General features: G+C 39.3%; 1 pseudogene; it reads left to right on the top strand.

Annotated features, from left to right (window-relative positions):
- LOC102173298 lies at positions 36687–106294 on the top strand (annotated as a pseudogene).

Below are 125071 nucleotides of genomic sequence, written 5' to 3'. Positions count from 1 at the left end.
TGCTAAAGCTGAAGCTCCAATACTTTGGCCACCTCATGCGAAGAGTTGACTTATTGGAAAAGACTGTGATGCTGGGAGGGATTAGGGGCAGGAGGAGAAGGGGACGACAGAGGATGAGATGGCTGGATGGCATCACGGACTCAACGGATATGAGTCTGAGTGAACTCCGGGAGATGGTGATGGACAGGGAGGCCTGGCGTGCTGCGATTCATGGGGTTGCAAAGAGTCGGACATGACTGATCGACTGAACTGAACTGAACCTATATATTTATGTCGGCACAGCCCTGCATATATACATGCATTTGTGTGTATGCATGTATATATCGATACACTACTTTGCGTTACTTTGAATACCCCCAGTGTAGTAAGATAAGCAGTGTAGTATCTTTCTCTCTCTCCCTTCCTCACTTCGCCTTTCTTCTGTTTTTCATCTATTACATTCTTTTATTAGATGAAGACTTGGAACCAAGTAATCATATCAGTCCTCTCTATTAGACAGTCAAGGATCCTTAGGCTGTGAATCCAGCTTGGGTTCCATGTGTGATGTGTTCATGGAATAAAAAAAGATTTAAGTTTGATTCTTTGGGAGGGCTGCAGGCACATGTCTGAGAACTGGAATGGGGACAGGAAGTGACAGTACACAGAATAGGGGAATGACTGTAGTCCAAGCCCAGTTGAATGAATCTGGTCTCCTGTCTTAGCTTTCACGCTCTCAGCACATTAAAACAAATTCCTCTGCTTTCTTAGTTTTCTTATCTGTACCATGGGAATAGTAATTTCCTCTTAGATTGTCACAAAGATAAGATGGTTTCATAAATATGAAGCATCTAGCATAGTAATAGACAGTAATAACTGACATTTGCTAACATCATTGGGGAAGTTCCAGTTTCAGTGGGGACAGAAGGAACCCTTTACCAGGAAGTTGAAGTCTATATTCAGAGCCAATTTAGAGAGCGACCAGTTGACTTGCCAGGATTCCCAGCTGAGATGGACCAAACACATATACCTATAGCATCATCTGGGTCATCTAGGGTGAAAAAAGCATTCATATGTACCCTGAACAAAAATATAATCAGGGCATAAGGCAAACAGACTCTCCAAGCCATGCTTATGATTTCACCTCCTTTCTTCCTCCCACGTCAACCACCAAAGTTAAAGGAAAGAGTCAGAGAATTGATGCAATTCATCTTGGCACAGTGAACAAGGGTGACCTATTGGTGACTGACCTCCCTTCTGTTCAGTTCAGTTCAGTCACTCAGTTGTGTCCTACTCTGCAACTCCATGGACTGCAGCACACCAGGCTTCCCTGTCCATCACCAGCTCCTGGAGCTTGCTCAAACTCATGTCCATCAAAGTCAGTGATGCCCTCCAACCATCTCATCCTCTGTCATCCCCTTCTCCTCCTGCCTTCAATCTTTCCCAGCATAGGGTCTTTTCCAGTGAGTCAGTTCTTTGCATCAGGTGGCCAAAGTATTGGAGTTTCAGCTTCAGCATCAGTCCTTCCAATGAATACTCAGGACTGATTTCCTTTAGGATGAACTGGTTGGATCTCCTTGCAGTCCAAGGGACTCTCAAGAGTCTTCTCCAACCCCATTTCCAACAACACTTCCTTCTGTACTTGCCACTTATTCACTTGATGTCCTCAGGTGAGTCATTCTGCCTTTCCTGACCTCAGTTTCCTGATATGTATGCAAAAGGGTTTGACAAGGTGCTTACTATGATTGCTGGGGTCAATGGAAATAATGAATAAACAAATTAATGATAAGAATAGAAGAGAGTTTTGTTAACTCAAACTGGGGACAATAGCTCAGAAGACATCTTCTCAAATTGCTCTGAGCAAATCATCCAGGGAAACGTAGTTTTCAGGACAGTCATATTTTGTCAGAACAAAATATCAGGCATGATGGGGGTATATTTCTTCAAGGTTTCAAAAAAGGCTGGCACATACATAGTGAGTCAGTATGACCTCAGAATCTGGGAAGGGAGAGCCCATCATGAGCTGCCATTGGTCCACGTGCTAGGGACTCAGAGAGGAGCTCACAAAAGAGGTGGTAAAATCAGGGCAGTGCCAAGCGGAGGCCGGGGCGGGGGGGGAGCTAAACTCCTTAGAGTCCCTATTCTCCTCACTTCTCTTCATTACTTGATTTGAAAGTCAGCTTGTTCTCCACCTTGTACAAAGTGCCCTCCAAATGTACGGTCCAGAACCTCCTAGGTGGAACCACGAACCCTTCCTTCACCCAAATTCTGGACCAAGTCAGATTTAGTTAGATTTTTAAGATGAAATCCTATTGTGCTTTTTGTCTGCAACTTCAAGCTCTCAAACTGAGTTTGTTTGTTTTTTAATTTCACAGACTGGAGACCATTAATAACCACTCTTTCTTTATTTTAAACATATAAGAGTTTAGGTATGTGGTAATGCTAATCCTGAGCCCAGAGTGCATCTTGTTTTGGTGGAAAATGGTGACAGAGCCAAGGAAAGTAGGCATGTTCTGTGTCTTCTTGAAAATCTTGATTAAAATTAAGTCCCAGGTTTCTGGAGTCAAGCATTCAGGATCCACAAGAAGTAGGACAAGTTTGACAACATGTTGATCTCCTTTGCTGGATTTCTCTTAGCTGGATTTCTCAATGATAGGTTTGCACAATAGCATATCAGAGGTATACCAGGCTACCCACTTTAATGCTGTGTTCCTTTTTATTTCTGTGATTAAATGTGGATTTAAGTTCTAAGACTGTATTTTGATGAAGAGAAAGTAGGTTTCCCAGTGAGTTATAAAATCCCAAGGGAATGAGCAGGTTGTTAGAAATTTATTAATATATCTAAAACATGTCTTCATTCTCTATAAGGAAAATCAGCAATGTAATCACCATACAGATAACAGCAGAACACTGTTGTTCATGTCTTTGCTACTTGTGTGGTTGTTTTTGTTTGTTTTTTCAAGGAATACACTGTTTTTTAGAGTAGTTTTAGGTTCACAGCAAAACTGAGCAGAAAGTACAGAAATTTCACATTTACTGTCTGTCCATACAAGGCACAGTCTACTCCACTGTAAAAATCGACTATTAACACCACCAGATAGGTATGTTTGTTGCAATTAATGAACCTACATGGATACATCTTTATCACACAAAGCCAACAGGCTATATTAGGGTTCATTTTTGATGTTGTAGATTCTATGGGTTTTGACAAATTTATAGTGACATGTATACAGCATTATAGTATCATATAGAATAGCTTTACTGCTCTAAAAGTCTCTTGTGCTCGAAACTGTTCATCCCTTTCTCTCTTCTGTCCTTGGGCAGTTCCAGTTCAGTCACTCAGTTGTGTCTGACTCTTTGCAACCCCATGAACTGCAGCATGCCAGGCCTTCCTGTCCATCACCAACTCCAAGAGTTCACCCAAACCCATGTCCATTGAGTTGGTGATGCCATACAACTACCTCATCCTCTGTCATCCCGTTCTCCTCCTGCCCTCAATCTTTCCCAGCATCAGGGTCTTTTCAAATGAGTCAGCTCTTTGCATCAGGTGGCCAAAGTACTGGAGTTTCAGCTCCATAGTTTTACATTTCCAGAATGTCATAAAGTTGGAATCGTAGGGTTTGTAGCCTTTTCAGATTGCCTCCTTGCATTCAGTGATACGCATTTAGGGTTCCTCCACATCTTTTCATAGCTTCATACTTCATTTGTCTTTAGTGATGAATAATATTCCATTATCTGGATGTATCACAGTTTATTTATCTGATTTTGAAGCTGAAACTCCAATATTTTGGCCACTTGATGTGAAGAAGTGACTCATTGGAAAAGACCCTGATGCTGGGAAAGATTGAAGGTGCAAGGAGAAGTGGATGATAGAGGATGAGATGGTTGGATGGCATCACTGATTCAATGGACATGAGTTTGAGTAAACTCTGGGAGTTGGTGATAGACAGGGACACCTGGTATGCTGCAGTCCATTGGGTTGCAAAGAGTTGGACACAACTGAGCAGCTGAACTGAACTCAGATGATATGTGGTAGGAAAAAGCTAAGGTCTGTCTAAAGGGCAATGATTGTGAATGATGCTGTAGCAGAGGCTGTTTGTACCTCCTCCCCACTCCACAACACCCCTGCACTTACCATTTCTCTACCAGCACCTGTGGGACTTCATCTGGTCTGCTTTGCCTGCGTTCAGGTCAGGCCAGAAGTGCCACAGAAGGAACTGATTTGGCAACATGCCCTTCACCAACTTCTTTCTCTCCCTTGCCCACTTCCCCACTGCAATCAGGGGTTTATAGGGGTCATCTCCTAAATGAATTACTTGAACCCTCATTCTGAGATGCACTCACATCTCACTCACATCTCAGGGTCTCCCTTGCAGGGATCCTCAAAAAGACAGATGCATACTAGAATCCCACTTGTGAGAAGGTAACAGGCAGGAAGACCAGGGGTCTCCAAACGGAGGAAATAGCCTGCAAGTGTCAGACATTTTTATCTCTCTTAAGTGGCAGGAGGAAACAAACTATCGATATTTTTTCCTTATCTATACAAATTTAAAAGGAAGTTTCTCTTAAAATTCTGTGTTGCCATAGTGACAGCTGGTTTCACCTGAAGTTAACCAATGCCTTTTTCTTATGGAAATGTTTATCTTAAGCTATGCTAATGTACTATGCATTTACCCCAAACTCTTGAAGTCGGTTCCACCTTTTGGCTCAGAACCTACTTGATAACCCAGTATGTTATACTCAGAGATTGTTCCTCTAATCCATGTAAATGAAACTATTTGTGATCTGCCCTTCTTCAAGATTCAAGTTAATCATTTTATGGCCCAAGATAAATCATTTGGTGCCAAGATTATCCCAAAATGCATCTTATGAGTGAGAGGCCTGGTGCCATTCTGAGTTTTAAGACATTCCTTTCTTTCATTAACAGACTGCTGGTGACTATATAACATCTAGCTGAAGACTAGCAGGGGGGTACTCTTTCTGCCCCTTTCTGCTGCCTATGTCAGAAGCTTTCTCTATCTCCTTTATATTGTATTATACAAAAGCTCTGAGCAATCAAGCCTCGTCTCTGGCCCCGGATTGAATTCTGCTCCTGGGGCCAAGAATCCCGGCGTCTTGATTCAACAACAACCTTTCACTTGGTTGCTAAAATATCCCCCCTCCACACACACTTAACATGGATATAACTTTAAAACTAAGTACTAGATGATAAAAGTAGGACATGAAACAAACTTTAAAAGCACATGCCACTTGTATTAAAAAAACAAATCTTACAGGTAAAACTAAAAAACAAGATATACTTTTTGAGACTACATATATAACTAACTGCGAAGAGTCGGACACAACTGAGCGACTTCACTTTCACTTTTCACTTTCATGCATTGGAGAAGGAAATGGCAAGCCACGCCAGTGTTCTTGCCTGGAGAATCACCGGGATGGGGGAGCCTGGTGAGCTGCCGTCTATGGGGTTGCACAGAGTTGGACACAACTGAAGCGACTTAGCAGCAGCAGTAGCAGCATATAACCAAAGACTTATACTAAACACATTATAGAAAGAAACAGGAGTAAGCTATCAGGAATGAAATGTAAACACCATGCTGTGAACTGAAATTTACACATATATATATATTTATTTCTATAAATATGTTTCATATAGGGCTTCCTGGTGGTACAGTGGTAAAGAATCCACCTGCCCATGAGGAGACATAAGAGACACAGGTTCGATCCCTGGGTCGGGAAGATCTCCTGGAGAAGAAAATGGCAATCCACTCCAATATTCTTGCCTGGAAAATTCCAGGGACAGAGGAGCCTAGCGGGCTACAAGTCCATGGGATCACAAAGAGTTGGACACAACTGAGCTACATACACACACGTTTTATATAATACATATGTTTATATTTTATATTAATATACATTTTATACCATATTATATTTATATAATACAAACTGTTGTTCATTTATATATAATATAAATGTATTTGTGACTTCGTTGATAGCTCAGTTGGTAAAGAATCCGCCTGCAATGCAGGAGACCCTGGTTCAATGGGTCGGGAAGATCTGCTGGAGAAGGGATAGGCTATCCACTCCAGTATTCTTGGATTTCCCTTGTTGGCTCAGCTGGTAAAGAATCTGCCTGCAATGGAGGAGACCCTGGTTCAATTCCTGGGTTGGGAAGATCCCCTGGAGAAGGGAAAGGCTACCCACTCCAGTATCCTGGCCTGGGTCACAGAGTCAGACATGACTGAGCAACTTTCATTTTCATAAATTTATTCATATAAAACATTTTATGTTATGGATTTATATATTATATACATTTGCATTTATGTATATTATGTATTTCCACATAAATAAACTTTAAATTTTTCAAGGGCTAAAGAAAAGATAAAAGGAAAAACATATATCCTTTCTCTTATTTCATGGTCTTTTTGGTGATCAGCCTACTATGCTGCTCTGACCCTTAATGCCCGTATCTCAGACACATATTCCAAACATGCAGCTTGGCACACAGCATAATTGCTTTAGTTCTGACTTAGGAGCCTGAGGGCTTCCCTGGTGGCTTGGATGGTAAAGAATCTGCCTGCAGTGCAGGAGACCCGGGTTCAGTCCCTGGGTCAGGAAGATCCCCTGGAGAAGGGAATGGCTACCCACTCCAGTATTCTTGCCTGGAGAATTCCATGGACAAAAGAGCCTCGCAGGCTACAATTCATGGGGTTGCAAAAGAGTTGGACACGACTGAGCGACTTGCACTTTCACTTTGGGAGCCTGTGGGCTGTGTTGTTTCACCATCCCTCCTCCTTGGCTCCTTGGATCTGCTTTACGTGGCAGGTCACACTAACATTTTAGGGCTCCAGTGATCTGGTCCTCCAGCTCATCCTGCCATGTTATGCATGACAAAATCGGGGTTCTGGTGTCCCCATGTTGCCAACTCTGGGCAAACGCAGGGTTGGGGGAGACTTTGGATGCAGTTTCCCAAGTGGCCTGTGTAAGTTCAAGTCCTGATTCCACCTCTTTCTAGTTGAACAGACGTGGTTAGCTAATTAACCCTGTGTCCCTTAGAAGAACTGGGGAGTCTGTATGTTCTACTACCCAGGGTAGCTGTGGGGATAGAACAAAACTAGCCTTGTAAAGGGTTTCCTGGTGCATGACACATGCTCAATAATACTCACCTCTTAGCCCAGGGCTTCTGAGATGTTCACACTGTTCTAGCCAATGCTTGGCCTGGGCCCTGATCTGTTCTTGTCCTAACAAAGGTTTGCCTCAGTTTCTGTTACATGCACTCTGTAAGGAAAAGCTGAAAATGCTAACGGTGCCATAAACCAGTTAGGTCAGTGGGTACAGAACATTCTTTCGTCCATTTTGGCTTCAGTTTGAAAAATCACAGTGGAAGTCCTAGGTTTTCTTTCTTTTTATTTTTTTTCAGGTTCCTAATGTTTAAAATCGGGAATTAAGGATCTACCTTCTTCACAGAGTGATGGTGAGGTCCAAGCAAAATCATCCAAATGAAAGCACACAGACTACACTCCAGAGTGCATACTTCTGAGCTCTGAAGGCTTGTGCAGTCCCATCACCCACACACCTATTTTCAGGAACTCAGCTACTCCCCTGCCCCTTTTTCATTATGGTAAAATGCACATTATATAATTTTTGCCAGCTTAGCCATTTTTGAAGTGTACTGCAGTCCAAAACTCTTTTCATCTTGCAAAATCAAAACTCTGTACCTACTAAACTATAACTCCTCATTCTTCCTTTCTATCAGGCCCCCAGGAACCCCATTCTACTTTCTGTTTTAATGAATTTGACTGCTCTAGATACTTCATATGAGTGGAATCACACAGAATTTGTATTTTTGTGGCTGGCTTATTTCACTCAGAATAATGTCCTCCAGGTTCATCTATGTTGGAGCCTGTGTCAATTAATAGCAAATGAAGCAACTGACAAACAACTAATCTCAAAATATACAAACAACTTCTGCAGCTCAATTCCAGAAAAATAAACGACCAATCAAAAAATGGGCCAAAGAACTAAATAACATTTCTCAAAGAAGACATACGGATGGCTAACAAACACATGAAAAGATGCTCAACATCACTCATTATTAGAGAAATGCAAATCAAAACCACAATGAGGTACCACTTCACACCAGTCAGAATGGCTGCGATCCAAAAATCTGCAAGCAATAAATGCTGGAGAGGGTGTGGAGAAAAGGGAACCCTCCTACACTGTTGGTGGAATGCAAACTAGTACAGCCACTATGGAGAACAGTGTGGAGATTCCTTAAAAAATTGCAAATAGAACTACCTTATGACCCAGCAATCCCACTTCTGGCATACACACTGAGGAAACCAGAATTGAAAGAGACACATGTACCCAATGTTCATCGCAGCACTGTTTATAATAGCTAGGACATGACAACCTAGATGTCCATCAGCAGATGATGGATAAGAAGCTGTGTACATATACACAATGGAGTATTACTCAGCCGTAAAAAAGAATTCATTTGAATCAGTTCTGATAGATGATGAAACTGAGCGATTATACAGAGTGAAGTAACAGAAAGAAAAACACAATACAGTATACTAACACATATATATGGAATTTAGAAATGCAATGACGATGTATGCAAGAAAAAGAGACACAGATGTATAATGATTTGACTCAGAAAGATGGATGATTGAGAATGACATTCTAACATGATAATCATGTAAGAATTGAATCGCAGTCTATGTCTGATGCAGATACAGCATGCTGAGCTGTGCATGGGATGACCAGAGAGATGTTATGGAAATTCATGTTAATGCATGTAAGAATTAAAGATTTTAAAATTAAAAAAAAAAAAAGGCTGAAGAATTCCATTGTATGCAAACACTGCGTTTTGCTTGTCCATTCATCTTTCAGTGATCACAGTTGTGTTTCTTTCATGTTCTGTTTTCTTTGTGATTACCATGGTGATTACATTTAAAACCCTCACATTAAATCACTCTAATTTGAATTTGTATGTGTGCCTGCCAAGTCACTTCAGTTGTGTCCAACTCTTTGTGACCCTGTAGACCTTAGCCCACCAGACTCCTCTGTTTATAGTATTCTCCAAGAAGACTGGAGTTGGTTGCCATGCCCTCCTCCAGGGGATCTTCTCCACTCAGGGATCAAATGGTTCTTTACCATTAGCACCACCTGGGAAGGCTAAATTTGAATTTATCAGCTTTAATTCAATAGCATAAAATAAGTCTGCTCCTTTACAGCTCTGTCCCCACTATTTTCAGTTACTGATGTGAAAAAAATGTGTTAAAATACTTGCGATGTAAAATTTACCGTCTTGACTACTTTTAAGTGTACAGTGACGTGGTATTATTAAATCATATTCACACTGATGTGTAACCATCACATTATCCGTTCCCACAAATCTTACAAATCTGAAACTCTGTGCCTATTAAATAATAGCTCCCTCTTTTCCCTTCCCTCTAGCCCCTGCCAACCACTATTCTACTTTCTCTATGATTTTGACGGCTTTTGAGTACTTCATATGGGCTTCCCTGGTAGCTCAGCAGTAAAGAATCCACCTGCCAATGCAGGAGACCCAGACTGGGATTTTCATAAATCCCAGTCGTCTGCTATTACTTTTGTTGCCTATGCCTTTGGATCCCTAGGTCAGGAAGATCCCCTGGAGAAGGCAGTGGCAACCCACTCTGGTATTCTTCCATGGGAAATCCCACTGGACAGAGGAGCCTGGTGGGCTACAGTCCATGGGGTTGCATAAGAGTTGGACATGACTTTAGTGACTAAATAGCAACAACAAGTACCTTATATAGGTGGAATCCTATGTTAATTTTTTTGTGACTGGCTTATTGCACTTAGCATAATATCCTTAATGCTCATCCATGTTGTAGCATATTGCAGAAGTCTCTTCCCTTTTAAGGCTGAAAAATATTTCACTGCATGTATATATCACATTTTGCTTATCTATTCATTGGTAATGGACATTTGAATTTCTTCCATATTTTAGCTATTGTGAATGGTGCTGCTGTGTACATGGATGTAAAAATATTCCTTTGAGAATCTGCTTTCATTTCTTTTGGGTATATACCCAAATGTGGTATTATCAGATCATATGCTAATTCTATTTTTAATTTTTTGAAGTACCCCCATAGTGTTTTCCACAGTAACTTTACGATTCTGCCCTCCCAGCAACACTGCATACGGCTATAATTTTTCTACTTCACCACCAAAGCGTTGTCGTTGTTGTTTTAGATTGTAGCCATCTTAATGAGTGTGGGGTGGCATCTCGTTGCAGTTTTTATTTGTGTTTCCTGAATGATTAGTGACGTTGATCATGTTTTCAGATGCTTATTGACCTTTTGTATAGCTTCTTCAGAGAAATATCTGTTAAAGTCCTTTGCCCATTTTTAAATCACGTTTGTTTTTAGTTGTTGAGTTTTAAGAGTTATACATGTATTCTGGATAATTATCCCTTATCAGATATTTAATTTGCAAATATTTTCTCTGAATCTGTAGGCTGCCTTTTTACTCTGTAAACAGTGTCTCTTGATATACAAATAAAAATAATTAAACATTTTCATAAATCCCAGTTGTCTGCTATTACTTTTGTTGCCTGTGCCTTTGGTGTCATATCCAAGAAATCATTGACAAATCTAATGTTGTGAAGCTTTTATTCTTTATATTTTTTCAGAGTTTCATTGTTTGGGGTCTTATATTAAATGTTTGATCCATTTGGAACTAATTTTTATATATGGTGTTGAGTAAGGATCCAACTTTCCAACTTTATTCTTCTGCACATGGATATCCAGTTTTCCCAGGACTTCTAGTTGAAAAGACTTTCCTTTATTGAATGATGGGCACCATGGTCAAAAATCATTTGGCCAAATATACAAGAGCTTATTTCTGGGTCGTTATTCTATTACATTGACCTGTATGTCTGTGTTTATGCCAGTGTCACACTGTTTGATTACCACAGCTTTGTCATAAGTATTGAAATTAGGACGTGTGAGTTCTCTAGTTTTGTTGTTTATTTCAGTATTGTTTTTTGGTTATTTGGGCTCCGTTGAAATTCGTTACGAATTTTAGGGTGAGTTTATCTAATCCCACAAACAATATCTTTGGGATTTAAATAGGGATTGCATTGAATTTGGGGAATATTGACATTTTAAAAATATTAAGTCTTCTAATCCATGAAAATGGAATGTGTTTCCATTTATTTTATCATCTTCATTTCTATTAGCAATATTTTGCAGTTTTTCTTATACAAGTTTTTCATGGTGAAGATAGTTCCTAAGTATTTAATTCTTTTTGATGTTAGTATAAATTTGCCTTTGTAATTTCCTTTTCATATTATTCCTTATTTGTATGTAGAGATGCAGTTAATTTTGTGTGTTGACTTTGTATCACTTTATTGAATTCATTTATTCTAACAGCTTTTTGGGAGAATCTTTAGGATTTTCTACGTAAGATCATATCATCTGCAAACAGAGATAATTTTAATTTTCCCATTCCGATTTAGATGTCTTTTCTTTTTCTTGCCTATCTGCTCTAGCTAGAACTTCTAGTACTCTGTTGAATAGAAGTCGTGAAAGGGGGTGTCTTTGTCTTGTTTCTGATCTTGGAGAGAAAGCTTTCAGTCTTTAACCACATGTTTGCTGTGAGTTTTTCATATGTGGCTTTTATCATGTGGAGGTAGTTTCCTTATTTTGTTGAGGGTTTTTTTTATCACGAAAGAATGTTCAATTATTTCCAAATAAATTTTCTGCATCAAATTAAATGATCATGTTTTTTCCTTCATTTTGTAATGTGGCATATTACATTGATTGCTTTTCACATTTTGAGCCATCCTTTTATTCCAGGGACAAATTTTGCCTGGTTAAGGTGTATAATCCACTTAGCGTGCTGCTGAGTTGTGTTTGGTAGTATTTTGTTGACGATTTTGCATCAAGTTTCATAAGGGATATTGGTCTATATTTTTCTCTTCTTGTAGTATGTTTGTCTTGCTTTTGTGTCAAAGTTATGTTGTCCTCATAGAATGAGTTAGGAATTGTTCCTCCTCTTTAATATTCTGATAAATTTGAGAAGGATTTGTATTAGTGCTGTCTTAAATGTTTGGCAGAATTCACAGTGGAGCCATAAGATCCAGGGCTTTTATTTATTGGGAGATTTTTGATGCAGTCTCCTTACTAGTTACAGGTCTAATCTATTTCTATTACTTTGTAATTCAGTCTTGGTAGATTTTGTGTTTCTAGGAATTTTTATTTTAGGTTATTCAGTATTTTGGGGTATAATCATTCACAATACAATCTTTTTTATTTCTATAGAATTGGTAGTGATGTCTATATTTTCACTTCTGATTTTAGTAATTTGAGTTTTTTCTCTTTTTTAGTGGCCCATCTAGTTAGATCTTGCAAATTTTGTTGCTCTTGTCAAAGAATCAACTTTTCATTTTATTAATTTTCTTCATTGTTTATATGTACTATATTTCATTTATCTCACCTAATCTTTATTATTTTCTTCCTTCTGTTAGCTTTAATTTTAGCTTGTTCTGTTAATCTTAGATCTTTCTTGTTTTTTAATGTAAGAACTTATAGCTATACATTTCCCCCTTAATACCACTTTTGTTGGGAACTATAAGTTTAAGTATGTAATGTTTCTGTTTTCATCTACCTCTAATTATTTTTGAATATCCCTTGTGATTTCTTATTTTATCCATTGGTTGTTTAAAAGCTTGTTGTTTAATTTCCACAGGTTTGTGAATTTTCCAACTTTGTTATTGATTTCTAACTTCATCCTTTTGCATTAGTCTCTAAATGTATAGAAAACAAAAAGTAAAGTTACAAACCAGTGTTACAATAATACTAGCTTTTATATTTGTCCTTGTATTTTATGTTTATTCATACAGCTTTGTGTTATGGTCTTTGTCCTTTCATTTTGCCTCACAGGACACCCTTGACCATTTCTTGCAGGGCAGGTCCTGTGTTCACAAACTTGCTAAGCTTTACTTTCTCTGGGAAGGTCTTGATTGTCCCCTCATTTATGAAGAACACTGTGCTTGAGAGATTTTTTTTTCCCCCCTTTTAACCCACTTTCTTCTGGCCTCCAGAGTTTCTGATGGGAAATCTGCTTATAAACTTAGTGAGGATCTCTTGGAACTGATGCTTCCTTTCTCTCTTGCTGCTTTCAAGATTTGCTTTTTATTTTTAGCTCTTGAAAATTTGGTTGTAATATATCTTGATGCAGGTCTCTTTGTGTTCATATTAGTTGTAGTTTAGCATATTCTTGCCTTTCCTCAAATTTGAGATCTCAGGCATTATTTTTTCAAGAATTCTCTGTTCATTTCTCTCTATTCTACTTCTTCCTCTAAGACTTCCCTGATATTAATGTTTGTTATTTTGATGATGTTCCTATTTCTCCTAGGCTCTGTTTAATCTTTTTTTCTTTTTCTCCTCAGTCTTGATAATTTCCATTGTCCTGTTTTTAAGTTTACTGATTCTTTTTTCTGCCTGCTCAAAACTGTCTTTGAATCCTTCTAGTAAATTTTTAAATTTTAGTTTTTGTACTGTTCATTTCCAGAATTTCTTTTTTGTTTCTTTTAGGTTTTCTCTTTATTAACATTTTTATTTTGTTGATACTTTGTTTTCTTAACTTTCTCTACATTTTCCTTTAGTTTTTTAAGCATCTTTAAAACTATTATTCTGAGGTCTTTGTCTAGTGTATCTTCTCTTTTTCGGGACAAATTTTCTTGAACTTTTTTTGTTCCTTTGAAGGGGCCATACTTTCTCTTTTCTTTGTATGCTTTGTGGTTTTTTGTCAACACTGGACATTTGAATTTGCTCTGGAAATCATGGTTTCTACATTTCCCTAGAGTTAACTATTTTTGTCATTGTTTTCATCTATTGGTTTTGTTTTCATTGACTATTGTAGCCTCTCTGCTGAGCATCAGCCTATGGTGTAAACAATGCATTCTGTCTTTTCTATATTTGGGCATCCACAGCTGCTTTCTAATTTTTTCCTGTATGTACACTTGTTTTCGAATGTTCTAGTCTTTAATGTCTGACTTCTGAGTGAGGCAAAGCAAAATATGTAGGGGTAGTAAAATGGCACCTGCCTTTGAAATCTCCTGGAAATCACATTAGTCAAAGGAGGGTTTTGCAACAATGGGAAGAGGTACAACAATGATGACTTGTGCCTATTCATCTGTGCCTATGTGATCAGAAGCAGCAATCAATAATCAGAGCAAAAATTACCCTATATTTGGAGAATATAAACTTTTTTGCACATCCCATATCCCACAAGCTATGTTCAGGTTGCTCAAAGAATACCTGCACAGCTGCCTGCCACATGGCTGGAGTTCGGGGGATGGGTAACTGCTACTGTGTTAAAAGCTGAAATTGGCCCAAATTGACTGCAATTTACTGTCCAAGACTTTCCATGGAAGTTGCAAGCCTTCAATAGGCTCCAGATTTCCAAAATAGTTACATCAGACAGATTCTGTCAGTGCAGTTTTTGTCTAGATAGAGAGACAGATTCCTGGCACATCCTAATTCTCTGTGTTCCCTGAAATCCCTCCTGCCAGAATTTTTTCTCCAACTGCACCGTTGCATATTCCCACCAGCAATGTATGAAGGTTCCAGTTTCTTCACATCCTTGCCAACACTTGTTATTATCTCTCTCAACAAATGTCTTTTGATAAATGACCAAGTGATGGGGGTGGGGGGAACTAGAGAAACAGAAAAGAACTGCTGAGAAGAAAAAGGGTTGAGTGAAAATTCTGAAAAAATTGAGCAGGGGAAATAGGGAGAAGTGCTAGAGACTGAGTAGGAAAAAGGTTGGAGGAAACCTAGTATGAATAGTGGGTTCAAACCTAGTATGAACCCACTCCCACAAATATGAAGTAAGGAGAAAGACAAAAGCAAATATGTGGGCTGGGAAAGGCCACAAAAGTGGGAATCACTGGGCAGATGTGAGTGTATGGGGTGCCAGCTGGGGGTCTATGAGGACAGAGGCCAAGGCTGTAGCTGAATTTGGCTGTAGCTACACTGGCAATGGTTTGGAACTTTATTAAGGAAACTCAAACCTGCTCTGTGTTCAGTTCCTTGGAAAATACCTCTTTACAGGACAAGATTTTTGGCCACTTGTGATGTAACAATTCTTTTATTACTGAAAAGATAGCTCTGCTTAGCTGTCACTTGAGAATTCCATGAGGCTGGACCATTGTTTTTCCCAAAGGCAATTTACATAAGTTGCAAGAGGGAATAAAACCATAAGAGGCCTGATGAAGTCTATGTATCTGTTCTATGCTCTGTAAACTTTTATATGCTTCATTCAGTTCAGTTCAGTTCACTCGCTCAGTCATATCCAACTCTTTGTGACCCAATGGACTGCAGCACGCCAGGCTTCCCTATTAATCACCAACTCCCAGAGCCAACTCAAATTCATATCCGTAGCATCGGTGATGCCATTCAACCATCTCATCCTCTGCCATCTGCTTCTCCTCCAGCACTGTGCTCTTTTTTACATGAAATGTGCTCTTGGTATCTCCAACTTTCTTGAAGAAATCTCCAGTCTTTCCCATTCTATTGTTTTCCTCTATTTCTTTGCATTGATCACTGAGGAAGGCTTTCTTATCTCTCCTTTCTATTCTTTGGAACTCTGCATTCAAATGGGTTTCTTTCCTTTTCTCCTTTGCCTTTCAGTTCTCTTCTTTTCTCAGCTATTTGTAAGGCCTCCTCAGACAACCATTTTGCCTTTTTGCATTTCTTTTTCTTGGGGATGGTCTCGATCTCTGCCTCCTGTGCAATGTCACGAACCTCCATCCATAGTTCTTCAGGCACTCTGTCTATCAGATCTAATCTCTTGAGTCTATTTGTCACTTCTACTGTATAATCATAAGGGATTTGATTTAGGTCATACCTGAATGGTCTAGTGGTTTTCCCTACTTTCTTCCATTTCAGTCTGAATTTGGTAATAAGGAATTCATGATCTGAGCCCCAGTAAGCTCCCAGTCTTGTTTTTGCTGTCTGTGTAGAGCTTCTCCATCTTTGGCTGGAAAGAATATAATCAATCTGATTTTGGTATTGACCATCTGGTGATGCTTCCTACTTGGTGATATTTCTTTTAGATGGCCCACTTCCCTGAGTGCAAGAGAAAGGAGTTAGAATCAGATGTCATTACTGTTTGTCATCTCAGACACGAATGAGTGAGGCAGGGGCCTAGTCTCCTCATCATGCTTACAGAGTTGTGTCAACACAGTCTGCCTCTTTGCCTGTCTCAGGATAGGTGAGTGGTGGCTTTTACCATAAACCATTCAAGGGAGGAAATATCACCAATAGACTATCTGATGATTACTAATGTTGAGTTGAAAACTAAAGAAAGTTTACTGAAAAATTCTTTGACACTGCCTGTCCTTTAATGTACTTCATCTTTCACTCCTTACCTTACCAGGAGAAATGAAACTCTCTTACATATAGTCAGTTGATCTCAAACCTTCTGGTACAGTTGGGCTGCAGCAAAAGGCTCTGAGAGACCTTAGCACCTTAGCTGTGGGACTGGCCCTTCTATAAGTTGATGTTAGTGTATAAAATATGGCAAGTGCACAGGTTAGTATGTTTCTCTTTTCTCCTTTCTTGCATTTAGTTTTCTTTTAGCATAGTAAAAATGTAAGACATTGGACAAGGTGAAAAGGAAAGTCCAATGAGAATTTCCATTTTCTAGTGGTCATTATGAGATTGGTTCACTGAAACAGAAATGAGCCAAAGGAGAATGATTCCTAGTTTACTCACAAGTGTAGGGAATTTTTTTTAAGAATTCAGAGAAGGACCAGGACAAAACATATCCAATCAATTGAAAAGTCTTCAGAGAAACCTTGTACTTCTTGGCTACAACTGCATTTGCATTATTTATTTTAATTGATGCTATTTTAAAATTTTACATATAGTAAGTTAACTTTCTTTTGTGTACAGTTGTATGAGTTTGAATACTTGTAGAGTACTGTAAAAATGGAATCATATAGTATGTGATTTTTTGAGGTTGGATTTTTGCACTCAGTGTAATGTCCTTAAGCTTTATCAAAGTTCTTTTCTTAATATAAATATATTTATTTTAATTGGAGGCTAATTACTTTACAATATTGTATTGGTTTTGCCATACATCAACATGAATCCGCCATGGGTGTACACGTGTTCCCCATCCTGAACCCGCCTCCCACCTTCCTCCTCCTACCATCCCTCTGGGTCATCCCAGTGCACCAGCCCCAAACATCCTGTATCATGCATCGAACCTGGACTGGCGATTCGTTTCACATATGATAATATACACATTTCAATGCGATTCTCCCAAATTATCCCACCCTCGCCCTCTCCCACAGAGTCCAAAAGACTGTTCTATACATCTATGTCTCTTTTGCTGTCTTGCATACAGGGTTATCGTAACCATCTTTCTAAATTTCATATATATGTGTTAGTGTACTGTATTGTTATTTTTCTTTCTGGCTTACTTCACTCTGTATAATAGGCTCCAGTTTCATCCACCTCATTAGAACTAATTCAAATGCATTCTTTCTAGTGGCTGAGTAATACTTCATTGTGCATATGTACCACGGCTTTCTTATCCATTCGTCTGCTGATGGACATCTAGGTTGTTTCCATGTCCTGGCTATTATAAACAGTTCTGCGATGAACATTGGGGTACATGTGTCTCTTTCAATTCTGGTTTCCTCAGTGTGTATGCCCAGAAGTGGGATTGCTGGGTCATAAGGCAGTTCTATTTCCAGTTTTTTAAGGAATCTCCACACTGTTATCCATAGTGGCTATACTAGTTTTCATTCCCACCAATAGTGTAAGAGGGTTCCCTTTTCTCCACACCCTCTCCAGCATTTATTGCTTGTAGACTTTTGGATCGCAGCCATTCTGACTGGCGTGAAATGGTACCTTAATGTGGTTTTGATTTTTATTTCTCTGATAATGAGTGATGTTGAGCATCTTTTCATGTGTTTGTTAGCCATCCATATATCTTCTTTGGAGAAATGTCTGTTTAGTTCTTTGGCCCATTTTTTGATTGGGTCGTTTATTTTTCTGGAATTGAGCTGCAGGAGTTGCTTGTGTATTTTTGAGATTAATTCTTTGTCAGTTGCTTCATTTGCTATTATTTTCTCCCATTCTGATGGCTGTCTTTTCACCCTGCTTATAGTTTCCCTTGTTGTACAGAAGCTTTTAATTTTACTTAGATCCCATTTGTTTATTTTTGCTTTTATTTCCAGAATTCTGAGAGGTGGGTCATAGAGGATTCTGCTGTGATTTTTGTCAGAGAGTGTTTTGCCTAGGTTCTCCTCTAGGAGTTTTATAGTTTCTGGCCTTACGTTTAGATCTTTGATCTATTTTGAGTTTATTTTCATGTATGGTGTTAGAAAGTGTTCTAGTTTCATTCTTTTACAAGTGGTTGACCAGTTTTCCCAGGTTAAAGAGATTGCCTTTTCTCCATTGTATATTCTTGCCTCCTTTGTCAAAGATAAGGTGTTCATAGGTGCGTGGGTTTATCTCTGGGCTTTCTATTTTGTTCCATTGATCTATATTTCTGTCTTTGTGCCAGTACCATACTGTCTTGATGACTGTGGCTTTGTAGTAGAGCCTGAAGTCAGGCAGGTTGATTCCTCCAGTTCCATTCTTCTTTCTCAAGATTGCTTTGGCTATTCGAGGTTTTTTGCATTTCCATACAAATCTTGAAATTATTTGTTCTAGCTCTGTGAAAAATAGCTTGATAGGGATTGCATTGAATCTATAGATTGCTTGGGTAGTATACTCATTTTCACTGTATTGATTCTTCCAATCCATGAACACCGGTATATATTTTTCCATCTATTAGTGTCCTATTTGATTTCTTTCACCAGTGTTTTATAGTTTCCTATATATAGGTCTTTTGTTTCTTTAGGTAGATATATTCCCAAGTGTTTTATTCTTTTTGTTGCAATGGTGAATGGAATTGTTTCCTTGATTTTTCTATTTTCTCATTATTAGTGTATAGGAACGCAAGGGATTTCTGTGTGTTGACTTTATATCCTGCAAGCTTACTATGTTCATTGATTAGCTCTAGTAATTTTCTGGTGGAGTCTTTAGGGTTTTCTATAGACAGCACCCCACTAGGCTCCTTTGTCCATGGGATTCTCCAGGCAAGAGTACTGGAGTGGGTTGCCATTGCCTTCTCCAATGCATGAAAGTGAAAAATGAAAGTGAAGTCGCTCAGTTGTGCCCAACACTTAGAAACCCCATGGACTGCAGCCTACCAGGCTCCTCCATCCATGGGATTTTCCAGGCAAGAGTACTGGAGTGTGTTGCCATTGACTTAGCAGCAGCAGCAGAGGATCATGTCATCTACAAACAGTGAGAGTTTTACTTCTTCTTTTCCAATTTGGATTCCTTTTATTTCTTTTTCTGCTCTGATAGCTGTGGCCAAAACTTCCAAAACTATGTCCACTACTATAGTGGTGAAAGTGGGCACCCTTGTCTTGTTCCTGACTTTAGGGGAAATGCTTTCAATTTTTCACCATTGAGGATAATGTTTGCTGTGGGTTTGTCATATATAGCTTTTATTATGTTGAGGTATGTTCCTTCTATTCCTGCTTTCTGGAGAGTTTTTATCATAAATGGATGCTGAATTTTGTCAAAGGCTTTCTCTGCATCTATTGAGATAATCATAAGGCTTTTATTTTTCAATTTGTTAATGTGGTGAATTACATTGATTGACTTGCGGATATTGAAGAATCCTTGCATCCCTGGGATAAAGCCCACTTGGTGATGATGTATGATCTTTTTAATGTGTTGTTGGATTCTGATTGCTATAATTTTGTTATGGATTTTTGCATTTATGTTCATCAGTGATATTGGCCTGTAGTTTTCTTTCTGTGTGACATCTTTGTCAGGTTTTGGTATTAGGGTGATGGTGGCCTCATAGAATGAGTTTGGAAGTTTACCTTCCTTTGCAATTTTCTGGAAGAGTTTGAGTAGGATAGGTGTTAGCTCTTCTCTAAATTTTTGGTAGAATTCAGCTGTGAAGCCGTCTGGACCTGGGCTTTTGTTTGCTGGAAGATTTCTGATTACAGTTTCAATTTCCATGCTTGTGATGAGTCTGTTAAGATTTTCTGTTTCTTCCTGGTTCAATTTTGGAAAGTTGTACTTTTCTAAGAATTTTTCCATTTCTTCCAAGTTGTCCATTTTATTGGCATAAAATTGCTGATCATAGTCTCTTATGATCCTTTGTATTCCTGTCTTGTCTGTTGTGATCTCTCCATTTTCATTTCTAATTTTATTGATTTGATTTTTCTCCCTTTGTTTCTTGATGAGTCTGGCTAATAGTTTGTCAATTTTATTTATCCTTTCAAGGAACCAGCTTTTGGCTTTGTTGATTTTTGCTATGGTCTCTTTTGCATTTATTTCTTCCCTAATTTTTAAGATTTCTTTCCTTCTACTAACTCTGGGGTTCTTCATTTCTTCCTTTTCTAGTTGCTTTAGGTGTAGAGTTAGGTTATTCATCTGACTTTTTCTTGTTTCTTGAGGTATGGCTGTATTGCTATGAACCTTCCCCTTAGCACTGTCCCACAGGTTTGGGGTTGTTGTGTCTTCATTTTCATTCATTTCTATGCATATTTTGATTTCTTTTTTGATTTCTTCTGTGATTTGTTGGTTATTCAGCAGCGTGTTGTTCAGCCTCCCTATGTTGGAATTTTTAATAGTTTTTATCCTGTTCAGTTCAGTTGCTCAGTCATGTCCGACCCTTTGTGACCCCATGAATCGCAGCACACCAGGCCTCCCTGTCCATCACCAACTCCCGGAGTTCACTCAAACTCACGTCCATCGAGTTGGTGATGCCATCCAGCCATCTCATCCTCTGTCGTCCCCTTTTCCTCCTGCCCCCAATCCCTCCTGGCATCAAAGTCCTTTCCAATGAGTCAACTCTTCACATGAGGTGGCCAAAGTACTGGAGTTTCAGCTTTAGCATCATTCCTTCCAAAGAACACCCAGGGCTGATCTCCTTTAGAATGGACTGGCTGGATCTCCTTGCAGTCCAAGGGACTCTCAAGAGTCTTCTCCAACACAACAGTTCAAAAGCATCAATTCTTCAGTGCTCAGCTTTCTTCACAGTCGAACTCTCACATCCATACATGACTACTGGGAAAACCATAGCCTTGACTAGACGGACCTTTGTTGGCAAAGTAATGTCTCTGCGTTATGGTCAGAAAAGATGCTGGGAATGATTTCAATTTTTTTGAATTTACCAAGGCTAGATTTATGGTCCAGGATGTGATCTATCCTTGAGAAAGTTCTGTGTGCACTTGAGAAAAAGGTGAAATTCATTGTTTTGGGGTGAAATGTACTATAGATATCAATTAGGTCTAACTTGTCTATTGTATCATTTAAAGTTTGTGTTTCCTTGTTAATTTTCTGTTTAGTTGATCTATCCATAGGTGTGAGTGGGGTATTAAAGTCTCCCACTATTATTGTGTTATTGTTAATTTCCCCTTTCATACTTGTTAGCATTTGTCTTACATAATGCAGTGCTCCTATTTTGGGTGCATATACATTTATAATTTTTATATCTTCTTCTTGGATTGATCCTTTGATCATTATGTAGTGTCCTTCTTTGTCTCTTTTCCCAGCCTTTGTTTTAAAGTCTATTTTATCTGATATGAGTATAGCTACTCCTGCTTTCTTTTGGTCTCTGTTTGCATGGATATTTTTCCAGCTCTTCACTTTCAGTCTGTATGTGTCCCTTGTTTTGAGGTGGGTCTGTTGTAGACAACATGTTATAGGGGTCTTGTTTTTGTATCTATTCAGCCAGTCTTTGTCTTTTGGTTGGGGCATTCAACCCATTTACGTTTAAGGTAATTATTGATAAGTACGATCCCATTGCTATTTATTTTATTGTTTTGGGTTTGAGTTTATACTTCCTTTTTGTGTTTCCTCTTTAGAGAAGATCCTTTAGCATTTGTTGGAGAGCTGGTTTGGTGGTACTGAATTCTCTCAGCTTTTGCTTGTCTGTAAACCTTTTGATTTCTCCTTCATATTTGAATGAGATCCTTGCTGGGTACAGTAATCTGGGCTGTAGGTTATTTTCTTTCATCACTTTAAATATGTCCTGCCATTCCCTCCTGGCCTGAAGAGTTTCTATTGAAAGATCAGCTGTTATCCTTATGGGAATCCCCTTGTGTCTTATTTGTTGTTTTTCCCTTGCTGCTTTTAATATTTGTTCTTTGTGTTTGATCTTTGTTAATTTGATTAATATGTGTCTTGGTGTGTTTCACCTTGGGTTTATCCTGTTTGGGACTCTCTGTGTTTCTCGGACTTGGGTGATTATTTCCTTCCCCATTTTAGGGAAGTTTTCAGTCATTATCTCCTTAAGTCTTTTCTCATGGTCTTTCTTTTTGTCTTCATCTGGGACTACTGTGATTCAAATGTTGGGGCATTTAACATTGTCCCAGAGGTCTCTGAGATTGTCCTCATTTCTTTTAATTCGTTTTTCTTTTTTCCTCTCTGATTCATTTATTTCTACCATTCTATCTTCTACCTCACTAATCTTATCTTCTGACTCCGTTATTCTACTATTTGTTCCCTCTAGAGTGTTTTTGATCTCATTTATTGCATTATTCATTATATATTGACTCTTTTTTATTTCTTCAAGGTCTTTGTTAAACCTTTCTTGCATCTTCTCAGTCCTTGTCTCCAGGCTGTTTATCTGTGATTCCATTTTGTTTTCAAGATTTTGGATCATTTTCACTATCATTATTTGGAATTCTTTATCAGGTAGATTCCCTATCTCTTCCTTTTTTGTTTGGTTTGGTGGGCATTTATCCTGTTCCTTTACCTGCTTGGTATTCCTCTGTCTCTTCATCCTGTTTATATTGCTGTATTTGGGGTGGCCTTTCTGCATTCTGGCAGTTTGTGGAGTTCTCTTTATTATGGAGTTTCCTCACTGTGGGTGGGGTTGTGTGGGTGGCTTGTCAAGGTTTCCTGGTTAGGGAAGCTTGTGTCAGTGTTCTGGTGGGTGGAGCTGGATTTCTTCTCTCTGGAATGCAATGAAGTGTCCAGAAATGTCAGTGGGTTTGGAGTGACTTTGGGCAGCCTGTATATTGAAGCTCAGGGCTATGTTCCTGTGCTGCTGGAGAATTTGCATGGTATGTCTTGCTCTGAACTTGTTGGACCTTGGGTGGTGCTTGGTTTCAGTGTAGGTAAGAAGGCTTTTGATGAGCTCCTGTCAATTAATGTTCCCTGGAGTCAGAAGTTCTCTGGTGTTCTCAGGATTTGGACTTAAGCCTCCTGCTTCTGGTTTTCAGTCTTATTTTTACAGTAGTCTCAAGACTTCTCCATCTATGCAGCACCATTGATAAAACATCTAGGTTAAAGATGAAAAGTTTCTCCACAGTGAAGGACACCCAGAGAGGTTCACAGAGTTACATGGAGAAGAGAAGAGGGAGGTGGGAGTTAGAGGTGACTGGAATGAGATGAGGTGGAATCAAAAGAGGAGAGAGCAAGCTAGCCAATAATCATTTCCTTATGTGTGGGCATGTAATCTGTGGGTTTTAATTATTTATTTACTTTTCCTCCCAGCAGTGAGAGTGTTTCCCGGTGTTTGAAAACTTCTCTGTTTTGTAAGACTTCCTTCCCGGGAGCTCCATCCCCCTCTCTTTTGTCTCCCTTTTTATCTTTTATATTTTTTCCTACCTCCTTTCGAAGACAATGGCCTGCTTTTCTGGGTGCCTGATGTCCTCTGCCGGCATTCAGAAGTTGTTTTGTGGAATTTACTCAGCGTTCAAATGTTCTTTTGATGAATTTGTGGGGGAGAAAGTGGTGTCCCTGTCCTATTCCTCCACCATCTTAGGACCGCCTCTATCAAAGTTCTATATTTTATAGCTTGTTTTCTTATCGCTATGCAATATTATATTATATGAATGTACCAGAATTTACTGAATAACCCATTAAAGGATATTTGACTAGTTGACAGCTTTTGATGATTTATAAAGAGTCCTGTTATAGACAACTGCATGCAGATTTTCTGTCAACATGACTATTTATCAAGAGTGAATACATAGGAGTAGGATTATCAGGTCATGGTGTATGTATATTTAATTTCTTGAACTTGCTCAGCGATTTTCCACTGTGGTTGCACTATTTTTCATTCTTACTAGCAATGTATGAGAGTTCCAGTTACTCAGTGTTCTTGCCAGACACGGTATTGACTATTAAAAATATTTCAGCTATTATAATGTGTGAAATTGTATCTCATTATGATTTTAATTTGCATTTCCCAAACAGCTAATGGCTAATGCATTGAGCATCTTTTCGTGAGCTTATTTGACAACAATACATCTTCTTTGGTGAAATGTCTGTTCAAATGTTTTCCCACTTTAAAAAGTTCCTTTGTTTTCTTACTGTTGAGATTTGGAAATTCTGGATACAAGTTCATTGTCAGATAAGTGTTTTGCAAATGTTTATCCCAGCCTGTACCTTGTTTCTTCATTCTCTTAATAATGTTTTTAACAGGTTTTAATTTTGATGAAGTCCAGCTTATTTTTTTTTCTTTTGAAACATGCCAGGTATACTTTGATCAACCAAGGTAATTAAAATTTCTCCTGTTTTCTTCTGTAAGTTTTATAGTTTTATACCTTACAGTTAAATCTGTGATGCACTTTTGAGTTAATTTTGTATAAGGTGTGAAGTTTAGTTTGAGTCTTTTTTCTTTTGCATACAGATAAGGAATTGCTCTGGAACCATTTATTTATAAAGATTAACGATTTGATAGAATTTTCCAGTGAAATTATTGGGACCTGCAGTTTTCTTTGGGGATATTTTTAAAGTATACTTTTAACTCCCTTGCTAGATATAGTACTCTTTGACTTGTTTATTTTTTCTTGGGTAATCTTTGGTATAGTTTATGGCTTTCAGGGAATTGGTCCATTTTATCCAAGTCTAATTTATGTGTCTAGAATTGTTATAGTTCTCTCTTATTATCCTTTTAATGTCTGTGAGGTCTGAGGTGATATCTTTTTTTTTTTTTTTTTCCATTTCTGATATTGGCAATTTATGCCTTTGTTTTTCTGGCTAGAGGTTTTATGAAGTTATTAATTTGAGATTTTACTTCTTTTCTTATATAAGCTGTTAAATCTATAAATTTCTCTCTACTGCTTTAGATCACAAATATTGATGAGCTATATTTTCATCTTCATTCAGTTCAAAATATTTTCTAATTTCCCTGGAGACTTCCTTTTTGGCACATATCTATTTGAAAGTATGGCTTTTGTTTCTAAGTATTTAGGAATTTTTAATTTATCTTTTTTGTAATTGATTTCTAGTTTAGTTTCACTATGGTCAGAGAACACATTCTGTTTGAATTTATTCTTTTTAAATTTGTCAAGGCTTGTTTTATAACCTAGGATATGATCTCTCTTGACAAATTATTCCATGTGTATTTGAAAACAATATGAATTCTGCTTCTCTTGAATGAAGTGTTCTATAAATACTAGATGAAGTTGGTAGATGATGTTGTTCAGTTCTTTTGTATTCATACTGATTTTCTACCTGCCCATTGTATGGAGTATTGAGAACAGAATACTGAGGTTTTCAACCATAACTGTTGCTGCAGATCTGCCCATTCTCTCAGTTTCACTTCATGTAGTTTGAATCTCTGTTGTTTGGTGCATATACATTTAGCACTGCTATGTATCCTTGTTATTTGACACTTTCATCATTGTGTAATGTTCTTCTCTATCCACACTATTTTATATTGCTCAGGGAGCTAATTTGTCTGATGTCAGTGTAATGACTTCTGCTTTCACCAGTGTTGGCAAGGCTTATATTTTTCCATCCTTTTCCATTTAACCTGTGTGTATCATTCATTTAAAGTGCCCTTCTTGCTAGCAGCATGAAGTCATTAGAAAATCCATTCTGACAATCTGTCTTTTAATATGTGTGTTTATACTATTAACATTTAACATAATATTGATAAGTGTGTATTTAGGCCTACAATCCTATTACTTGTTTTCTGTTTTTTCACTCTGTTTTCTGTTCCTGTTTACTCTTTTTGACTTCTTTTGGAGTATTTGAATTGTTTTTAGGTTTCCATTTTAAATTATTTATTGATTTAAAAATAATACTTCTGTAGTTTTTAAATTGGTTTCTCTAGATATCATGATGGGCTTCCCTAGTGGCCCAGATGGTAAAGAATCTGCCTGCAATACAGGAGACCTGGGTTTGATCCCTGGGTTGGGAAGATCTCCTGGAAAAGGGAATGGCTACTCACTCCAGGATTATAATATATATATTTACCTTTTCATATTATGCTAAAACTTTAATATTTCAACACTTCAAATTAAATATAGAAACTCTTTACCACCATATAAGCCCATTAACTCTCCCTATTTATATTATTGACATCATCAATAATATAAATTGTGATATGAATTGTCACACATATTTAAAAGAACTTGAGAAAAAATTTTAAAATATTTAAATAGATACTATTTCTTTTTCTCTTTTTTGTATTCCTGAAATTCTACCCTTTTTTTTTTGGTTATTATTTCATAAAAATTCCTTTTAGCATTTATTTTAGAGCAACTTGCTAGAATGTATTCTCTTAGTTTTCCTTCATCTTAGAATATGTCTATGTTGCCTTTATTCCAGAATAACATTTTAAATGCACATAGATTTTTTTTTCTCCCAGTATAACATATGTTCTAGTTTCTTATCTCCATGGTTTTTGATGAAAATCATCTCCTGATCCTGATTCAAATCACTATTCCTCTCCATGTAATGCCTGCTTTTTTTTTTTTTTTTTTTTTTTAGCATTTTGCTTATGATGTATTTGGGCATGGATTTATTTGGATTCACTGAGATTCTTGAATGTGGAAGTTTATGTTTTTGCCAATGTTGGGAAGGTTTTAGTATTAAAAATGTTTTTCCTCACACAGTCTCTTCTGTGAATAAAGTGACACAAACATTTAACATTAAAGGTTTTGATGTATCCAATAAGTCTGAAGCTCTGTTCCTTTTTTGTTTTCCAATCTATTTTTTCTCTGTTGTTCAGGGCACTTTATTCCACTATGTTCAGTTTTCTATTTCTGCATAACCAATGGCCTTAAGTTTAGGGGCTAAAACACCACATACATTTATTATCTCAGAGGTCATGTGAGTCAGAGGAATCTGGACACAATTTAGATGGGTCTTTGGCTTAGTGTCTTGCACATTTAATTTGTCTTGGCTTCTATTTTTTTGGTAGGCCACAGTAACACTAAATCTTTTTAAAATCCCAGTTTACTTTTATCTACCTGTCATATTTTATGTATCTTCTTGAGCCTGTGATGTGTACCCAGATTCCCTGTTCACCGAAACATTTTTTGGCTCCACTGCTGGGAATTCTGCCAGCAGACAACATTCAGCTCTCAGCAACTCCAGGGATTACCTTAGCTCCAGAAAGTCACTTTGTCAAGGTCTTGACCCTTTTGACTGATGAAGAGCATAAAAGCCTACTCTTCTTTGCCCAAGGTGACATACATTGGAAAGCTCATTCTTGCTCTGGAGTTCTTCATGTTGTCAGTTTAGACTATCATCAGGGCTTCTTGCTGACTCAACCTCTCTCTCTTCCCAGTCCTGCCACTGTACCCTTCCTTCCGTAAGTATTGCTCACAAGTGCATCTGAGTAAACTCTGACTCATAGTTGGCTTCTGGGAGATCCAGGGCATGACAGGTATGGATTACCTGTGGGTTTTTGCTCTTGTCTGTTTTCACTTTTGTATTTTTGATTACCTGATCATGTTTCCTGAATTTTTAGTGTACTAAATTTTCATTAAATGGCAGAAATTTTGATAAGCAATTATATAGGCTCAAGATGAAGTTGGTTTTCTTTAGATAGGTTTCTCTACTGGTAGGCAAATTAAAAGTGAGTAGTTCCTCTGAATCTTATTCAGATAGTATTTCCAACATTGCTAAAACTGGTCTTTCTGGTTTGTTCTGATTTCCATGGTGAAGACTTTCTGAAGTCTCAAATGAAAGCTTAGAATGTTAACCAAGATTTCTGCTCTTTGATAGGCTCTGAATTCCAGCTTCTATTACTCCAGCAAAATTAGATAGCTGAAACTCTGCTTTTGTTTTATTAATTTCTTAAAACTGCTTTTCTGCTTGTCTTATGCGAGACAGAAAAAGAGACACAGATGTATAGAACAGTCTTTTGGACTCTGGGAGAGGGCGAGGGTGGGATGATTTGGGAGAATGGCATTGAAACATGTATATTATCATGTGAAATGAATCGCCAGTCCAGGTTCGATGCATGATACAGGATGCTCAGGGCTGGTATACTGGGATGACCCAGAGGGATGGTATGGGGAGGGAGGTGGGAGGGGGTTTCAAGATGGGGAACACATGTACACCCGTGGTGGATTCATGTCAGTGTATGGCAAAACCAATACAATATTGTAAAGTAATTAGCCTCCAATTAAAATAAATAAATTTATACTAAAAAAAAAAGAAAGGGGAAAAAACTCTGCTTTTCTGCTTGTCTTTTCATATGTGTGCATCCAGTCTGTTTTTGTTCAGTTGCCAACTCTTAGTGACCCCATGGACTGCAGCACGTCGGGCTTCCCTATCCCTCACCATCTACCGGAGTTTGCCCAAGTTCATGTTCATTGAATCGGTGATGCCATCCAATCATCTCATACTCTGTTGCCCTATTCTCCTTCTGCCTTCAGTCTTTCACAGTGTCAGGGTCTTTTCCAATGAGTTGACTTTTCACGTCAGGTGGATAAAGTATTGGAGCTTCAGCATCAGACTTTCCAAAGAGTATTCAGAGTTGATTTCTTTAAGATTGACTGGTTTGATCTTCTTGCTTTCCAAGGGACTCTCAAGAATCTTTTCCAGCACCACAGTCCAAAAGCATTAATTATTCAGCTTCTGCTTTCTTTATTGTCCAGTTTTCACATCATACATGACTGCTGGAGAGACAGTAGCCTTGGCTATATGGACCTTTGTTGGCAAAGTGATATCTTTGCTTTTTAATACACTATTGTTGCTCAGATGGTAAAGAGTATGCCTGCAATGCTGGAGACCTGGGTTCAATCCCTGGGTCGGAAAGATCTCCTGGAGAAGATTCGGTAACCTACTCCAGCATTCTTGCCTAGAGAATTCCGTGGATAGAGGAGTTTGGAGGGCTACAGTCCATGGGGTCACAAAGAGTCGAACATGACTCAGTGCCTTTCACTTTCATGTTTGTCATAGCTTTCCTGCCGAGAGCAGTCATCTTCTAAGTTCATGTCTAATTTCACCATCTAATTTCACCATCTGCAGTGATTTTAGAGTCCAAGAAGAGGAAATGGGTCACTGGTTCTATCTTTTCCCCTTCTATTTGCCATGAAGTGATGTGACCAGATGCCATGATCTTAGAATTTTTAATATTTAGTTTTAAACTAGCTTTTTCACTCTCCTCTTTCACCCTCATCAGGAGGCTCTTTACTTCCTCTTCACTTTCTCCCATTAGGGTGGTATCATTCACATATCTGAAGTTGTTGATAGTTCTCCTGGCAATCTTGATTCTAGTTTGTAACTCATCCAGCCTGGAATTTCACATGATGTGCTCTGCGTATAAGTTAAATAAATACATTGACAGTAACCAGCCTTGTCATACTCTTTTCTCAATTCTGAACCAGTCAGCTGTTCCATACAGGATCCTAACTCTTGCTTCTTGACCCCCATATAGGTTTCTCTGGAGACAGATAAGATGGTCTGGTGTTCCCATCTCTTTAAGAGTTTTCCACAGTTTGTTATGATCCACACAGTCAAAGGCTTTAGCATAGTCAGTGAAACAGAGGTAGATGTTATTCTGGAATTCCCTTGCTTTCTCTATGATCCAGCAAATGTTGGCAATTTGATCTCTGGTTCCTCTGAGTTTTCCTAATTCCTAAGAAGGGCAATACTAAAGAATGTTCAAACTACTGGACAATTGCACTCATCTCCCATGTCAGTAAGGTTATGCTCAAAATCCTCCAACCTAGGCTTCAACATTATGTGAACCAAGAACTTCCAGATACTCAACCTGGGTTTAGAAAAGGCATCCAGCTTAGGAATTAATAAGTGCCTTCGTACCTCAGTTGGTAAAGAATCCACCTGCAATTCAGGAGACCTGGGTTCAATTCCTGGGTTGGGAAGATCTCCTGGAGAAGGAAATGGCAACCCACTCCAGTATTCTAGCCTGGGAAATCCCATGGACAGAGGAGCCTGGCAGGCTACAGTCCATGGGGTCTCAAGAGTTGAACACAACTTAGCTACTAAACTAACTAGCTAACTAACTATGAAGAAGGAAGTTGCAATGCAGAATGTCAGGTCCTTTTTGGCTCCGTTTCTTCTCAAATTTTGGCCGTCATCTCCTTCAGTCCAGTGAGATTGCTATAAGCTCTGGGCTGCTAACTTTTTGCTCTGTGTGTGTCCAGCGTGGCAAACTAACAAATTCTCTGAAGGGAAATGTTGTGGTGAACATAAGCCCCACTCTATGTATTTCCCTTTACTCTGGCATCTTGGTGGCCTTGGTTGAACTTCAAAGACCTAGGTTTTTGTTTTAGGTTATTTTAGTCTTATTTTATAGTCATTCTGGGTAAACTTAGCTGAGAACTGAAGTCTTATCATTTTTCTTTTTGGTTTAAGAAGGGAAGAAGCTTGAGTTTGTTGGAAGAGTTTAAAGGAATTTGTATAGGATTTCTATACAGGTCCTCTTATCTAGATGTGTTAGTGAAGACAGGATTCTGAAAAGAAGGATTTTTAAATTTTTTTCAATAGTATTATGTATGTGTGGGTGGTCCTTTGCTAATAACAAAAGTTCACATGGAGATACACAATCAGTTATCTTCCTTGAATTAAATTAAACTTTTCTAAAACAGTTTGGTGTGTATAGAATATTTTCCAATTACACTTTCAAACTAGCTGATCCTTATTTACCCTTGTCTTGGAAAACATCATCTGAATGTCCCTGATCATCCAATGCCCACACTGGATGATCCCATTGATGACATCCATCATTCAGCAAGCCTTGATACAGTATTCTGCCAAACTGCCTTCTAGTCTTCTCTTGGCATATTTCAGGAAATCCAATAAAACTTTATGAGTGTATCTATCCTGCTCTCAAAGGTTACATTAAGAGTTATAATATAGAACACTTCCTATTAATTTAATATAGCTAGGAGAATTGAATGAACTGATATAATTTTCATATAGCTGAGAATTTCTACACGGTCCAGAGTTGAGATTAAGAGATTTGTTTGTGCCTTGTGGAGCCTTGCCTTCCCTTTGCCCCCTGCTTGCTTTTTTCTGTATGTTGTTGTTTAGCCGCTGTAGTGTCTGACCATTTGCCACCCCATGGACTGCAGCATGCCAGGCTTCCCTGTTCTTCTCTGTCTCCTAGAGTTTGCTCAAACTCATGTCCATTGAGTCGGTGATTGTTCAGTATGAGCCCAACAAAATGAGGGCCCTGCAGCCTCTTTAATGAATGGTGCTGGGAAAACTGGACAGCTACATGTAAAAGAATGAAATTAGAACACTTCCTAACATCATGCACAAAGATAACTCAAAATGGAGTAAAGACCTAAATGTAAGACCAGAAACTATAAAACTCTTAGAGGAAAACATAGGCAGAACACTCGATGACATAAATCAAAGCAAGATCCTCTATGACCCACCTCCTAGAGTAATGGAAATAAAAGCGAAAGTAAACAAGTGGGACCTGGTTGAACTTAAAAACTTTTGCGCAGAAAAGGAAACTATAAACAAGGTGAAAAGACAACCCTCAGAATGGGAGAAAATAATAGCAAATGAAGCAACTGACAAAGGATTAATTTCCAAAATATACAAGCAGCTCATACAACTCAATACCAGAAACATAAACAACCCAATCAAAAAGTGAGAAAAAGACCTAAACAGACATTTCTCCAAAGAAGACATACAGATTGCCAACAAACACATGAAAAAATGCTCAACGTTGCTCATAGTAGAGAAAAGCAAATCAAAACTACAGTGAGATATCATACCAGTCAGAATGGCCATCATCAAAAAGTCTATAAACAATGAATGCTGGAGAGGGTGTGGAGAAAAGGGAACACCCTTGCAATATTGATGGGAATGTAAATTGATACAGGCACTATAGAAGATGGTATGGAAATTCCTTTAAAAAATCAGAATAAAACCACCATATGATCCAGTAATCCCACTCTTAGGCACATACCCCGAGGAAACCAAAATTGAAAAAGACACATGTATCCCATTGTTCATTGTGGCACGGTTTACAATAGCTAGAACATGGAAGCAACTTAGATGCCCATCGACAGATGAATGGATAAAGAAGTTGTGGTACATATACATGAAGGAATGTTTCTCAACCATAAAAAGGAACACATTTGAGTCAGTTCTAATGAAGTGGATGAACCTAGTACCTATTATACAGAGTGAAGTAAGTCAGAAAGAGAAAGATAAATATTGTATTCTAACACATATATACAGAATCTAGAAAAATGGTACTGAAGAATTTATTTACAGGGCAGCAATGGAGAAACAGACATAGAGAATAGACTTATGGGCATGAGGAGAGGGGAGAGGGTGAGATGTATGGAAAGAGTAACAGGGAAACTTACACTGCCAAACGTAAAGTAGATAGCCAGCGGGAATTTGCTGTATGGCTCAGGAAGCTCAAACAGTGGCTCTGTATCGACCTAGAGGGGTGGGGTGGAGAGGGAGATGGGACGGAGGTTCAGAAGGGAGGGGATATATGTATACCTATGGCTGATTCATGTTGAGGTTTGACAGAAAACAACAAAATTCTGTAAAGCAATTATCCTTCCCTTAATAAATTAAAACATAGTGAAAAAAAAAAAAAATGAAGGCCCTGAATAGCAAAGTTCTCATGGAAAGCAGGTATTCATCTCTGTTTTACAAACTAAGAATTGTTATTATATTTATTTATATTTATTCCAATATTAGAGTAAATGTGTATGACCTTTGCGACTTTAGTAATAGAGTTTAAACACAGCACATTTAGGACTCAAGCTATTGCTCAGAGATACAGCAGTCACTCAGTTTAGCATGCCTCATGGCCATTTCTCAGACGAACAGGTATTTAACAGACTGTAACTCCTGATTCTAAGACCTTTGTCTGCCATGTTCCTTGACTCTTATTCCATTTCCTAAGAGGTAAGGTTCTGTGATGGTGTCAGGCACAAGAATATTAAAAATGTCTATTTTGTGTATTTTATTAGTTTTGCAAAGCTTATATACATGTATATATGTTTGTGCCTCTGTGTCTGTGGATGTGTGTGTGTTCACGTGTAGTATGTTTATAGGCGTGTGTGTGAAGCGTATGTGTATTTGTGTGGTATGTGGATGTGTATATGTATGTATATATGTGTATATGTGTGTATGTGTCTGTATGTTCATTTAGTTCTTTCTGCCGAGAGGTCCTAGAAGCATTTATAAGCCAGTAGCAATGAGCACATAGTAGCATGCTGTTTTCTAAATACCACTCCCCATAAAATAAAAACAAAGGTCCTTGGAAAATTCTTGATTCCATGTTTCAGGCAGTGAAAGAACAAGATGACCTTGGTACATCTTATGCCAGAAAGCAAAAAAGTCTTCAAGTAATACTGGAGCTTGTGAAAAGGACTTAAGAGTTGTTTTGAAGTCTTTCCCTTTGGCCAACAGGAGATGATTGCCCAGATGGAATGAACATTTTATCCCCTCCTAAATTCATACGTGGAAATTCTAACCACCAATGAGATGGGCTTGGAGGTGGGGCTTTTGAGAGGTAACTAGGTTTGATGAGATCGTGAGAGTGAAGCACTTGCAAGAGACATCAGAACACCCCTCCTTTTTCCAAGTGCACATTAAGAAGAGCCCATATGAACACACAGTGAGACAGCAGCCACCTATAAACCCAGAAAAGCCCCAGGATGAAACCTGCCTTTATAATGCCTTGTTTCTGAACTTGTAACTTCCAGAACTGTGAGAAATACATTTGTGTCATCCAAGTCAACCAACCTATGGTGTTTTGTTATAGCACCCTGCACTGACTAATAAAGGAGACAACTGAGCTTCAAAATAACTAAGGAATAAAATTAAACAGGAGCATGTGAGTATATACTGATGTAAATAAATTAATGAATACATAATAAGTGAGAGAAAAGGAAAAGCTATTTCTTACAGTGAATGCTAATTAACAAATGTAGGAGAAATGATGGCATTGGAGATGTGTATTCAGAGCATTGGGCTTCCCAGGTGGCACAGTGATAAAGAACCTTCCTGCCTATTCCGGAGTTCTAGGGGATTCAAGTTTGATCCTTGGGTCAGAAAGATCCCCTGGAGAAGAGCATGGCAACCCACTCCAGTATTCTTACCTGGAGAATCCCTTGGACAGAGCAGCCTGGCGGGCTACAGTCCATAGTGTCTCACAGAGTCAGACACAACTGAAGCAACTTAGCATGTACACTTACTTCAGAGCATATTAAGAATGAACAATGAGTGAAAGTTTGATGAAGAACAGGATAACTGCTTAGTTTTGAAATATTTTCCCTACCAAACAGCTTATTAGTTAGAAATGGAGACAAGAAAATTTATAGTCAAGGAACAATCTGCTTACCCAAACAATGTTAATATCACCAACAATGAGGCAAATGGCCATCAAGTGTCCCTGGGATTCTTGGTGTTGGAGTATGTGCCATCCTACAGGGTACTATAGGACATAACATCAGTTTTATGGAATTCCTCCCAAGCTGCTAATATGTATCTAATCATGTGGAAACCAAACTAAAAATAATCGGTCCACATTTTTCAAAGTTTCTAGGTCATGAAAGACATGAGGAAAGTCTCCAGATTAAAGATATATGACCTAAATGAAATGAGCAGTCCCAGATTCTATCCTGAACCTAGAGCAACATAATTATGAAGGGCATTATTAGGACAAATAACAAAATTTGAATATAGGATATGTTTTAGTTAAAAGTGTTGTGATGATGAATGTCCAGGTTTTTAACTCTGTGGTTATGTAATAAGTGTATTCTTAAATGTTTCAGTTCAGTTCAATTTAGTCACTCAGTCATGTCCGACTCTTTGTGACCCCATGAACCGCAGCACACCAGGCCTCCCTGTCCATCACTAACTCCTAGAGTCCACCCAAACCCATGTCCATTGAGTTAGTGATGCCATCCAACCATCTCATCCTCTGTCATCCCCTTCTCCTCCTGCCCTCAATCTTTCCCAGCATCAGGGTCTTTCCCAATGAGTCAGCTCTTCCCATCAGGTGGCCAAATATTGGAGTTTCAGCTTCAGCATCAGTCCTTCCAATGAACACCCAGGACTGATTTCCTTTAGAATGGACTGGTTGGATCTCCTTGCAGTCCAAGGGACTCTCAAGAGTCTTTTCCAACACCACGGTTAAAAAGCCTCAATTCTTCAGTGCTCAGCTTTCTTTATAGTCCAGCTGTCACATCTATACATGACCACTGGAAAAACCATAGCCTTGACTAGATGGACCTTTGTTGGTAAAGTAATGTCTCTGCTTCTTAATATGCTGTCTAGGTTGGTCATAACTTTCCTTCCAAGAAGTAAGCATCTTTTAATAAAGTCTAGTGTCTTTGACTTATTTTCAGGTGATTCAGGGAAAAAAATGGAGAAAAAGAGAGTGAAAGAGAGATAAAGTATGTGGGACAAAATATTTAAAATGTTAAATTTGATAATTTCAGGACCTCTTTGTCTAGTCTCATGATTTTCTTCAAGTTTCAAATTTTATCAAAATTGACAATTACCAAAAGGAAGTATCTCAACAAAACAAAACAGAATAAAAAATTGTAAAACAACTTATAACAATTCCTACTTATCATATATATATTTGTGGGCTTCCCAGGTAGCGCTAGTGGTAAAGAATTCACCTGCCAATGCAGGAGACATAAGAGATGCGTGTTGATCCCTGGATTGGGAAGATCCCCTGGAGGAAGGGCAAGGCAACCCACTCTAGTATTCTTTCCTGGAGAATCCCATGGACAGAGGAGCCTGGTGGGCTACAGTCCATAGGGTCACAAAGAGTTGGACAAAACTGAAGTGACTTAGCACACATACATATATATAGTCATATATATATATAAGGGCAGGAGGTGAAGAGGGCAACAGAGTATGAGATGGTTGGATAACATCACTGATTCAGTGGACATGAGTTTGAGCAGACTCTGGGAGATAGTGAAAGACAGGACAGCCTGAAGTGCTGCAGTCCACGGGGTCACAAAGAATCAGACACAACTTAGTGACTGAACAACAACAATATAAATTCATATCTATTTCATATATGTGTGTTATATATGAAAGTTCAAGTCGAAGATTATGTCTAATGATCTAGTATCACAATGTCATCACCAGAATACCCTCCTGGATGGCTCTCATTCTGTGTTCCAGGGAATGATTTCCTCCTTTCTCACAAGCTGAACCATTACACATGGATGCCCATCAAGCCTGCACAGTTGAGTCTTCTCACTCAACTGCCACTGAAGTCAGAACTGACCATGGAACCCTGGAGCAGGACCCTTCCAGTCCCAGGGAGCAGCAGTTGGCCTCACACCGGCACATCCTTTGGACAATTGGATGACTTAGAGCTAGACTTTCCGGCCTTCCTTCTCCACCAAGATCTCCAGGAAGGGAAACCCTGGGACTGTTCATGTCACTATGAGCAAAGACAGAACTTCCTTAGTCTATAGGCTGAATGATTATAAGCCTTTAAAGAACGCATCAGGAAGGTATGTCAGGCCCATCTACAGTTTTTTTCCTGTTAATTTACCAGTTGTTGCTGAATCACTAAGTCGTGTCCAACTCTTTGCAACTGCATGAATGGTAGCACACCAGGCTCCATGGGGTTATCAAGGCAAGAATACTGAAGTGGGTTGCCATTTCCTTCTCCAAATTTACCAGTAATAACTCAATTATACTTTTTAAAAATATACACTAAATAGCATTTATTCTTAGAGCTGGATCTCTGGACTTCTGCTTTCAAAATATTTTTTAAGCTAAATTTCTCATTTCTTTTCTCACTAATTATAACAAGAAATGGTGCTTAGAAATACAGGTCACACTGTTTTAAAATACATCATGAAATTAATGAACTAGGAAATGAACTGTGTTTATCAAACATCCTTCAATTTACTTTCTTGAGTTATCAAGTTTAAGGTTTTGAATGAGACTTAAAATTATGACACTTTCTGTGAACTCTTTTTCTGTGTATGTTTAAAAAAAAACAAAAAAGTTGTGTGTCCAAAATATGCAAATATAAATACGTATACACACACATACATGTGTGTATTACAAACATGTAAACATATATTAGAACAATTTTTTAGAATTTGAATATAGTCTATATTTTAGTTAATGAGTGTGTCAATGTTGAATTTCTAGTTTTTAATTTTTGTACTGTGGTTATATAAGCAGTGTTCTTATATTTAAGTATTTAAGGGTAATAAATCCTTGTGTCTGCAACTTATTTTGAAATAAGTTAGAAAAAAAATATGGAGAGAGAGTGAGTGATAGACAAAGTAAATGGGGCAAAATTTTATGTAGATACACACACACACACACATACGCATGTATATATGTATCTATATATCTTTTGAGGTTTGGGTATGTTGTTGTTCAGTTGCTAAGTCATGTCTGACTCTTTACAACTCCATGAACTGCAGCATGCCAGGCTTCCCTGTCCTTCACTATCTCCTGGAGTTTGCTCAAACTCATGTCTATAAGTCATTGATGCCATCCAACCATCTCATCCCTGTCATCCCCTTCTCTTCTTGCCCTTAAACTTACCCAGCATCCGGGTCTTTTCTAATGAGTTGGCTCTTCACATCAGGTGGCCAAAGTATTGGTGCTTTAGCTACAGCATCAGTCCTTCCAGTGAATATTCAGGGTTGATTTCCCATAGGATTGACTGGTTTGATCTCCTTGCTGTCCAAGGGACTCTCAAGAGTCTTCTCCAGGACCACAGTTTGAAAGCATCAATTTGGCACTCAGCCTTCTTTATGGTCCAGCTCTCACATCCGTTCATGACTACTGGCAAAAGCCATAGCTTGATTATATGGACCTTTATTGGCAAAGTAATGTCTCTGTTTTTTAATATGCTATCTGAGTTTGTCATAGCTTTTCTTCCAAGTAGCAAATGTCTTTTCATTTCGTGGCTACAGTCAGTGTTCTCAGTGATTTTGGAGCCCAAGAAAATGAAATCTGTCACTGTTTCCACTTTCCCCCCTATTTATTTGCCATGATTTTTTGAATGTATATATTTCAGATGCTTCTAACTCCTCTGCCAGCTAAATAAATAATAACAATTTTCCATTTTGTCTCTTAATTCTCAGATGCTTTTAATAAATTTACACTCACATTAGTCCTAGGAGGTAGAACCAAATTGATTCCCGGGAATATGTGACCAATGCCTACACTGGCCTCACTGTTATGTTTCTTCCTTGCACATATTTTGGTTTGTGTGTTCTGTCTAAACTCTTTTCATTATGATTTGTCATTTGGCAATTATTTCCTTTTAATTTCCCTAAGAATTTGTCCAAACATTGCATCCAGTTTCCTTCTTTGATTATTAACATGCAGGAAAGCCACACTAGAAAATGTTTTTTTTTTTCTCTTAAAAGCCCTTCATATATATATCATGTATCACATGTAAGTAAATATGAGATGCATGCTTGTTTCAAAAAGTTCCACTATAATTACGCTTAATATAAAAGCATCATAATTGAGCCTAACAAACTTTCTGGAGATCAGACTCAAGCAAATGTATTTTTCAGTACATTGAATTCAGAATCTTTGATATTACCTCTTATGGTTAGGATACAAGATGCTCTAAGTATTTGTTAACAATTAAAATATTCAAAATTGTGTCATTTTTTTTCTGTACAGCATATCTTTTCTAAGGTGTTAAGAAAATTTGCCTATTTACGGTAGGAATTGATTTAATCCAGCAGAGTCATTATTCTATGAGAACTATTGTTTCATAAAGATTGAATTGGAGACAGTGGAGGCAGTGGAGACACTGAGAGTAGGGCTTTTGTATTCTCTCTGCATTTGGTTAAGAATTCTGATAGTTCCTGGAGGAATCAACCTGCCTGACTTCAGACTATACTACAAAGCTCCAGTCATCAAGACAGTATGGCATTGGCACAAAGACAGAAATATAGATCAATGGAACAAATTAGAAAGCGCAGAAATAAATCCATGCACCTATGGACACATTATCTTTGACAAAGGAGGCAAGAATATACAATGGAGAAAAGACAATCTATTTAACATGTGGTGCTGGGAAAACTGGTCAACCACCTGTAAAAGAAGGAAACTAGAACACTTTCCTACACCATACACAAAAAGAAACTCAAATGAATTAAAGATATAAATGTAAGACCAGAAACTATAAAACTCCCAGAGGAAAACATGAGCAAACCACTCTCTGACATAAATCACAGCAGGATCCTTTATGACCCACTTCCCAGAGTGATGGAAATAAAAGCAAAATAAACAAATGGGACCTAATTAAACTTAAAAGCTTTTGCACAACGAAGGAAACTCTAAGCAAGGTGAAAAGACAGCTTTCAGAATGGGAGAAAATAATAGCAAATGAAGCAACTGACAAAGAATTAATCTCCAAAATATACAAGCAGCTCATGCAGGTCAATACCAGAAAAATAAATGACCCAATCAAAAAATGGGCCAAAGAACTAAACAGACATTTCTCCAAAGAAGACATACAGATGGCTAACAAACACATGAAAAGATGCTCAACATCACTCATTGTCAGAGAAATGCAAATCAAAACCACAATGAGGTACCATCTCACGCTGGTCAGAATGGCTGCTATCAAAAAGTCTATAAACAATAAATGCTGGAGAAGGTGCAGAGAAAAGGGAACCCTCTTACTCTGTTGGAGGGAGTGCAAACTAGTAGAGCCACTCTGGAGAACAGTGTGGAGATTCCTTAAAACACTGGAAACAGAACTGCCATACAACCCAGCAATCCCACTGCTGGACATACACACCAAGGAAACCAGAATTGAAAGAGACACGTGTATCCCAATGTTCATTGCAGCACTGTCTGTAATAGCTAGGACACAGAAGCAACCTAGATGTCCACCAGCAGGCGAATGGATAAGAAAGCAGTGGTACATATACACAATGGAATATTACTCAGCTATTTAAAAGAACGCATTTGAATCAATTCTACTGAGGTGGATGAAACTGGAGCCTATTATACAAAGTGAAGTAAGTCAGAAAGAAAAACATTGATACAGTATATTAATGCATATATATGGAATTTAGAAAATATGGTAATGATGACCCTATATATGAGACAGCAAAAGAAACACAGATAGAAAAAACAGACTTTTGGACTCTGTGGGAGAGGGCAAAGGAGGGATGATTTGAGAGAATAGCACTGAAACATGTATATTACCATAAGTGAAATAGATGACCAGTCCAAGTTTGATGCATAAAACAGGGCACTGAAAGCTGGTACACTGGGACAACCCTGAGGGATGGGCTGGGGAGGGAGATAGGAGGGGGATTCAGGAAGGGGACACATGTACACCCATGGCTGATTCATGTCAATGTATGGCAAAACCCACCATAATATTGTAAAATAAAGCAACTGACAAAGAATTAATCTCCAAAAATACAAGCAGCTCATGCAGCTGAATACCAGAAAAGTAAATTAGCCTCCAATTAAAATAAATAAATTAATTTTAAAAAAATAATTTTTTAATACTTTTTAAAAAATACTCCTGATAGTTTCACTCCAGTTCTAACTCTGGCATTATACGGGAGTTTAGATCCAGTTTATTATTTACTGACAATATTTTAGATGTAATCATAAGTTACTAATTATGTGTCCATGTTCTTGTGTTTCCTGTCTTCCCTCTCTCTTGAATTCAGTGTCTGTCTCGCACTAGAGAACATCCTGGAGGACTTCTTTCAGAAAAGTCTATGTCGTACACTTCCTACATCTTTGTATGTCCAAAATTTTCTCTCATTTGCTTTTATACTTGCATTTTTTATTTGTCAGCCTCAGAGTTAAATGGCAACCCACTCCAGTGTTCCTGCCTGGAGAATCCCAGGGATGGCAGAGCCTGGTGGGCTGCAGTCTATGGAGTCTCACAGAGTCAGACATGATTGAAGCGACTTAGCAGCAGCAGCAGCAGCCACTGTTAGAGGAGGCAATGGCAACCCACTCCACTGTTCTTGCCTGGAGAACCCCAGGGATGGGGGAGCCCGGTGGGCTGCCGTCTATGGGGTCGCACAGAGTTGGACACTGCCAGGATCCAGCCCTGGTGGATCCAGGGAATTCGAAGCAGGGACGGCATTGGCGAGGAAAAAACTTATTTATTTATTAATATAAGATTAGGAAATAATAGTATAGTAGGAAAATTAAGTGGAGAAAAAGAGGCTGAATAACTTGGTTTACGTGGAAAGCCAATAAAGTTCCAGACAAGGAGCTTGCACCATCTACATTAGGCCACCAGCGTCCTCTTGAATATTGGAGGGTGCCCCACCTTGCACTCCCTCTCTCGTGGATCTTAGAAGCTGGGACAAGTAAGTAGACATGGCGAGCCTCCACGCCCCAGACGGGAATTCAGCCAGAAAATAGAGTAAAGAGGAGACACAGGGGAAACCAGTCCTTCCAATGACTGGCCCGGCCTCTATTGTCTAGAAAGGCCTTTTATACCTTTTTGATTGTACGTAGAGATCAATGGGTAATACAAAGTTATGCAGCGTTACCAGTCCCGACTCTTATCAAAACCAGGCTTTTCTCTCTGCATACCTAGTTGCATACACAAGTCTTAGGTGATTTACATCATCTTCCGGCCAAAAGGGCCAATTAACATTTTACAGCCTTTTTTTCTGATAAGGGTTTGTCAACCAGAAGATTTATTTGTATTGTTCTTCTCAAAGTCTTGTGCCACTCTCAGAAAACACTAAATAAAGTTACATTCTTATATAGCAAAGATGCAGCAATTTATAACAAGTAAAAGGAGTACAGTGATTTATAACAAAAGAAAAGTAATTAACTCAAAATTCTAGTGTTGCTAACATCAAAACTGTTATATACCTTTTTTCATATCCCATTTACATTGATTAACATCCTCCCAGGTGCCTAAAAGATAAAGAATACGGAGGCCTGGTGGCAGTTATTGAGTCAGTAGTGAAAACCCATCACCAATATGATTTTTAGCTCTTTAGAAAAGGCTCTGTATCTTTAAGATGCTTTTAAGCTTTGTGCCTCTCATGGTTGGGGAGCTGTAAGCAATTCACAAGCTGTAAGAGGTCCGGGGGAACCTGTTAGGCAAGCTAGAGAGTTATCAGAGGGGGTTTAACTGAAACATCCCTTTCAAATGCAGAAGACTAAAGCCCTGAGTTGACTTTTTTCCAGAGAGTGTCAGAAGAGTGGGAAAGCAGAGTACAAAGGCCGGCAGATTTTTGGTTTTTGGGTACATGCTCAGGAAATACCAGGGGGACATCCTGAGATCTGATTCGTCTTGCCCATCAGATCTCTGCCGCATGACCTTGTCACAGATGGGATTCCTCATGCTGGCTCCCGGCAGGACATGACTGAAGCAACTTAGCAGCAGCAGCAGAGTTTCCTAGAGAGTGATAGGACTAACTATCCCATTAACTGAGTGATCATCTAGGAATGGAGGTGTAATGCTGTTATATTAATAAAGTAGTGTAGACTGTATATAATGCTTGTGTGTGTGTGTGTGTGCATGTTCAGTCGTGTCTGACTCTTTGTGACTCCATGGACTGTAGCCTGCCAGGCTCTTCTGTCCCTGGAATTTTCCAGTCAAGAATACTGGAGCAGGTTGCCATTTCTTTCTCCAAGGTATCTTCTTGACCCAGGGATCAAATCTGTGTCTTTTGTGTCTCCTGCATTAGCGGGCAGATTCTTTACCAGCTGAGCCAGCAAGGGACTCATACACTATGCTTGAAAGTGAAAGTGAAATAATTCAGCCGTGTCTGACTCTTTGTCGACCCCATGCACCAGGCTCCTCTGTCCATGGGATTCTCCAGGCAAGAGTACTGGAGTGGGTTGCCATTTCCTTCTCCAGGGGATCTTCCCGACCCAGGGATCAAACCCAGGTCTCCCACCTTGCAGGCAGATGCTTTACCCTCTGAGCCACCAGGGAAGCTTAACACGATGCTTACCAATAAGCTATTTTACATATGGGCATAGTGTGGATTTTCAATGATGACATTAATATTTAAATTAGTCTCTAAGAAGAAACAGTTTGGAATAGTGACCTTCCTTCATTAAGTCAGTAAAACTATAAGCTGAGCGCCAAAGAATTGATGCTTTTGAACTGTGGTGTTGAAGACTCTTGAGAGTCCCTTGTTCTGCAAGGAGATCAAACCAGTCCATCCTAAAAGAAATCAGTCCTGAATATTCATTGGAAGGACTGATGCTGAAGCTGAAACTCCAATACTTTGGCCACTTTGGCAAATAGCTGACTCATTTGAAAAGGCCCTGATGCTGGGAAAGATTGAAGGTGGGAGGAGAAGGGGATGACAGGGGATGAGATGGCTGGATGGCATCACCAACTCAATTGACATGAGTTTGAGAAAACTTGGGAGTTGGTGATGGACAGGGAGGCCTGGCATGCTGCAGTCCATGGGGTCACAAAGAGTCAAACACGACTGAGCAACTGAACTGAACTGACTGAAAACTATCTTTGCCTTGAATTAATGATTTCTCCAACTACATGATCTGAACCTGGAAGTAGTCTACTCTTGTCCAGTGTGGCCTAAATCTGGTCAACCATTTCATGTGTTCTATGAGCATTATAAAAATCAAGGATAATATATATTTTAGAGGTATCTTTAGATTTTTACTCTTTTCTGTTGGTCAGAAATTATTTGTTATGACTCCTTAAATACTTTATGCTAAGATTTGCTGTCCTGTATCTTTCTTTAGCCTCATTTAGGTTGATTAATTTTTTTTCCATGTTTGCCTTTATCTGTCTTTTACTTTTTATATTATAGCATCAAGGATGAAAAAGAGTCCCAGGACTTGGTGTTAGAAAAAACCAAAGAAGAGGAGTCTTTAAGAAATTCCAGCTTGGTTTTAGGAGCAAGAGTGAGTGTCAGTCCCAGCCCAGGAAGGTTCATAAAATGGAAAAGAGGAAAGCTAAAATGATGATAATAAACTTGCTGAATAATCTCAGTTCATTGGATTTCAACCTGAAAAATGCCTTTTCATGAGAGATCAGCCCTACTTTTTTTTGGAAAGGGATGCATTTATCAGAATTATAAGAATAAAAATGAGACTGTTCACAGGAATTTTTAATACTATCCCCAAATTTATTGAAAAATAATACATTTTAACAATCAGTTTTCTGTTTACTATTCAAGAAAACTAATAGTCCCCAGCACCTCCTAACTTTTTCTAGAGGTGATTTAAAGTTTTGTAAACTTAAGATGGAACTCAAAACCTACTTACCTGATTTTGTAGAAAATGCCAGGGGCAATGGAGCGATGTGATAAACTGGATATGTCAGCTCTGATTATGTTGGAGTCAGCTTTGGACAGAGAGCAAATTTCCAGAAAGATCCTCCCAGCGGCTGTGCCAGTCACTCTAAACTGGTGAGACCAACTGATACCATTTTTAAAATGATTGTTTTATAATCTGGTTACAAAGTGTTGTGTTTAGTTTCTTCCTAAGACGTAAAGTATGGGTTTTTTAAAAAAAAGAATTAGATTTATTTCTGTGAAAAATTATGAAAGTTTGAAAGCAATTAGTTACTTTTAACATACGTACTTTCAACAGGCTTTAATTGATTCCAGTATCTCTACAAAATGATATCAATAATATTAAAAACTAAATCATCTGTGAATGAAATTTCTGTTGTTTTCTCCTTATTTGCAAAATGTCCTTGATTCACAGGTACCCCAAATCCTCTAGTAAGAAATACCTTGTATGTGTAGAAAAAATGTTTTGAATAGTAATAGAATGAGGTAAACTCAAAATGTGGCATATTTCCCATGGACCTTTAACTATTAAATGACCTTTAACTTCTACTGAGGTTAATTTCCATATATTTTTAATTATAGCTGTAACTTTCACATGGCAATATGTGTATTTTTTAAAGGGTGCCTCTCTCCATTCTGTTTGCTGGTCAGTAAAGTGGTTTGTTTTATTCTTATCACAAACATAAAGCAAATTAAACTCCAACAACGTGTATGCTGCTGCTGCTGCTAAGTCGTTTCAGTTGTGTCCGACTCTGTGCGACTCCAAAGACGGCAGCCCAGGCTCCCCCATCCCTGGGATTCTCCAGGCAAGAACACTGTGTATGATAATATGATAATCATACAAATAGACAGTAAACATAGCTAATAAATACATCAGTATATTTGAGGTGGTATAGTATCAGAGAGTAAAAGGAAAAAAGAAAATTCAAAGCCAGTGTGAAAATATAAACATGACAGTTGTCTCCTACATCAGTGTGCTCCAAAAGAGTCATTTTAATGAGTCAAGAAGAAATGTAAGCCTCTCAGGGCCTCTTTCAGGCTTAAAGACTAATTCACTTAACTGTAATTATTAACATTTGAATCAACCTCAGTGTAAACATTGAAATACTTAAAGCCAAAAGCTTCATATGTTACAAATGATCCAGTTATACAGTATACTTCATTTAAACATGAAAAAGACATTCCTCAGTGTGTGGATGATACAATGTAAACAGCTATCTGTGTAATCTTCCAGAAAAAACACATTATTTCATCTTATGCACAGAGCATCTCAGTTCACACATTTGCTTAAAAGTAGGCATGTAAATCAGACAGAAACTTTCACTTTTCACTTTCATGCATTGGAGAAGGAAATAACAACCCACTCCAGTGTTCTTACCTGGAGAATCCCAGGGATGGGGGAGCCTGGTGGGCTGCCGTCTTTGGGGTCACATAGAGTCGGACACGACTGAAGTGACTTAGCAGCAGCAGCAGCAAGCATGTAAATCAGACAGAAAATAGTATATGTATGTACATTTATTTGCTCCATTATTTCAATTCCCTATGGAACAAATCCTGACACATTTTATTTGGAATGTTATAAGTAATAAATTCAGCTTGACTGAAGTCTCTAACTGCATTAGCCCTTCATTCCAGCTAAGTGAGATCCACTTATAGGTCCGTATCCTGCACTTTGCACTTAATGGTGTCTTCCCTTTTCTCTGCCTCTTTTAGTAAAATGAAAGCCAGAGAGAAGTACCAATCTGACCTGTGGTTAGAAACTGAACACCCGAATAAAGGTGAGACACTCGGATCTAAAAGTGTATGGGGCTAACTGTTGCCTAAATCAGTACTTATTGCACTCCATGTCCATGAATCCAATTAACTACAAGGGAACCAGTTTACTATGCAGGTGGAAGATTAGCTCTCATAAGCCAGCTTGGAGCCAAGGTTAAAGTTTGTGTGTATGTCTACTCTTGTTTGATAAAATGTTCAAAGAGTCATTTTGTTTGGTTTTATTTTATACAACTTCGAGATTTTTCTATCACAGTGGAAGCAAAGTATTTTACTTTGAGTGGAATTACCTTTTATAAAGACCTTCTGTAATTAAATTTTTTCAGTTTGTACCAGTCACATCCCAGTTTTGGGAAGCTCCCATGTGTCAGGCATAAGGCAAAGCCACTCTGGCAATGGGAAAATCTGCTGTTCAAATTAGACAGAGTCGAGGCAATGCATGTCTGTGTGTTCAGAGCTGTAGGAGTCAAAGTGGAGATATTGCTAAGTGCAGCTGAGGAGACATCATCATGGGAGATGCCTCAGATTTGCATCAGGATGCTCCTGATCCTCCTCCACTTTTTTCCCATGGCGCATTAAAAAAAAAAACTTTAACTGGAGAATAATTGCTTTATAATGTTATGTTGGTTTCTGCCAAACAACAATGTGAATCAGCCATAAGTATCTCTGGTTCCTCTGCCTTTTCTAAAACCAGCTTGAACACCTGGAAATTCACGGTTCACATGTGGCTGAAGCCTGGCTTGGAGAATTTTGAGCATTACTTTACTAGCGTGTGAGATGAGTGCAATTGTGTGGTAGTGTGAGCGTTCTTTGGCATTGCCTTTCTTTGGGATTGGAATGAAAACTGACGTTTTCCAGTCCTGTTGCCACTGCTGAGTTTTCAAAATTTGCTGACATATTGAGTGCAGCACTTTCACAGCATCATCTTTCAGAATTTGAAATAGCTCAACTGGAATTCCATCACCTCTACTAGCTTTGTTCATAGTGATACTTCCTAAGGCCCACTTGATTTCACGTTCCAGGATGTCTGGCTCTAGGTGAGCGCAGAAGAACTGATGCTTGAACTGTGGTGTTGGAGAAGATTCTTGAGAGTCCCTTGGACTGTAAGGAGATCCAACCAGTCCATCCTGAAGGAAATCAGTCCTGGGTGTTCATTGGAAGAACTGATGTTAAAGCTGAAACTCCAATATTTTGGCTGCCTGATGCAAAAAGCTGACTCATTTGAAAAGACCCTGATATTGGGAAAGATTTAAGGCAGGTGGAGAAGGGGACGACAGAGGATGTGATAGTCAGATGGTGTCACCGACTCAATGTGCATAAGTTTGGGTAAACTCCAGGAGTTGGTGATGGACAGGGAGGCCTGGCGTGCTGCAGTTCATGGGGTTACAAAGAGTCGAACATGACTGAGCAAATGAACTGAACTGAACTGAACTGAGCTGATATGTAAGGCCCTTCCCTCTTAAACCTCCCTCCCACTTCCCACCCCTCTAGGTTGTTACAGACCATCAGGTTGAGCTCCCTGTGTTATACAGCAACTTCCCACTAGCTACCTATTAAAGTGTATATATGTCAATGCTACTCTCTTAGTTCATCCCACCCTCTTCTTCCCCTGCTGTGTCATCAAGTCTGTTCTCTATGTCTGCATCTCTATTCCTGCCCTGAAACTAGGTTCATCAGTACCATTTTTCTAGATTCCATATATATGCATTAATATATATTTGCTTTTCTCTTTCTGACTTACTTGACTCTGTATGACAGACTCTGGATTCATCCACATCACTACAAATGACCTAATTTCATTCTTTTTTATGGCTGAGTAATACTCCATTTTATATATAATTTATTTAAAAAAATAAACTGTGGGTGTTACCTTTAATGCTTGGAAGGGATATTTCATTTTCTCAACAGAGCTGCTTCTTAAGCAAATATGTTAGCAGAGCTTCCGCCTGTCTGAGTTCACCGTTCCTCTCATTCCACAGTTTTTTGGTTCACATTGGATTGTATCAGACTGGGATGAATCTGCAAGAGCTGATCAACATTCTGGAGGGGAAGGAATAGGTGAATCAGGAATTCAAGATAGGCAAACTCTAGAAGTAAATATTTGTCTAATAAATATTTGTGGGTTGACTTTTTATGGACAATAGAAGAAACAATTAAAAAGAACTTTGAGTATCCTTACAAAGAACCAAGATGGGTCCTAATTCAAGAGAGAGGTAGAATAAGTGATGCACTGAACATAGACTAAGTGATATAGCAAGTTCAGATGGTGGTGGCCTCAGGGCAGATGCTCCAGCAAAGGAATCAAGGCCAGGGTATTGCTCACTACAGAGCACCAGTAGATGGGGTCCTTTGGGACCCCAAAACCTTGATAAGTAGGAGTAGTGCTAAGCTTGACATTTCTTTGAAAGAACCTAAAAACAAAGACTATATATTATCACAATAATTTATCAAGCTAACATTTTAAGCTTTTCACATGAAGTTTTATTTTTCAGTTCAGTTCAGTTCAGTTGCTCAGTCTTGTCCGATTCTTTGTGACCCCATGGACTGCAGCATGCCAGGCCTCCCTGTCTATCACCAACTCCCAGAGTTCACCCAAACCCATGTCCATCAAGTCAGTGATGCCATCCAACCATCTCATCCTCTGTCGTCCCCTTCTCCTCCTGCCCCCAATCCCTCCCAGCGTCAGAGTCTTTTCCAATGAGTCAATTCTTTGCATGAGGTGGCCAAAGTACTGGAGTTTCAGCTTTAGCATCATTCCTTCCAAAGCAATCCCAGGGCTGATCTCCTTCAGAATGGACTGTTTGGATCTCCTTGCAGTCCCAGGGACTCTCAAGAGTCTTCTTCAACACCACAGTTCAAAAGCATCAATTCTTCAGCACTCAGCTTTCTTTATAGTCCAACTCTCACATCCATACATAACTACTGGAAAAACCATAGCCTTGACTAGACAGACCTTTGTTGGCAAAGTAATGTCTCTGCTTTTCAATATGCTGTCTAGATTGGTTATAACTTTTCTTCCAAGGAGGAAGCGTCTTTTAATTTCATGGCTGCAGTCACCATCTGCAGTGATTTTGAAGCCCCCAAAAATGAAGTCTATCACTGTTTCATTTTTATTTGTCACAGTTTTATTTTTACCATTTTTTTTTCCCTGAATGGTGTAGAGCAGTACAATCTTTATGCAGTATTATGTGACATTTCTGAACACATTTCCTTATTTGACTATTAAGAAATTGTGTTAGCAATTTAGAGCTGGAAAATTCACACTCATGGCAATATCAGTTGTTAAATGTATGCTTATTGGAGAAGGTCTAAATTCCTACTTTTTTTTCTCTCGTACTTAAATAAAGGTATACTCTTACCATGAGATTTTATTTTTTAATATATTTAAAGTTCATACAATTGCCAAATGATAATGTATGGAATTTCTTTAAAATTCCTTTAAGGAAAAAAATAAACTTGTAGTTGGCTATTTTATTTTGTCTAAATAAATAAAGCCTTGATACTACCATAAAAGTTTTTAGTATAATTAATATTTGTTTTATATCTGCCTGTGTTCTTCTTATAGATAACTTAGGCTAAGAAATGCATACATTTGACCCTCCATATCTGTGAGTTCCATGTCTGTGGATTTACCCAAACTCAGATAAAAAATACAAAATAAAAGATTTATGGAAAGTTCCAAACAGGAAAACTTGACTTTGCTGTGCACCATTCTATTTACATAGAATTTATATTGAATTTGCCAGCTTCCAGCAACTATTAACATAGCATTTACATTGCATTCAGTACTATAAGTAACCTAGAGATGATTTAAAGTACAGAGGAGGATGTGGATACGTTATTACATGCAAATACTACATTACTTCATGTAAAGAACTCGAGCATCAGAGGACTTTGGTATCTGCAAGGGGTACTGGAAGCCATATCCTGTGGATACTAACAGATAATTGTACCGGGTACCTGGGAGGAATAATATGAAATTGATTCCTGCTGTAGGGAGAAGCTAACATAGAAAAAGTACCTATCATTGGCATGATCATATTGCTGAAATCCCCTGAGTCTTCTAAAAATGTTTCAAATTTTATTTAAATGTAATACTATTAAGGAAAAGAAAGCAATGACTTGACACACAGGAGTTAATTCATGAAAACTTACATAATTTATTTATATAGTTTCATTATAAATTTATATAAATTTGCTAAAATTATTTCATTTGAGATGCATAATTCTCAGATATACTTAATATATAAAAATAAATATAAACCTATTTTTATTTAAGTATGTATACAAGGACTTCCTAGGTGGCACTGGTTTTAAAGAACCTGCCTGCCAATGCAGGAGACAGACGTAAGAGACGTGGTTTCCTTTCCTGGGTCAGGAAGATCCCCTGGAGGAGGGCATGGCAACCCACCCCAGTATTCTTGCCTGGAGAATTCCTTGGACAGAGAAACCTGGTGGGCTACAGTTCATAGGGTCGCACAGAGTCAGACACAACTGAAGCAACTTAGCACGCACACACACACATAATAAGTCAGGTTATCTCCAAAAATGTGGTCTGAAAACAATTTTAAAGAGATTAAGGTTGAAAAAAGCATGAATGTTGGTTTCAGTTTTCTCATTTTAAACTGCTTGCTGTTGTCTTCCAGGTTTAGTGTTACAAGACCCAAGTTCATCTTCCTTGGCACTTTTTAATACAACTTCTAATGCCGTGGCTCAGTGTGAAGTAAGTACTAAACTTCCTGGGTACGTGCTGCAGCCACTTCAGAAGTCACTGATGCTTTCAGAGTAGCACTTCCCTTTGCAATAAAACTCTTTTAATATTCCATGGGAGAGAACTGGAGGCTTGACATAAGCACATAACAAAGAAACAGTTTTCATGGAAATAAGGCTGCAAGTTTATGTAGGCTGTAAAGTCATCTATATTAGAATTAAAATAACAAAATATTTTACATCGTGAATTCTGACACACATAGAGAAAAGTACGTAAAACACCTCTGTTACCTGCTCTCAGGTGAAAATCGGGAAGATGATTGATGCCCCACAAGGGTGCCCGTCCTCAGAAACAGCAAGCCCTCTCTTTCTGCTGGGGGCAATTGATACTCTGCTGCTCACCTTGCTTTTTGATGTTTTTACATCTAGTGAATGCATGCATCCCTAAACAAGAGGATTTAATTTTAGTATGTAAGTAGAATCACACTGTACAGGTTCTTTTGTATCACAGCTTTGCGTGGGTGAGTCTCATTTATGTGTAGTAAAGGCAAGAGTAATGGAGTGGGTTGCCATTTCCTTCTCCAGGAGATCTTCCTGACCCAGGGGTTGAACCAACTCTTTACCATCTGAGCCACCAGGGAAGCCCAATAATATGTTCAACTGTATTTCAATATATGTGATCACCTATTATGTGAATATACAATAGTTTATTTATCCATTCTGTTTTTGGGGAATCCTTGGATATGTGTCTGGTTCCAGTCAGGAAACTAAGAACTATAACAGTTAATAGAGATGTTTCATTTTATTTATTTATTTTTTAAAACTTTATTTAGGTGCAATTGATTTACAACTGATGTACATATTTAATGTATACTATTTGATTACTTTGTACATACTCATACACCCATGAAACTATCACCACAATCAAAGTAATAGATACATCCATTACCTACAAAAATTTCCTTGTGCTTCTTTTTATTGTTGTAGAAACACTTTTGTCCCTCACATTGCTTGTTGGATCTTAGTTCTCTGACCAGGGACTGAACCGAGGCCCTCAGCAGTGGAAGCAGGGAGTCCTAACTCCTGGACTGCCATCCCTGGCAGAAATATGTTCTCTTACTGCCATTCCTGTAAGAACACTTAACATAAACCCTCTTAACAAGTTTTCAAGTACACAATGCAATATGGTTAGCTATTGGCACAACTTTAAACAGCAGATCTCCAGAATTCATTCATCTTGCGTAAGTGAAACTTTGTACTCACTGACAGATGTTTCCCCACTTTTCCTCTCCTGTAGTCATCGGCAGCCAGCATTCCACTCTCTGCTTCTGTGAGTTTGACTACTTTAGATTTTTCCCATAAGTGGAATCATGTAGTATTCGTCTTCTGTAACTGGCTTATTTCACTTTCCATAATGTCCTATGGGATCATTCATGTGAAAGTGGAAGTGTTGGTCACTCAGTCGTATCTGACTCTTTGTGACCTCACGGACAATGAAGGTCCAGGATTCATTTCCTTTAGAATTGACTGGTTTGATCTCCTTGCAGTCCAGGGGCCTCTCAAGAGTCTTCTCCAAGAACACAGTTCAAAAGCATCAATTCTTTGGTGCTCAGCCTTCTTTATGGTCCAACTCTCACAGCCGTACATGACTACTGGAAAAACCATAGCTTTGACTATATGGACCATTGTCGGTAATATCTCTGCTTTTTAATATGATGTCTAGGTTTGTCATAGCTTTTCTTCCAAAAAACAATTGTCTTTTAATTGCATGGCTGCAGACACCATCTGCAGTGATTTTGGAGCCCCCAAAATAAAATCTCTCACTGTTTCCATTGTTTCCCCATCTATTTGCCAGGAAGTGATGGGACTGGATGCCATGATCTTAGTTTTTTGAATGCTGAGTTTTAAGCCAGTTTTTTCACTCTCCTCTTTCACCTTCATCAAGAAGCTCTTTAGTTCCTACTCATTTTCTGCCATAAGGGTGGTATCATCTGCATATCTGAGGTTATTGATATTTCTCCTGGCAATCTTGATTCAAGCTTGTGCTTCATCCAGATGAGAATTTTGCATAATGTACTCTGCATATAAGTTAAATAAGCAGGGTAACAATATACAGCCTTGACATACTCCTTTCCCAATTTGGAACCAGTCTCTTCTCAGCACCAAAATCTGGTTTAGGGTTCTCCAGAGGAAGAGAACCAACAGAAACTTATATCACTATCTATTTGTGTATCAATATCTCCTCCTGGTTATGTTCCATAATCATGTGAGCCAATTCCTTATAATATCTGTATCTTTTTATATGTTCTTATGTTTATCTATATGTATATGTTTTAATCTTTCATTTATTTAAGGAAATTATTTATGATCTATTTATGTGAGACAATTTCTTATAATGTCTGTATCTTTTTATCTATCTTTATGTATATTTATAGGCTTCCCAGGTGATTGTAGTGGTAAAGAACCCACTCACCAATGCAGGAACCATTAAGAGATGAGGGTTTGATCCCTGGGTCAGAAAGATCCCCTGGAGGAGGGCATGGCAACCCACTCCAGTATTCTTGCCAGGACAATCCCATAGACAGAGGAGCCTGGCAGGCTATAGTCCATAGGGTCAGAGAGAATTGAACACGACTAGCGACTAAACAGTTAAATGAGATTGTAAGAGTGAGACCCTTGTCTGATAGTATTGGTGGCCTCTTCCATATGAGGGCACAGTGAGGAGCTGGCTGTCTGCAAGCTAGAAAGAAAATTCTCACCAGAAGCCAACCACACTGGCACCCTGATCTAAAACATCCAGCCTCCAGAACTATGAGAAATACATGCCTGCTGTTTAGTCATCTAATCCTTGGTATTTTGTTTTGGCAGCTGTAGTTGACTAAGACACTTCCCAAATTATTTTATGTGGTTAGTGTAACCTGATACTGAAACCTGATACGGAATATTTAAAAAGGAAGAAGTCTAATCTTACTGGTGAACATACAGAATTCTACTTTTGACATTAATGAGTATTTTGTTGGTCCTATACCTGTTATGAACAATACCGGTTTTGTCTTAACTGAAAACACAGCTTTAAATTTTAGCCACTCATTAAAAGATTATTGAGGGTAAGGCTAGGATAACGATGCTCATGTGTTTGTTAAAGACAAAGGTATACAATCCATGATTTTGGTTGAAGTTACAGAAGCATTCTTTGAACTTTAGTTTGAAATTTAACAAGAACATCCATTGCTTCAGCTGTGCTGATTGCCATGGCATTCCTTGGAACAGGTCAAAGACTATATACACTGTTTTCAGTATACTTCATTACTATTGCCCAGTGGTAGAACATCTGCACGGTACACATACCAAATCTGATCTTTTGTATACTCTTAGCTGTACAGTGGGAATTCTCATGAAATCCTGAAATTGTTGAAAAAATTTTTAAGACACAGCAAAGTGACTGAACTGAACTGAACAGATACACAAAGTTTCACTTTCAGTTCAGTTCAGTCACTCAGTCGTGTCTGACTCTTTGCGACCCCATGAACTGCAGCACGCCAGGCCTCCCTGTCCATCACCAACTCCCAGAGTTCACTCAAACTCACGTCCATCGCGTCAGTGATGCCAGCCAGCCATTTCATCCTCTGTCGTCCCCTTTTCCTCCTGGAAAATGAATCAACATGACACAGTAACACATTAAAAATATAACACAGTAACAGATTAAAAATATTAAAAGTCTGGCTCAGTCTCTTGTGGGGTCACTGCTCCTTTCTCCTGGGTCCTGGTGCACAAAACGTTTTGTTTGGCCCTCCAAGAGTCTGTTTCCCCAGTCCTACGGAAGTTCTGTAATCAAATCCTGCTGCTAAGTCGCTTCAGTCGTGTCCGACTCTGTGCGACCCCGTAGACGGCAGCCCACCAGGCTCCCCCGTCCCTGGGATTCTCCAGGCAAGAACACTGGAGTTAGTTCCCATGTCCTTCTCCAATGCATGAAAGTGAAATGTGAAAGTGAAGTCACCCAGTCGTGTCCAACTCTCAGCAACCCCATGGACTGCAGCCTACCAGGCTCCTCTGTCCATGGGATTTTCCAGGCAAGAATACTGGAGTGGGGTGCCGTTGCCTTCTCCGGGGTGCTATTCTACTGCCCTTCAAAGTCAAATTCCCAGAGGGTTCTCAGATCCCCAGGCTGGAAAGTCTGTTTTGGGCCCTAGAACTTTTGCAACAGTGCAAGAACTTCTTTGGTATAATTGTTCTCCAGTTTGTAGGCTCAGTGGCTCTGTGGTGGGGCTAATGGCAACCTCCTCCAAGATGACTTATGCCACACACTGTGCCTCCTAGGTCTGCGGCAGCCAGAACCCCTGTCCCCACAGCAGGCCATTGCTGACCTGTGCCTCCACAGGAGACCCTCAAACACTCAAAGGCAGGTTTGGTTCAGTCTCTTGTGGGGGTCGCTGCACCTATCCCTGGGTCCTGCTGAGCATGAGGTTTTGTTTGTACCCTCTGAGCATCTCTGGCAGTTATGAGATTTGATTCTAAATGTGATTACACCCCTCATACCATCTTGTTGGGATTTCTTTGCCCTTGGACATGGGGTATCTTTCTTTTGTGGGATCCAAGATTCTCCTGTTGATAGTTGTTTTAGTTGCAATTTTGGTGTTCTTGCAGGAGAAGATGAGCACACATCCCTCTACTCCACCATCTTGATTTTCATGGATTAAAAATATAAACCATATCATTTCAATAAAAGCATAAGAACATCTGAAAAAATTCAACAGCCTTTTATAATAGAAAAGCAAAACCCTTCTTCCCAATCTAGAAATAGAAAACAACTTTCTTTATCTGATCAAAGATATCAGCACCAGCAACAAAAGTCATATATAATAATAATATTTAATATTATATAATAATTATTATGTGTTATATAATATTATTATCCTCCATCCTAAGTCATTTCAGTTATGTCTGACTCTGCAACACTATGGACCAAAGTCCACCAGGCTCCTCTGTCCATGGGATTCTCCAGGCAAGAATACTGGAGTGGGTTGCCATGCCCTCCTCCAGGGGCTCTTCCCAACCCAGGCATCAAGCCCATGTCTCTTACCATCTCCTGCATTGGCAGGTGGGTTCTTTATCACTAGCACCACCTGGGAAGCCCTCTTTACCATTAGTGCCACCATTATATATAATAATTATATATGTATATAACTGTATAATGGTGAAATACTGAAGCTTTCCTATTTTTATACTTATGAACAAAGTAAAAAATGAAAAGTATGAAGTGCAAAAAAGTATAAAAATGAAAAAATTAAAATATTTATGTTTACGAGCATAAAATTCATTATGAAATTGAGGATCTTTTCAATAAATTATTAGAATTATTAATAGTTTAGCAAGGTGGTTCACTACCATATTAGTATATAAAAATCAATATACAGAGTATATTATATGTACAGAATATGTTGACTACAATGTCAATATACAGAAACAAATATATGTCACAGTGATATACTCAAATCAAATGCATCTCTCTATATGAATATTAAATAATATGAAGTAATTATATTAGAATATTAAATAATTACCTTTTTAAACATACACCATTTACAATAGCATAAGGAATCAAATATTTAGAAGCAAATCTAACAATAGCTAGAAGGCTCCTAGGAAGAAATATGATAAAATTTAAAGAGGAATGTTTTAAAAGGCCTAAGTTAAATAGCTATAACACTAGATTGAAAGACTCAATATTATAAAGATATTAATTCTTCATTTTTTATTAATTTATTTTTTACTGAAGGATAATTGCTTTACAGAATTTTGTCATTTTCTGTCAAGCCTCAACATGAATCAGCCATAGATATACATATATCCCCTCCCTTTTGAACCTCCCTCCCATTTCCCTCCCCACCCCACCCTTCTAGGTTGATACAAAGCCCCTGTTTGAGTTTACTGATAATATATCAGTTCAATCAAGATTCCATCAAGATTAAAGATTTAATATAAAAAAATAAAGATTTAATATAAAATACCGAGATTAAATATAATCCTGATTAAATTCTATTTTCTTCATGAAATTTGCAACGTGGTCACACATCTCTTCTCTACGTCTGCATGTCAATTCCTTCCCTGCAAATAGATTTATCAGTACTATTTTTCTAGATTCCATATATATGCATTAACATACTATATTTGTTTTTCTCTTTCTGATTTACTTCACACTGTATAACAGGCTCTGGGTTCATCTACCTCACTACAACTGATTCAAATTTGTTCCTTTTTATGGCTGAGAAATAGTCCATTATATATATTATATATATATGTATGCATATATGTATCACATGTTCTTTATCCGTTCATCTGTCAATGGACATCTAGGTTGCTTCCATGTCCTGGCTATTATAAATAGTGTTGCAGTAAACACTGGGGTACATGTGTCTTTCTGAATTGTGGTTTTCTCAGAGTATATGCCCACAGTGGGATTGCTGGGTGATATGGTAGTTTTATTTCTAGTTTGTTAAGGAATATCCATATTGTTCTCTGATGTTTTTGATGTGGACCATTTTTAAAGTCGTTACTGAATTTATTACAATATTGCTTCTATTTTATGTTTTTGGTTTTTTGGCCACAAGGCTTGTGGGATCTTAGCTGCTCAGCCAGAGATGGACTAGGCACCTCTTGCACTAGAAAGTGAAGTCTTAACCACTGGACTGCCAGAGAAGTCCCAGAAATTCAAGATTTATTATTAAACTACAATCTGTAAATTAAAACAGTGTGGTATTTGCAAAAACATAAATACATAGACCAGTGGTGTTTGACAGTGCCCAGAAAAATTTGTATTAGAAATACTTAATTTATTATAAAACTGGGACTATAGAACAGTGAAAAATGATCATCCAAACACAAGCCTTAAGAGTAGAAATAGATGTTTACAACACTACAAATAACAAAAGCTCATATCTAGAATATATAAGCAGTTTATAAATCAATAAGAAAAAGGCAGTGAATCTGATGGGAAAGTGGCAAGAAATTTAACAGACTACTCATAAAAGAGGAAATCCAAATAGACAATGAACATATTAAAAGTTCTAAACCTCATGAGATGCCACTAGTGAAAATAAATAGCTAACACAGAATGATTACAAAAGCAAGTGTTGGTGAGCACTTGAACAAATATGAATCTGCATATTGTGTAATTCCAGTTCTAGAACTATATCCTGTAGGAATGCTTGCATATTTTATGCCAGGATGTATGTAGAAGAATGATTGTAATAGCTAAAACACAAATGTCCATCAAAATGAATGAATAAAGAAATTAGGCTATATTAATGTAATGAAATACACTATAGCAATAAAAATGAATAAATTACAGCTATACACAACACCATGAGTGAATCTCATTAGCATAATGTTGAGTGAAAAAAGTCAAGCACAAAAGACAACACACTATGAGCAAGATTAAACTCTGTTTTGTAGTCTCAGCTGGTTGGTAGTGATGCTCTTAGCTAGGAATGCCCAGGGCATTCACCTGAGCCGTAGTACTTGTAGTGAGTGCCACACACAATCCTCCCCATCACCACAGGGACCACTGTGTGTCTGGCCCGAGCCTTGTGATTCTTATCATGATAGCAGGATGCTCTTAAGTAAAAACTGTAAGGGAAATTTGAGGAACATGATTGATCAATCACAGGCCCTGGCGGGTACATGGCACACCCAAGGGCCACACAACAAGGTGGCAGATAGAGAGAATGGGAGAGAAAGGAGACTGAGAGCTCTGATTTTACTAGCATAGAGGGTGGGGTGTCTTGAGTTTCAGGGTTTCACTCTATGTTGCCTAATTTAAAGCTTAAAAGTAAGATTCAGGGGATGGGAGAGGACAGATGGGTCTCTCCAGTAGTCAGTTACCTAGGTTACTGAGAACTTTTGGAGGGGAATCTTCATTGGTAGGAGTAAATTAACTCCTTATCTGCTTGTTTTGCTGATAGCTGTGTCATGTAGCTAGCTTGCTTATGCCCACAGTAATGGTCATGGCCCTCCCAGGGAACAAGTCTATTAGCAATGTTGTTCAATCACACAGTCGTATCCAACTCTTTGCAACCCCATGGACTGCAGCACACCAGGCTTCCCTGTCCGTCACCATCTCCCAAAGTTTGCCCAAGTTCATACCCATTGCATCGGTGATGCCATCCAGCCATCTCATCTTCTGATGCCCTCTTCTCTTTCTGCCTTCAGTCTTTCCCAGCAACAGGGACTCTTCCAATGAGTCTACTCTTTGCATCAGATGACCAAAATACTGGAGCTTCAGCTTCAGCATAAGTCCTTCCAATGAGTATTCAGGATTGATTTCCTCTAAGATTGACTGGTTTGAGTTCCCTGCTGTCCAAAGGACTCTCAGGAGTCTTCTCCAGCACCGCAGTTCAAAGGTGTCAATTCTCTAACACTCTGCCTTCTTTATGGTCCAACTCTCACAACCATATGTGACCACTGGGAAGACCATAGCCTTGATTATATTATTAGCAATAAATGACAGCCAATCTTGCTGGTTTTAAATTTCCAGCCTGGTGCCTCAGATGGTAAAGAATCTGCCTGCAGTGCAGGAGACCCGAGGTTTGATCCCCAGGTCAGGAAGATCCCCTGGAGACAGGAATGGCTACCTACTCCAGTATTCTTGCCTGGAGAATTCCATGGACAGAGTTGCCTGGTGGGCTACAGTCCACGAGGTTGCAAAAAGTTGGACAGGAAAGAGCGACTAACACTTATAGTGTTAGGCTCAAGTATTTTGTTGGGAGCCTTGTTGATCTCTAAAATATTAACCACATAGAAAACTGTGCGTGTGTGCTCTGTTGCTCAATCGTAGCCAACTCTTTGTGACCCCATGGTCTGTAACTGACAGGCTCCTCTGTACATGGAATCTTCCAGGCAAGAATACTGGAGTGGGTTGCCATTTCCTACTCCAGGGAATCTTCCTGATCCAGGGATCAAACTCACATCTCTTGGGTCTTCTGCACTGACAAGTGGCTTTACCACTGTGCCACATAGAAAATTGTACCTGGAATCAATCCAAAAGACAGACTTTTAAATTCTCCACACCAAAAAAAAAAAAAATCAATAAAATATACAAAAATAATTCATATTTCACCATAGTGGTCACATGAGTTAACAATGGAAGATACTGTATCCAACCTGTTGGGGATTTAAGCCACGTGTCTGAATTTGCCTTGAACTGAAATCAAGCTTAAGATGTAATTTACTAAACAAAGCTCTTTGCTTTGCACATTGTCAGTTATTTATGCTCTTTATTATTTGGCTTTATTTTCTGAAGAGAGTTTGTTCTGTTACCCCCAAAACATGCTCATACAAATGCATAGGACATTTTGACAATTGTGGCTCTTGAGACTAAGGGGGGTGCTCAGGCAGGTTGGCCTTTCAATAATTTCTACCAGCTCTCCTACCCCTAAATCCCAGTTACTACTGCTATTACCATCACAACCACCACCACCATCATCTCATGGATATTAAACATTATGTGTAAAGAAAACAGCAAAATACTCTTTAGTACCATGTGAAACACTCACTGTGTGTATGCAACCCCAGGAAGGCTGACCTATAGCTTCACCTCATCTTCTGATTGAGCCTCACTTATATAAAAATCCTGGAGCTGCCTCTGCATTTTAAGAAACTTTATAACTTTGGAAATCACTAAATTATGCACTACATGATCTTCCAAAGTAAAGTCACAAAAATTCTGATGATAATAGATGTTGACCCCTGTGTGCCAGTATTTCTATGCTATTAAATAAGCAGGGGTTTACATTGGTGCCGTTAGTCATACAACCATGATCAGTTTCATTTACTTTCATTTAATGCCTAATTCACTGTGGGTGGGAAAAATTCTTGTCTTCTTTCTATTGGTCATAAGACAGAATAACAGGAGAAAAGCATACACATCTTATTAATTTTTTACATGTACATGGGAGCCTTCCCAAGAGAAAGAAGACTTTAAGTAACCAGAGGAAGGAAGATTTTATACTTTTTTAGGCAAAGGTACAATATATTTGTGAAGAAACAACAAGACAAAGGGGTTTGGGTTATGAGTCACAAATGGTGAAGTAACAAGGAAAATATGGGTCGTTTAACAATCATATCTTTGTTTGTGCAGCCTTCCTAGCCTTGAATTCCATGTTTCTGGTGATAAAGTTTTTCCCTCCTCCTGGCACAGGAACGGTGATTTTCGCAGGGAAGATTTGTATCCTTCTTCCTTCAGAAGAACAAAGGAGGGCAGAGTAGCCTTGCATGGCTGTTTCTCAAGTACTTTAATTCAAGTAATCAATATGCCAAAGTGACATGCTTGGGGGTGACATATTCTGATCCTCTTCACTAGGTGCCCTCAGTGACAGAGTTCTTATCTGTAGTTTCTGATCCATTTCTCTATAACCCACTGTGAGTGGAATCCACCTGCTCTTTTTTTTTTTTTTATGTCATGGTACTTCCACATGGAATGGAATGATGGATGTGAAACAGCACATAAGAGCAGTGCTCAGAGGTGCAGTAGGAGCAGCTGTGTCCACCACTGAAAGATCATGGCTACAGTTTTGAGTGTTGACATACTTCTTTCAAAAATACTAAAGTTACAGTTTTATCACCCATTATTGGAAAGTAGTGTTATGCTCATGACTTATGTTAAGAGTGCCGAATTCTATACAGTGATCTCTTGAATTTTTGTTTTCCTTAACTTGGTTTTCTAGGGCGATCCAGTTGACAATATATTTGAACAGAATCTAAAGATCAAGTTTTACATCAGTTCCAGGTCCACATCTCCGTCTTCATATAGTGGAGACGAAGCAGACACAGTGAAGGTACCTCTCTGGGGTAGATTTGCTTCAGAACTTTTCACTTGTACCAAACAAAAGGAGACTGAATCCTGTTCAGAAACAGTGCCCTTTCTCTCTAATCAGATGCATTGCTTAGATAGGAACAGTCTATAGAGAATACTAAGTTTATCAGGTGATAGTTAATATTAAGTTTAACTGATAACCATGTCCATGAGGGAACAGGTCTGGCAGGGAGAGAGCTCTCATTATTTGCATTGCTTTAATTAACATCAAGGAGTTAGGCTGTAACAGGAATATTTTACATAATCTTATCACAACATAAAATCTGATAATAGGTAAGGCATAAAAATACATTTGCTAAACAGACTCACAAACTTTGAAAACAAACTTATGGTTACCAAAGGGAAACTTGGGCAGGGAAGAGAGGGATAAACTAGGATTTGGGATTAACAATACATGTGCTGTGCTGTGCTTAGTCGCTCAGTTTTGTCCGACCCTTTGCAATGACATGAACTGTAGCCCACGAGGCTCCTCTGTCCATGGGGATTCTCCAGGCAGGAATACTGGAGTGGGTTGCCATGCCCTCCTCCAGGGGATCTTCCCAGCCTGGGGGTCCAACCCAGGTCTCCTGCATTTCAGGAGATTCTTTACCATCTGAGGCACCATGGAAGCCCAAAAATACTGGAGTGCGTAGCCTATCCCTTCTCCAGGGGATCTTCCCAACCCGGGAGTCAAGCTGGGGTCTCCTGCACTGCAGGCAGATTCTATATCAGCTGAGTTACCAGGGAAACCCATAAATCATTATATTCTAACATTAAATTAAAACAAAACTGCAAATAGTCCTCCTGAGGCTATCCATCATGCAACAACAACAAGAAAACCCCACCAACAAAACAAGACAAAAATGTTTTGCTACTGTTCTTACTAAAATGTAAGATAATTTCATGTCTCACATAATGGCACACAAAATAGCTCTTTGTGGCCCTTTACGATAATCAGAGAACATGACTCTCTGCAAATGTTTCCTCCAGAAATCAAAGGGTTTGGTGTCTTCCAGCTCATATTTTCCATCTTCAGAAATGCTGTTTCCCTCCTCTGCATCTCACTCACTCTGGGTAATCTGGGTAGGGTTTCTTGCTACCCACTTTGGAATCCTGGGGACTAGGAGGCAAGTTTTCCTAGAGATACATGGTTTAGTTTGGAAAATCCATTGTGGTTTATAACCAGGTCAGACATTGTTTTCAAATTCTGCTCAGAGCATTTAAAATTTTGATAACAATTTTATTTTATTGTTTTAAAATTTTAATAATATCTCTCTCATGGAGGAAGAAGGTACAAGGAATAATCTATCACAAGCTCGTACACCTATTATCCACAAATTAAGAAAACAGTTTTCCATTTTTGTTCAGATAAAAAGAAAATTGGAATGATACAGAACAGTTGAGCCCATCTAACTGCATTCTTTTGTCCTGGGAGGTGATCGGATAGTTTGAAATAGTGTGCATTCTTCTGTCCACCCTCTTATATTTTATATCCTAGACATGTGTTCTTCAATTTCAAAGGATTGCTTGGTCTGCTCAAAATACACAAATAATATCCCTATTGTGAAAATAATCTACTATTTTCACAGTATTTATTCATGTCAAGACAGTTCATCTTTAACTGCTGTGTAGTATTCTAGATTATAAATATACTTATTTCTACATAACCATGAAGGCAATGGCACCCCACTCCAGCACTCTTGCCTGAAACATCCCACGGACGGAGGAGCCTGGTAGGCTGCAGTCCATAGGGTCACGAAGAGTCAGACACGACCGAGTGACTTCCCTTTCACTTTTGACTTTCATGCATTGGAGAAGGAAATGGCAACCCAGTGTTCTTGCCTGGAAAATCCGAGGGACAGGGGAGCCTGGTGGGCTTCTGTCTCTGGGGTCGCACAGAGTCAGACACGACTGAAGCGGCTTAGCAGCAGCAGCAGCAGCAGCATGATTTATATAATTATGTTCCTTTTTATGTATTGATGTCTTTTTTCCTTATTACAATTTCTGTATTACAAAGAGCCTGTTGGGACCTGTTTGGCTATGTACGTATGGGAGAATTTGTTAACTACTAGCTAGTAGAAATGCATATTTTCAATGCATAATTTTGCCAACTGTTTTAATTTTTTGAAACAGTCACACATTTTACAGAAATACTATAAGTGCGGTATATATTTATTTTTCCTAGACTATTTGAAAGTTGTCATTTGATTTTCCATCACCTTGAATACTTAATCTTGTACTTCTTACAAATAAGAAGGTTCTCCTACATCTTATACATATAGAGTACAACCATCATCACTAACATTGATGCATCACTATCGACTGTCTAATTCTCAGACCCCTTCAGGTGTCACCAACTGCCCCCTCGTGTCCGTCATTGCAAAAAAAATAAAAAATAAAAAGCAGTTGAAAATGATCTTTGCTCTTGGTTGTCATCTCTCATTAGTTTCTTGCCATATGGAAGTCTCTTGCCATATTAGTCTCTTGCTAAAGTCTTTCTTTGACTTCATTAACTTGATACTCTCAAAAATCACACGCTGGTTTAGAATAGAATATCCCTCATGTTACAAAGGCTTTCTCGTGACTTGATTCAGGTTATGCATGTTCGTCAAAAATATCACAGAAGTGATACTGTGGTCTTCTCCTTGTATGCTAATCAGGTGGTTCATGATTTTGATATATTCCATTGCTGATCATGCTTACTTGACCTCTGCACTAAGGTGAGAATTTCCAGGCCTGTCCACTGTGAAATTACTTTTTTTCCTTTGTAATTAATAAGTATTTTGTATAGAGGTACTTTGAAGCAGTAAGTACCACATTTCTTAACTATTTGCAATTTACTTGTGTCTGTATGGACACATAGTTTTTCATTTTATTTCATTGTTTACAATCCAATTATAGTCATAATTTATTCTAGTATTCAAATGGTTGTATAGCTCATCTTGTATTTTGCCAGCCATGGATTTAGCCATCTCTCCAAGGAGCACTGATTGCTTTCAGTGGAAAATGGTATTTAGAAGATCTGGGTGTTAGGTATGCTTGTTGCTATGGGATGTCGCTATTCCAGAATGCTTGTTGGATAGAGATAGAGAAAAATATATTTATGTATCAGTCTCTATGTAGAAATCTATATATCTGTGTATCTGTCATCTATCTGTTCATTTATCATCTCTACTCTCCTACTCACCTACCTACTTATCTAACTACTTACCTATAAAATCTATGAGTTCATACACACATTTATACCTCTAATTCCAAACCAACATTATAGGTTTCATCCTAGTTTTCTCCTTTTCTATATTGGTAACTTCCTTCTGTGATGGTGAGAAACTTGCCTCTTTATACTCTCAGTGAAGTGAAGTGAAGTCGTTCCGTCATGTCTGACTCTTTGCAACCCCATGGACTGTAGCCTATCAGGCTCCTCCACCCATGGGATTTTCCAGGCAAGTGCTGGAGTGGATTGCCATTTCCTTCTACAGGGGATCTTCCTGACCCAGGAACCAAACCCGGGTCTCCCACATTGCAGGCTACCTCATTACTTCTCACAGTGCATGGCCTCTGTGTCGCTATCTTAGATTACCCTCCATGTGCACACTCATCTCACCTTGCTGGGAATAGAGTTTTTAAAAACCAATTTCTACTGTAACTTAGCAGCATATAAGAGTTCTAATTTCCTTATACCTATGTTGACACTTGCCACTACTAGACCACTGAAATTTTGTAATTCTGACAGGTATGAAATAGTATCTAATTATTGCTTTCATTTTGTCATGTAGAGGTTTTTCATTCTATTAGTAAAATATATCTCCTTTTACTGCTTGAGGTTTTTAATTGTTTTCTAAGAATTCCATTTCTATCCTATTCTTCGGTCCTCGAAGTGCCAAAAAGATTTAAAGTTTTGCTTTTTGCATTTAGGTCCTTAAATCAACAGGAAATTATATCTTTGTTTGCTCTGAAGTAGCAATCTGACTTTTGCCACCATGATACCATGATAGTTAGTTGTCCCAGGCCCAATTCATTGACTAGTCTATCAACTCCTAATAATTTGTAACATCACTTCTATCATATACCAGCTTCATTTAGTTATTTACTTACTTATTTGGTTGTAAAATATACATGCTTTTGAACTGTGGTGTTCAAGAAGACTCTTGCAAGTCCCTTGGACTGCAAGGAGATCAAACCAGTCAATCTTAAAGTAAATCAGTCCTGAATATTCATTGGAAGGACTGATGCTGAAGCTGAAGCTCTAATACTATGGCCACCTGATGCAAAGACCTGACTCATTGGAAAAGAATCTGATGCTGGGAAAGATTGAAGGCAGGAAGAGAAGGGGGCTACAGAGGATGAGATGGTTGCACAGCATCACTGACTCAATGGACATGAGTCTGAGCAAGCTTCAGGAGTTGGTGATGGACAGGGAAGCCTGGCGTGCTGCAGTCCATGGGGTTGCAGAGTTGGACACGACTGAGTAACTGAACTGAAAATATACATAAGGGCTTCCCAGGTGGCTCAGTGGTAAAGAATTTGCCTGCCAATTCAGGAGACATGAGTTCAGTCTCTGGGTCCAAAAGATCTCCTGGAGAAGAAAATGACAACCCGCTCTGGTATTTATGCCTGGGAAGTCCCATGGATAGAGCTTGGCAGGCATAGTCCGTGGGGTCACAAAAGAGTTGGACACAACTTAGTGAAAAACAACAACAAAATTGGCATAACATAAAATATTCCATTTATTCATTTTTAAGTGTAGAGTTCAGTGGAATAAATTACTTTCACAGTGTTCTGCAAATGTAACTATTACAGGATTTATTTCTGAAAATTTTCCATCTCCACAAACAGAAGTTTTATCCTCATTAAACCATAATTTGACATTTCCTTTCCATTTGGTCCCTGGTAAACTCTCATCTACTTTGCATCTCTATGAATTTGCCTATTTTATATATTTTATATAAGTAGAGTTGTATAATATTTGCCCCTTTTTGTCTGGCTAATTTCACTTGGCATAGTATCTTCATAGTTCATCCATGTTATCATGTGTGCCAGAATTTCAATTGTTTTTATGGCAAAGAATGGACAAATAGACCACTGAAATATAACAAAATCCCCAGAACCATACAGAGGAACAAAGATAGTCTCTTCAACAAATGGTGCTTGAAGAACTGGACTTGCACATGCAAAAAATATAAACCTTAGACACAGACCTTACACTCTTCAAAAAATTAATTCAAAATGGATCATAAGCCTATATTTAAAATGCAGAACTACAACATAGGTGAAAGTCGCAGAAACCTTGCATTAGATAATGACTTCGGATCATAAGCCTACATACAACATAGGTGAAAGTCTCAGCAAACTTGCATTATATAATAACTTCTTAAATATAAAATCAAAAGTAAGAGCCACAAAATAAATTTTTGATAAGTTGCACTTCATTAAAATTAAAAACTTTTGCTCTGTAAAAGAGACTAAAAAGACTAGCCACAGACAGGGAGAAAATAAAAAGCCACATATGATTTTTAAAAAACTGTCATCCAAAATATACAAAAACTGTTAAAACTCAAGAAAAAACTCATAAGAAAACAAAAAACTTGATTAAAAATGGGTCAAAGACTAAACAGAGACCTCAATAAAAAGAAGATACATAGATTGCATATAAACACAGGAAAAAATGTCTGTATATATGTCATCAGAAAATGCAAGTTAAAACGATGAGATGCCTCTACACATCAAAATCTGGGACACGGACAACATCAAGTGCTGGCAAAATGTAGAGCAATAGGAACTCTCATTCATTGCTGGTGCGAGTGCAAAATGGTTCAGCTACTTTGGAAGAGAGTTTAGCCACTTCTTACAAAATTAAACACTTTCAATACAGTCTTGGAATCATGTACCTTGATATTATTCAAAAGAAATGAAAACTTATCTCCACACAAAATGCTGTACATGGATATATTTAGAAACTTTATTAAACTGCCCAAGCTTGGAAGCAACCTTCTTCAGTTCAGTTCAGATCAGTCACTCAGTCGTGTCCAACTCTTTGCGACCCCATGGACTTGCAGCACACCAGGCCTCCTGGTCCATCACCAACTCCTGAAGATCACTCAAACTCACGTCCGTTGAGTTGGTGATGCCATCCAGCCATCTCATCCTCTGTCGTCCGCTTCTCCTCCTGCCTTCAGTCTTTCCCACCATCAAGGTCTTTTCAAATGAGTCACCTCTTCATACCAGGTGGCCAAAGTATTGGAGTTTCAGCTTCAGCATCAGTCCTTCCAGTGAATATTCCACTGATTTCTTTTAAGATGGACTGGTTGGATTTCCTTGCAGTAAAGAGACTCTCAAGAGTCTTCTCCAACACCGCAGTTCAAAAGCATCAATTCTTCAGTGCTCAGCTTTCTTTATAGTCCAACTCTCATATCCATACATGACTACTGGAAAATCATAGCTTTGACTAGACGGACCTCTGTTGGCAAAGTAATGTCTCTGCTTTTTAAAATGATGTCAAGTTTGGTCACAACTTTTCTTCCAAGGAGCAAGCGTCTTTTAATTTCATGGCTGCAGTCACCATCTGCAGTGATTTTGGAGCCCAAAAAAGTAAAGTCAGCCACTGTTTCCACTGTTTCCCTATCTATTTGCCATGAAGTGACAGGACCAGTTCATCAGACACTGTCTATCAGATCTAGTCCCTTAAATCTATTTCCCACTTCCACTGTATAATCATAAGGGATTTGATTTAGGTCATGCCTGAATGGTCTAGTGGTTTTCCCTACTTTCTTCAATTTCAGTCTGAATTTGGAAATAAGGAGTTAATGATCTGAGCCACAGTCAGCTCCTGGTCTTGTTTTTGTTGACTGTATAGAACTTCTCCATCTTTGGCTGCAAAGAATATAATCAATCTGTTTTCGGTGTTGACCATCTGGTGATGTCCATGTGTAGAGTCTTCTCTTGTGTTGTTGGAAGAGGGTGTTTGCTATGACCAGTGTATTTTCTTGGCAAAACTCTATTAGTCTTTCCCTGCTTCATTCCATACCCCATGGCCAAATTTGTCCATTACTCCATGTGTTTCTTGACTTCCTACTTTTGCATTCCAGTCCCCTATAATGAAAAGGACATCTTTTTTGGGTGTTAGTTCTGCAAGGTCTTATAGGTCTTCATAGAACCATTCAACTTCAGCTTCTTCAGCATTACTGGTTGAGGCATAGGCTTGGATTACTATGATATTGAATGGTTTGCCTTGGAAATGAACAGAGGTCATTCTGTTGTTTTTGAGATTGCATCCAAGTACTGCATTTCAGACTCTTTCGTTGACCATGATGGCCCTTATGATTATACAGTGAAAGTGAGAAATAGATTTAAGGGACTAGATCTGATAGACAGAGTACCTGATGAACTATGGACGGAGGTTCGTGACATTGTACAAGAGACAGGAATCAAGACCATCCCCATGGTAAAGAAATGCAAAAAAGCAAAATGGCTGTCTGGCGTGGCCTTACAAATAGCTGTGAATAAAAGAGAAGCAAAAAGCAAAGAATAAAAGGAAAGATATAAACATCTGAATGGAGAGTTCCAAAGAATAGCAAGGAGAGATAATAAAGCCTTCCTCAGCGATCAATGGAAAGATATAGAGGAAAACAACAGAATGGGAAAGAATTGAGATCACTTCAAGAAAATTAGTGATACCAAGGGAACATTTCATGTAAAGATGGGTCAATAAAGGACAGAAATGGTATGCACCTAACGGAAGCAGAAGATATTAAGAGGTGGCAAGAAGACACAGAAGAATTGTACAAAAAAGATCTTCACGACCAAGATAATCATGATGGTATGATCACTCACCTAGACCCAGACATCCTGGAATGTGAAGTCAAGTGGGCCTTAGAAAGCATCACTATGAACAAAGCTAGTGGAGGTGGTGGAATTCCAGTGGAGCTATTTCAAAACCTGAAAGATGATGCTGTGAAAGTGCTGCACTCAATATGCCAGCAAATTTGGAAAACTCAGCAGTGGCCACAGGACTGGAAAAGATCAGTTTTCATCCCAATCCCAAAGAAAGGCAATGTCAAATAATGCTCAAACTACCACACAATTGCACTCATCTCACATACTAGTAAAGTACTGCTCAAAATTCTCCAAGCCAGGCTTCAGCAATACGTGAACCGTGAACTTCCAAATGTTCAAGCTGCTTTTAGAAAAGCCAGAGGAACCAGAGATCAAATTGCCAACATCCTCTGGATCATCGAAAAAGCAAGAGAGTTCCAGAAAAACATCTATTTCTGCTTTATTGACTCTGTGAAAGCCTTTGATTCTGTGGATCACAGTAAACTGTGGAAAATTCTGAATGAGATGGGAATACCAGACCACTTGACCTGCCTCTTGAGAAACCTATATGCAGGTTAGGAAGCAACAGTTAGAACTGGAAATGGAACAGACTGGTTCCAAATAGGAAAAGGAGTACATCAAGGCTGTATATTGTCACCCTGCTTATTTAACTTATATGCAGAGTACATCATGTGAAATGCTGGGCTAGATGAAGCACAAGCTGGAATCAAGTTTGCCAAGAGAAATATTAATAACCTCAGATATGCAGATGACACCACCCTTATGGCAGAAAGTGAAGAAATAAAAAGCCTCTTGATGAAAGTGAAAGAGGAGAGCAAAAAAGTTGGCTTAAAGCTCAACATTCAGAAAACTAAGATCATGGCATCTGGTCCCATCACTTCATGGGAAATAGATGGGGAAACAATGGAAACGTTGAGAGACTTTATTTTGGGGGGCTCCAAAATCACTGGAGATGGTTATTGCAGCCGTGAAATTAAAAGACACTTACTCCTTGGAAGAAAAGTTATGACCAACCTAGACAGCATATTAAAAAGCAGACATTACTTTGCCAACAAAGGTCTGCCTAGTCAAGGCTATGGTTTTTCCAGTAGTCATGTATGGATGTGACAGTTGGACTGTGAAGAAAGCTGAGCACTGAAGAGTTGATGCTTTTGAACTGTGGTGCTGGAGTAGACTCTTGAGAGTCCCTTAGACTGCAAGGAGATGCAACCAGTCCATCCTAAAGAAGATCAGTCCTGGTTGTTCATTGGAAGGACTGATGCTGAAGCTGAAACTCCAATACTTTGGCCACCTCATGCAAAGAGTTGACTCATTGGAAAAGATCCTGATGCTGGGAGGAATTGGGAGAAGGAGGAGAAGGGCATGAGATGGCTGGATGGCATCACCGACTCAATGGACATGAGTTGGGTAAGCTCTGGGAGTTGGTGATGGACAGGGAGGTCTGGCATGCTGTGTGAATCATGGGGTTGCAAAGATTCAGACATGACTGAGTGACTGAACTGAACTGACAGGACCAGATGCCATGATCTTAGTTTTCTGAATGTTGAGCTTTAAGCCAACTTTTTCACTCTCCTCTTTCACCTTCATCAAGAAGCTCTTTAGTTCTTCTTCACTTCTGCCATAAGGGTGGTATCATCTGCATATCTGAGGTTATTGATATTTTCCCAGCAATCTTGATTCCAGCTGTGCTTCATCCAGCCCAGCCTTTCTCATGATATACTCTGCATATAAGTTAAATAAGCAGGGTGACAATATACAGCCTTGACATACTCCTTTCCCTGTTTGGAACCAATCGCTGTCCATGTCCAGTTCAAACTGTTGCTTCCTGACCAGCATATATATTTCTCAAGAGGCAGATCAGGTGGTCTGGTATTCCCATCTCTTAAAGAATTTTCCACAGTTTATTGTGACCCACACAGTCAAAGGCTTTGGCATAGTCAATAAAGCAGAAATAGATGTTTTTCTGGAACTCTCTTGTTTTTTTGATAATACAACGGATGTTGGCAATTTGATCTCTGGTTCCTCTGCCCTTTCTAAAACCAGCTCGAACATCTGGAAGTTCATGGTTCACGTACTGTTGAAGCCTGGCTTGGAGAATTTTAAGCATTACTTTGCTAGCATGTGCTGCTGCTGCTGCTGCTAAGTCTCTTCCTTTGTGTCCGACTCTGTGCGACCCCATAGACGGCAGCCCATCAGGCTCCTCCGTCCCTGGGATTCTCCAGGCAAGAACACTGGAGTGGGTTGCCATTTCCTTCTCCAGTGCTTGAAAGTGAAAAATGAAAGTGAAACCTCTCAGTCGTGTCCTACTCTTAGTGACCCCATGGACTGCAGCCCCACCAGGCTCTTCTATCCATGTGATTTTCCAGGCAAGAGTACTGGAATGGGGTGCCATCGCCTTCACCATGCTAGTGTGTGAGATGAGTGCAATTGTGTGGTAGTTTTTGCATTCTTTGGCATTACCTTTCTTTGAGATTGGAATAAAATTGACCTTTTCCAGTCCTGTGGCCACTGCTGAGTTTTCCAAATTTGCTGGCATATTGAGTGCAGCACTTTCACAGCATCATCTTTTAGGATTTGAAATAGCTCAACTGGAATTCCATCACCTCCATTAGCTTTGTTCATAGTGATGCTTCCTAAGGCCCACTTGACTTTGCATTCCAGGATGTCTGGCTCTAGGTTGGTGATCACACCATCATGATTATCTGGTTCGTGTAGGTGTCTGGATAAATAAACTGTGGTATATGAAGTCAATGGAACATTACTCAGCCATAAAAATAAGTGAGTTATAGAGCCATTGAAAGACATGGAAGAATCTAAAATACATCTTACCAAGTGAAAGAAACCAATCTAAAAGGGCTACATTCTGTTTGATTTCAAGTACATGACATTTTAGAAAAGGCAAAACTATGTACTGTAAAAATCATGTAGTTTCCAGGGGTTGGGGTGAGGAAGTGAACAGGTAGAGCACCAAGGACTTTCACAGGAGTGAAACTACTTTTTTGGTACCATCATGATAAATACATGTTATCAAACATTTGTCTAAACCCATAGAATGCATAACAGTAACAGTAAATCTTAATGTAAACTATGGACTTTGGACAATCAGGATGCATCAGTGTAGCTTCATCAAGTGTAACAAATGTACCACTCTAGTGGGGGATTTTGATGATGGGGGTGGCTATGCTTTTGTAAGGTCAGAGGCTATATGGGAAATCTCTGTATTCTCCCCTCAGTTTTGTTGTGAATCCTTCAGTGTTTTAAAAAATTAAGTCTTAGTTCAATTGCTCAGTCACATCCGACTCTTTGCAACCCCTTGGACTGCAGCATGCCAGGCCTCCCTGCCCATCACCAACTCCTGGAGTTTACTCAAACTCATGTCCATTGAATCAGTGATGCCATCTGACCATCTCATCCTCTGTCATCCCCTTTTCCTCCTGCTCTCAATCTTTCCCAGCATCAGGGTCTTTTCAAATGAGTCAGCTCTTCATATCAGGTGGCCAAAGTGTTGGAGTTTCAGCTTCAGCATCAGTCCTTCCAATGAATATTCAGGACTGATTTCCTTTAGGATGGACTGGTTGGATCTCCTTGCTGTCCAAGAGACTCTCAAGAGTCTTCTCCAACACCACAGTTCAAAAGCATCAATTCTTTGGTGCTCAGCTTTCTTCACAGTCCAACTCTCACATCCATACATGACTATTGGAAAAACAATATCCTTGTCTAGGTGGACCTTTGTTGGCAAAGTAATGTCTCTGCTTTTTAATATGCTATCTAGGTTGGTCATAACTTTTCTTCCAAGGAATAAATGATTTTTTAATTTCATCGCTGCAGTCATCATCTACAGTGATTCTGGAGGCCAAAAAAGTAGAGTCTCCCACTTTTTCTACTGTTTCCCCATCTATTTGCCCTGAGGTGATGGGACCAGATGCCATGATCTTAGTTTTCTGAATGTTGAGCTTTAAGCCAACTTTTTCACTCTCCTCTTTCACTTTCATCAAAATGCTCTTTAGTTCTTCTTCGCTTTCTGCCATAAGGGTGGCGTCATCTGCATATCTGAGGTTACTGATATTTCTCCCAGCAATCTTGATTCCAGCTTGTGCTTCATCCAGCATATATGTACTCTGCATATAAGTTAAATAAGCAGGGTTAGGTCTCAGTAGAAAAAGTCAATTTCCAATTATATTTTCCTATTATGTATAAATATGATTAATTTTTGTGTTAATCTTGTGTCATGTGTCTTTGTCAAATTCATTTAATAGTTCAGGAATTTATCTTTACTTGACGTTCCTAGACATTTTCTATGCAGATTATCGTGTCATCTGCAAATAAGGTAGTTTGATTGCTTCTATTCTGTTCTGTATGCCTATTATTTTTCATTCTGCCTGCTGTCCTGGCTAGAACTTTCAGGTTGAGTTGAATGAAAGAAGTAGTACTGGAGATCCTTGCCTTATTTCCATTCTTAGGAGAAAGTATTTGGTTTTTCATTAGTAGTAGTGCTTGCCTTTGTTTTCTTATAAATGCCCTTCATCAGATTAAGAGCTTCTTTTCATTCCTAGTGTGGTGAGAGTTTTATTATGAATGGACGTTGAATTTTGTCAAAAGCTTTTCTGCATCAACTGATAGGATGATACGATTTTTGTTGTTCAATCACGAAGTCATGTCTGACTCTTTGCAACCCCACGGATTGCATCACACCAGGCTTCTCTGTCCTTCACTGTCTCCCAGAGTTTGCTCAGGTATGTACCATTGAATCAGTGATGCTATCTAACCATCTCATCTTCTGCCACCCTCTTTTTCTTTTACCTTCAATCCTTCCCAACATCAGTATTTTCCAGTGAGTTGGCTCTTTGCATCATGTGGCCAAACTATTGGAACTTCAGCTTCTGCATCAGTTCTTCCATTGAATATTCAGGGATAATTTCCTTTAGGATTGACTGGTTTGATCTCCTTGCTGTAAAAGGGACTTTCAAGAGTCTTTTCCAGCACCACAATTTGAAACCATGAATTCTTGTGCACTCAGCCTTCCTTATGGTCCAGCTCTTATATCTGTACATGACTACTAGAAAAACCATAGCTTTGACTGGATGGCCCTTTGTCAGCAAAGTTATGTTTCTGCTTTTTAATATGCTGTTTAGGTTTGTCATAACCTTCCTTTCAAGGAGCAAGCATCTTTTAATTTCATGGCTGCAGTCACCACCTGCAGTGATTTTGAGGCCCAAGAAAATAAAATCTGTCACTGCTTCCACTTTTCCCCCTTCTTTCTGCCTTGAAGTGATGGGACCAGATGCTATGGTCATAGTTTTTTGAACATTGAGTTTCAAGCCAGCATTTTCACTCCTTTTTTTTTTTTTTTTTGCCCTCATCAAGAGGCTCTTTAGTTCCTCTGTACTTTCTGCCGTTAGAGTGGTAGCATCTGCATATCTGAGGTTGTTGATATTTCTCCCCACAATCTTGATTTCAGTTTGTGATTCATACATCCTAGAATTACACATGATGTACTCTACATATAATTTAAATAAAAGGGTGATAATGTACAGCCTTGTCATACCTCTTTCTCAATTTTGAACCAATCTGTTATTCCATGTGCAATTCTAATTGTTGCTTCTTGACCACATACAGGTTTCTTAGGAGACAGGTAAAGGTGGTCTGTTACTCCCATCTCTTTCAGAATTTTCCACAGTTTGTTGTGATTGACACAGTCAAAGTCTTTAGCACAGTCAATGAAACAAACGTAGACGTTTTGCTGGAACTCCCTTGGTTTCTCCATGACCATTCACCATGACAAGGCTGTGATCCATGAAGGGGGATGATGTCATAGTCTCTCCTTAAACTAAATTGGAGCTAAGTCATTAATAAATTGCCTCATATGAAGGAATCTTTATTATAGTTATTTAATAAATCCATATAAAAATCTGTTTATTGGGATGCATAGTAAAGAGGCAATTTTTTTTAATGTCTTTGAAAGTTTTGCAAGTGTCCTGAATTTCCTGCATTTGCTATCAGTTTATTACAGTATTTTTTTCTCCATGGTTGTTTACCATTTTGCAAATCTATGTACTTATAAGCTCTGCTTAACTGTGCACCATCTTTGCTTACAGTCAGATTTTATTCTCCAGGAAGATATGTAAGCATCCAATTCTTTCCATTTCAAAATATGTTTTATACTATGTCCTAGGAAAGAAAAATTTTATATCACATCAGTTCAGTTCAGTCACTCCATCGTGTCCAACTCTTTGAGACCCCATGAACCTCAGCATGCCAGGCCTCCTTGTCCATCACTAACTCCCTGAGTCTACCCAAACTCATGTCCATTGAGTTCGTGATGCCATCCAACCATCTCGTTCTCTATCGTCCCCTTCTCCTCCTGCCCTCAATTTCTCCCAGCATCAGGGTCTTTTCAAATGAGTCAGCTCTTCTTATCAGGTGGCCAAAGTATTAGAGTTTCAGCTACAACATCAGTCTTTCCAATGAACACCCAGGACTAATCTCCTTTAGGACAGACTGGTTGGATCTCCTTGCTGTCCAAGAGACTCTCAAGAGTCTTCTCCAACACCACAGTTCAAAAGCATCAATTCTTCGGTGCTCAGTTTTCTTTACAGTCCAACTCTCACATCCATACATGACCACTGGAAAAACAATAGCCTTGACTAGATGGACCTTTGTTGGCAAAGTAATGTCTCTGCTTTTTAATATGGTGTCAAGGTTGGTCATAACTTTCCTTCCAACGAGTAAGCATCTTTTTATTTCATCACTGCAGACACCATCGGCAGTGATTTTGAAGGCCAGAAAAATAAAGTCAGCCACTGTTCCACTGTTTCTCCATCTATTTGCCATGAAGTGATGGGACCGGCTACCATGATATTAGTTTTCTGAATGTTGAGTTTTAAGCCAACTTTTTCACTCTCCTCTTTCACTTTCTTCAAGAAGCTCTTTAGTTCTTCACTTTCTGCCATAAGGGTGGTGTTATTTGCATATCTGAGGTTATTGATATTTCTCCTGGCAGTCTTGATTCCAGCTTGTGCTTCATCCAGCCCAGCATTTCTCGTGATGTACTCTGCATATAAATAAGTTAAATAAGCAGGGTGACAATATACAGCCTTGACGTACTCCTTTTCCTACTTGGAACCATTCTGTTGTTCCATGTCCTGTTCTGTCTGTTGCTTCCTGACCTGCATACAGGTTTCTCAAGGGGCAGGTCAGGTGTCTGGTATTTGCATCTGTTTCAGAACTTTCCACAGTTTATTGTGATCCACACAGTCAAAGGCTTTGGCATAGTCAATAATGTAGAAATAGATGTTTTTATCTCTCTTGCTTTTTCGATGATCCAGAGGATGTTGGCAATTTGATCTCTGGTTCCTCTGCCTTTTCTTAAACCAGCTTGAACATCTGGAAGCTCATGGTTCACGTATTGCTGAAGCCTGGCTTGTAGAATTTTGAGCATTACTTTACTAGCATGTGAGATGAGTGCAATTGTGCAGTAGTTTGAGCATTCTTTGGCTTTACCTTTCTCTGGGATTGGAATGAAAACTCACCTTTTCCAGTCACATAGGCAGCTGTATTTTATATGATTTTGAGGTCTGTTTAAGATATGTAATCTGAATTATCTGAGCGATTTTTAGATTATTAGTATTCACATGATCTTGCTGAACCCTCTATAATTGTTTCAGTATATTTCTGCAGATTCCAAATTATAAATTACTTCTACATTTATAAAACTAGTAGTTCAAAAATCTTTTGAAGAGTCTGATCATGTGTCTACTTGTTAAAATTATCTTTCAAATATGTTTAGGATTACTATTCTTCTTTTGGACTTCCCAGGTAGCCCAGTGGTTAAGACTCCATGCTTCCACTGCAGTTGTCATATGTTCAGTACATGCTAGAGGAAGTTCCACATGCTGCAGGGTTCAGCCAAAAAATAAAATTCTTCTTTAATATAGTCTACATGTTATGACATACATTTTAAAATAGCCAAATTGAAATATAGTATATGAAATAAGTATATTTTTAATAGAAACTAAAAGCAGAGATTTAAATTACTTAAAATATATATTTTGCCCTGTGAGAATTTTATTTTTACTGTCTTCTTGTATAGCAAATATAATTCTTTTGCTTTTCTTGAGAAATAATTTAATTCTCATCATTTTGGTGATATGGGTGACTTACCTACCTTTATTTTTGTCTTTTTGTTTCAGATCACAGATCCTGCTCACCTTCCAGTCCACACACCAACAATAAAGAGAAAGGAATGTCATAGTAGAATCCTCTTTCCAACTAAGGTACTTGATCTAGTTATGAATTTAGCAAGTCTTTGAAAAATGACAAGTTGGTTTTGGTCTCTAACCTACCCCTTACCTTCCCTTCTTTTCCCTTCCTTCTTTCCTTCTTATTTTCCTTGGAGACTTCTGGTTAAACATAGCAGATTCAAAAATGCATACTTTTTTTTTCTTTTTTTGCTTTCTAATGAAACTTACTAATCCAACCAAAGAGAGAGAAAAAGTAGACAAATAAGTCAATGTAATTTTGGAAGATGGAAGAACCTGAGTGAGAGGTTAGGAAGGCTGAAAAATCTGAATGTCAAGGGCTTAGAAAGGTCTTGCTAAGTCACAAGATGATTAAGATTTTGCACACCTAGAAGCATTCAGAAACTAGAGACACCAGATTCTTCAGGAGGCAGGGGTGACTTGCAGTGCTGAAGAGAGGAATAGACTGATCATCTGAGAAAGATCAAGTAGCCCCTGCACACACACCACCCATAGCACACGGCAGGGAGTGCAAGTCTGTCCCCCCTCACAGATTAGGAAACAAACACAAGGAAGGTGAGAAAACTGGCCAACTAATGTTTAGGAAAACCAGATTTTGTTATAATTTTGTTATACATATTGCTATTTTACGACAATAATTTCAGGTCAGAAAGACATGATACAGAAATGGAAAATCTATAGTGGGTTGTCAACTTGATAATTCTGTGAAAACATCTACAATTTTAGTTATTGGGGTTTCAGTGAGAAATTTCAGGGTGCCTTCTGTCTTGAAGGTGTAATAGGTCTTGCTTAACTTAATAGGAGTGTTCCATTTCCTGGAGCACATTTTTTTTTAATTGATAGTAGAAAATGAAACACATAATTTGCTGTAGAGATAAAATTTTGAAATTACTCTTTCTTCTAAAGAATGTTTTAAAAACCATATTATTTTTGCTACCCCTCCCCAATAAAAATAGGTATACATAGGCAATTTTGACTCTATTTGTTATAGAGGAATGATTTGAAGAATTTGTCAGTCTAGAATTTTTTAAATGTTCAGAGCATATCAGCTCAAATAAAAGTCAGGCTTTATTGCTACTACTTCCAAGTAGTAACAATGTACGTTTGATCACCACTTAAATAGTTCTCTTTCTTCTTCTCCTCCTCCGCACCCCTTTTCTCTTCTTGGTATTTTTTTAAATCAGAATTTTCCAATTATGAAGTACTTAGGGGCGAGAATCTTAAATGCTGGTGAGAAAAGGGAACGCTGCTTTTCTTTGTCTGGGCAGGAGGGGTTGAAGGAATCACCAGAATCACCTGTTCAAAGTTGTTTAACAATGTGCATTTGGTCTCTTTGTTTTATAGCATAAGGCCCACCGGTTTTTCCTCGCATCCTTTACTGCTCCCACCAAGTGTCACCAGTGCACATCTCTGATGGTGGGTTTGATAAGACAAGGCTGCACCTGTGACGGTGAGATCTGAGAGAGGAATACATGGAGTCAGACTCCTAATACTTGTATCTAAGTGTTTTAGCCAACTCAGCGCCATAGCAAAGTACAGAGACTGGGCGATTTCCAAACACAGTCATATGGTCCTCACTGGCCGGAAGTCTCAGACCAGAATGTTAGTATGGCCCAGTTCTGGGGAGGCCTTCTTGCAGGCTGCAGACGGCTGCCTGCTTGCTGTGTCTTCAACTGGTGGAGGAGACAGGAGTTCTTTTTTTTTTTTTTTTAACTTTTTATTTTGACTTTATTTTACTTTATAATACTGTATTGGTTTTGCCATACATTGACATGAATCCACCATGGGTGTACATGCGATCCCAAACATGAACCCCCCTCCCACCTCCCTCCCCACAACATCCCTCCGGGTCATCCCCGTGCACCAGACCCAAGCATGCTGTATCCTGCATCGGACGTAGACTGGTGATTCGATTCTTACATGATAGTATACATGTTTCAATGCCATTCTCCCAAATCATCCCACCCTCTTCCTCTCCCTCAGAGTCCAAAAGTCCGCTATACACATCTGTGTCTTTTTTGCTGTCTTGCATACAGGGTCATCATTGCCATCTTTCTAAATTCCACATATATGTGTTAGTATACTGTATTGGTGTTTTTCTTTCTGGCTTACTTCACTCTGTATCATCCAGTTTCATCCATCTCATCAGAGCTGATTCAAATGTATTCTTTTTAACGGCTGAGTAATACTCCATTGTGTATATGTACCACAGCTTTTTTATCCATTCATCTGCTGATGGACATCCAGGTTGCTTCCATGTCCTGGCTATTATAAACAGTGCTGCGATGAACATTGGGGTACATGTGAGACAAGGAGTTCTGTGTGGTCTTTTTTGTAACGGCGCTGATCCCATTCTTGAGGGCTCCACTCCCATGTCCTCATACGGACCCCATCTCCAAACACCATCACATGGGGATTACGATTTCGATATATCATTTATGAAGGAACACAAACATTCAGTCAGAAATTTCATTCTCTTTGAATTGTGGAAGCACGACAGTGAACTGATCGCGTTACTAAAAATCCCTCTGAATCTATTTCATATGGGGGCTTCTGAAGAGACCTCTGCACTGTGCAGCTCCAAACAGCCTCATCCCCTCACAGCCCACGTGAAAGCACCACAGGGAGGTGTGCTGTGTAGTCTTCAGGCAGGGCCACAGTTATTAGGAAAATGTGTTTAGATACATTTTGTTGTTTATAGCAATAGTAGAGTGTGAGGACCACATTCACCAGCATATGTGACGAGAAAATAGAATGCTAGCCTTGAGTTGTAATCCTTTTATTTTACTCATTGAATTTATTATGACATCATTGAAAGAAAGAAATATAGTTTTGGAAGTATCAAACAGTATATCACAGTACCGCACTGACACCTCATACCTCATCCTAGGAAACAGACTCTGTATTAATAGCCAGTCTCTCGAGTGCCCACTCAGGAACACACGGTGCAGAGTAAGACAGCTTTCCTGTCCTCAGCGCTATGACAATCAGAGATGCCTTAACCATAAATGCACCCCAGCATATTAAACAAAGTGGGACTTTACACGGGGAATTCTGTACCCATGCAATCCTCCCAGGGCAGCAGAGGCAGCTTCTGAGCTGAGCTCCCAGAGTATTTCCTGCTGCCAGCGTCTCTCAGTCTCTGCTGAGCCTGGAACAGCTCCCACCAGTGTCACAGGAAGATGGTGAATCTGGAAGCTGCCACTACCGCTGCAGCCCTCAAAACCTGCAACGTCTGCCAGTGTCAAGAAACACCCTGCTGCTGCGGAGTTAAGAGAGCGCCCATCAAATTCAGAAGCCATTCCTGCAGCTGTCACCCCCTGTCAATTTCCAAGCCAGTAAAATCGACGTGCTGTGTTTTACAGCCCTCCTCAGTTCAGTTCAGTCGCTCAGTCATGTCTGACTCTTTGCAACCCTATGAATCGCAGCACGCCAGGCCTCCCTGTCCTAGCTTGACTCAATTCAGTCTCACAGGTTATCTTACCAGCAGAACTTATGTCAGGTCCAAAACTTAGTTCCAAGGGAGTCTGGGAGAGGTAGTTTTTTTAGCATTTTGATCTCTAGGATAGAGTAGACAGATATGCAGTGGGGGTTGAGGGAATCAACCCATTTTACCCACTACAATCATATCTCTCTATTTCCCTCAAAAAGCATGTGGATTCTCATGTCACACAGCCTGTGTAGAAAAAGCTCCAAGAGCTTGTCCAGTGCCTTTTCATCAGAAGAAAGGTGCCTTCTGTCTAGACCCACAGAAAGGCTTGGGAACAGCATATGAAGGCCATGTCTGGGTAAGTGGCAATGTTCTGGGTTCCCATGAACTCTTAAAGAGTTTATTAATAATCACTTTTCAAAATGCATATACAATATTTGTCAGAAGTATTTATGATATGTTATACAGTATTAATTATATTAAATTGAAAATATTTTTTGCATCCTAAGAATATGATTTCAAAACTAAGTGTAGCTGCTCCCAATAGGATATTTTCAAATTTCCCAAAGTTTTCTGTTTAGACATTACCTTGCAATGAACAAATGCTAAAATCTGTCCTAATGATGTAACTTTGATTTCCAGTCAGCAATAATAACTTATGAGATTAAAAGTGAAAAAAAAACCTTCCTGAGAAATATTTAAAATCTGAAGTGATTTTGGAGTTACCAAATTTGAATTTAATGTTACCTTAGAGGCAAAGCTGTGACCGTTATTTGAATGAATTGCTTGTGTTAATTGAAATAGAATTAATATATTTTTCACACACATGAATTATTCAGTAATCAAAAGAATTGCCTTGCTTTTAAATTTCAATCATGTTATGTCGTTGGGTTCCAATCTTTTAACAAGAAAAGTGTTTGTAACACACTTGTATTGTTTTAATTTTGTATGTCATAATTGTGTAGTGTTTGATGTTTCAGCTTGGATTGCTTTTATTTGTTTCTTGAAAAATAAAAACTAAAGATTCCAAAGAAAGCAGGCAGGAAAAGAGGATGGCAGAGGGCATTGGCGTAGTTTGTGACTTCAAACTCTTCCTATATGATATGAACGAAGAAGACTCAAAACCCAGTGTTGTAGTGAGTCAAGTGATTGACATGAGGTAAGCTTTGAAAGGGAGAATGTTTTTATCAAAACAAGATCTGGAATAAAAGTGGTTTCTGATATTCTTTTAAGTAGTGTTGTCACAACTTAAGTTCGCAATTTTCACCATTGCCGTGAAGACTTGAAAAAAGATTTTTGCCTAAAGTTTGCATCATTACCTCTTAGATGTGGATTATAACTGTGTAATATTTGTAAGAGTTTGGTTTTTTTTTTTTAGTCAGAAGTTTATTTTCTTATTATGTTTGCATGTGTTTATAGCAGGGCCTCCCTGTTAGCTCAGCAGTAAAGAATCCGCCTGCAATGCAGGAGCTGCGGGTTTGATCCCTGGGTCAGGAAGATCCCCTGGAGGAGGGCATGGCAACCCATTCCAGTATTCTTATCTGGAGAATCCCATGAACAGAGGAGCCTGGTGGGCTACTGTCCACGGGGTCACAAAGAGTCGGACATGACTGAAGTGACTTAGCACAGAACAGCACATGTGTATAACAGGAAAGGATATACAACCTCAAAACCAAAAGCTCTTTACATTGAGATATTATTTATGTATTATAAAATTCACCATTTAAAAATGTGCGATCCACTGGTTTTTAGTATATCACAAGCTTGTAAAACCATCACCATAAACTAAGTTTAGATTTTCATCACATCAAAAAAAAAAAAAACAACCCTTATTAATTAGCAATCACTCTACATTCACCACTGCCCCCAGCCCCATTAATCTGTTTCTATCTCTATGGATTTGCCTATTTAAAATTTTTATATAATTGAAATCATAAAATATGTGGAATTTTGTGACTGGCTTCTTTCACTAAGCATAATTTTTCAAGACTCACCCATGGAGCATCTATCAGTACTTCATTTTTCATGGCTGATGCCCTTTGTCAGGTTGAGAAACTGGCCTTCTCTTCCTGGTTTGTTGAGTCTTTTTATCTGGAAAGGTGTTGTTGGATATTGACATGGTTTTTCGGGTCTCTTGAGATCATTGTTGTTTTTCCCTTAACTCCCATAATTTATTACATTATTTTTTTAATTTATTTTTTAATTGGAGGAAAATTGCTTAACAAAGTTGTGTTGATGTATGACAACATAAATCAACCATAATTATATATATACACCTTCCCTCTTGAGCCTCCTTCTTCCCTGCCACCACCAATCCCACCCCTCTATGTTGTCATAGAGCACCAGACTGGGTTTCCTGTGTTACATAGCAACTTCTCACCAGTAACCTATGTTACACACAATAGTGTATATATGTTGACACCACTTCCTCCATTCATCCCACTCCGTACCCACGGTGTCCACAAGTCCATTTTCTACATCTGTGTCTCCATTCAGTTCAGTTCAGTTCAGTTGCCCAGTCGTGTCTGATTCTTTGAGACCCCATGAACTGCAGCATGCCAGGCCTCCCTGTCCATCACTAGCTCCCAGAGTTCACTCAGACTCACGTCCATCGAGTCAGTGGTGCCATCAGCCATCTCATCCTCTGGTGTCCCCTTCTCCTCCTGTTCCTAATCCCTCCCAGCATCAGAGTCTTTTCCAATGAGTCAGCTCTTCGCATGAGGTGGCCAAAGTATTGGAGTTTCAGCTTCAGCATCAGTCCTTTCAAAGAACACCCAGGACTGATCTCCTTTAGGATGGACTGGTTGGATCTCCTTGCACTCCAATGGACTTTCAAGAGTCTTCTCCAACACCACAGTTCAAAAGCATCAATTCTTCGGCACTCAGCTTTCTTCACAGTCCAGCTCTCACATCCATACATGACCACTAGAAAAACCATAGCCTTGACTAGACTGACCTTAGTCAGCAATGTAATGTCTCTGCTTTTGAATATGCTATCTAGGTTGGTCGTAACTTTCCTTCCAAGGAGTAAGCATCTTTTAATTTCATGGCTGCAATCACCATCTGCAGTGATTCAGTTCAGTTCAGTTCAATTCAGTCGCTCAGTCATGTCTGACTCTTTGCAACCCCATGAATCACAGCACGCCAGGCCTCCCTGTCCATCACCAACTCCCAGAGTTCACTCAGACTGACATCCATCGAGTCAGTGATGCCATCCAGCCATCTCATCCTCTGTTGTCCCCTTCTCCTCCTGCCCCCAATCCCTCCCAGCATCAGTCTTTTCCAGTGAGTCAACTCTTTGCATGAAGTGGCCAAAGTACTGGAGTTTCAGCTAGCATCATTCCTTCCAAAGAAATCCCAGGGCTGATCTCCTTCAGAATGGACTGGTTGGATCTCCTTGCAGTCCGGGGGACTCTCAAGAGTCTTCTCCAACACCACAGTTCAAAAGCATCAATTCTTTGGCATTCAACCTTCTTCACAGTCCAACTCTCACATCCATAAATGACTATTGGAAAAACCATAGCCTTGACTAGATGGACCTTAGTCGGAAAGTAATGTCTCTGCTTTTGAAAATGCTATCTAGGTTGGTCATAACTTTTCTTCCAAGGAGTAAGCGTCTTTTAATTTCACGGCTGCAGTCACCATCTGCAGTGATTTTTGTTATGGCCAGGGTCTGAGTCCCCAAAACGGAAGAATAAGACATCCACAGCAATGCAAAAGCAGGAAGGGGTTTTATTTCTAGCTTGAGCTAGGGCTCCCGCCACATCCAATGCAGTGGAGTGGAGCAAGGAGCCCCAAGCCCAGATTTACAGCCGTATTTATAGGTTTTAGAACAGAGAGTTGGCAAGGGCTGATTGGCTGCAGGAGTTTCCTAGTATTTACTAATTGGCTAATCATTATTGGCTGCAGGGGTTTCCTGGTATTTACTAATTGGCTATTGGCTGCAGGGGGATGTCTTTTATGTCCTGATAAACTCAAACCAGGTTACAGGGAGTATGCTGATTAGACAAGTCCTGGCATCCGTGGGGATGACCTCACGGGGCAATGACTCAGCCTTTCCCGTGAGTCCTACCTTAGTCCCTGAAGCCTATCATGGCATTTGTTGGGTCCCAACATTCCCCCCTGTCCTTTGATCATGGAGAGGAATCCTCCTCTTCATTCTGAGACATTTCCTGATATTGTCTCAGCATCATCACTTGAACTGTACTGATATGTTCTTTTTACAAAGGTCCAAGGTTGAAGAATAAATCTGGCCACCAAGTATTGGGGGGATTCCAGTAGTCGAATTGAGTACCTCATGGGTTAGTCCATTATGAAGCGTCCAGGTGATCTTAGCAGGTTGATGTGGGTTAGCACCAGCAGTTCAGGAGTGGAGAAGGAGGGCCACCAACAGGAGAGTCAGGGGGATTCGTCTGGGGCCAGCTGGCGGACAAGCTTCATTTTTAAGGGGTTGGTGGGATGCGGCATCGCCTTCCATTCTTTTTGGGCCTTTTCTTGTTCCTCTGGGGTGGCACGACGCACGTGGTTGCAGTGCACCCAGCGTCCAATTCCATTCCACCTTTAGGGCAGTGGGGGTGGTAAGGAGAACAACATAGGGGCCCTTCCATCTTGGCTCTAAGGTTTTTGACTGGTGTCTCTGAACCCAGACCCAATCTCCCGGGCCCATATCATGGGACGGGATCATTCCTTTACTCTGGCCCTCATGAACTTCTCGTATCAGTGACCAGATACGTTTATGCACTTTACTTAAAGCCAGCATCTCTTGTTGGAACATGCGTAGCAGGAGAGATGGTTTAGTCTTTCCCTCAAACACTGAACAAATGGGGGGTGGACTTCCATATACAATTTCAAAGGGAGTCAAACCTAGTTTATAGGGGGTATTGCACTCCCAAAAAAGCGCAAAGGGAAGGAGGGTTACCCAGTCCCCTCCAATCTCTATTGCCAGCTTTGTTAAAGTTTCTTTTAGGGTCCGATTCATTCTTTCTACTTGTCCTGAGCTCTGGGGACTGTACTCGCAATGTAGCTTCCATTTGGTCCCCAGGGCTGAGACCAGTCCTTTAACAATTTTGCTCACAAATGCAGGTCCATTATCAGAGCCAATAGATGCCGGCAGCCCAAACCTAGGTATTATCTCTTCTAGGAGCTTCTTAGCCACTATTATTGTGTCTCCTTTTTAGTGGGGTAAGCTTCTACCCACCCAGAAAATGTATCAACCAAAACTAACAGGTAACGATAGCCATACTTGCCTGGCCTCACCTCTGTAAAATCTATCTCCCAATGCTGTCCGGCCTTTCCCCCTGGTATCTTACACCCGTGTGCTGTCCTTTTCCCGGTCTCATCATCTGACAGGCCTTGCAGGTGCAGACTATGTCCTGCATGGTTTTCTTTTGTCGGGGAAACCACAGCTGTGCTGCTTGTAGAAGCGTCAAAGTCTCTTTCTCTCCCAAATGGGTGGTTTGATGTAAATGGGTACAGAGATGTCTGCCCAGGTCGGCAGGAAGCAACAGGTTGTCATCCTGGTCCTGATATCATCCTTGCCCGCAGGGTGGTTGGTGTTATCCTGCATCCAGCTTAAATCGGAGGGGGGAGTATATGGGGCTTGGGGGGAGAGTCCCCATCCCTGGCGGTGGTAATCCTACAGCCAGCACATGAGCTTGGCAGTATCCAGCGGCCACCTCGTGGGCTGCTACATCGGCAGCACGGTTGCCTCGGGCCCTGGCATCTTCTCCTTTCTGGTGTCCTGGGACATGTACTATGGATACCGCCCAGGGCAAGTGGACCGCTGCCAAGAGTCTGCGTATTTCAGGTAGGTTCTTAATCTCTTTCCCCTCTGCCGTCAAGAACCCCCGTTCTTTATATATAGGGCCTTGAATATGCGCGGTGCCAAATGCATATTGGCTGTCTGTAAATGGTGATCTTTTCTCCTTTCGCCCTCTCTAGTGCTTGTATCACAGCTACCCGTTCTGCTTTTTGGGCGGATGTTCCCGGGGGCAAAGCCTCGGCCCAGACGACCCTCCCAGTGTCATCTACTATGGCTGCCCCCGCTTTTCTCTGCCCATCCTTTATATAACTGCTCCCATCTGTGAACCATATCAGCTCACTGTCCTTTAATAGTATGTCACTGAGGTCTCTACATATGGCGGTTACCTCAGCCAATACTTCAACACAGTCATGGAGAGGCCCATCCTCCTCCGGGATGGGCAAGAGAGTAGCAGGATTTAGAAAACAAGGTGTCTGAAAGTGTATCCGGGGAGCATCTAACAACAGGGCTTGGTAATGGGTTAAGCGAGCGTTAGAAATCCACTTACCCGGTGGCTGTTTGAGGATTCCCTCTATGGCATGGGGAGTGTAGACCAGGAGGTGCTGTCCATAAGTCAACCTGTCAGCGTCATGGACAAGGAGAGCAGCGGCCGCGATGATACAGAGACAGGGTGGCCATCCAGCAGCTACCGGGTCCAACCGTTTAGAGAGGTATGCCACAGGCTGCCTCCAAGGTCCCCATTGCTGTGTCAGGACTCCCTTTCCCACTCCCTGCTTTTCATCCACAGTTGAAATGGCTTAGCTGGGTCAGGGAGAGCTAGGGCTGGGGCTTCTAGCAATGCCTGCCGGAGTTCCTGAAACGCCCACCTCATTGGCTCAGTCCAAGTCCAGTTCTTATTTTCTCTACTTCCTTCATATAGAGGCCGGGCCTTTTCAGCAAACCCCAGGATCCATAGCCTGCAGTACCCAACAGTCCCTAAGAACTCCCTCACTTGCCGAAGAGTCATTGGCTCGGGGATCTGTAAAATAGTCTCTTTCATAGCCTGAGTCAACCATCTTTGCCCCCGTTTTATTTTGTACCCCAAGTAAACGACTTCCTGTTTAGCAATTTGGGCCTTCTTTGCACTCACCTGGTACCCCAATGTCCCCAAAGTCTGAAGGAGGTCACCTGTGGCCTCTAGGCATACCTCCTTGGTAGTAGCGGCCAGCATGAGGTCATCTACATACTGCAATAGGACAATGTGGGGGTGGCTAGTCTGGTACTCACAGAGGTCCTCGCCTAGACCCTCGTTGAACAACGTCGGCGAGTTTTTAAATCCCTGTGGAAGGCGAGTCCAGGTCAGCTGTCCTACAGTTTGACTGTCTTCATCAGTCCATTCGAATGCGAAGATCTCTTGGCTCTGGGGGGCCAGAGGCAAACTGAAAAAGGCGTCTTTTAAGTCCAAGATTGTATACCAGATGTAGTCTGGTGGCAAGCCGCTCAGGAGGGTGTATGGGTTAGGGACAGTGGGATGAATGTCACTCACCCGTTTGTTGACTTCACGAAGATCTTGGATGGGTCTAAAGTCCGTTCTCCCAGGCTTTTTCACAGGCAGCAGGGGAGTATTCCATGGGGACCAGCACTTTTTAAGAATCCCAGCCTTCAGGAGGCGCTGTATGTGTGGCATGATTCCTTGCCGGGCCTCCTGACTCATGGGGTACTGCTTTACCTTCACAGGGGTAGCATTTGCTTTTAATTCAACAATGATGGGAGGTCTTTGTTTTGCCAGTCCTACTCCTGCCGTCTCAGCCCAGGCCAGAGGGTATTTTTGGATCCATTGTAGCATAACCGGGTCCACAGCTGCAGGGGGTTTTGGTGAATATAGTCTGTATTCATCTTTCAGTGCCAGGGATAAAACATGAATTGGTTGTCCAAGCCCGTCTGTGACTGATATCCCTCCAGATTCAAAGTGAATTTGCACATTGACTTTGGACAATAGGTCTCTTCCTAATAAAGGGGCCGGACACTCCGGGATCACCAGAAATGACTGGGACACCCATTGGGCTCCCAAGTCCACTTTTTGTTTAGTAGTCCAGTAATATCTTTTTGTCCCGGTGGCTCCCTGGACCAAGCTAGTCTTCTTGGACATCGGCCCGAATTTTTGATTGAGGACCGAGTATTGGGCTCCCGTATCCACCATGAAACTGACCGGTTTCCCCTCCACATTAATAGTTACCCAGGACTCGGGGAGGGGTGCTGGGCCCTGACCCCCCTAATCACTATCTTCTCCTGCATATAAAATGTGGGTACCCGAGGGAGACTCTTCTTTTCTTACAGTCCTTTTTTTCAGGTTTCTCTTGGGGCACTCATTTTTCCAGTGCCCTTGCTCTTTGCAATAGGCACATTGGTCTCTCTTTAGGGTCGGCCTAGCTGGTTTTTCCCTTCCTTTCGTCTGGGTGTCTCGAGTCTTCCAGGAATCAGGTCCCAGTCTCATCCCCGCAAAGAAAATTTGAGCCAGCTCTTTCTGATTTCTTCGGTTTTCCTTAGCTCTAAATTCCCTTTCCTCCCGTCTAATTCGTTCCTCCCTTTCCTCAGGGGTCTCTCTGTTATTAAACACTTTCTCAGCTGCCCTCACCAGATCCTGTATTGACTGTTCTCCCAGCCTCTCTATCCTCTGTAACTTCCTCCTGATATCCAGAGCTGCCTGATTAACAAAGGCTAGCAAAACTGCTGCGTGTGACTCATCAGCCTGAGGGTCCTGGGCGTATACTGCCTGAAAGCCTCCATTAACCTCTCTAAAAAGGCTGCCGGGCTCTCCTTTGGCTCCTGCCTTATCAAATTTACCTTAGACAAATTCGTTGGTTTCCTGGCGGCTGCCTGGAGGCCAGCCATCAGAGTCTGGCGGTACACTCGGAGATGCTCCCTACCTTCAGTGCGTTCAAAATCCCAGTTCGGTCGCATCAAAGGAAACCCCTCCTCAATTAGGTGGGGCTGCGTGGTGGGTCTTCCATCCACTCCTGGAATATGTTTTCATGCTTCCGATAGAATTCGCTCCTGTTCCTCCGCGGTGAAGAGCACCTGCAACAGCTGCTGACAATCATCCCAAGTAGGATTGTGAGTAAACAAGATAGAATCTAAGAGATCAATAAGACCTTGGGGTTTTTCGGAAAAAGAAGGGGTTTGAGTTTTCCAGTTATATAAATCACTCGTAGAAAACGGCCAGTACTGGTATGTTCGCTCCCCACCGGGATTTGCTGGCCCCACCTGGACAGGGAATGCCGGAACGGTGGATGAAGGAGCCTCCCGGCTTCCGTCCTCAGACAAGTCTCCGCCCCTTGGAGTCCTTCCGCCAGTTCCTTGGGCTGGCCCCCCTTCCCATGGCGGAGCCGAGGGTTCTGGGTCCCTCCTTTGTTCTGTGGATGACACCTGCGGTACCTGCGGGGGCAAGGGTGGCTGCATATATGGGGGAGGTGAAATCTCAGTGTCTAAGTCAATCAGGCTAGGATATAAAGAGGATTCCTGGAGTATCGGCTTCTTCTTCTGACTCTCCCGATCTTCATGATCAGTCATTACAGACAAAGGGGTGGAGGAGCTTTGACCCATAATGACGGAGCTCATAATGAACACACAAAAAAACAAAAATGGCGCCAGCACACAAAGAAAGGTGACAGACAGAAGACAAACAAATATCGGCCGAAAACACAGAACTAGGTCTATCCCGGGTTACTGTTGTCTTGCTTCCCAATGTCATCTCCCCGAAGGGTGTCCACTGCCCACCAGATTCGGCGTCAGGAGAGATGTTCCTTCCCAATCCCTCACAGAACCAGCTGCCTTCCAGCACGAATGCTGGGCCCTGATCTTATGCTGGCTGCCAGTTTCCTTCCAGCACGCTCACTGGGCCTCGGTCTTACACTGGCTAGGACGACTAATTCACCTCTAATTAGGCCTAACAAGAGCCAGCTGCCTTCCAGTGCATATGCTGGGCCTCGGCCTTACGCTGGACTTAACCAGACTTAATACTGGTGTTCAGATATCTTTCCTCCTAGTGAGGAAACCCCTTCTACCCGGAAAGTGTTATTCTTCCCAGTTAAAGGGATCCCGGACGAGCCCCCAAATGTTATGCCCAGAGTCCGAGTCCCCAAAACTGAGAGAATAAGACATCCACAGCAATGCAAAAGCAGGAAGGGGTTTTATTTCTAGCTCGAGCTAGGGCTCCCACCATATCCAACACAGTGGAGTGGAGCAAGGAGCCCCGAGCCCAGATTTACAGCAGTATTTATAGGTTTTAGAACAGAGAGTTGGCAAGGGCTGATTGGCTGCAGGAGTTTCCTAGTATTTACTAATTGGCTAATCTTTATTGGCTGCAGGGGTTTCCTGGTATTTACTAATTGGCTATTGGCTGCAGGGGGATGTCTTTTATGTCCTGATAAAGTCAAACCAGGTTACAGGGAGTATGCTGATTAGACAAGTCCTGGCATCCGTGGGGATGACCTCATGGGGCAATGACTCAGCCTTTCCCGTGAGTCCTACCTTAGTCCCTGAAGCCTATCATGGCATTTGTTAGGTCCCAACAATTTTGGAGCCACCAAAAATAAAGTCTTGTTTCCACTGTTTCCCCATCTACTTCCTATGAAGTGATGGGACCGGATGCCATGATCTTTGTTTTCTGAATGTTAAGCTTTAAGCCAACTTTTTCACTCTTCTCTTTTACTTTCATCAAGAGGCTTTTTAGTTTCTCTTCACTTTCTGCCATAAGGGTGGTGTCATCTGCATATCTGAGGTTATTGATATTTCTCCCAGCAATCTTGATTCCAGCTTATGTTTCTTCCAGCCCAGCGTTTCTCATGATGTACTCTGCATTTAAGTTAAATAAGCAGGGTGACAATATACAGCGTTGACGTACTCCTTTCCCTATTTCTCCCAGCAATCTTGATTCCAGCTTGTGCTTCTAGCCCAGCATTTCTCCATTGGTTCCCTGCAAATAGGTTGATCAATACCATATTTCTAGATTCCATATATATGTGGTATTTGTTGTTTTCAGTCACTAAGTCATGTCCACCTCTTTGCGACTCTATGGACTGCAGCATGTCAGGCTTTCCTGTCCTTCATTATCTCTTGGAGTTTGCTCAAACTCCTGTCTATTGAGTTGGTAACGCCATCCAACCATCTCATCCTCTGTTGCCCCCTTCATTTTTGGCCCAGCTTCTTCATTCTTTCTGGAGCTATTTCTCTGCTCTTCCCTAGTAGCATATTGGACACCAACCGACGTGGCGGCTAGATCTCCCGGTGTCATATCTTTTACATTTTCATCCTGTTAATGGGATTCTTTTTTTTTTTTTTTCCAGGTCATAATGGGAACATGATTGACTTAACAATATAAAATAATTATGTACAATTTAGGGGGTTGAGCAGAGTCATGTGCTAAGTGGAAGTGCATACATGCACATGTTTTCATCCACACAGCCAGTCTATGTCTTTTGTAGTAATTTAATCCATTTGCATTTCAGGTAATTATCAATATGTATGATCCTGTTACCATTTTCCTAATTGTTTTGGATTTATTTTCTGTAGGTCTTTTCTTTTTCTTGTGTTTCTTGCCTAGAGAAGTTCCTTCAGCATTTGTTGTAAAGCTGGTTTGTTGGTGCAGAATTCTCTTAACTTTTGCTTGTCTGGAAAGCTTTTGATTTCTCCATCAAATCAGAAAGAGAGTCTTGCTGGGTAGAGTACTCCTGGTTGTAGATTCTTCCCTTTCATCACTTTAAATATATTGTTCCATTCCCTTCTGCCTTGTAGTTTCTGTTGAGAAATCAGCTGATTACCTGATGGGAGCTTCCTTGTATGTTGTTTGTTGTTTTCCCATGTTGCTTTCGATACTTTATCTTTGTCTGTAATTTTTGTCAGTTTGATTACTGTGTGTCTTGGTGTTTCCCTCTTTGGGTTTATCCTGCCTGGGACTCTCTGTGCTTCCTAAACTTGATTGACTACTTCTTTTCCCATGTTAGGGAAGTTTTCAGCTATTTTCAAATATTTTCTCAGGTCTTTTCTCTTTCTCTTCTCCTTCTGAGATTCCTATAATGTGAATGTTGGTGCATTTAATGTTGTCCCAGACGTCTCAGACTATCTTCATTTCTTTTCATTCTGTTTTCTATATTCTGTTCTGTGCCAGTCATTTCCACCATTCTGTCTTCTAGGTCATTTATCCCTTCTTCTGCCTCAGTTATTCTGCTATTGATTCCTTCTAGTAGTATCTCTGTTTGTTCTTCAGTTCCTGTAGGTCTTTGGTAAACACTTCTTGCATCCTCTCCATTGTTTTCCTGAGATCCTGGATCATCTTCACTATCCTTATTCTGAATTCTTTTTCTGGAAGTTTGCCTATCTCCATTTCATTTAGCTGTTTTCTGGGGTTTTATCTTGTCCCTTCGTCTAGGACATAAATTTCTCCTTTTTCGTCATGATTAATTTTCTGTAATATGATTTTTGTTTTAGCTGCTGTGGGACTGTGCTTCTTCTTGCTTCTTCTGTCTGCTCTCCAATGGATGAGGCTAAGAGGCTTGTGTAAGCTTCTTGAAGGAGGGCCTGGCAGTGGGAAAAACTGAGTCTTGCTCTGGTGGGCAGAGCCTTGCTCAGTAAAACTGCAATCCAAATATCTGTTGATGGATGGGGTTGCACTCCCTCTCTGTTAGTTGTTTGGCCTGAGGTAACCCAGCCCTAGGCTCTATGGTAGGGTTAAATCCAAGAGAGTTTGTGTCAAGGGGGACTTTCTCAGCCTGCTGCTGCCAGTGCCCCTGTCCCTGTGATGAGCCCTTGCCGACCCACGCCTCCACAGGAGGCCCTCCAACACTAGCAGGTAGTTTTGGTTCAGTCTCTTATAAGATCACTGCTCTTTTCCTCTGGGTCTTGATGCATGCAAGATTTTGTTTTTTCCCCTCCAAAACTGGAGTCTCTGTTTCCCCCAGTCCTGTGGAAACCATATAATCAAATCCACTGGCCTTCAAGGCCACATTCCCTAGGGATTCTCAACCCTTTGTTGGATCCCAAGGCTGGGATGCCCGACATGGGGTTCAGAACCTTCACAACAGTGGCAGAACTTCTTTCATACTATTGTTCTCCACTTTGTGGGTCACCTACCCAGAGGGTATGGGATTTGATTTTATCGTGATTGCACCCCACCTACTGTCTTGCTGGGGCCTCTTCTTTGTCTTTGGATATGAAGTATCATTTTTTTTGGCGGGTTCTAGTGTTCTCTTGCCGATGGTTGTTCAACAACTAGTTGCAGTCTTGGTTCTCTCACAGGAGATGAATGCACATCCTTCTACTCTGCTATCTGAGCATGTCCCTTGTTCATGGGGTTCTTGAGGCAAAAATACTGAGGTGATCTGTCATTCCCTTCTCCAGTGATATATGCGTTAATATATGATATTTGTTTTTCTCCTTCTGACTTACCTGTATAATAGGCTCTAGGTTCATCCATCTCGCTAGAACTGATTCAAATTCGTTCATTTTTATGGCGGAGTAATATTCCATTGTATATACATACAACATATTCTTTATCCATTCATCTATCAGTGGACATTTAGGCTGGTTCCATGTCTTAGCTATCGTAAATAGTGTTGCAATGAACACTGGGGTATATGTGTCTTTTAGAACTGTGGCTTCCTCAGGATATATAACTTTGGAGTATTTTTATTATTCTTTTTCTAGTTGTTTTACAAGTGTAGTTAGGTTCTTTACTTGATGGTTCTTTTGTTTCTTGAGGTAGGCTTGTATTACTATAAACTTCTCTCTTGGCCAACTTTTACTGCATCTGATAGGTTTTGAGTTGTCACGTTTTCATTCTCATTTGCTCCCAGGTATTTTTTTTCCCCCTATTTGGGTTCTTTAGTGACATTTTCATTCTTCAGAAGCATATGATTTAGCCTCCATGTGTTTGTGTTTTTTATAGTTTTTTTCCCTGAAATAAAATCTAATCTTATAGCATGTGGTCAGAAAGTATACTTGAAATAATTTCAATTTTTAAAAAATTTACCAATGCTTGATTTGTGATCTATCATTGAGAATGTTCCACATGCACTTTAGAAAAAAGTGAAATTTACTATTTTTGGATGGAATGCTCTGTAAATATCAGTTAGGTACAAATGTCCCAATATATCATTCATTTTCTGTCTGGTTGATCTGTCCATTGGTGTGGATGGGGTGTTAAAGTCTCTCGCGATTATTGCCAAATTAACTGCCAGTTTCCCTTAATAGTTGTTAACATTTGCCTTACATATTGATTTGATGTGCTTCTATGTTGGGTGCATATACATTTATAAATGTTATAATTATTATATCTTCTTCTTGGATTGATCCCTTGATCATTACGTAGTGTCTTTTCTTGTCTAGTCTTTATTTAAAAATCTATTTTATCTGATAAAATAGAGCTTTGAATAAGTTTCAAGTTTATGCATAAGTTTATGCCCACCCCCCCAAATTAAATAGTTCTAACTGAAATAAGAAAGCATCACTACTGCTTTCTTTTGATTTCAATTTACATGGAATATATTTTGCCAGCCTCTCATTTTCAGTCACAATGTATCCCTAAGTCTGAAAAGTGTCCCTTGTAGACAGCATATAGAGAGGTCTTGTTTTTGTATCCATTCAGCCAATCAATATCTTTTTTCTGGAACATTCAATATGTTTACATTTAAGGTAATTTTTGATATGTATGATCCCATTATCATTTATGTTATTGTTTTGGGTTTGTTTTTGTAGGCCTTTTCTTTCTCTTGTGTTATCTGTCTAGAGAAGTTTCTTTTGCATTTGTTGTAAAGCTGGTTTGGTGGTGCTGAATTCTCTTAACTTTTGCTTATCTGTAAAGCTTTTGACTTCTCCTTTGAATTTGAATGAGATCCTTGTTGCTTAAAGTAATCTTGGTAGGAAGTTTTTTTTTCCTTTCATCACTTTAAGTTATCCTACTACCCGCTTTTGGCCTGCAGAGTTTCTGTTGAAAGATCAGCTGTTAGCCTTATAGGGATCCCCTGATATGTTATTTGTTGCTTTTCCCTTGATGCTTTTAATCTTTTTTCCTTTGCTTTTAATTTTTGTTAGTTTGATTCATATGTTTCTTGGCATGTTTCTCTCTTATCCTGTATGGGACTCTCTTGGCTTTCTGCACTTGGGTGGCTATTTCCATTCCCTTGTTAGGAAATTTTTGACTACAATCTCTGCAAATGTTTTCTCATACCTTTTTTTTTTTCTCCTCTTTTTCTGAGATTTCTATCATTCAAATGTTGGTTCACTTAATGTTGTCCTCATTTCTTTTCATTCCTCTTAATTTTAGAGTCTGCTCTCCTTCGTTGGGGTTGGACCAGTGCCTTGTGAAAGTTTCCTGGTTGGGGGGACTTGTGTTTCCATTTCAGTTAGAACTGTTTAATTTGGGGGGTGGGCATAAACTTATTCATAGTATTTCCTTATGTTTCCTTTTAACTTCTGGAAGATCAGAAGTAATGTAACTATTTTATTTTTCTTTCCTACTTTATTTTTGAATTTAATAATTTGAGGTTTCTCTGATTTTTTCTTGGTTGTTTAGCTAAAAGTTTGTCAATTTTGTTTGGTTTTCTTCATTTTCTCTTATTTTTCTACTATCTGTTTTATTAATTTCCACTCTGAAATTTATATCTCCTTCATTCTGTTTGATCTGAGTTTAGTTTGCTCTTCTCCTAGTTTCTTAAGATGGGAAGTTAGATTATAAATTGATTTGAGATTTTCACTGAATTATTTTTTTCTACCCCATCTTCTCTCCTTTCCTTCTGGAACTTCTATTAAACATATTTTAGCATTCTTTAGGTTTCCCAAAGGACACTGATGCTCTGTTCATTTTTCTTCTTTCTTTTTTCTTTCTTTTCCTCAGATTGGATGATATTATTTGTCCTATCTTCAAGTTCAATGGTTCTCGTTTCTGCCTGCTCAGATCTGTTGCTGAGCCCTTCTGATAAATTTTTCATTTCAGTTATTGTACTCTTCAACCTCAGAATTTCTGTCTGGTTCTATTTTATGATTTATATTTTCTTATTTATAGTTCTTGTTTGTTGAGTCATTATTATCATACTTTTATTTATTTCTTTAGGCATGGATTCACTTAGGTCTTCAAATGTATTTAAAATAGCTGATTCTTTGGTAAATCCAACATCTGGCATTCCTCAGAGATGCTTTTTCCTTGTGTATTGGTCATACTTTTGTGCCTCAACTAATCTGTAAAGTCTTTATTCTTAGTCATATATGGTTACTGAAGTTTCCCCTTTGTTAACTTAGTAGTCAGCTAATGATTTTGCAGAGATTTCTTTAAACATTTGGAACTGATGAATTTCCTAGACTTTGCTGAAGGGCTCTGTGTGCAAATGGGACATTTCTTCAACACTCCACCAGGCAGTTTACAACACTTTCTTCTTGTGCAAATGCTCAAGAACGTTGTAAGAAATAATGTCTGAAAGCCTCCAAAGTCTGATGAAAACCATTTATATACAAATCCAGTGTCAGAGGTGAGAATGTGTGTCCTTCTCTGGTCTTTCTGGAGCATATACATAACCTTAAGTATGTTCACAGTTCTATGTGTGTACATGATGACCAAGATTCTTAGCAATATGTCAGAACTTTTCAGAACCCTTACGGATATCTCAATTTCTGTCTTTTAAGATTTTTGGTTAATATATAGTTCTTATCTGACTGCTTAGTACTGGGTAAGCAGCTATGCAGTTAAAATACTTGTATGAAATTGTTTTCTTTAAGTGCCCCTTGGGGAATAGACCTTTCCCATGGAGAGCTCTGAATCAAGTCATACACCAACTCTTTTCTCCTTCTTTCTCCTCTTTCTAGCTTCCTCAGGTGTCTAGTGGCTTCTAGGATGTACTGTGAACACAGACTTCCATTTTTCAAGTCTACTGAGGAGCTGGAAATAGAGCATAGCATTAGGGCAAGTTAAACTACCACAAAGCTCATAATTCTTACCAAGGTTCAGTTATTTTTCTAAAAAATTAATTCTTCTCAGGTTGCCACAAAACTTGTGTAATTTGTAAGTTCTGCAAAGGTTGTTTCTGATGAATTTGATAGTTTTCTCATTTTTTTTTAATGAAGGAGAGAACATTCAGAGAGCCTTACTTTGCTGTTTTTGACTTCACTCCAGACACTGTTTAAGTGCTTAATAAAAAATACTGAATCAGTGAAATTATAGCAAGTGTATCCAGTTTAGGAAAATGCAGCATGTTCTCTGCTCTCCCTAACTTTTCTGAATCTTTTTGGCTCCTCTAACTTTCCTCTTAGTATCTCAGAGCATCTGCCCTTGGCCTTCTTTCCTTCCTTTTCTGCACACTCCCTGGTGGTTCCTCCACTTCCTATGGTTCAGGTACTGAGTACTTGTTCATATTATTCCTTTATACTACTTTACCAGGTGTAACCTGCACCGTGATGGCTGTATGCTTGCTCAGCCTGAATTTTCTGCTTATCTCAGATTCTGTGGGTCTGCATATTCATCCTATCTTATTTTGATTCCTTAGCAATGAACACTTTTCTGTATTCTTTACCTCAGCTAATAGCTTTGTCAGAAATTTGGTAGTACATTGAATAACTGATACAGGAAAGAAGATAATCTTGAAGGTGACTTTAGTAAGGTTACTCTGGAAGTAGATTTTTAATCAAAAGTTAGTTTAGAAGTGTGTGTGTGTGTGTGTGTGTGTGTGTGTGTGTGTGTGTGTGTGTGTTTGATGCTGGGCACAGAGAAAATGAAAGCAGTGCTGGAGCCAAGAAGTCCAGTCTGCAACTGTCCATCCTTCAGATCAGATAAGAGTCTGCATTAAAATGGTGGCTGCAGGAATTACCAAAGAAAAATGGGTGCAGGAAATATTACTGAAGTTACCTCATGGGACATGGTGAGTGGCAGGAAAAAGAAAGATGAAGAAAAGAGTAACAATACCAGATGGTACTGAGGTTTTTAAGTCATCAAGACTGAAAAACTGAGGGTCACATTGACAGATGTCCAAGATGGAGCATTAGGGGAAGGAAATGAGTCTGTTCAAAGAGTGCCAGAAGTCGAAAACTATCAAGTGAGCTAGATTAAACAGACTTCTACTTTCAGCCAAGATGGAGTAACAGGGGCCATATTTATATTTAACCTTTCCTCTGAAATAACAAGGAAAAAGTGATTTAAGGTGCTAAACATCAGACAATGAAGGAAACAAGTGAGGTGAGCTCTATACTTGCCCAAGGTTACTGCCTTATGAGAGTTTCCAGTACATAAAATGGGAATTCCAGGCAAACCCAGGTGAACTCCCTGTATTGAAGTGATATAACTGAGAGTCCAGAGGGGCCCAGAGTCCTGAGTTGACAGGATAGAGTATCAGAGATGAGAAAGAGGGAGAGAGAGAGAGGGAGAGGGGGAGGGAGAGAAATAGGGATTGATAGAGATCGTGCATTAGTTCTGCAAGGCCCTACAGAGGATCTGGCTTGATTCAGCAAGATATTGATCAGCAAATGCATGTGAGGAAAGCTACAAAATGTTAGTAAATAGAATTCAATATTATGTAAAAATTATTTTGCATCTTGAGCAAATGTAGTGTATCTCAGGAAGGCTGATTTACATTAAAAAATTAATGTATTTTATCATATAAACAAATGGAAACAATCATGTCAATAGATGCAATAAAGACATCTGACAAAATGTGTTTATATATTCTTGATGGACATTTAGAAGGGACTTTCTTCATCCTGATAAAGGACACCTATGAAAATCCCATAGCTGACATCATAATTAGTGGCAAAAGAGTGAATACTTTCTCCCTAAGATCAGGAAAAAGACAAAGATATTTGATCTCACCACTCTTAGTTAACACTGTATTGGATATCTAGGCCAGGGAAGAAAAAACTACAAAATACATCCAGGTTGGAAAGAAGGAAGGAAAATTATTCATAGACAAAATAAGTATCTATGCAGAAAATTCAATGTGGTCTAAAAAATACTTTTAGAACTAATAAAGGAACTTATCAAGTTTGCAGGATACTTGGTCAATATACTTAAATAAATTGCCTTTCTTTATATTAGCAATAAAGAATCAGAAATCAAAAATAAATAAGTAATACCATTTGCAATAACATCAAAATATTAAATACTTAGAAATAAATCTGGCAAATGCTATGTAAGACTTATATACTGAAAAGTATAAAATATTGATGAGAGAAATTAATGAAGACTTAAATAAATGGAGAGAGACACTGTGTTCATGCATTGAAAAACTCAGTATTTAAAAAAATGTGAGTGTCCCCAAAGTTGATCTAGTTTCACACAGTCTTAATCAAAATCCCAGTAAGCTTCTTAATTCTTTCTATAGAAACTGACAAGCTTCAATCCAACTCCTAGAGTACACTAATGAAAATAAAAACAAAAATAAACAAATTAGACCTAATTAAACTGTGAAGATTTTGCATAGCAAAGGAAGCCATAAACAGAAGAAAAGACAACCCTCAAAATGGGAGAAAATATTTGTAAGTGAAGAAACCAACAAGGGGTTAATCTCTAAAATATACAAACAGCTCATGCAGCTATATATATATATAAACATTTAACAACCCAATCAAAAAATGGACAGAAGATCTAAAGAGACATTTCTCCAAAGAAGACATATAGATGGTTTAAAAGCATGTGAAAAGATGCTCAACATCACTAATTATTAGAGAAAAGCAAATCAGAACTACAATAAGGTATCACCTCACACCAGTCAGAATGGCCATCACAGAAAAATCTGCAAACAATAAATGCTGGAGAGGGTATGGAGAGAAGGGAACCCTTATACACTGCTAGTGGCAACAGTATGGAGAGAACAGTGTGGAGGTTCCTCTAAAAACTAAAAATAGAGCAACCATATGATCCAGGAATCCCACTTCTGGGCATATTGTTGTTGTTGGTTAGTCACTAACTTGTGCCCAACTCTGAGATCCCATAGACTACAGCATGCCAGGCTTTCCTGTCCTCCACTGTCTCCTGGAGTTTGCTTAAACTAATGTTCATTGAGTCGATGATGCCATCCAACCATCTCATCCTCTGTCACCCCCTCCTCTTCCTGCCTTCTGTCTTTCCCAGCATTAGGGTCTTTTCCAGTGAGTCAGCTCTTTGCATCAGGTGGTCAAAGGATTGGAGCTTCAGCATCAGTCCTTCCAATGAACATTCGGGGTTGATATCTTCTAGGATTCACTGATTTGATCTCCTTGCAGTCCAAGTGACTCTCAAGAGTCTTCTCCAGCACCACAATGCAAAAACCTGAGTTCTTTGGCACTCAGCCTTCTTTATGGTCCAGCTCTTCCATCTGTGCAGGACTATTGATAAAACCACAGCTTTAGCACTATGGACTCCCGGGCATATATCCCGAGAAAATTCTAATTTGAAAAGATACATGAACTCCAATGTTTGCAGCAGCACTATTTACAATAGCCAAGACATAGAAGCAACCTAGATATCCATCAACAGAGGAGCGGATGAAGAAATTGTGGTACATATATAGAATGGAATATTACTTACTCAGCCATGAAAAAGATGAAATCATGCCATTTGCAGCAACATAGATGGTCCTAGAGACTGTTTTACTGAGTGGAGTAGTCAGACAAGAAAGATAAATATCATATGGTATCACTTACATGTGGACTCTAAAAAGAGGCTACAGATGAACTTATCTACAAAACAGAAATAGAGTTACAGATGTAGAAAATAAACTTATGGTCACTGGGAGGTAAGTGGGGAGAGGGGTAAATTGGAAGATTGGAACTGACACTTATACACTTCAGTTCAGTTCACTTCAATGGCTCAGTCATGTCCAACTTTTTGCGAACCCATGGACTGCAGCAAGTCAGGTCTTCCTGTCCTTCATCAACACCCAGAGTTTGTTCAAACTCATGTCCATTGAGTCAGCGATGCCATCCAACCGTCCTATCCTCTGTCATTCCCTTCTCCTCTCACCTTCAATCTTTCCCAGCATCAAGGTCTTTTCAAATGAGTCAGTTCTCCCCATCAGGTGGCCAAAGTATTGGAGTTCCAGCTTCAGCATCAGTCCTTCGAATGAATATTCAGGACTGATTTCCTTTAGGAAGGACTGGTTGGATCTCCTTGCAGTCCAAGGGACTCTCAAGAGTCTTCTCCAACACCACAGTTCAAAGCATCAATTCTTCGGTGCTCAGCTTTCTTTATGATCCACCTTTCATATCCATACATGACTACTGGAAGAACCCTAGCTTTCACTAGACACACCTTTGTTGGCAAAGTGCTGTCTCTGCTTTTTAATATGCTGTCTAGATTGGTCATAACTTTTCTTCCAAGGAGTAAGCATCTTTTAATTTCAGGGCTGCAGTCACCATCTGCAGTGATTTTGGAGCCCCCCAAAATAAAGTCTCTCATTGTTTCCATTGTTTCCCCATCTATTTGCCATGAAGTGATGGGAGCAGATGCCATGATCTTAGTTTTCTGAATGTTGAGCTTTAAGCCAACTTTTTCACTCTCCTCTTTCACTTTCGTCAAGAGGCTTTTTAGGTCTTCGCTTTCTGCCATAAGGGTGGTGTCATCTGTATATCTGAGGTTATTAATATTTCTCCTGGCAATCTTGATTCCAGCTTGTGCTTCATCCAGCCCAGCATTTCACATGATGTACTCTGCATAAGTTAAATAAGCAGGGTGACAATATATAGCCTTGACATCCTCCTTTTCCTATTTGGAACCGATCTGTTGTTCCATGTCCAGTTCTAACTGTTGCTTCCTGACCTGCATACACATTTCTCAGAGGCAGGTCAGGTGGTCTGGTATTCCCATCTCTCTCAGAATTTTCCACAGTTTGTTGTGATCCACACAGTCAAAGGCTTTGGCATAGTCAATAAAGCAGAAATAGATGTTTTTCTGGAACTCTCTTGCTTTTTCCATGATCCAGTGGATGTTGGCAATTTGATCTCTGGTTCCTCTGGCTTTTCTAAAACCAGCTTGAACATCTGGAAGTCCTTGGTTCATGTACTGTTGAAGCCTGGCTTGGAGAATTTTGAGCATTACCTTACTAGTGTGTGAGATGAATGCAATTGTGTGGTAGTTTGAGCATTCTTTGGCATTGCCTTGCTTTGGGATTGGAATGAAAACATATACGCTATTATATATAAAATAGATAACTAATAAGGACTGGCTGTATATCCCAGGGAACTCTACTCAATATTCTGTATGGAAACAGAATCTAAAAGAGAGTGAATATATGTATATGTAAAAAAATTTATTGGAGAGTGTTTAATATAAAAAAAGAAATTGACAAGTTAATTCTAAAATTCATAGGGAAATGCAGAAGAGCTAGAAAAGCCAAAACAATTTTGAAATAAAGAACAAATTAATAACTATACCCAAATATATAGAATATATATAATATACATATAAACCATATATATTTATAATATATGTATAACATATATATGTAAATTATTTCCATATTTTCTATTCTGTTACAGTATTTTCAACATCTTAAAATAGCTACCAACAAATGGTATGGAATTTTAGATATCCATATATTTAAAAATCAACTTTGATCTGTACTTTTTGCTATGCATAATAATTAACTCAAAATATACCATAGAACGAAATGTAAATCCTAAAGCTGTAATGTACCTAGAAGTAAACTTAGGAGAAAGCCTTTCTGATCTTGTATAAGATAAATAATTTTTAGATATAACATCAAAGCACAACAGATAAAATTTAAACATTGATAAGTTGGGCTTCATCAAATTTAGAACTTCTGCTCTTTGAAATACTCTGTTAAGAGAAGTAATAGAAACGGTGGACTGGTGGCAAATAAAATATCTGAAAAAGAACTTACATACCAAATACGTAAAAGTATTCTTTAAACTCAATAATAAGAAAATAGCTCAATTTTTAAAAAGGGCAAGAATTTGGAAAGATACTTCAATAGAGAAGATGATACATATGTCAAATAAACACGTTAACAGATGCTCAATGTCATTAATTATTCAGTTCAGTTCAGTTCAGTTCAGTCTCTCAGTTGTGTCTGACTCTTTGTGACCCCATGAAATGCAGCACACCAGGCCTCCCTGTCCATCACTACCTCCCAGAGTTCACTCAAACTCATGTGCGTCGAGTCAGTGATGCCATCCAGCCATCTCATCCTCTGTCGTGCCCTTCTCCTCCTGCCCCCAATCCCTCCCAGCATCAGGGTCTTTTCCAATGGAAATTCAAATAAAACAACCATGAGATATCACTTTATATCCATAAGAAAAGCTGAAATTAAAGACTATTTCAAGAATTGGAGGACCTAGATGTGGAAGACCTAAATCTCTCATACATTGCTTTGTAAATCATATAATCACTTTGAAAAATATTTAAAAAGTTAAACGCACACCTAATATATAAGAGGAGAGTGAAAAAGTTGGCTTAAAGCTCAACATTCAGAAGACAAAGATCATGGCATTTGGTCCCATCACTTCACGGCAAATAGAGAAATAGTGGAAACAGTGACAGACTTTATTTTGTGGGGCTGCAAAATCACTGCAGATGGTGACTGCAGCCATGAAATAAAAAGACACTTACTCCTTGGAAGAAAAATTATGACCAACCTAGACAGCGTATTAAAAAGCAGAAATGTTACTTTGCCAACAAAGGTCCATCTAATCAAGGGTATGGTTTTTCTGGTAGTCATGTACAGATGTGAGAGTTGGACTATAAAGAAAGCTGAGCACCAGAGAATTGATGCTTTTGAACTATGGTGTTGGAGAAGACTCTTGAGAGTCCCTTGGACTGCAAGAAGATCTAACCAGTCCATCCTAAAGGAAAACAGTCCTGAATATTCATTGGAAGGTCTGATGTTGAAGCTGAAACTCTGATACTTTGGCCACCTGATTCTAAGAGCTGACTCATTTGAAAAGACTCTGATACTGGGAAAGATTGAAGGCGAGAGGAGAAGACAGAGGGTGAGATGGTTGGATGGCATCACCGACTCAATCAACATGATTTTGAATAAACTCTGGGAGTTGGTGATGGACAGGAGGCCTGGTGTGCTGCAGTCCATGGGGTTGCAAAGAGTCGGACACAGCTGAGCAACTGAACTGAACTGAATATATAATCTAGTCATTCTACTCCTAGGTATTTCCCCAAGAGAACACATATGTCCACAAAGACAGACATGGACATACATAACACCTTTATTTAAAACACCCGAAACTTGAAATAAGCCAAATGTTCACTAATGGGTGAATGGATACACTGTGGCATGTCCATACAATGAAATATTATTCATCAATAAATAGAAATGAAGTATTCATCCATGCAGCAACACTAATGCACTCAAAATTATTATGCTAAGAAAAAGTCAGACAAAAAGAATATATAATGTACCTTTCCATTTCTATAAAGTGCAAGAAAATGCAAATTAATCTAGAGTGACAGGAAGCAGATCAGTGGGGGAGTGAGGAAGAGTTCCAAGGAAGGAGAAAAGTAAGGGTTACACAGCTGTTCCAAGAAACTTGGGGGTGATGGGTACATTCATTATCTCCATTGTGATGATGGTCTCACAGGTGTATACATAAATCAAAACTTATCTGTCTACTTTAAATATGCAGTTTATTACATGCCAAGTGTATCTCAGTAACATTGACAAAATACACAAGCAAGCTGATCTGAGAGCATATGGCCCATACTCTAGGGCCAATGGCTTTGCAGTCAGACATGTGCTCCTTTCTTACCCATAGAAGGCTCAGTCGTGTCCGACTCTTTGTGACCCCATGGACTGTAGCCTACCAGGCTCCTCTGTCCATGGGATTTTCCAGGCAATAGTACTGGAGGGGATTGCCATTTCCTTCTCTAACCGTCTGAGCCACCAGTGAATAGGGAGTCACAGGGAGTTGACTCCTCCACGAACAGCCCAGAGTTAACTTGGGTTTTCTGATAATATATAACTGGCTGAGAACTGCTGTTACAATATTTTGATCACTGTCAGTTCCTACAAAAAAGAATGTTAAAAGTTAGGGAAATTAAGTTTGAGGATTATGTTTTGGTATCATTTTACTCACTTTCAGGCAATTCACTCCCAGAGTCTTGCTTTTCCTTCAGGGATGGAGCGTTTTCTGTCAGTTCAGTCTGGCCCTCTGATTTTGTTCCTGCAAGGAGAAAGGAAATGCCTCGTATGTTTAAGGTAAGTGTCTGTGCAGCTGTTTGGATCCCTTATACATTTTGTTTCATCCCTTTCTTGTCTGTTCATAGGGGTCAAGCCTCTTTGGGCTGGTAAAGGTATTAGTACCTGGAGGTTAAGATTTTAGAAGGGCTGTGGAATTGTTCCCCACTCCATCCCACTTACCACAAGAAATCTAGCCCCCTTATTCTTATTCAAACATACTATAAATAGGTTTTCACAGGTATCATGGTCTTTCATCCTACAGTTCAGTTCAGTTCAGTTGCTCAGTCGTGTCCGACTCTTTGCGAACCCGTGAGTCCCAGCACGCCAGGCCTCCCTGTCCATCATCATCTCCCGGAGTTCACTCAGACTCAAGTCCATCGAGTCCGTGATGCCATCCAGCCATCTCATCCTCAGTTATCCCCTTCTCCTCCTGCCCACAATCTCTCCCAGCATCAGAGTCTTTTCCAATGAGTCAACTCTTCGCATGAGGTGGCTAAAGTACTGGAGCTTCAGCTTTAGCATCATTCCTTCCAAAGAAATCCCAGGGCTGATCTCCTTCAGAATGGACTGGTTGGATCTCCTTGCAGTCCAAGGGACCCTCAAGAGTCTTCTCCAACACCATGATTTAAAATACAAATATTCCATAGGGTGTCCATTCACTCCACGCTAAGGTAATCAGACAGATATGATTCACAGCTGAAAACAGGGAAAGCTTACAAAACAGAACAGTGCTGGGGCAGAGGATGTGAAAGAACAGGGGTAACCAATGACAGAGGAAGAGTGATATATTCTTCCAGGTCAGATGTGCAGGGAGGTCAGTTCATGGACCTGCAGTAACACGAGTGAGTGGCTTCTAAAACTATAGTCACTTTGTAAAATAAGTCTTCTCTGAGGCAACATTTTGAAGCCATAATTCAGATTCAAACCAAGAGCACAAAATGGAAAAATTGGGGGAAGATGTTATTTTGCAATCTAAAATACAGACACTCTGCTCCTTAAAACTCATGTAAAAATTAAAGTGATTCTGGAATGGGTACAATAAGGTGACAGAAAGAGCAAAGGTTTGTTATTCCCTTGAGACCCTTGTGGTTAGTCAGTCTAGAAATCTTGGCCTTAACAAAGGCCACACAGGAGTATTCTTAGTTCCTTAACCCAAAGATAGACATTTATTTAGATGTTACTCAACTAACAAGAGCCCCTACAAAGATCTGGCTATTTGGAACTGACTTAGAGTGGTAGCTTACTATATCACTGATGCTTACTTGATGATCACAAAAGAAAGTTTTATATAGAAATGAAGACTTTGAGCTTAATTATACATCTTAAAATTTAAATTTGATTTGTCATTTAATACTTTGGCCACCTGATGCGAAGAGCTGACTCATTTGAAAAGACCCTGATGCTGGGAAAGATTGAGCGCAGGAGGAGAAGGGGACGACAGAGGATGAGATGGTTGGATGGCATCACCAACTCAATGGACATGGGTTTGGGTGGACTCCGGGAGTTGGTGATGGACAAGGGAGGCCTGGTGTGCTGCAGTTCATGGGGTTGCAAAGAGTTGGACACTACTGAGTGACTGACCTGACTGACTGAGAAATGATATAAATTATAGACATGTAGCAGTCAGGAAAGCATGAGTGTTTCTGAATATTTCTAATGTAACAACGAAAAGCTACTGAGCATTCTGTAGCATCACAATTGATTGTGATGATTGCAATTGCGCAAAGCATTGCCATTTCAGAGATAAAGGTGCAAAGGTGTGTGTTAGAACTGAAGAAATAGAGGCTCAGAGTGGAGGTTCTGGCATCAGATTGCCTGCATTCTACCCAGCTGTGCTCTTGTCCTCGCACCCATAAAATGGAGAGAAGAGTCCTAAGTAACTACCCACTGAGTTTTCCGTGAGGATTCATTCAATTAGCACATGTAAATTTCTTAGAGCAGTTCCTGGTACAGTGACAGCTTCAGTGAATGTGAAGGTGTTAGTCACTCAGGCATGTCGGACTGTTTGCCACGACCCCACGGACTGTAGGTAGTCCATGGAATTCTCCAGGCAGGAATACCAGAATAGGTTGCCATTTCCTCCTCCAGGGAATCTTCCCAACCCAGGAATCGAATCCATGTCTCCTGCATTGCAGGCAGATTCTTTACAGTCTGAGCCACCAGGGAATAAATAGCAGTTATTTTCATTTGATGAAGTAAAAGATCTTAGGTAGTCAGATAACACTGGTGGTTTTATGAGGATCGAAATAGAAGTGATTCTGACGCTTTCTTTCTGGCCTGCCTTTGATGGCTCATGTCACCTATTTTACTACTGCTGCTGCTGCTGAGTCGCTTCGGTCGTGTCCGACTCTGTGCAGCCCCAGAGACGGCAGCCCACCAGGCTCCCCGTCCCTGGGATTCTCCAGGCAAGAACACTGGAGTGGGTTGCCATTTCCTTCTCCAATGCGTGAAAGTGAAGTCGCTCAATCGTGTCCGACTCTTTGCGACCCCGTGGACTGCAGCCTACCAGGCTCCTCTGCCCATGGGGTTTTCCAGGCAAGAGTACTACTAGGAAGAGGGTAATATTAGAAGTGTCATTTACCAGTTGTGAGTGTGATGGGAAAATGCTAGACAGACTGGCATAGAGAATGTCTACTTTCTTATAACCTAGATATTCCTTACATCGTTCTAGGTCACAGCTTCCCAGCTCTCAGCACCTAGTAACAGATATTCAATCCCAATCTTAGCAGATAGCGAGAATAAGAAGAGTGAGTGGGTGGGCGTGCTGAGTGAATTGCACAAGATATTGAGAAAAAGTCATTCCAGAGACCGGTCAATCTATGTTCTGAAAGAGGCTTATGACAGCAGTCTACCCCTGATCAAATCCACCCAGACAGCTGCAATCATAGGTATGGATTTACTACATTATCCTGCTAGGTTCACACCCCTCACCACAGTCCCAGTGTTGAAATCTGAAAAAGCTAACTTTATCCACAACGCATTTGTCAGCAAAACCTGATTGAATGAGGCTCTCCGGTGGCAGGGGTGGGGTGAAGGGAGAGGTCCTTCTTCCTCCATCCCGTGGCTATTCATCAGATTCTCCGCAAAAATATATTTGATTATATTATGGTTCTCTGCCTAAAGGGGTGTTTATTTGATCTACAGCTATACCTTTTCAAGTCTGAAAAATTCTTAGTTTCCAAACACATCTAGCCCCAAACACACAGAGAGTGTGACCCTGTGTGTAATTGTGAACTGCTTACCCTGAGGGCAGAGACTGTCCTTCAAATCCCAACACCCAATACTCAATAAATAAGTGAAAAGCAAAGGAATCAATGAATGAATTGCCAAAATTGATACTGAAAGTTTTATCAGTAAACAAGAATACTTGCCTTTCTTAAACAGCATATTTCTGCATTAGATAATGGTGACAATAAGAGCCGCTTAGCTATTGCCTCCGTGGTGACATGGAGCTAGTTACTAAGCTTTCATGTGTTAAATGCAGATAATTCCAGTTTTTCAGTTATGGAGAGGATTAAATGAACTTGTATATGTGAAGTTCTGTGCTCTGTATTCAAAGCCTTCATTTAATGTAGTATCTGCATTTTTTAGTTCTCACTGTGTTCTGACACAGACCCCCATGCTGTTGTAGCTCAAGTCATGGTCACTGACAAATTATTTTATAAAATTTTTCATTTGTGTAACATCAGTTATAGCAAATCTGAAAGTGTATCATTACTTGACTATTATGCTTTCTTCAAGTATTCATAAAGATTACCTTATAAAATGAAATTTCTATTGAGAAAAACCATGTTTTATTGTGCTGTGTAATCTGAAAGAATAGTAGTATAAATTATTGGTTCTTATTATGTTTCTTTTCATTGAATATTTCTAATTATATATTTAATTTGACTTCTAAAATTTTTCAACATTGATAAATTGATTTGCTTAGTTTGCCCCCAAATTCCTTGATGTTTTTATTTATGTGTCAAATATAGATCACAAAAGAATTGCTCTGGGAAATGAAGAAGGGTTATTTGTTGTCCACGTTATCATAGATGGTAAGGAGAGTCTTTAATGTTCTGGAATAACTTTAAAGTTTAATAATAATATTATCAGATTTGTTCTCTTTTGTCCACATCTGGTTTGATGTGTTTCCAAGTCACAGGATGACTTCCCTACTTTCAGAGATCCGTAATCCTCCAGAGGTCAAACACGTTTTTAAAAATTTCTTATTGGAGTATAACTGACTTACAATGTTGTGTTAGTTGCAGGTGTCCTGTGAAGTGATTCAATTATACCTACTCATTATTTTTCGATAATTTACCCATGTAATTATTACAGAATACTGAATAGAGTTCCTGCGCTATAGAGTGGGCCCTTGTTAATTATTTTATATGTAGTAGGGTGTCCATATATATTCACAAGGGATTTTACCTTGTGAAATACACCATCTTAATGTACCATCTTCCAGTTGATGCACGGAGGAAAACACTGCTGCTTGAATGCCCCTTCCCTCGCTAGTACATGGACACCATGAAGAGTAACCACATAAATTTAATCTTTCCCAGAGAAGACAGCAGAATTCTCTGTTTTGTTTGTTTTTGTTTGGTTCTCAGAGTTGCTTGAGGGAGAAGTGGGTGAATAGCTGACATGAAGAGGAACCATTCTAATACAGCTGTTCCGGTGAATGGCTTGCATTCAAATGATAAGTTAGATGAAAGAGAACCTGCATTTGAAGGACATTAGCTATTCTCCACAAAAGGCTTCCCAGTCCTGGTGAGGAGACCCGTGAGCGGTCACCAGGTGCCAGCTTGAGAGCAGGGCCTTGTGTCTTTTTTTTCAGCACTGTATCCCATGCACTTAAAAGTGCCAGGCACATAGTGGTCACTCAACAGATATTTGTGCAATAAAGGAATCAAATTAGTGCCAGGAAAAAAGAGGGCAGTTTTGTTTTTGATTTTTTCCCCTGGCTGTCCAGTGGTTAGGACTTAGCACTTTCATTGCCAAGACCCTAAGTTTTATTCCTGGTGATATCTAGATCCCTCAAGCCTTGCAGCAAGGCAAAAGAAAGAAAGAAAAGCAGCATATTTCTATTCATCAGACACTGAGGGATGTTTCCTTTGCCATCTGAAATATTAGGATTAAGATGAGTGCTTTATTATGCTAATTTTATGATTAAGGTAATTATATTATCTCTGGAATAATTATCTGTTTTTAACATATAATTTCCGACCTTTTCTCTTCTTATGCTTTTTTGTCCTCAAATCTATCCTCTAAGTTTATGTCTGTGATTTCATTAGAACATGACTTAAATCCAATGGAGATTTAAATTAAATTGGAAAGAATTAAAAAAATACAAAAACATTCTTTTGCACAGCAAAGGATACCATCAATAAAAGGTAAAAGCAGCCTACCAAATGGGAGAAAATATTTGCAAATCATACCTTATAAGGGGTTAATATCCAAAGTACATAAAGAACTTGTGCAACTCAACAGCAAAAAAAAGCTAAGCAATCTGATTAAAAAATGGGCAGCTATGAATAGACATTTTCCCAGAGAAGACATGCAGATGGCCAACAGGTACAATAAAGCTGCTCAAGATCACTAGGAGAATGCAAATCAGAGCCACAATAAGATATCATCCCACACATGTTAACGTGGCTATTATCAAAAAACCAAGAAATAATAAATATTGGTGAGGATGTGGAGAAAAGAGAACCTTTGTACTCTGTTGTTGGGAATGTATATTGCTACAGGCACATGGAAAACAGTATTGAAGTTCCTCAAAAATTAAAAATAAAACCACTGTATGACCCAATATCTTCACTTCTGGATATTTTATCAAAGAAAACAAAAGCACTAACTCAAAAACATATCATACCTCCATGTTCACTGCAGCATTATGTGTCCTAGTCAAGATACAGAAACAACCTAACTGTTTACCAACAGATGAACAGATAAGGATGTGAGATAGATACACATATATATAGATTCAAGGGATTAAATCAAATAGACAGAGTGCCTGAAGAACTATGGACAGAGGTTTGAAACATTGTACAGGAGGCAATGATCAAACCATCCCCAAGAAAATGAAATGTAAAAAGGCAAAATGCGTGTCTGTGGAGGCCTTACAAATAGCTGAGAAAAGAGGAGAAATGAAAGGCAAAGGAGAAAAGGAAAGATATACCTATCTGAATGCAGAGTTCCAAAAAAATAGCAAGGAGAGATAAGAAAGCCTTCCTCAGTGATCAATGGAAAGAAATAGAGGAAAACAACAGAATGGGAAAGACTAGAGATCTCTTCAAGAAAATTAAAGATACCAAGGGAACATTTCATGCAAAGATGGGCACAATAAAGGACAGAAATGGTATGGACCTAACAGAAGCAGAAGATATTAAGAAGAAGTGGCAAGAATACACAGAAGAACTATACAAAAAAGATCTCCATGACTCAGATAATCATGGTGGTATGATCACTCACTTAGAGCCAGACATCTTGGTGTGCAAAGTCAAGTGGGCCTTAGGAAGCATCACTATGAATAAAGCTAGTGGAGGTGATAGAATTCCAGTTGAGCTATTTCAAATCCTAAAAGATGATGCTGTGAAAGTGCTGCATTCAATATGCCAGCAAATTTGGAAAACTCAGCAGTGGTCACAGAATTGGAAAAGGTCAGCTTCCATTCCAATCCCAAAGAAAGGCAATGCCAAAGAAGGCTCAAACTACCTCACAATTGCACTCATTTCACACGCTAGTAAAGTAATGCTCAAAATTCTCCAAGTCAGTCTTCAACAGTAAGTGAACTGTGAACTCCCAGATATTCAAGCTGGTTTTAGAAAATGCAGAGGAATTAGAGATCAAATTGTCAAAATCTGTTGGGTCATAGAAAACACAACAGAATTAAAGGGGAAAAAAATCTGCTTCATCATTGGCTACACTAAAGCTTTTGACTGTGTGGATCACAACACAATGTGGAAAATTCTTAAAGAGATGGGAATAGCAGGCCACCTTACCTGCCTCCTGAGAAGTCTGTATCCAGGTCAAGAAGCAACAGTTATAACTGGATGTGAAACAATGGACTGGTTGCAAATTGGAAAAGGAGTATGTTAAGGCTGTATATTGTCAGCCTGCTTATTTAACTTACATGCAGAGTACATCATGAAAAATAGTGGACTGGATGAAGCACAAGCTGGCATCAAGATTGCTGAAAGAAATATCAATAACTTCACATATGCAGATGATACCACCCTTATGGCAGAAAGTGAAGAGAAGCCAAAGAGCCTGTTGATAAAGGCGAAAGGAGAGAGTGAAAAAGCTGGCTTAAAACTCAACATTCAAAAAACAAAGATCATGGCATCTAGTCCCATCACTTCATGGCAAATAGATGGGAAAACAATGGAAACAGTGACCGACTTTATTTTCTTGGGCCCCAAAATCACTGCAGAGGGTGACTGCAGCCTTGAAATGAAAAGACATTTGCTCCTTGGAAGAAAAGCTATGACCAACCTAGACAGCATATTAAAAGCAGAGACGTTATTTTGCCAACAAAAGTCTGTATAGTCAAAGCTATGGTTTTTCCAGTAGTTGCATATAGATGTGAAAGTTGGACCATAAAGTAGGCTGAGTAAAGTAGGCTGAGTGTCGAAGAATTGATGCTTTTGAACTACGGTGTTGAAGAAGACTCTTGAGAATCCTTTGCACTGCGAGGAAATTAAATCAGTGAATCCTAAAGGAAAACAGTCCTGAATATTCACTGGACAGACTGATGCTGAAGCTGAAGCTCCAGTACTTTGGGCACCTGATGCGAAGAGCTGACTCATTGGAAAAGATCCTGATGCTGGGAAAGATTGAAGGCAGGTGGAGAAGGGGACGACAGAGGACGAGAAGGTTGGATGGCATCACCAACTCAATGGACATGAGTTTGAGAAAACTCTGGGAGTTGGTGAAGGACAGGAAGCCTGGCGTGCTGCAGTCCATGCGGTCACAAAGAGTCGGACATGAGTCAGCAACTGAGCAATAACAATTATATATATTTAATTCAGCCATAAGAAAAAAAGAACTCTTCCCGTTTTCAACAGTATGAATGAACCTCAAGGGTGTTACTTGAAGTGAAAAAAGTCAGAGAAAGATAAATAGTATATGATCTCACTTATGTGGAATCTAAACACAAACACATTCATAGATACAGAGAACAACTGAGGTTGTTGGAGGTGGGGATAATGGGGAAAATGGGTGAAGGGGATTTAAAGGTGTAAACTTCCTGTCATCAATAAGTCTTGGGTATGTCATGTACAGGCAAGTGGCTATGGTTAATAATATGCATATTTGAAAATTGCTAAAAGAGTTTATTGCAAAAAGGTTTTTAAATTAGTTTATTTATTTTAACTGGAGGCTAATCACTTTCTGTTTTTTTTTTTTTTTTTTTTTTTTTTTTTTTTTTTTTTTTTTTTTTTTTTTTTTTTTTTTTTTTTTTTTTTTTTTTTTTTTTTTTTTTTTTTTTTTTTTTTTTTTTTTTTTTTTTTTTTTTTTTTTTTTTTTTTTTTTTTTTTTTTTTTTTTTTTTTTATTATTTTTTATATCTACACTTTTCTTATCTTCCTCTGCCGATAGACGTCTAGGCTGCTTCCATGTCCTAGCTATTGTAAACAGTGCTGTGGTGAACATTGGGGTACACGTGTCTCTTTCAATTCTGGTTTCCTCAGTGTGTATGCCCAGCAGTGGGATTGCTGGGTAGAATGGCTTTTCTAGTTTTTAAGGAATCACCACACTGTTCTCCATGGTGGCTGTACTAGTTTGCATTCCCACCAACAGTGTAAGAGGGTTCCCTTTTCGCCTCACCCTCTTCATTATTTATTGTTTGTAGACTGCAAAAGTTTTTATTACAAGAAAAAACTTATAATTATATATGGTGTTGGCTATTGACTAGATTTATTTTGGTGACCATTTCTCAATACATACAAATATTGAATCATTATGTTGTACACCTGAAACTAATATATTGTTATATATCCATTATACCTCAATAAAGAGATTTTTAAAAAATAAGAAAACATTTCTAATTTGAAGGAGACTTGCCATTTTATTTGTAGAGAAAATAGTCAAATTAGTGACATTAAGAAGATTTATTAGATCATTTTTATTAGGACCTTTCTTAATTGCTTCGGGTGAAATTTGGAGAACTTTTGAAATAAGTAAATACAAATTATATTGAATTTGAAAATGACTTACAAATATGTTTAAATGTGTAGAAATTATTCGCGTTGGTGACATAAAGAAGATTCACCAAATTGAGCTTATCCCCCATGGCCAGATGATTGCAGTGATCTCAGGGCGAAGTCACCACGTGCAGCTATTTCCCATGTCAGTTTTGGAAGGAGGAAAGACCGATAGTCACAAGCTGGCAGAAACCAAAGGGTGCCACGCCATGACTTCTGGAACAGTGTGCCAAGGGGCCCATACATGCCTCTGTGTGGCTAGGAAAAGCCAAGTCTTCTGTTACGAGCTGTTTCAGAGCAATACAATTTCTCACAGAAAATTTAAAGAACTCCAAATCCCAACCACTGTCCAGTGGATGGGCATCTTCAGTGAACAGCTCTGTGTAGGATTTCAGTCAGGATTCCTCAGATACCCCTTGAGGAGAGAAGGCGTTCCATACAGGATGCTGCACTTCCATGACCCTACACTGTCATTTATCGCTCATCAACCAGTGGATGCTCTCTGTGCCGTTGAGATCTCTAGTATTGAGTATCTGTTATGTTTCAAGAGCATTGGAATTTACACTGACAGCAGGGGCCTCAGATCCAGGCCAGTTGAACTGATGTGGCCGGCACCTCCAACTTATTGCTGTAAGGCTATCTTACAATTTATTTTCTTGTCTCTCTGTACATTTCTGTCCTTGTTGTTACAGTTTTATATCCTGTGACTAAATATTGTTAATGACAGCTTTAATTTTTGAAACCATCACTGAAGATTTTTCCTAAGTTGTCTCTGTCTTTTCAAGTAGAAGAGCTCTAAAGAAGTTATATCTAAGTCAAACATGTGAAATAAGGTAGCCTTCAAAGTTTACTATATTCATTGGATAACTTACCTTGAATATATTCTTAACCCAAGTTGTTGCTTTTTGTAAGATCCTAAGTAGATGTCTTCATAATCACTGAAAATCACATAAGCATTAACTAACTATAAGAAATAGTTACTAAGTAAATTAATTTTGCCTTTTGGGTTTAGCTTATGTAAAGTCTACATAGATTGTTCAAATAATTTTATATTAAATAATTTTAAATTATTTACATTAAAATAAAATAATTTTAGCTTATTTGATATTTTATTGATACAGGGTATCATTTTATAATTTTAATGCAGCTCTTTTTTATTCACTTAGAGCTTAGTAATTGAGCACTTAATACGAACAACTTGCTATGTTAAAGGTTAAGGGCACAATATTAAACCTGGTAAAAGAGACAGAGTGAATCCTTATGAAGATTATAATCATGGTATGAAATCAATAATTAAGCAAGTGCTGTGATAGGGAGTACAGTATTTTATAGGAGAATGAAAGAGGAAAGCTTAATCTAAACTAGTGAGTCTGGGAAGGTCAGCTAAAAAACTGAGTCATTTTTTTCTTTCAACACTTTAAAAATGTCATTCTACTGTTTTTTAACATCCATCATTTCTGATGAGAAATCAACTGTTTTTATTATTCATTGATTTCGTTTCCCACATATACTTTTCTAATCTTATGCCATACTCTTTCAGTGAGCTGACATGGGTTAGGATTCATAGATTTTGAAAAGTTATGAAATTACTTAATGACACTGCTATTATCTAATAGCATTAGAAAGATCATGGTCAGATTTTACATATGTGTTTTAATCTACAATTGGACACATGTGCATCATTTATTTACCATTTTAATTTATGTTAATCCTGTTTATTAAAAAAGATTTTGAGGGAGCTACTATATAATAATTAAAATATTATTGAGGGATTCTCTTTGGTTTCCAATCTGAAGTTTTTCTTAAAACGTTTTTGGGCTTAGCAGATATAATTAATCATGAATACGGTATGATTCTATTTACGTAACGTTTTTGAAATGACAAAATTTTAGAAATGGAGTAAGAGATTAAGGAAAGAGAGGAAGATGGAAAGGAAGTGAGTGGGATTATAAAAGGGCATCATGGGAGATCCTTGGAACTATTCTGTATCTTGTGGTGGTGGACACATAAACCTACACAAGTGGTAAAACTGTACAGACCTTGACTCACACACATGTGCATGAGTGCTAGTAAAACTGGGGAAATCTGCTTAAGATGGCTAGGTCAGCTCTATCAAGGTCAACATGCTAGTTCTGCAAAATGTTACATTGGGGAAAACTGGGCAGAATGTGCAAGAGATCTTTCTGTGTTATTTATTACAGTTGCATGTGAATTTATAACTATCCTAATACAAAATTCTAATTGAAAAATGAATCCTGAAGCCCACACTTGCTATTACCTCCTCCCCTTCTCCCAGGTTATAATGCCCCATATCTCTCAGTGTACAGTGAAAACGCAGTGGACATCTTTGATGTGAACACCATGGACTGGATCCAGACCATCCCCCTCAAGAAGGTGACTCGACACTGAAATCATGTGACTGATGAATTACTGACTGAATATGGAAACTCAGTTGTGCATTTGCTAGACTTTCTAACATGTACTTGGTAATTTAGAGGATTAGCTAAGACTAAAATAACCAACAGAAACCAAATTGGTTAATTTCGCTACTAGTACAAGAACTCTCCTGTGATATTTAGTTGCATTATATAAAGTAGGATTTTCATGATATAAATGTACGCTGTTTATTTATATAGATAACATATGCATATTTGGGACTTCCCAGGTGACTCAGTGGGTAAAGAATCCACATGCTGTGCAGGAGATGCAGGCAGATGCAAGTTCGATCCCCAGGTCGGAAAGATCCTCTGGAGGAGGGCATAGCAGCCCACTCCAGTATTCTTGCCTGGAGAATCCCATGGACACAGGAGCCTGGTGGGCAACTGTTCATAGGGTTGCAAAGAGTCAAACGCAACTGAGCACACACATGCATATTTATATCACACAACACAGATATTACTTCCCACTTTCACTTTAGTCACTTGTATTTATCACTAATTTTCACTTAGTATAATCTTTCATCCTGTGAAGGAAAATTTTACTGGCAAAAAAAGGAACAGTATATAACCAAAGCTGTGCTTCAGCTCTGATTTTCAATTAGAATTTCAGATTCATAATAAAATTAAAATTTTGTATCTATACTGTAAATAATTTGAAATATACATTAAAATTTAAAAGTAAAAATTCTGCTGTTTTGTTAAGAGAAGGCCATGCTTGAAGATTTAAGAATAGTTAATTCTTACATATGTGGAGTACATATAGCTTGAGCCATCAAAAAGGAAGTTTACACAGGAAAGGATGAAGGAAATATTCACAATTAAATGTGAGATTTTGCCCCACTTTAAACAATATCAGCAGCAACAAAAACTTTTGTAAGTACTGTCCCACTACATAAAATATTAAAATATACTTTTCCAGCATTCTGAATGTGAACAAGTCACACTTAGTTTGATAAAATGAATTCACAGGACAGATGCATCTTCTCAGGAAAATCTTTTAGTTACTAATAACTGTCAAAAAGTTAATAGAAGAATGAAATATGTATATCTATTTAAGTTGGTAATATTCAGATTTTTAACATCTGCAATATTCATGCTTTTGAAATTTTATCAGTATGAGTTTGTAACACCATTTATTTCCTTTAATTGAGGGGGCAATTTAAATAGAATATATTTATTCTTAATTCTTTATATGTAAGCAAATAGCCATATAACTTAATTTTTAAAAGCATTCATTGAAATGGTAATCTTTTTTTTATTATTATTTTAGGTTCGACCCTTGAATAGTGAAGGATCCCTAAATATTTTTCTTTTGGAGACAATTAGATTAATATATTTCAAAAATAAGACAAGTAAGAAATAACTTCTTCTTAGTAAAACTTCTTCTAAGAAACCATGTCTCTAGCTGAATGCCCCAAGTCACAGAGCCAGTGAGTGGAGAGGGTCTGTCGTGAATGTCTGTGCCCTTTACACACAGTCTTGGGATGTGCTCCTGGCAAAGTATTTCTCTTTCATCCTCACATAGCAGTAGAGATAAAAACATTTACTTGTGGCACTCTCCAGCTATTTTTAAAGCAGGACTGCTGGTTGGACATAAACACCTGGAAATACTAATCCACCATTTGAACGGTCACTGTGAAAAGCCATTCATTTCCCAGCCGGCTCTGCGACCGGACGTACGTGGAGCCTTAGTGCACAGCTGGGAAGCAGCCGTAGTCCGCCGCATCACCCTGCTCCGACTTCTTCCGCCCGCGTTATAAACAGTAGCAGCTAGGAAGTGTGAGACAAGTCATAGGGACGCGTTTCTCTCTCCTTTCTTCTTATTTAATTTATAGGATGGAATATCTAGCACAGCAGAGAATTAGTTTGTTGTGACTTCCATAGCCTGGGTGGCTTACACCACAGGAATGTATTGTCTCAGTCCTGGCGACCAGAATCGGAGATCAGGGTGTCAGCAGGGCTAGTTCCTTTTCAGGGCTGTGAGAACAAACCTCATCCCTGTCTCTTTGCTAACTTCTGGAGACTTGCTGGCAATCCGTGTTCCTTGGCTTTCAGGTACATCACCCTTGATATGGGCCTTCACCTTCATGTGGTGTACTCGCTGTGCTTGTCTGTGTCCAAACTTCCTCTTTTTATAAGGACGCAATCAGATTAGGGCCCGCCCCAATGATTTCAGCTTAACTTAATCCTCTGCATAGATCCTAATTGGAAATAAGGTATATCACATTCACCTGCCGGGCTGGAGGCGGGGTGGGGGGATGGGGGGTGGTTAGGATGACATCTTCTAGGGGGACACCATTTAGCCCATAGAAGCACTGTTATTTTCTTTTTGGAGTCTAAGACAGTTTTGAGGGTTTCTGGGTGACAGACTTCTAGATATGAACAGCTGAAACAGAGTAAGTCCTAGATTCTTAGGGTGCATCCTCCCCCAAAGATCAGAAGCAGCAGCAAGTAGAGATTGACTCTTACCTCCAGGAGAAGGGAAGTGGGGTCCCCTTACTCCACCTCAGTACCTTTTCCTCCTGCAAGGAGCCTCAGAAATGCTTTGCTCAGTTACAATCATTATGATTGTTTTCAACATAAAAAACAATTTTGATATCCTTTAGCCACAGAAATCTGGTAGGAGAAAAACAGCAAAGTAAAAAGACACCAATATGATTGCCCTCTCCTTCCAGTGAAATGATGTCATTTTGCAGATAAAAGTCACAATAGATCTCTTTTTAAGCGTGGCTTACATTGAACATTAAATTCTCTTCATTAATGCTGTTACTATTCTTGAAAATTTGCCATGTTCATCCACTATGAACTTTAAGAAATCAGAGCAATATGATATTTGTGCAGTTCATTAGCAGCTGTGAAATTAACAAGAGAAAATGTGAGATTAATGGATGGGATCTCATAACATTCTAAAAGGTGATGTTGTTTTGTTTTAAAATACATGTAGATGGAGAGGAGCTGGTATCTTCTGAAACACCAGATAATCAAGAGAAGCAAATGGTTCAGCACCTTAGCAGCAAGTGGCGTTATTCCTTCAGGGTTCCCAGAGCAAAAGCAGTGCTACCAAAGGGGCTGTGATGACCATCTCTTCACACATGATCCAGAGAGGCTACTCAAGGACCATGTGATATTCGATGTGGTTTGGAAGAAAAGGAAATAAATCTGTGAAACTCGGGCAGAGACATCTGTTTGCAGTGGTGTTATGCTTATTTTTCTGTGCAACTTTATTTTGAAAAATTTCCCCAGTTTTATTGAAATATAATTGACATGTAACAATGTATAACTTCAAGGTGTATAGCATAATGGTTTAAACGTTTATTGTGAAATGATTACTACAAATAGTTGAATTAGCCTCCATCATCTCATATATATATATATATACAATAAAGAGAAAATGTTTTTTCTTTGTGAGAACGCTTAGATTTACTCTCTTAACAACTTTCATATATACCATACAGCAATGTTAACTGTTTCATAAAGTTGTACGTTACAACCCAAGGACTTATAACTGGAAGTTTATACCTTCCCACCACCTTCCTCGTCTATGCAACTTTAAAGAAAACCTTCATGTAGTGAGTATGAATAGACATGTAATAAATACATCGATACATTTCTCTGTGAAGGTGGAATAATTGAAAATTGGTATGTAAGGCCTCTACGTAATGCAAATATAGAACAAACACTTAGACTCATCATAATGTAGATCACTGAGGTGTTTTGCAAAGGAATAAATAATACTGAGCTGCATATGGATTGATTACTCTCTGATTCAGGAGATGCCTTTCTTTGACTTGAGGAGAATCTTCACTACCTTACTTGGCTATTTTTTTGGTGGTAATTTCTATACTGAATAAGCAGAAAAATAAGCTGATCGTCTTTGAATTATAAACAAAAATATATCTAGAGTAGTGCTGATCCTTTTAAAAGAGCTATAATTATATGGCATCACCGACCCAATGGACATGAGTTTGAGCAAGCTCCGGGAATTGGTGATGGACAGGGAAGCCTGGTGTGCTGCACTCCATGGGATCGCAAAGAGTCGGACACGGCTGAGCGACTAAACTAAACTGAACTTCATGGAAAATACATCATAGGGCTGAGCTTCTTTGATGTCTGGGGCTGTTAAGGGCCATGTGATTTCTACCAAAAACATTAAGATACTTAAGTTTAAGGAGTATCTAGAAAGCACAGAATAACTGAGTATTCATTCTCCACCAAATTTTAATTTGGACATGTCTATCAGCTGCCCATAAAAAGTCATCAATACAATTTTGTCTTTGTCTTTTAAAGTTGATTGCAGTAGCATCTTTGTTGATTAATAATTTTTAATAAAGTAGGATTTTTCAAAATGGAGTTGAAAATCTTCCAATCTACACATGGGAATGAAGTATACATCTAATTTGACTGCCGTCTGTTCTTTCCCTTTTCCATCACCAAAGAGAAGAGGTTCTGGGGAGGGCAGCCCCGCCCTAGCCTGTTCACATGCCCAAGGACTGAAATATGCCTTTGTTTCCAAGCATGTATTTTATATAGTTATTTCTTTTAAATTTTTTAAAATTAATTTTTACTGGTGTATATTTGATTTCAGCTCACTTCAGTTGCGTGTCCAACTCTGTGCCTCATGAACCACAGCACGCCAGGCCTCCCTGTCCATCACCAACTCCCGGAGTTTAGAACCAAACGCATGTCCACCGAGTCGGTGATGCCATCCAACCATCTCACCCTCTGTCGTCCCCTTCTCCTCCTTCCCTCAATCTTTCCCAGCATCAGGAAATTATTTGATTTACAATGCAGACATGTTTCTGCTTTGGCTCAGCTTCCTCATACCTTCATTCCTTCCGGAGCTCTTTCTTCGCTCTTCTCCAGTAGCATATTGGATACCTACTAATCTGGGGAGTTCACCTTTCAGTGTCATATCTTTTTGCCTTTTCATATTGTTCATGGGGTTCTCAAGGCAAGAATCCCAAAGTGATTTGCCTTTCCCTTCTCCAGTGGACCACTTAGCTACTCAACAGCTATTTAGGGTTGCTGTGTGATGAAGCATTCAGACACTAGGGGGCGGTATTATACAATGCAGATCTGGTCCAGAGTCTGATAACACTGAAATCAAATTGGGATGCTATGGAAGTGGCCACTTTTGAATATGTCCATGTTAAATCTCTGCAGCAGTAAATATAACCAAAATGCTCAAGATATAAGATAAAAATAAATTACCCCAATAGGAGTTATTCATTGTTCTTTGTTAATGTTTAATATTTTCAGTTTTAAATTCCATGTAAAGTATTTGTACAATATATTAAAAATATTAAAAGCTTTCATAACTATCCAGAATCAAAGGGCACACATATATGTATACACCCATAACTAGATAAATTTTACTGTTGTAGTTCCAGCAGGAAAAAAAATGACCTCCTCTGTCATAAAACAGCACTTGACTTTTCCACATATATTTCTCTGTTTTCCTCAGATACCAAAAAAAGTATCAATGAAGCTTGTTTACTTATTTTGTCTATAGAGTTGCTAATTACAAAGTTGATAACTTGGACTGTCAAGAAAGATTAAATTGCCTGTCAAAATGGCTTTTGAAAGTTCTGTCTTAATATAACTCCTTTGTCATGCAACACTTAAAAACTTTTGCTCTCAATAGATTTTATTAGTATCTATCTGCTTGTATATTTGTTAAATATAATCCACCATATCAAACACTTTTTATGTGTTTATTTTAAAGGACAGTGCTACCTATGATATGTCTGTGGGAATTCAGAGCAGTTATCAGTCAGTGAAAATCAGGTGCCCTGAATAGGGAATGAATGACGGGTGCAGACCTTCTCTGGCCGTGGCGACCACTGACAACATTGCTCTAGTAGCATCTGGGGCCAGCATGGAAAGCTCCAGTACTTATGTGGGAAGGAATGAGACGGCTTCATTTCGCAAGCAAGGTTATTCTCTCTCTGCCAGTGGGTCAACAGAGGAAGAATGGTTCTCTGCAAGTACCTGGAAGCACATGAGATGGGAATGAACTTTTCTTCACCAACCACTCTGGGATGATGTGCAGATTCAGAAAAAATTTGGGAACTGGTTTCCCAGGCCCAGAGGGACAATGCCATGCCCAGCAGAGCTGGGGTGGGGTCTCCTGAGTGGTCCTGCAGAGGTCAATGCCCATCAGGCTTGGAAGAGCTGCCCAGTCCTGGAGTGCTTAGAACCTTGGTCATCCATCCCTTATGCATTCGCCCAGCTGTCCCTCTGACTCACATTTGTAGAGTGCCTGTCTGTTTTGTGTCTTCTGCTTACAGACGAGGGGACCAAGCAAGGGTGTGGATGGAAGGTGAGCCCAGGACTGAACTCTGTAGGGAACTTAGGCTCCGTGGTCTGTGGGAGTTGAAATAGTCCTGCTTTCAGAATGAGTGAGCCATCACAAGCGTCCCTGCTGCTGAGATGTCAAGCACGAGGTGCCTGGAATCTACCTACTGGGAATGGCATAGAAGGCTAGGGCACCGTCATAAGGGCTGTTTAGTGGAGGGGGTATATATGCATTGTGAGTGGGTGGAGTGGTGAGTGGAAGATGGGGAAATGAGGATCCTCCAGGACTTTTTGACTGTGAATAGTGGGAGAGAGATGGGTGCTGCAGCAAGAAGGTGACTCAGGTTGGAAAAGGAAAGTAGCTTCAGGTACCTTATGACATCCGCAGAGTCAGACAGCTTACACACTCAGAAAAAAAGAAAGCCATCTTCCCTCACTCTAATGGAAAACTCCATGTAACACCTGGGGCTAGGATCCTGTTGTCCAAATCCACATCCACTTCCAGGAATTTTCACCTGGGCTCAGGAGAGAGATGCTAGTTCCCAGTCATGGCGATCCCCATGTTCTTGTCTACAAAATGAATATGATCTATGAAATACCAACACAAAGAAAATAAGAGTCATTGCAAAAAAAAAAAAAGATGAAAATGAACCCAGCTCAAGGCAGGCAGGAATAGAGAAGGTAAGACCTGATACGAGCTATTGTTTTTCCCCTGGATACAGCTGTACCTGAAGCTTAATATTGAGCATATTGGTTACACTAGGTGAGATGCCTCTCCTGCTAGAGCACGTTTGAATTGCATCTGTCATCCATATTCAAAATAGTCCATGTTCATTGATGTATCTATTCTTTGGAAATTTAGGAAC

Source organism: Capra hircus, chromosome 8, assembly GCF_001704415.2.
Source record: "Capra hircus breed San Clemente chromosome 8, ASM170441v1, whole genome shotgun sequence".
Lineage (NCBI taxonomy): Eukaryota > Metazoa > Chordata > Mammalia > Artiodactyla > Bovidae > Capra > Capra hircus.
The sequence above is the reverse complement of the archived record's forward strand: the minus strand, read 5'-3'. Positions and strand labels throughout refer to the sequence as shown.